The sequence below is a fragment of the Mytilus edulis genome, chromosome 8, assembly GCF_963676685.1.
Source record: "Mytilus edulis chromosome 8, xbMytEdul2.2, whole genome shotgun sequence".
Lineage (NCBI taxonomy): Eukaryota > Metazoa > Mollusca > Bivalvia > Mytilida > Mytilidae > Mytilus > Mytilus edulis.
In genome coordinates this window covers 81,691,527-81,835,705 of record NC_092351.1, presented here as the reverse complement: position 1 = coordinate 81,835,705, position 144,179 = coordinate 81,691,527, and the positions used below count along the sequence as shown (strand labels likewise).

Sequence of the window (144,179 nt, the reverse complement as noted above, 5' to 3'; positions counted from 1 at the left end):
CATAATTGTTTCTCGATGATTATAATGTTATAAATAATGACTTTCTTTTATTCTTTTGTATCAATATTGTTTCCAATATTCGATTTCGGGGCTATATATATTAGTTACTTTACGATGGCCAATATTGGTTGTTTAATTTGTTCTGGTCTTGATATAGAATTATTACATTTTCAATTTTTTCCTGTTTTTTTTTTTCTCGTTTTATATTGGCATGCAACTTTTGTTGTAGACATTCTAAAAAGTAAAATCACAAAAATACTGAACTTAGAGGAAGATCAATTGGGAAAGTCCATAATCACATGGCAAAATCAAATAACAAAACGCATCAAAAACGAATGGACAAAAACTGTCATATTCCTGACATGGTACAGGCATTTTCAAATGTAGAAAATGGTGGATTAAACCTGGTTCTATAGCGCTAACCCTTGCATGTAGAAATACGAAGATTTGGTATTATTGAGAATGAGACAATTCCCCAAAATGTATAGGTCCTTTAGGACTTCAACAGATAGTTATAGTTACTTATTCATTCACTTCAAACATTATTGCTTATACGACATGTATTTTTCATCATTCTTGTAACCCTCAATTTTACCTTAAAACATTTACCACAGAACCATAGTATGTAGATCACTATGTTTCAACTTTTTTTTTGTCGTGGGAGGGTTTTCATTTACATGTACGCATTGATAAATATGTATACTTCTCATCGTTTAAACAATATCTTTGGTGAACAGTTTTTGACGGATACTCTTATAAATGTATAGATTATATAAGTGACTTCTATAACGAAGAATGGCTTTACAGAAACAATTAAGGATATATGATAATAACCATTGTTTCAATTATCAAACAAAATATTGTATAGGTTTTAAAAAAGAAAAAAAATGAGACGATTCGTGTGAAAACGAATCTCCAGCTCCGCATTTAACTTTTATGCAACGGTTATTCAATCATTAATAAAAATTATCAGATCTCTATTTTAGATTTGCATGTTGATCTTACTTATATCGTTTTGGTGGATTTGAAAAATATACATTGTGTCATATGTTTGCATATGCAAAGTCTGTTCTTTGAATCTTAAACTTTAAGATAATTGAGAGGAATGAGCCTGTCTATTCTATAAATTCCACTCAGTGACGTTGTCTTTTACAAAAACTTCCATTTTACGAGTAATTCATAGGAAGTACTTTGTCCCCCAAAAATGGTTTCTCGTTGATTAAAAGACAAAAATTTGAATTAAAACATTTGTGTTCATTATGTTCATATCAACAATATTTGAAAACAATTTCATTAAACTTCAACAACTTAAGCGGATAAGTTACAATCGCTTAACATAATTCGCATCATTGCATTCAAAACAAGAGGCTGTATAATTACAGCCAGTACGGAAAAATCTAAAACTCAAACTTGATCATTTTTACCTTCTTTGTTCAAAACTGAAACTTGCAAAAAACAGTGTATAAACGGTTCTCAAACTATCAAACTATCAACCAGAAAGAGCTTATTAAGACAAAAACATATAGACATTATTTTCATTAAAAACAATCTATGGAATATTTAAGTTCAGATTGCCGTTTCGAAATTTCGATAAGGTGTTTTAAATTTTCCAATATTAATGTGTTTCACGTGTTTCACACGATCAAATGGTAAAAGCCGGAACCTGTTGAACCCTAGTGTTATTTCGTTCAGAGATTTCAGATATAATTGTCCTATGAATACATTTAAATGTCTTGGATTGTTATAATTGTCCTGGTGTTTACTCGGTTCATCCGTGCAAATCCTTTTAATATGCTTTCTTTACCGAAAGATACATGTAGTTAGAATTTGGCTCGTAATGTAAAACATTGTATTCTAAAAATCTGCACACTTTGTAATACCTGAATTTAGATTGGTTGACAATGCCTTTCTGTTTGTACCGAATACATGGAATATATTTGTTAAATTAACCACTCGGCGCCTACCACCAAGAATTTCTTCAAAGCAAATTTGACTTGAAAACCTTATCAGACGTTTTTAACGAACCATTATAGTTTCATTGATACACATATGAAAAAATTGAAATGTTTTACGCAAAATTCTAAAGGGTCGAAACAATATTCAGGAAATAATCACGTGACATAGTGAAACAGTGGTAAAGAATCACAACTTCTGATAATAATCAAATCAGGAATCGTCATGGTGAAATTCAATAATTTCTGGCATTATTTCTGTGTAGTACGGCGGGGAATTGGAATGCATCGCCGCACGTTTTTGTTAATCTTTGGGAGCTGTTCAATCATTGCTTTTTAAATTTTTGAATTAGACTTTTCGGGTTTTGACTCTAGTTTTAAATTAATCTAAATACTTCTCTGTGTTAATGACGACCGACAACAGAATTGCGTTACCTATGACAACAATAAATCAAACATGAAAGTAAAAATAAGGTATTGTGAGAGAAAATGGGTTTTTGACATTTATTTTGGGGGGGGGCGGGGGGGGGGGGCGTCGTTGGGGGATTTATTCCATTTAACATCAAACATTTTTGTTTAAACTATGAAATGATTAATTATGTGATTAATCAATTACACAATTATGGATTCGTTAAAAGTTATACACACTCCTATTCACTGTATGAAAAGGGAATTTTAAGAAATAGTGGGTTTATAGAATTCAGTTAGTGTCAAATATTTCAAACTTGTTGATTTTTATTTTTTCTGTATTTGTACATGCATGTGCAAAGGTTGATTTACTTGAAATACCATGTATCCGCTTATAAACATAATTACTTAGGACTTATTTAGATACAATAATTGTTGTACAGTCGTTATCAATAATTGTTTGATCACCATAAAATGAGATTACAAGGTAATCCTTCGCTTCTAATTATGTTTTGTTTAAATAATCGAAATTTTACTAAAAGTAAGCTACAAGTTTTATAATATATTTATAAGTTGGTCCAATGTTAGGAAATAAGCCAAAATGGCGTGGAACTTGAAGAAACAATGTGGGTACCTGCATTTAAGTATAGATAGAAAAATGCTTAGAAAAGGGTCCTTCACAATCTAAGTTCCGAATAAAACACTCATAATAACTTTTTTACTTTAATACAGGATACTGACATCGGTCTTATATATAACAAAAGAGGGACGAAAGATACCAGAGGGACAGTTAAACTAATAAATCAAAAAATATAACGAACCCCACCAAAAACTATATAACGTATGCTTACCTGTACCAAATAATCCAATGAAACAATAAATAATAAACCATCCGATCAAAACTTTAGCCATATTGAAAATACTGTTACAGTTAATATAGGAGCCAAGTTGACACTTTATCGTCATAGTATTCTGTGTTTTTGTATTAATGATACAATGATATGAATGCCTGTATAAATTATTGTAAGTATTACACGTTATGCTATATTATAATACGATTAAACATGTTACAGTGAGATTTGAATTCAGAATGTGTACGCTACAATAATTTGATATAAGTAATCAATGTATTAATTTCTGATGGTATTGTGTTAAATCAACATATGGTCTATATCACATTGTTAAACACTATTTGGAAAGCTTGTTGTCGGACATATGTCGAAAATACAAGTGAAATAGATTAAAATAACCTTTTGAACAATACAGATTAACCCCAATTTTAAATCTTTGACGTTGAATGGTAAGATATTATTGTTTTATTAACACAATACCTATTATTTTAGTATCGGAAACACTGAAACCATTTACGACATCACATACTGACACGTTTCCGGTACACTCCCCTTTCTTCAGGCACACTTAACGACGAAACATCTTTCTATCCTATTAAGTATAACATGTTTAAATTCATCAGCATTCAATCAGTTTTTTCGACATATAATTGATTTTTTTATATGTATTTAACTTGTTTATCATGACTTCCTGGATTGAAACGAAAACGTGAATCAAAAACCATGAAAACCACAAACATAAAGATTGCAATCAACGCGCCGAAAATAACTAGTTGTGTATTAAGTCTAAACTGTGAATTTAAGTTGTTTTAAATATGCTCTTTGTTTTCATTGAAAAAATACACTAAATGATTAAAATAATCAATTATTGTTGTCAGAGTCGAGCCGTGAAAAACATACAATGCCGACGATTTTTTAGTTTTGTACGTTTTGTTTTGCATATTAGTGTTTTTCTTAAGGTATATGTAGTTTATGGTATTCTAACAAGGAACTGTAGTCTTGTTTTTAACTTATGCGTTTGATGTTCCCATTGGTATCATATCTTTTTTGTAATATTGAGATGTAAAATTGATTCATTAAAACCATTATGTCACGTACAGTTTAATGACTGTGCAATTTTCAAAGAGTTCTTCTCCCTTTTCTTTTATTTGACGTCCTGTCTCTATTATCTGATTTTGCTTTATATTTTTGAGAAACAAAATGCCTTTTGAAGAATTTTTGTAATGTTGTTCCCATTTAACAACAAGAAAAAAAAATCCGTTGGAAAATGAAGATCAACTCAATTTTTGTGATGTTTGCAGTTTGAGACCGGGGATAGATCCATGTTATGTTTTTCACTAGATTTATTTTCACAAATATGTGTCAAGTTCTTCCTCAAATTGGGTAGCTTTTAGGATTAAAAAATGGCCATGATGGTGCATTTATCAACTATACTTACAATTACTAGACAACTGTTGGCGTACAGTTACGTCATTAAAACATAATTTACGTTGATCTCTTATTGTTAACTTTTTACACATCATGATTTTGAAGGACAGTTGTCTCATCGGCAGTCATCTTCTTATTTCTATTCGTGGACTGGAAAAGTTTGAGATATAAAAAAACACGTTTTTTTTAGCGTAAAATGTATATCAAAAATATGCTTGATGTGTATTGTTGCCATTACATTATTTAAGGTCAATGATCCGTTATGTGGCCTACTTAAAAAAATGAACGTAACTGATTTAGGCATTTTGACGCGAATACCATGCTGAGTTAAACTGATGACCAACCAATGAAATGACAACCAGACACCAAATGACATGGATGTAACAATAGGTCACAGTAAACTTTAAGCCTTCAACAATAAACAAAACAGATACCATTAAATTTTACAATCAATGAATAGACATAAGACACTGAGAGATAATCATATATCATAAAACTTTCATTAGGGAAAAAAAGACTTACGGTTAAAAGACAATCGTTCTCGGTAGAAAGGATTTAGCTTTGTTAATGTGAAGTAATACAATTGACTGATAATTTATTGTATGAATGAGCCATTTATATCATATCAAGAAGCTAATATAAGAAAGAAGTTGAGGTATGATTGCCAATGAGACAACTGTCTACAAGAGACCAAACTAACACAGACATTAACAACTATAGGTCACCGTACGGCCTTCAACAATGAGCAAAGCCCATACCACATAGTCAGCTATAAAAGGCCCCATGTAGATAAGAAATATTGAAAAGATGTTTAAGAAATGATAACACGAAAAGAAAGCCATCAAGCTGGTTATATTTAAGCTTGTAGTCAATATTTAATTGCAAGGTCCTCCTTCAACTTCAGTATTGTCGATGGACACTCGGCTCTGTTGTCTGTTTGAATGTGCGATAAGATGTGCTTCGATCCTTATTTTAAACGAATCTGTTTGGTGTAGAGTTGTTTGAAATTTTGTACATTAATTTTCAACTTAAGCCACTAAACGATACTCGTGTATGAGGCTATACATGACTTCATCCTCCTACAATACAGAAGAGCGTATCATATGCAATGTTATAGCTCCTAACTTATAGAGTTTTGTATCAGTATATATCACTTCAATGCTATCAAAAAACCACATTAAAGTACAATCAAAGCTATGTCTTTTTATGTTTACATTTTGTATAGTTATTGCCTTCATATTTAAATTTTATATCAATTTTTAATAGATATAGGAAGATGTGGTTTGAGTGCCAATGAGACGACTCTCCTTCCAAATAACAATTTATAAAAGTAAACCATTTCAAGTCAATGTACGGCCTTCAACACGGAGCCTTGGCTCACACCGAACAATAAGCTATAAAGGGTCCCAAAATGACTAGTGTAAAACCATTCAAACGGGAAAACCAACGGTCTAATCTATATAAAAATCGAGAAAAGAGAAACGCGAATAAATTACATAAACAAACGACAACTACTGTACACCAGACCACTTAATAAGATAACTTTACCAAAACAAATAAACTGATGAAGTTTTGGTCCGGCGTATAATACCAAAGACTGAGACAATACGATACATGTGGTTGGTTGAAATGTCGGTGACGTCAATGAAATATAACCGCTGTGATTGGAATCCATGTTAGCCCACGAAAAATGTCCAGGTTCTGTCATAGATATAATTCAAGACTCATTTCTAACTAGGAAAGACTAATGTTTTAGTAATATAAACAACACATGTTTAGATGAATGCTATATTATACTTTATCTTACCTCCTATACCTTTTTTAGGGAAAGATTACTTAAAAGTGGGACGATAGATATCAGAGGGACAGTCAAACTCATAAATCGAAAATAAACTGACAACGTCATGGCTAAAAATGAAAAGGACAAACAGACAAACAATAGTACACATGACACAACATAGAAAACTAAAGAATAAACAACACGAGCCCCACCAAAAACTAGGGGTGCTCCGGAAGGGTAAGCAGATACTGCTCCACATGTGGCACTCGTCGTGTTGCTTATGAGATAAAAGTAATCATGTTGATATTGTTTATATTCCTTATTGGGTTAGTAGGGTCCCATCTTTAGCTAGTAGGAAGGGCTTAATGCACAGTTAAGAGACGGTGATGACGGCCTTTCGAAGCACTATATTGATCAAGTGCATTTCTTCATTCCTTTGTTTGTTTATAGTTTTAGGTATTCGTATTCTTAAATATATTGGTTAAGGTTGATCAAGCTTATAAAGGATAATGTTTTGGTTTAGACACGTAGAATTAGCCGCCATGGAGTATAGATTAGCTAATAAATTCTCGAAAACAGATCATAAGCGCAGAAACCTCCTGACATTACGGTGTCATTTTATGAAAGACTAATTGCATAGAAATATGAGACAAAATTTTCGTTATATAGCCGTTAAGATCCACCCAATTAATTTATTGACTCTTTAAACTGCCCAATTGTACAAATGTTGAAAACCAATTTATTTTTGGTCACATGATTTTAAAATTCCTTAGCAAAATAGTTTGTCCCTCAAAATTTCAGTTCTACTGCGACAGCGTATTCAAATGAACATACGTATGATTCAAACAAGAGAAAACTGTCTAGTGCGAGAAACTGTACTTGTTTGGCTTTATAAATATTTTGATATGAGCGACACTGATGAGTTTTATGTAGACGAAACGCGCGTCTGGCGTACTAAATTATAATCCTGGTACCTTTGATAACTATTTAAACCACTGGGTCGATGCCACTGCTGGTGGACGTTTCGCTCCCGAGGGTATCACCAGCAAAGTAGTCAGCACTTCGGTGTTGACATGAATATCATTTTTGTAGTAATTTTTATAAATTTCCTGTTTACAAAACTTTGGATTTTTAGAAAACTAAAGATTTTCTTATCCCAGACATAGATTACTTTAGCCGTATTTGGCCCAACTTTTTGTAATTTTGTATCCTCAATATGCTCTTCAAAATTGTATTTGTTTGGTATATAACTATTTTGATATGAGCGTCACTGATGAGTCTTATGTAGACGAAATGCGCGTCTGGCGTAGTAAATGATAATTCTGGTACCTATTTTCACCACTTGGTCGATGCCTCTGCTGGTGGACGTTTCGTCCCCGAGGGTATCACCAGACCAGTAGTCAGTACTTAAGTGTTGACATGAATATCAATTATGTGGTCATTTTTATAAATTTCCTGTTCACAAAACTTTGAATATTTCGAAAAACTAAGAATGTTCTTATCCCATGCATATATTACCTTAGCTGTATTTGGCACAACTTTTTGTAATTTTGGATCCTCAGTGCTCTTCAACATTGTATTTGTTTGTTTTATAACTATTTGGATATAAGCGTCACTGATCAGTCTTATGTAAACGAAATGCGCGACTGGCGTACTAAATGATAATCCTTGTACCTTTGATAACTATTGTACATATACCAAAGGGAAACTTCGTGAAAAGAACTATTATTTATAGTTTCATTGCATTCAAAAGAAAATGGGATTTCTTTAATTTTTTTCAAATCAAGAATTTTGCAGAAAATCCACAAACTTTACTTCAGAGTTTTTGTTATAAGATTTGAAACATGGTTTACTCACTTGTTTTTCTGTGATCAACTAGCGTTTATCGTTTACAAAAGTCCTTAACAACCTTTAAATTCCAAAATAGCTCGTGCTGAGTCAAAGTCAGGCGCACCATAGAAGGTGTCATTGAATAATTCTATATTTATATCTATTTTAACCGATATCTAAATGTAACATGTTTTAAGGAAATAATTGCTAGCACTGCATGCAATCATCCACTATATATTAAGAACCGAATTGCCAAAAGAGTTGAGAGTAAAAGGCTGTGGATTTTCTATAAAATTCCCATATGTTTAGTATCGAAGCAACACAAGGATACATTATCGATAGGTTCTGCTTGAAGAAAATTGAATACAGAAAATTAACTTACCATTCAAAACGATTTTGAAGTTTGATATTACAACAGTTGACGACCTATTAAGTAGTTATATAAAAAAAAAAGAAGTATGACTTGCATACCATTTGTTTGAAGACAACCTTCGGTGAATTAAGCTATTGTCCTTTCCTAGCAATCGATCAAGATACTCTGTAGTTGTTGCTTCTAGGTTTAGTAGTTTTAAAGACCAAACAGTCTATTGTTTATGCGCATAATTTTTATACAGATAATTCCTAATACATATAGAGCAAGGCTGTGATCAGCTTGTTTCAATTGTTTGTTTATATTGTATAATCATCTAAAAATAACGTCCAATTGAATTTTGATATCGGTGTTAATCTTATTTACAAAGCCTAAATAAACATGTATACAAACAAAACAAGCAAGCCAACCAAAGTTTTACTCTACAAGCATTAGGAAATAAGCTGTAACATGTGTAAGCGCAAAAAATATTAATAAAATCACTATTCAGTGAATGTAAATTCAAATCAAAATTAACGGTGTTTACATCTAAATTAACTTATAACATAATCAATTGTTACAAGAAAAATATCCAACATAAAATGTGTACAATGACCTGAAATATTTAAATAATTTTCGATTTTCAATGCCGGCAATCTATACAAAACCATTGTCTTTGTTTTAATTTCCAAATTGATGTTAAACGTTTTGGAATCAAAAACTTTAATTCATATGTTATACCTATAAAATTAATGTTTTTATATTTTAAATATTCAGAAAGAAATGCACAAACTAGATTGAATTATGTACGTACTCTCGTCTTAGTCGAAAATTGTATGGTATAAAGAAATCCGTCTGTTTTTATATTTGTCCGTTTGTCAACTGTAGCAATAGTACATTATAATAAACTTCTGTAATCGACGCTACAAAAAAAACACACATGTAGTTTGATATAGTCAAAAAGTCGGTAAATATAGCTAGTGCCATCTTTCAGTTCTCTTTTTAGTTTCTACAATTTTGCTAATGAGGGATAGAGGACAAAAACAGACTTTCCTCTTAAACGCGGCAATAAAGGTTATTTTGGAAACTTTCCCATTCCGGCGGGTGGTGTTTCTGAACGTTAATACAGTGTGGCAACAACTTCAGTGGCGGATCCAGGGGGTCGGGGTTGGAACTCCTCCTTTTTTGAACGATCGATGCATTTGAATGGGGACATGTGCCCCCCCCCCCCCCCCCACCAATTTTTTAATGGCTGAATCCGCCCCTGATCGACCATCATCAGATACTTACACATGCATGTAATGCCTTTTATTACCAGATATTGAAGAAGTTGATACATGTATAAGTGTTAATTTTGAACATGTATATGTGGGTTTCAAACGTCCAATTTGCGATTTTTTTTCAATTGTACATCAGCATGGAAAACTTGTACTCTGTCGTCAGATTCAATGTTCCGAAGAAATACAACTCGTTTCGTCAAAAAGAACGAGAAAAAACATAAAAATTACTCATAAAATTTTTGAAAGGTCGGTGACATATACTTTTTCTTGCTTTATTTTGAAAAACCAACGGTCTAATCTATATAAAAAAAGAGAAACAAGAAACACGTATAAATCACATTAACAAACAACAACCACCTAAGATCTGGTTCCTGACTTATGACAGTGCAAACAAATGCAGCGGGTTTAAACGAATTAATAGGTACCAACTTTCACCCTTACCTGCATCAATAGTGTTACACTAGCGATGCCGAAAGACACATAATAGAATAACAATTGTAATGGCTTAACTCAATCGAAATACATTTTACTATGTCTTAGGTTGCATTCACATGTAACTGGACGTAGACAGTCGATTAAATATTGGGGATAAGGTCTATCATGCATTAAAAAAAAATCGACGATGACCTGATCAAACAACTAAAATTTGTTCTGGGTGTTATAATTGGACGTGTAATATGATAAGTATCGTCAAGTGATTAAATTGAGCACATGCATCCGTTTCAAATTGTTATCAAAGGTACCAGGCTTATGTTTTGATACGCCAGATGCGTGTTTCGTCTACATAAGACTCATCAGTGATGTTAAGATCAAAATAGTTGCCAAACAAATATAAAAATTGAACAGCATTGAAGACTCTTAATTCACCAAAAAATGTGTCAAATACGGCTCATCTTATCTATGCTTTGTCTTTATCAGTGTATATCAATTAAATAACCATCAAATCGTGGTTCATTATTATAAATTTTATTTGTTATCTCAACAGGTTTTTTAATAAGAGACCGATAAGCCTTTGAATCTATTTTCGATATTGAGTCGAGAAATTCATTAGCACATAAGTAAAACTGTTTACTTGCGATTTTTTTTAGATTTTTAAATTGATTTCGCTAGAGTTCTTACTTAATAGGTGCATTGTTGTTTTTTGTTTGTTTCATATACACAGGATGAAGATGACTCCAATTTCGGAATCCCTTCTGATTTCCGATTTAAACTAAGGTTTATCGTTAGCTTTGTACTGTAGTAGGTCGGACAAAAACGGCATTTAACCGTATATGTTTCAATATTATTTCAAGATATTTAATAAATGTGTTATTCTTTCAGAATTATCAATTTCATATGCAGTTGAATTTAAAACTGTTTTCTAGTCATAATTGTTAATTTTTCGTTTAATGATATGGAATTTGCATGTTTATTCAACCATGCATTTCTATAGCTAGTAAAATAATGTTCAGAAAATGTATTTTAAGGTGTGCTTTTTGCATATAGTTACGATATGTTGTTACAGTAAATCCAGAACTAAGTGATTACGAAGAGCCATATATTGTGTTAAATGGTCTTACACTGACACGTAACAATTAACTATAATACTATATGTTGCTGATGTTTGATGTACATTTAGTGATTTGAGTCAGGTAGACTTTTGTTTATTAATTCATCCAGTTGTTCACATTGATATGAGATGCGAGAAAGTTTTCTCGACACAATTAGATCTAACGAGGACTCATTTAAAAAAATGAAGACTTAAGTTACGCATTGCATTCAAACGCTGCACAAAGAAACAGAAAAAAATCCAAAAGATTTGTATATTCTTTTTTCGATTATACAATAAACACACCAATTATTGAATTATAAAAAAACCAAAACAAATGGCGTTCAAATGATTTATTTCTGGTTTCAACAAACTCCATCTGTGACACTAATGTCGTCGATAGAAATGGGTCCGTGAGAAGCGATGTCGCCTTTAACTACGTATCCTCCTATTGTTATATGGTACATGTATGGAAAATTAAAGGTATGTCGGAACAGTTTCCACGTCTGTGCATACATTCCGTGTCGATCATACCTATGGTGTCTACGGCCACTGTTGTCCTTCACATCAATTAAAAAAATAGATACATGCATTTATCATCAAATCTTCATTTTCTAAATTCCATTTTGTAATATTCGTATTAAAGTGATCATTTAAGTGATCAATTATAGTATTCATCTTTTCTATTATTTTCTATGATAATATAAGTATATGTGTCTGTGTACAAAAAACGCATGTAGATACATGTTTGTGAATGCATCTCTCTGTAAAGGTATTTTTATGTGTGAACATGTATGTATGTAACTATAGTATATGTGTGAATGAATAAATATGTAAGTGGGTATGGATGTATGTGGGTATGTAAGTTACGTTTGCATGAAAGTGAAGTACAAAATCAATTTGGAAAGAAAAGGGGGGGATAAAAGTAAAAAATAAATAGTTTTTAGACAATGTTCATTATGTTTCCTTTCATATCTGTATAACAGAGATTCAGTACATTTTCATATGTTTAATGATGTTTTTCTTTTTTATGTGAAACTATAGACATATTATATATAAGATCAATAAGGATAATTCTAATGTTTACAATATAAAGGCAGGCAGGTCACAACAGACAAAAGCAGTAGTACTCAAAACACAACATAGAATAATAAAGACTAAACAACACGAACCCCACCAAAAACTTGAGGTATTCTCAGGTGCTCAGAAAGGGGAAGAAGATTTGCCCCACATGTGGCTTCTGTAATGTTGCTCATAATAGTACAAACTCGGTAAAAAGTCTAATTTGATAAGGGATATTTTGGAAAAGGGAATGCAATTGTAGAAGCAACTTAATAAACCTGTACGCTATCATTTGTGACTGGATAATTTACAGCCATCTCGTGATGGCTCACTGACATTCTAACTGACATATTTGGACCGCACAAAATTGTTACAATACTGATATATAACTTCGAAACTTGACCTGGAAACTGAGGTACTTGACCTAGACACGTCATGCTACACTCACAGTTACTTTGTGACGTCAGAACTTCTTATAATGACGTGAACATCCTACTACAAGTACGAAATAATATGGTGTCGAGAATGGCTGTCAAAAAGCGATAAACCATATTGAATCTGGCAATTAACATACCTTTATATCTACATAGAGCATCTCCATATGCGGAATGAAATACCAGAAACTGAAACAGTACTGGTGATGTGCTGTTAATAATGGCGAGATAAGTTCTGCGTGTCCACCTGTGTGATGTAGCTTTGTTTGAGTGGACAGGAAATATCCATGCCCTTCAACAACAGAATCAATTTCCTTATAAATTATAATATATGTCCAACAACTATAATAATGAATATTTATCCAACTTTACATAAAATTGTACGAAACACACGTACACACCAAATGAATCATCAAAAGCAACACTCGCCTTTCACAGACCTAACCACAAAGTGCTACTTATTAGTAAAAAAGGGAATACAACTTCCATGGTAAGTGTATGTCTACTTTAAACACAACCCTACTCCATACAAAGAATGCATATAGTTCGTTTTTATGTTGTACTGTTATACCACTGTCACAGGTTAGGGAAACGGTTGGGATCCCGCTAACATATTTAACCCCGCCACATTATTTATGTATGTGCCTGTCCCAAGTCAGGAGCCTGTAAATCAGTGGTTGTCGTTTGTTTATTTGTTACGTATTTGTTTTTCGTTCATTTTTTTTACATAAATAAGGCCATTAGTTTTCTCGTTTGAATTGTTTTACATTGTCTTATCGGGTCCTATTATAGCTGACTAAGCGCTATTGGCTTTGCTCATTATTGAACGCCGTACTATAACCTACAATGGTTAATGTCTGTGTCATTTTGGTCTTTTGTTGATAGTTGTCTCATTGGCAATCAAACAACATCTTCTTTTTCATATAATATTTTTTAACGAAATCTATTCAGCTTTTAACAAAATTAGTTTCATGAAACCAACACCGATCTTAACGTAAGAATGGTAATCGCATAAAATTGAAAATGTTAGACTTGTGAAGACGATTTACCAAAAAATTTCAACACCTATAAAAGCATGATTTACTTATTGATAAGAGACGATACTGTCATAAAACATTGATTTAGATTAGAATGTATTGCATTATCATCTGTTAGAGGACTCACTACAAAGTTTTAACAGAGATAACAAAGTACTATTACATAAACATGATAGAAGTAAGAACTGAAAGCTTTTCAGGAGCACCTGATTAAACATTAGTTTAAGTGGAGGTGTATGTTGCTGAATTTTAAGTTTCTATGTAGTTTTGTGTAGACTGATGTTAAGCTGTTTTCTTAGTTTTCTTTTTAGTTCACATGTTGTCTGTCTTTGTGTCACCTTACATGCTCTAGAAGAGTTATCAGTTTCTGTCTCTCAGAGGACATTTGTTCTCTCTAAAGTTCAGACGTGCATTTCAAAATTTATAATGTTTAATGAACTGCAATATAAATTTTCCCATATACACGTTGATAGTTATCATTGGATTTGTATAAGAAAGGGGCGGAGATAACATATGCTGTATTTTGCAAAACTTTTAGGAATTTTGGTACTCAATGCTCTTCAACTTCGTACTTTATTTGGCCTTTTTAACTTTTTTGGAGTCAAGCGTCACTGATGAGTCATTTGTAGACAAAACGCGCGTCTGGCTTATATACAAAATTGATTCCTGGTATCTATGATGAGATTATTTTAACTCTTAGATCGAAAATAAACTGACAACGCGTCATTGCTTAAAAAGAAAAAGACAAACAGACAAATAATAGTACAACATAAAAAAACTAAATATTAAGCAACTCGAACCCCATCACAAACCCGTGTTATCTCATGTGCTCTGGAAGGGAAAGATGATCATACTCCACATGTATTTTTCAAGTTGATAATAGCTCAATTTACAAAAATTCTGAAGTTGATGTGATTCGGACACCCTTGTACAGTTGATTATTTCATAGTAGGGACGTCAGTTTGTCCTATATTTGTTATTGGAACTTGAACTCTAACATGTTTTATCATCTTAAATCTATTTCAATATAGAGATTTTTAAGAGAGTTCTGGAGAATTCATTTTTTATGACTATGAATTAAGATAATTTATTTACCTTTCTTACTTTCAATTTGATTTTTTTCAATTATTTCATCTACTGTATTTAGCATATTCATAAAGTCGCCTGACAAACAACAATGTGATAATAAATAAAGCATCAAACAAAAGTATATTAATATTGGTATTGCTAATTTTGCATCAAGTTTCCAATGCACTATGTTTATCCAATGCGAGAACTAATAAGAGTGAATTAAGTTTTGAGAATTTTTGATGATGTGTTTTCGGTTCGTGTTAAGTGTTCTGCCGTGTCTTTGCCAATTTGTTTTTAATTTATGACTTTGAAAAATATTAGTGGGGTTTTTCCTTTACCTCTCTGTCAAATATGTAGGTTCAGCTAACGTGGGTTATTCTTGTTGAAGGGCGTCTGGCGTATTAAATTATAACCCTGGTACTTTTGATAACTTTTTAACTTCTAGCAGCCTAATAAATATTTATAGTAAGATATGCATGTATAAATTCAATTATTTTATTTATTAAATGAAGATTATATATCTACGATTGGGACGAATATTAAAATATTGCAGATATCTTACTATCAATTTATGCAAAGATATATTTTAATGCTTAGAAGCCATGCTTTACCACAGAGTATGATACCTACTAGTCTCTACAAATTGACAAGAATGTAAACGAATATTCAAATAATAACTTACTGCCAGTATGGTCATGCAGAGGTAAGCTTGGATTCTGATGATTACTCAAAAAGGTCCATTCCATATATAGCCTAAGGTTTCCATGATGCCAGGAACATATATTTGCATCGTCGAAATTACAGTTCATGGTATGTGCTGTAAAAAGATTATGATAATTATTTTATCCAATTTGTGGACGCAGCTGCTTTTCGTGAGGAAGAACACTTCATTATAAGAACAAGTTTTCTACTTTTTAACTGAAACGACTATGTTGATGTTAACAACCCTGTAAATACTCTACATGAGTAATAAGTGAGCAGCTCTGAAAAGACTTAACACAAAATTAGTATGTGATGATCATACAGTAAGTTTCATCCTCCTTCAAACATATCAATTAATGTATTCAGTGATGTTCAGACAATGTATTTAGCGCTGTAAAACCAGGTTTAATCCACCATTTTCTACATTTGAAAATGCCTTTACCAAGTCAGGAATATGACAGTTCTTGTCCATTCGTTTTTGATGCGTTTTGTTATTTTATTTTGCCCTGTGATTATGCTCTTTCCGAATTGATTTTCCTCTTAGTTCAGAATTTTTGTGATATTACTTTTTTGCAGTTCAAGAAGATCTGCTTAGTCTATATTTAGATCGTAAAGTATCCGTTATTTACATGCACACACAAAACGACAAACTGGATTACTTTAACAGTACTGGATTGTTTGCAAGCAATATGTTTAAATCTTACAGCAATTAAAAGCAGGAACATGATTGAACAGTTCTGCGAATTTTAAACAGGAAAAAAGTCTGAAAAGAACTGCTACTTTATATTGTTTTTCAAAGCAATTCAATATGGTGTCTTTCTCCTAAGTTAAGGCATTTCATTTATGGATTTGATGGGTAAACTCTGATTAACGAACTAAACTGTTATGTAATGCTGCACTATAGTTAAAAGAATCAAATGCTTCTTTTGTGAATAATTTATGTGTGAAAGCCTCGAAAAGAACATTGTGAATATTCAATACTTTTACAATCATATAGGAGAAGTAAATTTTTAATATGTTAATAACTTCTATGCTATAACAAAGTATTTTTTGTTGAATGACATTTGTTTTATATATAGTTTTTTTCAACGATACCACAAAGAGAACGTGCAGTAATATATGTTATATTTCATTCGGAGAGGAAATATAACTTTCGGTTAGACTCGGCCAATCAAAGTTATGGGATCTTTCATGTATGAAAAGTATATCTCATGTTATTGTATTCAACTTGATATGACATCTTGTGTGCTTTTTTAAATATATAACAACTGGAGAGAATGAAAGACACAAAGTTCCATTATTAATACTTGCTATCTGTAATGTGCCGTTGCGTGGTATGCTTTTCTTGGTGAGTTGTCACTGGAATGCTTGTCGTAGTTGACCTATGCAATGTAGTTGGTGTAGTTCGAGCCGCATGTGTTTGAATTGGTATAGTAGTTGTATGGCCTGCAGTATTATCACACTTTGAATTGCACAATTGTTGACTACAACACCTCGTTCCAGTACAGTCGTTTGAATTAGCACTCAAACTGTTACATTGCTGTAAATGCAAGTAATTAAAACTTATTTATATAACCTTCACAATACAAAAATATGTTAGAGTGACTGGTTTTGTTAACCATTCCGACATTTCTCAAGAAACTTCATGATTTTCAAATAACTATTCATTTTGTTGTCAGAAAATTGATTGGTTACCTACAGTTTAATTGTGTGGAAACGACTAGTTTAGATTGAAGTGAATCCAAATGAACTAATCATGCAACATAGATGTTAGCATCTTAGTAGTTTACATATTTCAATATTCCTATGATATCGTACGCATCTCTGGGTGCGTGGCTTTTATCCGAATTACTATTCTATTGGTACCATTTACCGCTCTTTTAGGGAGGGTTGCGTTACACGATTTAATACCTCTTTCTAGTTGAACGACACACGTTGGGGATCGTGGCGTTTTTCTGATCGCGATTTACTTCACCATTGGTACCGCTCTCTATTAAGGACAATTGGGTCTGTGCAATTTAATATTACGTTGGTATTGTACGGCAAAGCATAGGTTAGTGTTGTGTTAATAGGTTTTAAGATCTTTTTGGTTTCGTACTCCACTCTTTTGGGGGGGGGGTTTACACGTATACAAGTTTCCATATCTCTTTGTTATCATACGCCTCTATTTTAGGGAGAGTCACGTGAAATGTGAACCAACATAAGAAAATGCATGCATCAAGTCAAGAAAATGACAGCTGTTATTCATCGTTTGATGTGTTCAACGTTGTTTATTTTTATTTTGCCATTTGATTAATGACTTTCCGATTTGAATTTTCCTCAGCGTTTCAAATTCTTTTTTTAAAGAGCTTAATCGTTTTTGGGGGGAAAAACAATTCTACTACTCCGCTTTTCTAAAATCCGGACGATTCAGATCATTGCATATCGTAAAAACTTATTTAAAGCTGTATGATGACATTTAATGTGTTTTATGTTGGGTTTTTTTCTGGGTTAGTTTGTTGTAATGCTGTAAAAATGACGTTTATCTGACATCTCTATTATTCACCTCCATTATCCATGTTATCTAAAATATCTTTAATGATTATTGTATACAAGAATGAAAATGTACTACTAACCGATTTATGAGCGCAACCACTGGTATATCTAGTCTGTCCAAGAATGTTGGCTGTTTCGACAATTTGACAAAGCTGAATTATAAAGAAAACATAATCATTTACATTTCTAACTCTTTGCTTAAACTGAAGTACAAGAAAAGTATTACAAAAATGTTCATGTAATTTATCAACAGCACTTTGCATTAACTCAATGACTATACAACAGTATCACATTCACTTTAGTTTATAAACAGTGGTTCAAGATTAATCAAATTCTATTTTTTATATAAGAAATGTTTTTGATGTTTATTTTTTTGTTTCCGTTTTCCTTTTTTCTTTTAACGTTTATGTATAGCTTAAAATAAAATGAAGGACTTTTGAATTCATACATATTTTCTTAGTATTATCATGATTGAATTTCCAGATGTTCTCACTAATTTGAAAGAATGTGTTGAGTCTGATGTAGACGAAACGCATGTCTGGCGTATCGAATAATAAGCCAGGTACCTTTGATAACTATTTACACTACTGGGTCGATGTCACTGCTAGTAGATGTTCCGTACCCGAGGGTTTCAGCAAATTATTAATCAGCACTTCGGTGTTGACATGAATATCAATAGTATGGTAATTTTTATAATCTTACTGTTTGCAAACTATAAATTATTCGAAATACTAAGGATTTTCTGACCAAAGCCATAAATTATCTAGCCATGTTTAGCCACTTTTTCGAATTTAGGGTCACCAATTCCCCTTCGTCAACGTTATACTAGTTTGGCTTTTTAACTTTTGTGATCTGATAAGTCTTATGTAGACGAAACACTTGTTTAGCGTGACAAATTATCAGCCTCATATGTACATTTGAAACTAGTTAGAATCAATGAACCCTGATTATTTTATATTGTACCTGATCCTGTGGACAAAGCGTTATCTTGTTGCATGTCTGAGAAGCTGTGATACCATGATTACAAGCAAAACAAATTGTTTCGCCGCTCCCAAGTATTAAATCTAAAAGTAGTGTGATGAGACCAGGTAAATCTTTGACCCTAATCAACGTTTTTTTTAATTCTACAAATTATTTTTTCGTCTTAATAAATTTTATAGTTTTGTTGCACCAATTAGAGACAAATCGTTGGTTTGGCTTCTTGTCCGTCCCTTATTAAGCAATACTGTGCAATATCTACGTTCATGATTTTACTAGAAGTTGATATTCGGAAACCAGCTTTCATAGTATTTCAATTATGGTATTTTCTAACAGATTGTTGCTTAATATGCCAGCACAATTATTATACGGAAATGATGTATTCTTGTCAATGATTTAGAGACAGTTTAATATGTGGTAAACGTTGATTCTAATTTTAATGTCGTATGCATTTATATACTGTTAACGTTTTTATATCATTGTGTAATACGTTATTATATTGCGTTAATAATACAAAGTTAACGAAATAGGCGTTGTTGACATTTAGTTTACCCATACGTTACATAAATGCTTTGAGAAGGCAATTAGAGTGGGAGATCGAGGAACCACAAGCAAATAATTATAAAGATAGAAGAAGCCTCAGAAAAAACCACAACACTACGAGACACAATCAAAAGCTTATGCGAAAACTTGAAGAAGAAGTATAATCTTTGGCAACTTGATAGTGAAATTATATAGGAGATACCAGAGAAAACCTTTCTCAATCTCATTGAAACAGAGAAAAAGACTCAGATCGGTAAATTTTAGATATAGAATGTATTTTGAAAAAGTACGCAATTAATCAAGCTCAAATACACTTTTTTGAGTGACAAACCGTTATTATTTGGCTTATGCATCCATAAAACCACAGAGAAAATTTATAATAAATAGAATTGAGGTAATTTAATCTTTTTATGGAATCATTTATTGAGATACTGCCTAACGAAGGACACTCCCGCAGGTCTGCTTAAACTTTGTATAACACATGTGGAACTGAAACATAATACAATATGGTTTAGTTGACCTAAACGGTTAAACAGCAAACAAGATTGGCCGACATGGTACGGAAATAACGATATGTCTAGCAAATGTACAACAATGCTGAAAGACGATTGAAAATTGAAACAATGGAGATTGGACAAAATATTGGTAGCAGTATAGAAGTAATCGTAGATATTTAACGGTCCAATTCTTATAAAAATTAAACCACATGACCGCATATGTGGTGAGATATACAGAAAACTGTAGAGCCACAGAAAACGAACTAAAACGGATGTATTAAATATTGATGAAATTGGAAATGCAAACTTCATATGGATTAAATATAAACAAGTTAAAATATTAGAAACGAAATAAATTGAATTGATAATTCTACAAATCGTAACACTATTGTGCTACAATTAAAGCTATTTCTCGACAAAAGGCAACTTTAACGATAGGATGTTCGTCGAATATATAATGCGACAGTTGCACAAAAAAACAGCCAAGTTTCCATATATGTTACCGGCAAAGGATTGTCGCATTTGCTAGTGAGAGCATGCTTCATTCAGGTATAAACATCATTCTAGCAAAAGTCCAACAAACGTTTTGAATGGCGAAAATAAGACAGTACGTGAAATATTTATTGATAAAATGGATACAATGCCGAAATGTATTCGGAAAATCTTCTCCCAAATCAGCAATTATACGATTACCGAAAGAGAGGGTTCAAAATGCTACACCCTCTTGCATAACCGGTTTAGACTTAGCAAGAGTGCTTAAGATAAGGAACCGACTCAACGATAAATAGAAGGCTCAGCGAAGAATCGTTTATGCTGTGTTTCCGGAGATTTGTAATTGTGTCAAATTCAATGAGTGTTAACGTAATTTTTAATAATTTAATATTTTCTTATTTGTGAGACAAATCTATTTTAGTTAATTACGCATGTCGCTCAACATAACAACTAATGGACATTGCATCTAGTTGCCCCGAGTAATCGGTGATTTAGGGACAGTTTTAACTACGACAACCGCTAAAACTACTTCTAATGCCTCTTGCATTTTTCCATTGTTAACGCCACTATATTTTTTGTAAACGTTGTTTTATTTTTATGTGATATGTTATAATATTATTTAATTTAAGTCAGACAAAAAAGACGTTGAGTTTACCCATTTGGTGCCTTTGCATATATTTCAATTATGTCATTTTTAGAAATTTCTAAGCAATTACCCTAAACATGTCATTTATTCAGTCTTTTTCTCTCTTAAATATTTTTGTGTTACCTTTAGATCCACAAACACTTTTCAGATTACACAAGTCTGAATTGCAGCATTTGTTGCATATTTGTGTAGCTCTCTTACTCTTGTCTCTTTTTCCAAACGGTGTCATCACGCGACAAATCTAATAATGAAAATGTATCCATATTCTTGCTTTTGGTTAGTTGTTTTGTTTATTCAGTCAAGAGAAATGACATGCAAAACAGATGAAATTGCAAATTATTGTAACAAAACGAATCACAACCCACTCTAGCAAATATATAACGTCACGTTACAGTACCGAGATAGCACTGAAATAGCTGAAATATTACTGTTTTAGAGATTAAATAAATTGTATTTCTATGATTTGACATTATAACATAGTTCAATGCATTTTGATATACCCAAAACGTTTACTTATGGTGGCCGGTTAAGGCCATTTCGCGTTTTCGCGTTTTCGCGTTTTCGCCCATCATATTATATAGGGCGAAAACGCGAAAACGCGAAATCGCGAAGTCGAAAACGCGAAAACGCGAAGTCGAAAACGCGAAAACGCGAAATATTTTTTCTTTCCGATTTCGCGTTTTCGACTTCGCGTTTTCGCGTTTTCGACTTCGCGATTTCGCGTTTTCGCGTTTTCGCCCTATATAATATGATGGGCGAAAACGCGAAAACGCGAAAACGCGAAATGGCCTTAACCGGCCACCATATTTACTGTATATGTCAACATACGTGTTGTATATGCTTTTTATGCATTGCAAAGAATAATGGTTATTTTCCTTTAAATTGTTTTTTCAATTTGTCATTTGTCAATTATTTTTTTTCAATTAATCATCATGTATTGAATTTTTATCTTTAAGTTCAAATTCATATTCATAAATTATGTACTAGTATAAAAACAAAAGACTACAATTGCAACTACCATAGACACAGCTAACCTTGGACTGGTTTCCTACGTTGAACTTGGACTGTTACCCGTTGGTTCATCCGTGTCATATATATCTAAAGGGAATTACTCTGTAGTAGCACTTACTTGTTCATCCTTACAACCAACATTATAATAAATGTTTCCATCATCTGTTATCTCTTTTCTCGTATAACATTCCTGTGAAAAGGAAAACATCGTGATTTATTGATGTTTGCTTAAATGGGCATACGCTAAAATAAATAGTAAAGTGCAATACCACACAATAGAGCCGATGGACGGTTTAATTACTAGTACCATTTAATAATACATTTCATATACAGAATACTGACCATCTTAATAATGTCCTCATATAGATATGTAAATAGTTCAATGAACACAAACACTTATGTAAAGTGAACCAATCTCTACACAAAAACTCAAATAATAAGGTAGTGTTTAAAAAAAAACGTGACCGATCGAGTAGACCCAGTCATGCCGAATGATTTAACAGCCAAATCAAATAAAACACATAACCTAGAAACGCCACCTATGGGCAGACAATTCAGAAGAAAATAATTGCATTCTAATTCTTAAAATCAACCGTTTGGAATTATATAGAATAATTGTGCAATCTTTTACTAAAGTGAAAAAGTAAAACAATGATTCCATTTTTTGGCAGCCAGGTTAGATCAATTTAGTCAAAATAAGCAAAATAAGCAACTTTTCTTATGAAATATTTACTGGCAAGTGAATAGTTGCATTGCATTCGTATCTTTGTGATCTCAGATTTATCTCTGAAACTTCAGATTGTTTTTGTATTTAATATGCTTGCCATTTAAAGAAAAGAATGTTTTCATTGAAAAAAAGGAAAATCACAAAAATACTGTACTCCGAGGAAAATTCAATCGGTAGGTCCCTAATCAAATGGCAATATCAGATGTTAAAACACATCAAACGAATGGACGAATGAAAGTGAAACCAAGGTGAACCATTTACTGATTCGATGCACAAAAATAAGGTATAAACGATAAGTAACATTGTTTAAACCTACAACATGAAATGAAACACATGGTCTATTTATATTTCTGGATGTCATCTCGAGGATTAATTCATCTAATTATATGGTTATGGACTAAACATATACACGTTGATATATGTATGCCTCAGATGTATGGTGGATTCCAGATCTTTTGCAGATTCCTAATGCTAAAGATATGTTTTGCAAATGGGGTAGTAGTCATTTTATATCTGACCAACTATTTAAAAAATTGCTTGAAACAAGTTGAATTGTCCATTGATAGCGAAAAAGCTGTTTGTAAATGAAAGCAAATAATAAGAAAAATAGATTAGTAGTACGACTAGGAAGCATATCTACAACCATTGTGAAATGAACACAGACTTTATGGTTGAAATAGTGTGCCCCTGAAGAAATGCATTTCCTACTCTGCATGTGTTTGGTACCTGTTTGACCATTTACTTAACCAAGTCTTATAACAACCTAAAAAATTAAATTTTCCAAAATATTTATTCAAGCGTTTATATTAAGTCATGTAATATGCAATGACTTGCCTCCAATATGTGGCTTTCTCTAAAAAAAAAAAAAAAAACAAAAAAAAAAACACATATTTCCCCAAACATACAGTTTGTTTACATAAATGTAGCCGAAAATAATGTCAATATGTATCAGAAATCTATAAAATATTTGTTTGCTTGTTTCTTAATCTCAAAAAAATAATTTGCTACATTAATACTGTTTTAAAGCTGACAAAATGCTTTTTTGAAGTATTAAATCTAAAAGAAAATTCGACGTTACATTACAGTATCTAATTGTGACGGAAAATTACGTAATATCCCAAACTGCCATATATTTGTGATTTATTTAGCGTTTGTGACGTCGTACTTACTCTTGATTAGGAATTTGCCATATAGTTTTGAAATCCACTTTTATAATAGACTTGAGTTCTAAATATATATTATCTTCTCCAATCTTTGTACAATCTATACAAAACTTTGTCATATCCAAAACGATTACTCTTATATATGTTTTTTCAATGTGAGATGAAGTAACAATATTATGCTGAATTTGTTCATTGCTTCAAATACCATGCAAAGAAAAAAAGAAAAAATTACCAACCTTTTAGATTGCCTTCACGATAAAGATATACATAACATACCTCATATTGGCCACATTCTGTCACTGTTGTACAATCATAGGGCTGTGCTACATTTTGACAATCTAAACACTTTACAGATTCTGAAACAAACGAAAAGATTCGCAATATTGTTTTCAAACCCGACTCTTACATTTACAAATGGTCTACCAAGTTATTTTGTAGAACACTGCACTCATGCTGATGGCAAAACAAAACTTAAAAATACAAAAATATGCTTATTTGAACATTCATGTCACAAATCTCCACTGGATTGGAAATATAGGTGAAAATTGACAGGAAATGGACATTAAACAAAATATCATTGTGTTTCTGTATTTAAAAATAAAAGGAAGAGAGGGCGGTTCAAAATGCATTGTAATTCAAATACTTTGTCTATGTATTTCAATATATTGATACTTGGTGTTTGCATTTTTCAGGATTTTTTGTTTTTATTTTGTCATATATTTGTCTATTTATGATTTTTTTCCTCTTTTGCATCTTCTCATTTTTTTTCAAAGAAAATTAATGATCGTTAAATTTGAATAGCCCTTAAAATCATCGTGCAATTATGTTCCGGATAGTACATATCAATTATTATTTATTATTACCGACTTCTCTTTTACTTGAATTCCCGCTTGTAACCTTAGTTACCATCTTCTCAATGGTTGGTCGTATTTAATCATTTAAGTTCCTTAATATGTACTGCAAACTTAAGTTATTTGGCAATATCATTACTTGGAGAAATAAGTGCAAGTAAAAGGTCTTATATTTACAAAATGTCAGCGCATTATATGTCTACATACATACCTACAGTCTTGAAGAAACATAATATTAGAAAACAAACGGAAATGATCTGTTTCATTATAAACATATTTATTGTAATGCCCTTATCATACATGCATAGGTCGACCTACTTTCACTATCATTTGTAAATATTATATATGGAAACTTCTTCTCGTTATCTTACTTGTCTTTCTTAATACAAATATGTTCTTGTGCTTGAAATATTAGTAAGTGTGGATTTAGACAAACGATATTTCGAAAGAAACCAAATTAAATTTATTTGATTATTTTAACTACTACCGTATAGCGGGTTATTTCCCCGGGTTGTAAATTGGAGCTAATTTTTGCGGATAAAACAAAATCGCCGTAATATAATTCCTCCAATTTGAAAGTTCACATGCAAAGGTATAGATAAAAAAATTGAATCCGCCAAAATATTTACCCAATAAACGATACGGTATTTGGTAATTAAAATCAGGATTCTTGATCCTATTTTTTTTAGTGTGTTGTTGTATTGGCACCTCATACGACATATTTTACATTTTTCTCTTTTTCATATTGAAAAATGAGCTGTTATTTCTATTGGTGTTTTCCTTCACGAGACTTTTAATACCATGTTCATAACAATTATAACTATAGTTGTCGGAATCATATTCATATCTCCAAAGAAGACAATAAGACTGTGGTATTGTTTTATCTGTGATAACTTCAATTTTTAGATTAAAAAAAATAGGATTTTTTTCATGGGTTATTGTTTTCTATAAATACACAAATCGATATGTTACTGAAAACACTTGTATGTAAATATAGTTTTGTAATCAAATAAAAAGTTCGAACGGCCATTTTTTTTTACTGCTTTATATATCTAGCTATGTCAGCGAGACAAATAAGTGTAAAAGATTTTTGTTATCGAGATTAAAATAAGTGGAACAAATATCCTTTTCAAGATATTTCCTTGTATAATGTATTTTCTCATTTTGAGTCAATATCATCAAAACATTGGTAGCATTGGAGTATTAATCAGCATCAATGAAAAGATAAAAAACGTGAAAATTCTTTTTTTGTCTATTTAACATTTAAGGAATGATCTGTCTATGACGAAAACCATGGAAAATGTGTTGCACACTGAATTACCCGTGTAAAGGTTTTTTTTAAAGTGTGCACCACATTTTTTGCGTTATTTCGAATAGACAGATAAAATATTACAGTTATTTCTTATTATTTAATTTTAAATTCCATTTTAAACCGGAGTAAACCATGAAAAAACGTTGATGACGTCACAGTCAGATAACTAAATTAGGTCTATGAGCTGATAAACAAAACGACGTTAATCAATCAGAAGACGCGTTATATCCAATATTAAATTATGTTCCGATAATCTTGCGAGAACCACTCCTATGGAAAAGGAAGTCTGATATAGAGGATAAAGATGAAAAAATGGAATGTTTTACCGATAAAGTTCATCATCATAAATTTTGCTTGTGTTAATTATTTTACAAATGACTTTCAGGTGTTACACCATCAATTATGGCCCAGCCAGAAAGCACATACCAGAAAGTAGTACATATTTAACAGAAAATAGTTCCTGCGCAAAAGTGCGTGTAGCTTTTAAAATATGTAGAATACTTATTTGGTTTTTTTTTGTATCAAATGAAAGCTGAAGGCCTGGTGATCATTGTAAAACACTTTTGGACTTTTAATTTTAAATATTGTAAAAACTGCACCAAATTAAAACAAAAAAAAGGGTACATTTTGTCTGTTTGTCAGATCTGAAGTACCTGTTTTGGTACATTCGAAGTTCCGGGAATCAGTTCTTTCTTATATGCCCTTAAAGATGTGTTGATTTCTTCAGTTCAAGACACCATTAAGTGTTGCTTTGAATTACAATGATTGCCACTTTATTTGAACTTAAAACAAAAGAGGTGTGTCTACTAGAAACGGAGGAATTTAACATAGAAAGCAATGGGACCATGAATTAATGGTGTACTTCCTTAAATAAGAACTTAAATATATTACGTTTCTTTTTTTATAGAAAATCTAATTTTGTGGTGATAAGGTTGTACTTGAACTTTGTGAACCAATAATAGTCTATTTTTAACATACGAAATGATCCATGATGATCGACAAAAGTAAATGTTCTATGCCTTACCTTGTCAGGGTATGAAAATTGAAATGAAGCAAAAACACAAAAATTAAAAAAACAAATTAAACCCAACACTGATCCCGTATAAACGGGCTAGAGGTGATCTCATGTGTTCTAAATTTTATTATAAAAATAAACGTTTTCATAGTTAAATGACTATCAATGACATGTAAATGGTTATTTCAACATTTATATATAGAAATTCATAACTGTTTTGATATGAGAGCCACTGATGATTCCTATGTAGACGAAACGCGCGTCTGGCGTATCAAATTATAATCCTGGTACCTTTGATAACTATATCATATATATTGACTATTGAGTTAACAATATGTTCTATATAATAGTTCTGAAAACTTATATTGCATAGTTCTATTCTTTTTTCAAGTTTTAGTCAAGTTAAACACTTATTAGATAGGAGTTCACTTATACGTATTTATTATGCTTTTATTAGACCTATATTAGAATATGGTGATGTTATTTGGGGCAATTGCTCCCAGCATGAGACTGAGCTTCTTGAAAATATTCAGATAGAAGCTGCTAGAATTATTACAGGATTACGACGAAATTCCTCCAAACAAAAACTTTATATTGAATTAGGTTTAGAAACTCTGGAGAATAGACGTAATAAACATAAGCTTATACTATTCTACAAAATATTAAATGGGATGACACCTGCATACTTATATGAGTTAGTTCAGCCATATCTTCCTAGACAAACCCCTTATACTTTGAGGAATGAAAATAACACTTTTCACCCGCCTCTTGCTAGAACTAGCTCTTATTTTAATAGTTTCATTCCTTCCACTATAAGACTTTGGAATAGTCTTCCTTTGAGTTTACAAAAATCACCAAGTTTGGGTATATTTAGAAGTGGACTAGATAAGTTTTATAGGACTGATGATATATTTAAACCTTTCAACTATGGGATAAGGAAACTAAATATAAGTCATTGTCAACTCAGAAATAATGCTAGCAACCTTAAATTTCATTTGTTTAATCAGTTCTTATCCGAGAACACTTTTTGCACAAACTGTAACCATCCTGTTGAGGATAACCAACATTTCTTTTTTATTTGCCCTAAGTATAATGATGTAAGACAGATCCTTCTTGATTCCATTTACTCCATTGTTGATAATGTTGACATAAATATTGAATTACTACTTTTTGGAAACAGATTATTTTCATATGATATGAATATTGCTATTTTTAAATCTGTTCAGAAATATATCAGTGACACTCAACGTTTTGTTTGAAACTTACTTTAATTTTTGTTTCATCTATTTTTAATTTTTATTTTTTTTCTACACTCCAACATTAATTCATTTATTCCACTAAGCAAGCTTAGTGTCTCTTTCAAGCCATATATATATTTCTAATGACTTATAAAGGATATTTGCATGTTTCAAGGTACTTTAAATAACTGATGATTAATTGCCTATATATTTAAATATATTTTGCATTTAGTAAGTAACACTGTTAACATATATTTGCTCGTGTGTGCTCACAAGTAGCATGCATGTTCCACTATATTGCATTATTTTAAATACAGTTGTTGTGATTGAATTATACCTTGTACATGTAATATGGAGAGAGCTTTTATAGGCTGTGCCTGTTGCTCAATCCTTTTCATATCTTAATGAATAAAATATGTTTAAAATCAAATTCTATTCTTTTTCGTCTATATATGAATTTAGAAATATATCAGGTAATGATATGTAATATTAGTTACATGGTGTGTTAGTGACCTAGTACGATATATATGGTGTCAGTTAATTCTATATGGGTTGAGAGCGATGCTCGGATCCCCATATGGAATTTACTGACCCCATATATCTCGTATTAGGTCACTAGCACACCGTGTAACTAATTTATCTTACCGACTATCTACGCATGTGGTATTTTGATTAGCGGCCTATCAAAGTGATCAAGTCTACAATATTTAGTACTATTAACAGGCCTGGGGTAATGGTAATTTGTAATTGTAATGCATTGTAATATTACTTTTTTTGGATGTAATGCAAAGTAATTTGTAATGCACATTTTCTGCATTACAATTACATGTAATGTAATGATTACTTTAGTTAAAAATTGATGTAATGCCTCCATTACAGTACATTTGTGTACATTACTTTTCATTACAAATTGGTAAAACTGAAAAATATTGTATAATAAAAATAAAATATTAACAAAAACAAAAGAAAGTATGGAATAAAATTTTTTGTCACAGTTAATTACTGCAAATAAATTACATCAATCTTTAAAACACACATTAAGGTAAGAAATATAAAATTGTAAAAAATATCAAGTCTTTGATCTTGGTTTCTGATATTTGTTTAATATGATATGGGAACATTTTGGTGTTAGGTGGTCTTTGAAAAATCTTATAAAAAAAATTATCAAACAAAACTATATAGATCAATGAAAAAAATATGAAGATGAAAATTACATAATTCTATACACACCTTACATGTATTTCAATGAAATATTGAATATATCAAACAACATTTTTAAACCAAACTGTGGTTTGGGTCCTGTCTGTGTTGTTATTTCACCTAATTAATATCACAATGTTTTTATTGCAATCAAATCTTCTCAACTTATGTTTGTCCTCACAGAACCCTTAGGCATTTCACAAGATAATCCTTTAATGACACATTTGTTATATACCTTTGAAATCCTTATTGATGTCTTAATGATTAAGTGATCAATGTTAATAACCAAATTATATGATAATTTATTTATTTTTTACCACCACCTAAGAAACTTAAAAGTGACTTTTTCAGTTTCATGCCTCCTACTACTCAATCAAAGGGTATAGACACAGGTAAGGTGCAGTACATGATGTTGACATCTACTTGTCTGAGCCATGTGAAGAAATTTCAATCAATGCACTGGAATAATGGAAGTCAAATTCAGTGTGCCTTTCTACTTTGGTTAATACAGCTATCAAGTATTTAGCCATTTCCCACACATAAGCTCCTGTAGAAAGGCTTTTAAGTATTGCCGGAAAGGTGTACAGAACTTATCGCTGTTCTCTTAATGGCATCACATTTAAACCACTTATGATGATAAAGTGCAATGGACATATTAATTAACCAGTATTTGAAGTCTATGTCCCTAACACTGTATACATATGTACACATACCTCTGTTTTTGAAATGCATTTTGTTTTTATATTGAAAAAGTAATGTGTTATGTAATGCATTACACAGGCAAAGTAATTGTAATGTAATGCATTACATGTCAGAAAAAATGTAATTGTAATTGTAATTGTAATGGAAGAATCACAAAGTAATTGTAATGTAATGCATTACATTGCAATGTAATGGCCCCAGGCCTGACTATTAAGATCCTATACTTCCATTTGTCTAAACACAAAACAAATGCCAACTATAACAACTTTTTATAAGCTTTGAATTTATTGTATTCATTTATTTTAATCGTGTATTACATGTATTTACTTCTTTGTCTGTTGAATCCTTTCAGATTTCTTGGTTTTTTTAATGGGAAGTAACTCCGTTATGCCAACAGTAACACCTTATTAGCTTTAATTATGTTTTACGAACTTATTTCAACCAGTCATCGTCAATTTCGTCGTCTTTTGAACCCTTTCAGAAATTTCCTCAACACCGTGTTGTTTTCATAAAGGGTTGTGGCATCTTTTTTTGTTTTGAAAGGGAAGTAACTCCTTACTAGCCCCATATGGTTGCTAACCCTATCTGGTTACTAACCATGTGACACGCTATTTAACAATCATATCCCTATAAATCTATTAGAGGTAGGATAAAGAAGTGTATGTCCTAATCTTTTATTTATCAATTATCATTCTGAAACGTGATGTTTTGGTGTCTAATTGTAAAATTGTCTAGGTGACAATTAATTTATTAATACATTGTCATGAGAATGAAATGCAAATTTTCCTGATATTTCTACGTATATTGATAGAACTTATTTCCTTTCAGATACCACAGCTTTTTTATCCTCCATTTTTTATGCTCCCACAACGTTTCCGAGCTACTCTTTTTTATTAAGAGAAAGCTAGGAGTTAATCATTCATAGTAAGCAAAGTTTATGGTTTAGAAATTATTCAACCATTTACGTGAATGTATTGGTACAATATGAATAAAGCGAAATGAAAAATAAAAATAATTGAATTGTATCAAAATATGATAACACATACACTAAAAAGGCATCTCAAGTTTTTCCGAAGGAACAAGTATCCAAACTTTATATTATTTCGTATTCTATATAAAGGCTGATGAAAACTTATTATCCCCGGCTTATTATATATCTCGGATTTTGATTGGTCAACGCACGTCGTTACAAAACCCATAGTCCTGGGTGTTGCTAACCCATATCCCCGGACGTTGCTAACCATTATCCCGGGGAACTTCACGCAAGTTTTCCTTAGTTCCATGATTGCTCCTTGTGAAATATTGAATTCTGCAGATTATCCATGATGTTTGTAATCAAATACTTAATTCATTAACGATTGTGTCCTATAATGCCGATCATTTACACTCATTTCATTAAATGCATCACTTGACTGCCACATTTTCAAGGAATGGGACTACTGATCTAACTATGCAAATGACCCACGTTGACGTTACACCATCTATGACGTAACTCTCACAACATTGAGCACAAAATTTGACTCAATCCAGTTTCTCTGTCTCCATATCAAAAAAGTCTTATATTTGACTACCTGTAGGGTTCAACCTAAGCTAGTACCCTACACCCTGTAAAAATATGTAAAATTTCCAAATATCAATAAAACCATTTTAGATAATGAAAAAAAAAACGTTGTTTTCACGTTACACTTTGTACCCGAATTTCCATAAAACTCGCCAGATTCGGACTTTGACCGGGGATTAATTCGTTATCTACGTTCATATCCGTAAATATGGGTATTTTACCACCCTTCAGTACCCTGTACACCCTTCGTCTACGCCTCATGGTGTACTGGGGTACTTTAGGGTGTTAAAATACCCATATCTACGGATATGAACGCGTAGATAACTTTTAACATCTACATTGTTCTGAACTGACGTGTATCATTGTGTACCACATTTTGTACTTTTCTTTTAAAATTGTTATAGAGAAACCTCATTTACAAGACTAAATGAAAAACTGACTTTATTTGGGCGAAATTGTGCACAAATTTGAATAAGCGATATCTTCATCAATAAACCACTAGCACATCAATATAAAAAAAAATCAATTACAAATGTAAAAGTGGTTCATTTCTTTTTTTATTACTTATTTAGTTTAAAAATATTTGAATGTTATAAATGACTTTCAATGACAGCATTTTTAACAGTCTTTTTTACATTTATAATTATATATAGATTTATATTAATTGTATTATTGGTTAATTGTATATTCTACATAATAATTCTAAACAAATTTAAAACTTGATTTGTATGGTTCTATTTTTATTTTCGTGTCGCTAGTCCCCCTTTTTTTAAGCTCCCAAAATGTTACCTAGTTGGTTATTTCCCCTTTTTTGAAGAAAACGTACATGTTAATATTAAGAGTTTATTCTTTATAAACAGCAAATGTAATTCCTTACAATGGCTAAAATAAATAATCATTTATGTTAATTTATTGGTACTATACGGGAAGATGTAATGCGTACTTGTTGTTCATTATTCAATTTCATATGTATTGTTTTGTAAATTATTGACTTTAGCCATAGTAAGGAATTACATTTGCTGGTTATAAAGAATAAACTCTTAACTTATATTTCAAGTGCTCTTGCAATAGATCTTCAGAACTGTTAAAACTACACCTATCGGATTTACCCTGCCCCTAGAGAGACTAGATTATTTGGTAAAGTACGAGGTTCGATGTCGTTGGATAAAGTAGTAAATAACTTAAAGTTAAAAGGAATTTACAACATAAAAATCATTGTACGTTTTTTCGTGTCACTTAAGAAATGTATTTATCTCATGTGATCTGAGTCAATATATCTTGAACAGTATAAGAAACAAAGAGTTATGTAACGATCCAAATATAACCAAAAATGAGAAAATCATTCTGACGTTGTTACGAATTCAGACTAAAGAATAAACGTTTCAAATTATTACAATCATTGACATGTATTCAAAACAATCTTTTAACATTTATGTATAGAAATTTACATTAAATGTCTCTCTGGTTAACTGTCCTATATACATGCAGATCAATAAGACCAATCTGCATGACGTATATTTCACAAAAGAGAAGTGCAATGAGAATGAAAGAACACCTATGCATATTAAGCACATAATTAAATATAAAGGTTATACTGACGTAAATTGGAAATTTATTCTAAATATAGTATGACATGCAATCTACCCGGTTTTTTAATAGCTGTTTATAGACATAAATATGAATTTCTATGTGTATATCTAACTGGTTCATTGCATGTTCTTTCGAATTATATAAATAAGTTTTGGAAATTTAAATTACTGAGTACTATTTTTGTATATACGTCTATTGCGCCTGTTCAAAAATTTCTATAAATATTAAAGATTGTATTTATTCATTTAAAAGGCATTTTCCAATCAGTATCAACTGTAAGTTGAGTTTATATATATGTGCAAAAAACAAATTTTAATGTTAAATGAAATATTTTTCAACAATTTTTCACTAATATTTTTCTTGAAACTTGATAGTTTATATATGGGTCATTTTCGAAAAATGTCGAATTTTCAGTACACCCATGCTATTTTTTTTATTTCTATTGAAATTTCAGTTGTAATGGTTTAAATGGAAGCTTGTCCGATTTTTAATTCAGAACATTAATAATAAACATACCTTAATAACATCTATTTTTATAAGTTTAAACTGCATTTAAGTCCGACTTTGGGGGTATTTGTGTGTGTGCATTGTCAGAAAAACACATTTCTAATGATTTTTTCCGATTTTTTGATCGCCTTGATATCTGCAAAAGGGACTTTATTACTCTAACGAAAAATTGTAGTGTATTTAATATTGTATGTAACATATTATCTACAAACTAAACTCAATCAGCGTAAGTACATGTCCATCCTGTTACCGCTTCTTAAATTAGCCGTTAAATTATTCTCCTTTTGAATATTGAATCAGTCAGTGTTGATTTCAAAAGTGCAAAGTAATCTGTACATTTTAAACGCATTGTTTCTTGAACGACAGGGGAAAGAAAATAAATTTCAAGACATTTAGTGAAAAAAATAGATTGTACTTTTTTTCATGTCTATGCTGTTATCAACTATTTTTATTAATTACACCAATAGTATGCTTGTACAAAGTGCAATAACGTGTTGGAAATTCACAATAGTAAACTAAAATCACTTCACCTAAAGGAGTAGTTATTTCACAACAGCAATCAAAAAAGAAAAAATGTGCCTATCCTGTTACTACGGTTGCTATGGTTACAGTAACAGGATAGACAATTGTTGACAAAAACATCGTTATCTTTTTATCTTAACATAAAGGTGCACAACGAATGAAATATTTCGTTGTTTGAATTCATCTTTTAAGTTTATAACGTCTTAATCTGCCCAATTCAACATTTGCATGTGCAATACTGATATCGGTAACAGGATAGACTTTTATATAGTGATATATCAGAAACGTACGTTCCGGTTACCAATGAAATAAAGAGAAAAGTAAACTAACTTATGAGGGATTTACTTGCTGTTGGTTTTATTTGAAAGGGGGAAAAAATGCAGAACAATATAAAATGCTATCTTAGACTTGCATTCCTGGTGGTAATTTTTACAACCTTTGAAAAACAATTTTTAAAGGTATTTGTCAGTTCAACCTGGAAAATTGGCAAATATTTTATTATTTTACGGAATGAATATATATAGAAGTTTATTCTCTTGAAAACCATCTGATTGGCTACGTAAAACAAGCTTCACATGTTATCTAAACCTTTCCTTAATAACCCAAAATTTCTTTTGAAAATGGTAACAGGATAGACAAAATGTTCAAAATTCGACATTTTATGAAAATGACCTATATATATCCTCCTGAATTATTTTTAAGTTTTCTCTTTTTCTTTTCAGCTCTCAAAATGTTGCTAAGATTCTTGTTTGTTCTTATTTTATTTGTTGGAATGACTGTTTCTACAGACTCGTCAAATGCTACAAGTTGTGGTTTTGATATTGATGAAATAGATATAACAAAATTACAAACAGATATGGCAGGCGGAATTGAGGTGGTATATTTATATCTTGAACAATTAGGCATGTACAAAAATGAGAACGAATCATCTAATAACCAAACATTTTCTAAAATCACTAATCAGTTTTCCAAACTTCAAAAATATTCCTTGTTGAGATGGATATTGACAACACGAAATGGTGAATACATGCTAGGCTATCCTGAGGATTTTAACGCGGACACTTTTAACTTGCTTGATGGAAGATACTCGAAAAGAATACGTCTTCGGATTAAGATATTTCCATCCAGTTGTCAGTACGATTTCAAAGAGAATGTTCATAGTATTCGAAAGAAACTTCTTCAAAAACTAAATGGTACTAATTTACCGTTTTCAATTTGCCACCACTTTTTTGAAAAACAAGAATGGAAATTTGATATAAATGTGCTTACAGGATATTGGCTTGGATATTCCTTGGAATGTTTTCCTTCTGGTTGTGGAGATGAAGAGGGATGCACGCATGTGATTCCCAAATCAGTTATCAATCACATATTGCTTGTCATTATTGTGATGGCGAGTTTGAATTTACCACTTGCATTCATATTTTTGCCGGAGAGAATTCGAAACATTAAAAAACGCATGAGTGTTTATCAATCTACAGATTTTCCGTACAGTCTAGCTAGGGTATCACTAAAAATAAATGAAGGATATGATTTAAGGGAAAACAAGCGTCTTCGTTCAATTCCTCCTGAAACCAGGATTGTCACTTCCTTTTTCTTTTTTTGTATTGTTGTTCACATCTTTAGGTATATATTAGTAAACTCGTTTCTGCAGGATAAAAGTGAATACATTGATTTATATGGTGGGTTCGATGAATTCAATGGTTTCACGTCCGTGATGGAATCATCAAAATACATAGGTGTGTTTATATTTTTGTTTTTTGTGTTTTATATGCCTTATTCCGTTCTTTACTTGGCAGAATCAGATAACAATATGTATGTAGTTTATTTTGAACAGAAAACTATAAGTATCAGAAAGGTAAATATCGAAAAAATGTTAAATGACAAGGCCTGTAAAAGCAAGGTTGGGTATACGAAATTTATCCAAAAGTTGTTAAACCGAATGTGTGTCTTGTTTAATTTGAAATTTTACGCAGCAATTGCAGCATCTTTTTCAACTCTACCACAGGGACCATTGTATAGTAGATTGTGGAAATATATAGTTTTAGTTGGTGTAACCATTTTTAATGCATTTATAAATATCCCATATTGTGCAGTGCCTTTATTATGGATTTTGTTTGGTCCTTTCGGAAAATTATTTAACAAAAAAGCAAAACTAATATGGATTTCACATTTTATTTTGTGCCTATGGGGTGCCGCATCTATTTTATTTATGTACAGAATTTTTTTCATAAGTACACTTACTTTCTTGTTGAAATCATTTACTTTTACATTTTTTGTTGCTATTCCAATGATCAATATTTCCTTTAAGCTATTAGGTATAGGTGTTGCTTTGCTTTTCTATTTAATTATGTTTTACCTGGAATTTCAAGCAAAATATAAGAATCTTCTGACGAAATGTTTGTCTTTGAGAGGAACTGATTGCCAAGAAATGCCTGTGTTAACATTTCAACGAATATGTGATCATACTATTCCAGTACGAAACGAAGCGATGACGTTATTTATCAAGTGCTTGTTAACATCTTTCTTCTCTGGTATGTTGCTTAATACAATTAGTTATAGGAGAACAGACAAGGAAGAATTTTTAAAATCGATATTACCTATCCTCCTTGCTTTATTTGCCCCCGCTGCTTTTAACAAATTGACGGGTAACGATTCAGAAGGAAACGTGCTGAAATACGAAGATGTCATCAGGAGCATTCAAGAAAAGGAGGAAACCCCTGCAGATGATGAGGCAGACACATTGGATTTTGCATGTGGTTGTGATAAAAGTGTATTCTGTGGAATGGTTTCATGTTTGCCTACATTGTGTATTTCTCTACTGACACTTGTTACCAGTTGCTTTTGTCCTTGTATTCTTAGTCATTGCTGGCCACAGTGTCAGTGTGGATTAAAAAGTAACGAACTTCTTAATCTAGATGTAACGATTGATGTAAATCAACCTAATGAAGATACTGTTGATGATGCTTGTTCCATGTTACAGTTATGTAGCTGCTGTCCAGGAATGTTGCATAACAATAATAGGGAATACATCGTATAAATTATTAAAATCTTATAAAAAATATTTTTTTCTTTCAAAACAGTACTTATTGTTAACATACAACTGTAACAATACTTTAAATGATATATATTAGTTATCATTATTAAGATATGTATAGAAAGAGTGGGTTTTTTTTTCTTTTTTATACACACTGATCGCATAGACAGACACTGTTTATAAAAGTATAACAGAAATACAAAACTTTAATTTGAACTAAAAAAACACCATACCTAACATTCCCATTATTTCAAAATCTACGGTTTTATTGGAATTGGCAAAGGAAATAAAAGTGTTTATCATATTATAAAGGATGTAACAAAGAATAATAAATGATTAAGGTATCCATCCTAGTTGATATCATTTGTTGTTCATTGTGTTGTATTGCTCGTTGTAACTTATTAATGCCCCATTCATGTATTTTGGTTATATAACTGCAGACAGGGCGTTTTATGAGCCAAAGAAGCCGTGTGTCTGTATAATTAAGAACTATAAGTATACAATTTGCTCCTATATTCTAGAATTTGAGACAGAAAAAATGAAGTAAAGTAGAGTCGAAATAAATACATCATCATACGAACTGTGTTGTATTTGGGATAATAGCATTGATTTGATGTAAATAATGGGGAAGCGTTTTTGTTTATATACGTCGGATCGACAACTGCCCACAAGCTTGTGACACAAAAGACAAAAGACATTTAAAAGGCAATATACAGTTTAAAAAATATAAAATTTCAAGATATCGGGAACTAATTTTCGATTTTATTATATTTAAAACCATATAAACCATTCTACATTTCTGTCATCTGGTCGTACTTTTTAGAGATAATAACTGAAGGTACCAGGGCAGTTATCATGGCGTATATTTTCAAAAGGTGTTTCGTTTCAAGTGAAATGGGGTAACGCGTTGCTCTTTCTTTTCTGTTTGACAAATCACCCGTCTATCTCATTCACTGCATTTAGAATGATTATGATATATTTAACAAACCGTGGTTAATAGGAAAGCGAGAGAGTCCATGATTTATCATACATAGATATATTTTATTTTATATTATTTTTTGGAGGAGGGTGGTTGTATTTTTTTCACTTTTCTTTATTTGTATTGTTTTTTGTCTATCTATATTAATTGTTTTCGATTTATATTTGTATATGATAATAATCATTTGTTTTCATATTTTCTATTTTATGAAGGATTATTTTTGTAATTTGCCTACAATTAGTTGTACATGTACTTGTCTTTAGTGTATACATTTGCTTTAAAAAGATTCGAATTGTTTTGTTTTTATTTCAGACTGTAGAGGATAAAGCAACTTTCGCATAATTCAATTATGGACACAAGTAAAAAGTAAATATATAAATTAAGATCTAATAAAGTTCTAACAAATCAAACTAATGGAAAACAGACCTGAGTCGGAACAGGCATATCCTGTAAGAACTTAACCTCTCACTTGCATAACAGTTGCATGAAAACAGAACAAAATATAAAATTGACAAATCAACCATAAAAAATAGGTCAAGGTCAGAGGAGGCCTGCAAGACTGCCATGTACCTTATACAACCATTTGATACAACACATATAGTTGACCTACTGCTTAAAATATCAAATAACTTTAGCCTTGCTCGCATATTAATTTGAGTAAAGGTCGTGTGAACTCCTTCTGACTTATTTGTAAACATTGATACCATAAACCAAATATTGTTATCCAAACAAACAAAAAATAAGTGAGAAATTCACAAGACAAAACTGTATTTTTTATAATTAGTCAGTCGCTGATCAATGAAAATGGAGTTAAGCACAATAAACATATAACAGATATAAACTTTGTAGCGTGAGGTATCTGGATACAAATAAACTTATCATAGATACCAGGATTAAATTATGTATTAACGGCAGACACCCATTTCGTCTACAAAAGACTCATCCGTGACGCTCAAATCCAAAGAAGTTAAAAAAAAAAAAAAGAAAAAAAAAAGGCCAAATAAAGTTGAAGAGCACGGAGGACCAAATTTCCTAAAAGTTTTTGCCAAATACAGCTAAGGTAAACTATTGCTGAGTAAGAAAAACCTGAATTTTTTTTATAAACAGTTAATTTATAAATATGACCATATGAATGATAATTCATGTCAGCACAGAAGCTGACTACTGGGCTGGTTATACCATCCGGGAATTAAAATTCCACCAGCAGTGGCATCGACCCAATAGTTGTAAATAAACTCAAGGTTACCCTGTTGCAACATTATTTTATATTCACACAATTTTAGTGGCTCCAACAAGGTCATATGCAATAATGGAAAGTTGGAAAGCAATCGTTCCAACCAGACTTCTCATTTATGAAGACCTGCGAAATTTCAAATGTAAACCAGATGCTCCGCAGGGCGCAGCTTTAAACGACCGCAGAGGTTGAACACTGAACGGTTGGGGCAAATATGGACACAACATTCAAGCTGGATTCAGCTCTAAATTTGGATTGTGATTAAATAGTTGACACAGCATAGGTTTCCGACACAGAATGAATGTGGTCTAATGAACTTAAAATTTTTCAAATTTTGCGGTCGTATAAAAATGTTTTATGTAGATGTTTTTTTGGTATAAAGTAACCTGGAGACTTGATACAATGCTTAAATGTGACCTTGTAGCCTAAATAGAGTACCATACAAGAGCAACATATTTTTCGACAATGAAGTGACATTTTTAATTCATATGCTAATGAATGGTAAGAACACTGCTGTTATTTTTTTTCTTTCCTTTCAAAAAAGAAAATCAACTCGATTAATGTGGCTTATATCAAGACAGGACTATGACAGTTGTTGTCCTATTGGTTAATGAATTTGACATTTTGATTTTGCCATTTGATAACTTTCCGTTTGAATTTTACATGGAGTTCAGTACTTTTTTGATTTTCCTTCTTTCTGCAACATTCTTACTTCGGTACTGGCATGAAAATACGGATGTTTTGTGTTATTAAAATTTGCTGTTACAAAATATTAGAAATTATTATAAATTAAGGAATGTATCTCCCTCATGCAAAGCTCTGACTCCTTTCACGGATTTGGCTATACTTTTTGGACCTTTTGGATTATTGCTCTTCATCTTTTATATAAGCTTTGGATTTCAAATATTTTGGCCACGAGCATCACTGAAGAGACATGTATTGTCGAAATGCGCATCTGGTGCAAGAAAATTGGTACCGTTAATTTTATTAAGCACATACTGTGGATCCATTATTACTCTGGATACAAATTTTCATTGATTTCCTGGCTAAAGGTCAACCAAAAATCAACGAGTTCCTTGAAGTATAAAATTTTCAAAAGGCTTGTAAGCAGAATTATGCAAAACCATAAAATCAAAAAATATTGTATACATAAAAAATTTAAAATTTTTGTCATTACACAAACATTGATTTCCTTGAAAATTAATGAATCAGCAATAATATTTTTTTTTGTATTTTAAAACATTTTTCAGCTTCTTGCTTTGAAATGTCAAATCTATTAATCACATCTACAAGGTCACATCTACAAGCCTCAGGCATATAAAAAAACTAATCTCATAGAAAGTAATTATTTATTGTACATATCATTTTCATCCAACAACATCTCATCATATACCACAACTCTTATCACAAAATAACTTACGATCAAAATTCATAAATATTTTATTTCGGGTTAAAAAATGGTAGATCGCAGCTGTTTTGTGAATATTAAAAAATTATCAAAAAGTTTGAGAAATACAGAAACAGGAAGAAAGATATTGAAAAAGAAATTTTAGATTATCTATCATGTCTAGGGTATTTCTAGGCCACCATCAAATTAAAGGGTGAAAGCCCTCAAATAAGATTTAGCCAAGAAACTTTCTCTAAGTTGTGAGACCTTAGATATCATGAAAGAAATCATTCTTAGACAAGTAGCTTAATGCGAAGAATTACCACGCAAAAACTTCAAAGCGAAAGTTAAATATATTTGAATAACATGATTTATTGAGCAAATTTCTTTTGATTTTTGCTAAATATAAGTTCTCGTTCTTTGCATTCAATAATTCTTTATATTAGTTATTAATATCAAATATATAATAACTAATTACCATTTAAAAACAGATATTTTTTCTGCTATACAATTGTCTTTATCATACCTGAATAACCTAACATATCAAAGAAATTAGTGCATTCAAAGGGTGTTATCACAATTATTCAAATTTCATGGCCATCCTTGAAAATACACTGTGTGTGATATACATGTTTACCTACATGTATAATATGCAAAACAAACACCCTTTTGTAATATAATGTGTAATTAATGTACACAAGAAGAAATACATTTATAATTTTTTAAGAATTCACTCCCATCAAATACAATCAGAAGCAGTCATCAATAGAAAAATAAACTATTCATCAAAATCAAAATGACACACAAGTAATACACACATTTTTGTGGAATAATTCAAATTTGTGAACCAATATACATGTACATAACCCTCCCTTTAAAGTATGCCTTTGATTGACTTAATATAATATTGCAATTCTATATCTCACCCAAAATAATACATTAAAAAAATAAAAAAGAATTTATAAAAGGATATTCTAACTTTAGAAATAAGTACAAAATTAAATAATGTTAATTTAATATCTTTTCTTTTGGATTTCTGTTTGCATCTAGTTTTACATTAAGAATTACAAGAAAAATAATTGCAAAAGCAACTTTTATACATATATTTCTCTTTGGAAAGTGTAGTTATTTAATTGTGTTTTTATAAAATTGTTTAAATGATTATTTTTCTCATATTACATAAATGCACCAAACTACCATTTTATGTTTATAATTCAAAAATATGAATAGATGAAAGGTGTAAGTAACAAATATTATCATCAAACTTACTTTAAACAATTTTCAAATTTTGACCAACTATCATTTTTCTATTGGGTCTCATGAAAAGTATTTGTTTTTGTTAAAGCCAATTAAAAAAAGACAACTAATATGATTTACAAATATCTGTTTGAGACTATACACACTTCTTTTTTCATTGATGTTAATAATAGACAGACAGAAAAAGATCAGTTATCTACCATTAAGTTTGCAACCTTATTGTTTAATAGAACAATTATTTAATAAATGCATTAATATCTTTTGTATTTAACCTATTGATATAAATTCTCCCAATTTTCAAACACACATTTCAACCAATTAACCATTGCATTTAGAGAAAAATGGGCTAATAATGAAATTTCCTCAATATGTGATCTTCCAACTAATTCTTCATCCAGAAAAATTAGACATCTAAAAGCAAATCTCTTCAATTCACAATATCCAATGACATGTTTTTCCCCTTATAACCCCAGGTCAACTGGGGCTGTTTATTCATAAAATAAAAACTATAAACTCATCAACCAAATTTCTGAATTTACTGTGTGCATTTAATTTTGAGATTTTGTCATTTTAGACTAAAATGCAATTTTATTGTTTGCAATATTGTTAAAAATTCTGTTTAATTCATACAAAAACTTTGAAAATGTGCACGTGAGTTTAAAGCATTGCAATGTCACATTTTTCCCAATAATAAACATCACTTTAATTTCTGAATTTACAGTGCATGTAGAATTCATTTTGTTATGGGAACATTGCAGTCATATAGAACAAAAGTTATAAGGTTAATGGTTTTTCATATATTTATGTTACATATTGAAAGGGGTGTCCATGTCAAGGATTCAAAATTTACAAAACATGATTGTATTAAACTAAAAAAGGAGATAACAAAAATATAAATCATATAAATCATATAAATTAACTAAATCAAACCATTTTATTCATTTTTAACAACTAAGGTCAAACAAAATAGTATGTGTGGTTCCAGTTACCATGGTAACATCTAGGGTAGGTAAGCATGGTAGGGAGGGATGTTTTTAATTTAATTTTTTTTTAAACATCCATCCTTTCATAGCAACATTCTCGACTTTAATATGTACAGTGCTTAATGAAAAATAACAAACAAGAATGTGTCCCCAGTATCATTTTCAATGTTTAATGGACCATGAAGATTGGAGAAAATCTCTAATTTGCCATTAAAATTCGAAAGATCATATCATAGGGAACATGTGTACTAAATTGCAAGTTGATTGAACTTTAACTTCATCAAAATCTACATCAACCAGAACTTAAACTTGAAGCGGGACAAACAAACGGGTGAACAAACAAACAAAAGTATGCACAGACAAGAAAACATAATGCCCATAAATGAGGCATAATAAATGGGGCATAAAAAAAAATCTTTAGGGTAGGCTATTATAAAGACTTAAAAGAAGGGTAGGTAGGGTAACTTGAACCACACATATATTCTTATTTGGCCTAATAACAAAATGTCCTATAAAGATTTCACATCAGACCTAATTTTCCATGCTCCTATCAAATATCTTAGTCTTATTAATATCAGATCTCTCCCCATCTGTAACCAACTCCATACGGGAATCATCTTAGAACCTGTAAAACAAAATAACATTCTTACTTGTATGAAGTTACCCTGCATAAGGCTGTTTTTACATTGACCTAAACTCAGTGTTGTGTCACACGTAAACTAAACATAATTACGTTCCCATAGAATAAACTCAATGTTTACATGTAGTTTAAATCTTGTTTTGTCTACATGCAGTCGATAGTCAATGTAGGCCTTGTGTAGGTTAAGTGTACACAAAACTAGGCATTAAACTAATTGTACACATGTTTTTTCTGTAAATAGCGTTTGGTGTGAACACCGCCAGCCCTTACTAATCAAAGAATATAGTTTCACATACTTGGCAGTGAAGAAATTTCATGTAAATAAATAAATATGCATACAAATACAAAAATATGCAAGTTAAAGTTGAATAATCACTATTATTTTGTAAATGTGAATGATAATTATCATGTTGATCAATTCTATAATGTAAATTAAAGCAAAAAAGACCTTAAGACTGTCTTAATCAAGTACATAGGTAAAACCAAATTAATTTTGATAAGAAAACATGAAAAAGAGACAAAAAATAGATCATCAGTTGTGCTATCATTTAAAAGTTTAAAGCATAAATTCTCATGACCAAAATGGTTGTATGCATTGTGCACTTTACAGAGTTTAATTTACCTTCTATTTCTTGCCACACTATTGCTACTTCAGCTATTGGAACACTAAAATATTGTGCTAAATATAACATATCTACATCAAATGCCCTGAAAAACAAATAATAACATATTATACAAAATATTTCATCTCATTTATTTTTATAAAACCATTGGCGAATCCCCCCTTTTTTTGGATGATCAATACATTTAGATGGGATCATATAGTTGGAACCCCCATTTGTCCTGGGTAGGGGAACCCCCCTTTTTAAAATGGTTGGATCCACCCCTGCAAACATTTGCTTTTCCTCTTTTAAAAATTGAAAGTTGGAAGCAAAAAGATTATAAACCATTATTCTATAGCTCATTCCCCATTTATCTCTTAATCACTTTGTTAATATTGAATCATCACTGTAAATTCCTTTTATTTATGGTTTAGCAGTTTTCATGGAGTTGAACCACAAACTCAAATTTCAAGGAAGTATACTTCTGTAGGAATACTTATGTTGTACTGTTATACCACTGTCCCAGGTTAGGGGGAGGGTTGGGATCCCGCTAGCATGTTTAACCCCACCACATTCTGTATGTATGTGCCTGTCCCAAGTCAGGAGCCTGTAATTCATTGGTTGTCATTTGTTTATGTGTTACATATTTGTTTTTCATTCATTTTTTTACATAAATAAGGCCGGCCTTGTTAGTTTTCTCGTTTGAATTGTTTTACATTGTCTTACCGGGGCCTTTTATATCTGACTATGCGGTATGGGCTTTGCTCATTGTTGAAGGACATACTGTGACCTATAGTTGTTAAGTTTGTGTCATTTTGGTCTTTTGTGGATAGTTGTCTCATTGGCAATCATACCACATCTTCTTTTTTATATTGTCTCAGAATGTTTTTCTTTTACAAAATATGACTCATAATTATCATGATTATGTTGTGTTATTGTCCTGAAGGTTTTTCTAGCTAGAAAAAAAAACATATAGAGGTTGAATTCCACTCAAATTATTTTTGAATAGGTGGGGGCAGCTGAAGGTCACAGAGTTAAAACTGTGTGATTATATGTGCAAAGTAAAATGCAATGGCATGGGTGGTGGACATAACAAAAAGAACATTCACCACCTCCCCTCTCCTTTATAATGTTTTTTTTTTTCTTTCTGGAAAATGAATTTTGCACGGTCCATTCCTGTGTGCGTTACATTTGAGTGTTATGTCGTTGTTCTCCTCTTATATTTAATGCGTTTCCCTCTGTTTTAGTTTGTTACCCCGATTTTGTTTTTTGTCCATGGATTAATGAGTTTTGAACAGCGGTAGACTACTGTTGCCTTTATTCATATTACATCCATCAAGATGTGTAATTTTGGTTGACATGTGTGCTGCGTCAAAAACCTTATGCAAGTGCATGTTTAAATGTATATGTATAAGTGATTTATTGGTTTTGGAACATTAAAATATGAAATAACAATAACAGATGAATGTTGGTCTGTTTTGTAGTGTTCTTATATTTAAATTCAATTTTCTCAAATAGTAACATACCTTGCATGGATGTTTTGTTTGACCCTAAATAAGTTAATTGACCTATAATGGTTTACTTTTTTTAAATTGTGACTTGGATGGAGAGTTGTCTCATTAGCACTCACACCACATCTTCCTATATCTATATAATAGATGTTTATTAAATATTTCATTTGCATACATCGATTTCTATCCGGCACAGCTCATATATTTCAGTTGTATCATTGCACAAGTTCTTAGATACTTACCATCTTTCTACATGTAAATTTGAAAATAATAAAATGGCTGCCTCTCTCGTCAATAATTTAAATCCACACTGTGTGTCTTTTATACCTCGAACACACAGAAACCACACAACAAAATGGAATCCTTTCATTAATATAGTACGGAAAAAAGATCTCTGAAAGAAAAGGAAAAGAGATTTTAATAAAATACATGAAAGGAGTTATAAGTGGACTCCAATGATATAGCAACCTGTCAACACAAAAATACAAAACAAAGTTTTCTAATTGTTTGTTTCCGAAATCTTTAACTAATCTTTAACTTATCAAATTTAAGAGGTTAAGGCAATGTCTCAAACAACAAATAAATGGACATGTCTACTCAAGATACAATCATGCATAATAAACTATAGTGTTACGAAGGTTAAAAATAGGCTCAATCAAAATTAGGCTCTATTAATTTTTTCATACTGTTGAAATTTTTGTGGTCTTTAAAAACTAATTGTTTTAACCCTTGTCGTGCGGGGGCCGTAATATTACGGCCTTACCCAGAATACCGTTATTTTGGCATCAATGGCGCTCCATACATTTAGAGGTCATCGTAATACCATTTAAATCGTAGTGTATGCACGTTTCCTCAATCTGAAACTATTCATGTCATGTTTCTCACTTTAAATATTCATTTTGAGCTCAAATACGAACTTCAAAATTTGATATCGGACAAAATTGGGGTTTTTGGAGGGGTGGCTTACCTTCAAGGTCTGAATCACGGAGTTCAGAGGACTGAAACCTTGACAAATACCCTTAACCTAAAGGCACATAACGACTGGTTGTGTTTATTATCAAAATACGCCGAGGAAACGACTACTTCCGGTTGCAAGTCCAGTTAAAGTTCAAAATTGGAAAAATTCCAAAATTTTGTGAATTTTGGTGCAAATGACCTTCTTTACACTGATGAACCCAGATCAGTTTCACGCCGACCTAACAACTGTTGTGATAAAAGTGTTCACTGGTGTCCACGCTACATGTAAACTACAGATGGATGCATCTAGTAGCATCTCTGGGACTTACAGGTCGAGAAAAGGAACGAAAAAACGTCAAAATTGACGCTTTTTGTACCTGAGGACCAACTTTGGGGCATTGTATTGTTTAGGAAATATTAAGCTTCTCAATGATCAAAATTAGTGTTTGTCAAATTGCTTTGTATCTAACCAATTATTTTTTTTCGAGAAAGTGATTGGTTCATTTGTTTTGAAATTTTGAAAAAAAATTGAAGGGTCAAAGTAAATATTTTATCAAAATTGTATGAAAATTAAACGAGCCAAATTAATTTAAGTCGTGTGTTGTGTACCACCTTAAATGTTAACAGCATAAAACTACATGTACTAGGTCCATGTTTCAGGAACTGATTTTTTTTTAAATCAAATTTTGGCTCTGAATTCTCATTATGCAATTAATTCTGCCCGAGTTAAATTAACATGCATGAAGGTTTGACAAAAAAGTTGGTTGGGTTTTTTCCCTACCTGTGCTATAGAATCTTCCTCTAAATGAGCTCTAGAACCACAAACTATAGCTAAATTGTCTGGTTTTTTATTTATTTTCTTCATTTCTACTTCTAACTTTCTAAAATCACTAAACTTGCTGGCTCCGTCAGCGTCAGCAAATAACAATAATTTTCCTCTGGCTACAAACATACCCTGAAAATAAAAGTGATTGTGGATAAAAAAAAAAAATCATTTAATAACAGATTAAAATGCTACTTGTTTTTTTAATGTTTTAAAACACAATACATTTACTCACAATATATAGATATATATGTGGTATAAGTGCCAATGAGACAAATCTCCATCCAAGTCAATTTTTAAAAGTAAACCATTATAGACAGAAGTCTGGCCTTCAACACAAATACCTTGGCTCAGACTGTATAGGTGCTTGTTCTTGGATTTGACTTGTTTTTCTCAGAATCTGAAAATTTAAGTATTTAACAAAATTAATTTTGTTTCTTCGAGTAAAATTACTTTTCCTTTGATAAAAAATTAATACAGTTTGCAATGTACAATGCAGTTAAATCTATTACTCTAAACAGTAGAATTCAAAACCCCTTATGATTAAAAAAATGTTTTTGCTTTGGGAAATAGAACACAGCAGAATCAAAAATCTTAATTGAAACTTTCTGTCTTATTTCAGCAACTTGAAAAATAATTTAATACAAACCAGTCTTATTGCTCCTCCTTTGCCTCTATTTTTCTCTAATGTTAGAACTCTAACTTTATCTGTACCACACTTCTTGGAATATTTCAGACCTGTCTACAATACAGTAAAACCTGTATAAACCGGCCGGCTACGGGACTATAAAAAAGGGCCGGTTTGGACAGTGAGCCGGTTTATTCAGGTTTCCGTTTTGACCGGAAGTTAATGACTTGTGACGTCCGACATTTTGCATGTAAAAGTTCTCTCTGTTTGTAAATTATATCTGATTTAAATTAAAGTACTTTCACTTCGTTTTTCATTGTTTGCATTTGCATCATAATGCTCGAGTTGTTTGGATTGCAGGACGAAAGTTTCGATTTACTCCCATGATCAATAATTTGAAATGTTGGAATGGCCGATTAAAAAGCCAGAATATTGTCAAACGTAATTTCATCACTTTTGAAACGTTGTCGTACACTGTACAATATCCATTGATTGTTGTCATCCGGGTGATTTTCATTATCAAGGTCATTTGTTTAGGGGTTCACAACAGGGAACCCAGGATTTCGAAATTACGATGTGAATTTCTTACTCCGCGATTTTAATTTGTTTATCCAAGTTAAAACGTAAGTTCAATCCAAGATATATTCGGTGTGTCTTTTCGTTTAATTGACACGTTTATAATATTTTAATAAATAATACAGTTCACTACTGTACGATTGTAGGTTCACAGTTTGACATATGACTAATTGATTATCACGAAAAGCCATATTGTATAAACAAAATATCGATCATTGAAATTAATTAGACAAACCGGTTTTGACAGGTAATAATTAATGTAATTAAGAGTATTGGGACTCCATAATTAGACCGGAATTCGGAATACACAGGGTCCGGTTTACAAAGGGTATTTTAACAAAGATTTTGAATGGAAAAATATGGGACTTTCATTTTCGGCCGGAATAGACAGGAAACCGGTTTATTCAGGGTCCGGTTTAATCAGGTTTGACTGTATACAATAAATATTATAACCATGCTGGCTTAATTCTATTATTTTCATTGAAAATTTCTTAATCTTGTTCTAAAAATCATAAAACTAGTGTTCATGTGTGCAAATGAGTTTTTTGATAGTTTTGGTGTTTTTTAACTGCATTTTTGTTTTTTGTGCCATCAAAACATTGTCGTCTTCAATTGTATACAGCATTTGGTTTGTTTTTGTAAATAATAGAAAAAATAATAATCTATAAATTACTCCAGTGCTACTTTACAAATCAAGTATAGAGTGACATATATAATAAACTTATTAAATAGGCCTCTGTATTTAAACAATATTTTAATGATCTGTAGACTTTTAAATGATTTCTCAATATTGTTTGTACATTTTTGGTAAATTAGCAAGATTCTTTTGAGAATATTTGTTATTTTGAAAAAAAAGTGTTACATGTACAAGGATGAATATGACAAACTAAGAGGAAGTGTTTTATTGCATAAACTACTTTTTTTATGCCCTGCAGCAGAACAAAAAACATATTGTACAATATTATGTACATGAAAACAGATACATGTAGATACTTTTGGCAAAATTAATTGGACAGGCTTAGGTACTATAAAACTAAAGTTATTGAAAAAAGATATGCATTTTTTTAATTATTTTCAAATGACATAAATGTGCTAATCAATATCAGTATCAATCCAGAAATCTTTTACTATGAAAAAATATATTTCAATATACCTCAGTATTGTCACTTAATTTTTGCATTAAAAAAAATGTAATTTGATATAAGTCTTCTAATTATTTATACTTAATAATTTGCAATAGACATTTACCAGACAAAAGAAAATAATAAAAAAAACCAGATCATATCCTCAATAAAATCAGAACAATTTAAAAACCTTTATGACCTTTGTATAAAAAATATAATAAGATGTGGAATGAATACCAATGACATAACTCTCTATCAGAGACCAATAGACATAGAAGTCACATATCATGAGTAATGCCTTCAATAATGAACAAAAACATGTACTTACTTCAGAAGTTTTATCTGAACTGCCATCATCAACAATAATGATTTCATACGTGAATGATGGAGACTCTGTCTGTAAATAACATGAAATTCATACATTTAAAAACATTTTAAATGAAGAAGACAATTAAAAAAGTAAGACATAATCATCAGAATTTTATTTAATATACATGTAAGAGATAAGGATGTGTAAACATCAAACTGCGGAGAATTCCAAATATTATCATGATTTAAAAATATTTAACCAGATTGAATAGATGGCATAAAAGATTTTTTTAAAAAGGATACAAATTACATTTTTATAACAAGTTCATTTTTGATGATTTAAGTGCATGAATTCAAAGACTAAAAAAAGAAGATGTGATTTCACAAAAAACCCTAACATATGAGGAAGACATAATCTTTCAATCTGTGTAATTGAAGTCTGGAGCTGGCATGTCAGTTATCTGCTAGTAGTCTGTTGTTATTTATGTATTATTGTCATTTTTTTTAGTTTCTTTTGTTACATCTTCTGACATCAGACTTAGACTTCTCTTGAACTGAATTTTAATGTGTGTATCGTTATGCGTTTACTTTTCTACATTGGCTAGAGGTATAGGTGAGGGTTAAGATCTCATAAACATTTAGGGCCTCTGGCCTATGTTACTCTTGTATTATTTTTAACTTTAGTTTCTTGTGTATAATTTGGAGTTTAGTATGGCGTTTATTATCACTGAACTAGTATATTTATTTAGGGGCCAGCTGAAGGACGCCTCTGGGTGCGGGAATTTCTCGCTGCATTGAAGACCTATTGGTGACCTTCTGCTGTTGTCTGTTATATGGTCGGGTTGTTGTCGCTTTGACACATTCCCCATTTCCATTCTCAATTTTAATCATGAGCTGGGTTTGAACTCACAATCTTAGTGTTTACTGGCTAGGGATTACAGTAGTAACAACTTAGACCACTTGGCCACAGAGGCCCTCTTGTCCATACCATAATATGTGCCTACACACCACTCTGCTAATAGAAATAAAATCCAGATTTGTTTTAAAAAAGCTTGATAAGATAATTGTTTATACATTTGTACTACATGTATACTTACTTGTCTTTTTTCTAAATACTCCAAAGCCTCATCCATCATCATGGGTACTGTTAGTTAAAAAAACAAAATGGTACATCAACAATGTTAAAAAAATATTTTAAGAAATATACATGTATAAGAAAAAAGGATAAATTCTATCAATATAGTTTTACATATAAACAAGGGGTTGGGCATTGTATAGCATTACAGTACATACTGAATTATGGTGTCAAATTCATAGATAATTTTCAGAGAATTTTGTGTTTATAATATCTTTTATTTTAAATAATCTTAATAATGATATTAAAGTGTTTAAAGTTCAAATCAGAGCTCATGTATAACATTCTATAAACAGAAGACAACCAATCATGATTTTTTTCTTGTTTAAATTTTGTTCCTGGTAAAATGCCTGCTAATTTATTTTTACTTTAGTCTAGTACTTAGTATATTTTGTAGATAATCATAATAATAAGACAGTTCTTCTTACATTTGACAAAATGTTTGACTTTCTGTATGATAATTTTACTGAAAAAAATGATATTTAGTTTTAATCTTACGTCTGTCTTGTTCATTATAGGCAGGTACAATAACAGACAAATCCACACTTGGAGGATCATGAATACTTGGGAATTCTTCTTTTCCATCTTTCTTGGGATCAGTAAAAACTTTTTCACTGTCAAATCTTCCAAGATTTGGGTAGGCTTCACTTGTAACAAGTAGCATCACTAAACCCTACAATATGTACAACATTTAAATTTAAAGTACTGTTAATTCAGTATACAGGCCCGTAGCTAGGAATTTCCAAGGGGGGTATTTGGGCTCATGAACTCGACTTTAACAGTCACAATTTGAACAGAACGTTGACTTTAACAGTGCTTATTTGGTTTCAAGGAGGGGAGGGGGGGTTCATCCAAACCCCTCCTGGCTACGTGTATGGTATATATACATATGATATATGCAATGGTTTTTTTTTAAATACATGTAGCAAAGAACGTGAGATGATTACAGGAATTAATTTAATAAAAATGTTTATCATTTTTTTTCTTTTTAAAAAACAATTATACAAAAGGATTGAAATGGGAGTTACTTGACTAATAGCAGTAAAAAATATTGCCAAATGACATTAAAGATCAATTTTGATACATGATGGTGAATCACTTTAAATTCTTTCCTAAGAAATTTGTAACAAAAAATTATTCCGATCTCTGACAAATCAAAAAAAGATATTTTGACACGTCACAATTTTTTAACCAATTTGAAGCTAATGGTTGCCAAAAAATGACAGTTTGAAGCTTGACATTACAGGAAATTCCTACCCTCAATACACCTTATCGCTATTTGTCCGCCATTGCTGGAAATCACACATGTTCCCGTAAAATTTTGACGTCATAAAACAAAATGTCTGACGCCACAATGGAAAAGTGATTGTTGTTGACGTCAAAAGTTCAAGCGGACGGGTCAGCCGGGAATAGCGATAAGGTGTATCAATAAGACCTGTGTAAATTTCTGATGCAATAACGATTGTTTTTAACTACACTTGGTTATCACGGGACTTTTCTTTCTTAAAACTATATATTTAACATTTACTGGGGATGTTTAATCCCCTCTCGGTATACGTTGCTATACCAATGCCTAAAAGGAGTTGGTACAGCCGGTATCAAACAAGAAAAAAATTGCCGACTTGGACAGATTTATTCAATTTTAAGTCTTCAATGCCTTAAAATACATTACCGAAACGTTATGCTATAAAGGCCTTTAAATTTAAATTTAGTATTCACAATTGACATTAAAAAATAGACGTTTACCAGTAAAATAATGAAGAAAATAGCAACACATGTTACGGAAAATATCAACATCAGATCCATTTTCACCGGAAGTTGTTGTGAAATTCTGGATCTGAATAATGTTTGTTTAATATATTAGATGTAGCTCTAAGCAAGATTGTACCCAATATATTTCTTAAAATTATAACTAATAAACCAATTTTAAGTCAATAAATGAAACGCACCATAATTTACCTTTTTTTTTTAAATTACATTGTATCATTAAAATAACGTTTATTACTCATCTGGATAGTAAAAAAGAGTATCATCTATGCTATTTCATATCTTTGATAACATAGTTTTATTTCTATACTGTAATAAGAATAAGAATAAGAATAAGAATAAGAATAAGAATAAGAATAAGAATAAGAATTTTATTAGTTTGAAATCCAAACAATAGGATTGTTACTAAAATATACAACAAAAACAAACAAACAGACAGTGGCATATTAATTACAAAACGATAGTCAATAAACAGTTACACTACAAACATGTAGCATTGAAAGAAAAACAAAAACATAGATTAATAGTATTAATTATAATACTATTTTTGACAGCATGCCTCCTCTTTAAAGTTATGTATTAAAATATTATGCTTATGTATCAAAAAATATGTTATAATATACATTACACAGTTCATATATTGACATTATAATTGTTTCTCTCATTATACATTTCACTTATGTAGTTAACAATGATAAGTAAAATATCACATTCTTCGCAGGAAAATATAAAATCAAATTTATTTTCTTCACTCATGGAATTGAAACAGGGGACAATATTAGAAATTTCATTAAACATTTTGATCCTAGTTTTATTAATTTCTGAACATGTAATGATGAAATGAAATTCATCTTCCTGTAAGATAAGAGTTTGAAGTTATTTGGGTTACGGCTGTGCATTCTTGTTTTGGTGATTGTTTGTCTTTTATATTGGTTCCAGAGAGGAACATTCTTTTTGAAATATACAAAAAAAGATTTTCATTAACCAAGACTTAAATTTGTGGTAAAATACAAAATGCAAGTAGGATTTTCCGGTGAAATGGCCAAATACAGATAAAATAAAATAAAGCTCTTTTAACATGATTGAAACCAGAACGTTAGTCAGGGAATGTGTACAAGGTATAAATATGAAGAAACATTGTTGTCACAGATTTTAAAAAAAAAAAGTCTTTCAAAAGGGGGACGAAAGATACCAAAGGGACAGTCAAACTAATAAATCTAAAATAAACTGACAACTCCATGGCTAAAAATGAAAAGGACAAACAGACAAACAGACAAACAATAGTACTAAGTTCAAAGTTCAAAGTTCTTTATTTTCCAATTAAGGGCCCCTGACGGGACATAATGACAACAATAAACAATACATTCTGATTCTTAACACAGTACACATGACACAACATAGAAAACTAAAGAATAAACAACACGAACCCCATTCAACATGTTCAAGACGTCATAATTATTTAGTTTAAACATATTTATTTGTAGTGGATAGGGAAACAAGTTATTGTAACTTATATCAATCCCTTTGCGTTTGCGAGTGCTGCCTTGTAGCGACATAACCCTACTCTTTTTCCCAATCTACAAGGGTGTTTTTTTACATGCAAGCCATGATTGCTCTGAGTCTCTCTAAACAGGGGTCAGCCATTTATCGTCCCATTCCGACATACTATCATCGTTTCTCAAGACCATACTCACAAATGGTGTCCAGGGAGAGCCCTAGCACGGGTATGGAACCAGCACAAAATGACAAGGAACCTTTGTGTTAGTTGTCACCACGGCTCTCATAATCATGATAATTATATGGACTATGAAGGTGTTACTGCTTAACTTAATGACTTATAACATGTATAAGGGTAACAAGACGTTTTGGCCATGTAGCTCATTCGGCCATGTACCTTTTCAGCATTGTAGAAAAACTCGTTTCTACCATATATTTATACTGTTTTATGTTATAAGAGTTCATTATTTATATTTTCTTTGTACAACTGTCATGACTGTATAACTTATACATTTTATATCTTTTTAAAAAAAAATTGTATACCACTTTCAGAAATAATTAGTCCTACATGTATAATATATAAACTCTGGGCATTATTTTCTATTTCTTTCTTTTTTTTTTCACTTATTTTGCTATTGATTCTTTTGTGGTTAATGTGGCCTCTATGTCATTTACAATGTATGTCTTTAAAAACTATTGCCACTCAGTGAAAACTTTGGCGATGGCCAGTTATCAAAAATTATAAATGTAAATTAAAAAACATTTGCATCAAATGCAAAATACCTTCCTTTTAGATCCATACTTTATTTTGTTAATATAAACATGAGGTAGCACTCCACAGTTAGAAAATAAAGTTAAAAATGAGCCACAAAATGTTTTATCATCTCCTATTCCTGGATTTCTAATACATTAACCTAATAGTTTGTGTTGTACATGTGCATATGTATGTAATCAGTATATTCCATAGATTTAATTTTCAAAAGTTAAAAGAGTGAAAATTAATTCCTTTTATGTGTATCCATGGCAACATTCTGCATTTATTTACCATAAAATATTGCAAAAAGGAGGGTGAACATGTCACATATACCCCCTAAATTTGGATCAAACTAGATTTTCAATGCCTTTGAGTGATACCTTTTTAGAAACTGTTTTCATAAATCTTCCTAATGATCAAATAAAAAATGGGTGTCTTTCGCCTCATTTTTTCATAAAATCCAATCACAAAGTTCGTGCGATAAAAAGTTAGAAAAAAACATTACAATAATTGCCTGACCAATGTATGGTAGGGACATGCCAATACGGACTGTCATACAGAAAACAGCCTATATTACATACATTATATAATCTTGATGTTCATATAAACCCAATACAAAGGCTATTTTAATACTAAGCTATCCAAAAATGAATTTTATTGCACACTAGCTATCATATTTGAAAAATCCACAGGGGCCAAAATGCGAAACTACACACCTAACTGTGGAGTGCTACCTGATCAAAAGACACCATTACTATCCATCAACATTACCAAAGTTCAAATGAATTGGATGTAAGCATGGTAATGTAAGCATGGAAAGCAATTGTCACTTCATTTAATGATCAATACAATATATATGGATAAAAAATTAAAAGGAGATGTGGAGTACGATATATATATCAATGAGACCGCAACCAATAACAAATATAAACATAAAACATCTATCGAAAAACATATACTCTACACCAGTAAATAGAAAAACATATACTCTACACCAGTAAATAGAAAAACATATACTCTACACCAGTAAATAGAAAAACATATACTCTACACCAGTAAATAGAAAACATATACTCTACACCAGTAAATAGAAAAACATATACTCTACACCAGTAAATAGAAAAACATATACTCTACACCAGTAAATAGAAAATATATACTTTACACCAGTAAATAGAAAATATATACTCTACACCAGTAAATAGAAAATATATACTTTACACCAGTAAATAGAAAAACATATACTGTACACCAGTAAATAGAAAAATATATACTCTACACCAGTAAATAGAAAATATATACTCTACACCAGTAAATAGAAAAATATATACTCTACACCAGTAAATAGAAAAACATATACTCTACACCAGTAAATAGAAAATATATACTCTACACCAGTAAATAGAAAAATATATACTCTACACCAGTAAATAGAAAATATATACTCTACACCAGTAAATAGAAAATATATACTCTACACCAGTAAATAGAAAACATATACTCTACACCAGTAAATAGAAAATATATACTCTACACCAGTAAATAGAAAACATATACTCTACACCAGTAAATAGAAAACATATACTCTACACCAGTAAATAGAAAAACATATACTCTACACCAGTAAATAGAAAATATATACTCTACACCAGTAAATAGAAAATATATACTTTACACCAGTAAATAGAAAAATATATACTCTACACCAGTAAATAGAAAATATATACTCTACACCAGTAAATAGAAAATATATACTCTACACCAGTAAATAGAAAAACATATACTCTACACCAGTAAATAGAAAAACATATACTCTACACCAGTAAATAGAAAACATATACTCTACACCAGTAAATAGAAAACATATACTCTACACCAGTAAATAGAAAATATATACTTTACACCAGTAAATAGAAAAACATATACTCTACACCAGTAAATAGAAAAACATATACTCTACACCAGTAAATAGAAAAACATATACTCTACACCAGTAAATAGAAAACATATACTCTACACCAGTAAATAGAAAACATATACTCTACACCAGTAAATAGAAAACATATACTCTACACCAGTAAATAGAAAACATATACTCTACACCAGTAAATAGATAAACATATACTCTACACCAGTAAATAGAAAAACATATACTCTACACCAGTAAATAGAAAAACATATACTCTACACCAGTAAATAGAAAAACATATACTCTACACCAGTAAATAGAAAAACATATACTCTACACCAGTAAATAGAAAATATATACTCTACACCAGTAAATAGATAAACATATACTCTACACCAGTAAATAGAAAATATATACTCTACACCAGTAAATAGAAAAACATATACTCTACACCAGCAAATAGAAAACATATACTCTACACCAGTAAATAGAAAATATATACTCTACACCAGTAAATAGAAAAACATATACTCTACACCAGTAAATAGAAAAACATATACTCTACACCAGTAAATAGAAAAACATATACTCTACACCAGTAAATAGAAAATATATACTCTACACCAGCAAATAGAAAACATATACTCTACACCAGTAAATAGAAAAACATATACTCTACACCAGTAAATAGAAAAACATATACTCTACACCAGTAAATAGAAAAACATATACTCTACACCAGTAAATAGAAAAACATATATTCTACACCAGTAAATAGAAAAACATATACTCTACACCAGTAAATAGAAAAACATATATTCTACACCAGTAAATAGAAAAACATATACTCTACACCAGTAAATAGAAAACATATACTCTACACCAGTAAATAGAAAACAGAAAAACATATACTCTACACCAGTAAATAGAAAAACATATACTCTACACCAGTAAATAGAAAACATATACTCTACACCAGTAAATAGAAAAACATATACTCTACACCAGTAAATAGAAAATATATACTCTACACCAGTAAATAGAAAAACATATACTCTACACCAGTAAATAGAAAAACATATACTCTACACCAGTAAATAGAAAATATATACTCTACACCAGTAAATAGATAAACATATACTCTACACCAGTAAATAGAAAAACATATACTCTACACCAGTAAATAGAAAAACATATACTCTACACCAGTAAATAGAAAAACATATACTCTACACCAGTAAATAGAAAATATATACTCTACACCAGTAAATAGAAAACATATACTCTACACCAGTAAATAGAAAAACATATACTCTACACCAGTAAATAGAAAACATATACTCTACACCAGTAAATAGAAAAACATATACTCTACACCAGTAAATAGAAAAACATATATTCTACACCAGTAAATAGAAAAACATATACTCTACACCAGTAAATAGAAAAACATATATTCTACACCAGTAAATAGAAAAACATATACTCTACACCAGTAAATAGAAAACATATACTCTACACCAGCAAATAGAAAACATATACTCTACACCAGTAAATAGAAAAACATATACTCTACACCAGTAAATAGAAAAACATATACTCTACACCAGTAAATAGAAAACATATACTCTACACCAGTAAATAGAAAACAGAAAAACATATACTCTACACCAGTAAATAGAAAAACATATACTCTACACCAGTAAATAGAAAAACATATACTCTACACCAGTAAATAGAAAAACATATACTCTACACCAGTAAATAGAAAAACATATACTCTACACCAGTAAATAGAAAATATATACTCTACACCAGTAAATAGATAAACATATACTCTACACCAGTAAATAGAAAAACATATACTCTACACCAGTAAATAGAAAAACATATACTCTACACCAGTAAATAGAAAAACATATACTCTACACCAGTAAATAGAAAATATATACTCTACACCAGTAAATAGAAAACATATACTCTACACCAGTAAATAGAAAAACATATACTCTACACCAGTAAATAGAAAAACATATACTCTACACCAGTAAATAGAAAACATATACTCTACACCAGTAAATAGAAAAACATATACTCTACACCAGTAAATAGAAAATATATACTCTACACCAGTAAATAGAAAATATATACTCTACACCAGTAAATAGAAAAACATATACTCTACACCAGTAAATAGAAAAACATATATTCTACACCAGTAAATAGAAAAACATATACTCTACACCAGTAAATAGAAAAACATATACTCTACACCAGTAAATAGAAAAACATATATTCTACACCAGTAAATAGAAAAACATATACTCTACACCAGTAAATAGAAAATATATACTCTACACCAGTAAATAGAAAAACATATACTCTACACCAGTAAATAGAAAAACATATACTCTACACCAGTAAATAGAAAATATATACTCTACACCAGTAAATAGAAAACATATACTCTACACCAGTAAATAGAAAAACATATACTCTACACCAGTAAATAGAAAAATATATACTCTACACCAGTAAATAGAAAAATATATACTCTACACCAGTAAATAGAAAATAAAATTGAGAAAGGAAATGGTGAATATGTCAAAGCGACAACCACCCGACCATAGAGCAAACAACAGCCGAAGGCAACCAATGGGTCTTCAATGTAGCGAGAATTCCCGCACCCGTAGGTGTCCTTCAGCTGGCCCCTAAAATATGCATAATAGTACAGTGATAATGGACGTCATACTAAACTCCGAATTATACACAAGAAACTAAAATTTAAAATTATACAAGACTAACAAAGGCCAGAGACTCCTGACTTGGGACAGGCGCAAAATTGCGGCGGGGTTAAACATGTTTATGAGATCTCAACCCTCCCCCTATACCTCTAGCCAATGTAGAAAAGTAAAAGAATAACAATACGCACATTAAAATTCAGTTCAAGAGAAGTCCGAGTCTGATGTCAAAAGATGTAACAAAAGAAAATAAATAAAATGACAATAATACATAAATAACAACAGACTACTAGCAGTTAACTGACATGCCAGCTCCAGACCTCAATTAAACTGATTGAAAGATTATGTCTTCATCATATGAATATCAGGTACAATCCCTCCCGTTAGGGGTTTAGTATCATACTATCATAAAATATATGAGAAGAACATAACCCGTGTCATGCCAACAACTGTTTTTTTAGAAATAAATGTGTTTAGTTCCGATGCAAAGACCCTATCAGTGAATCAATGTTAAAGCCAAAATATGCAATCTTTAATGACCTGACCACAGTATTGTAACTATATCCCCTTTTAATAAGTCTATTTAAAGGTTTTGTTAGTTTCTGAGGAGAATACTGACATTTTTGTGCTTTATAAAGAATATTTCCATAAAATTTTGGATGTGAAATACCTGAACGTATAAGATGTCTGCATGTTGAGTTATATTTACGAATTATTTCCTTATACCGGTGATAAAATTTAGTAAATGTTTTGACCAGTTTGTGATATCGAAAACCCTGGTGTAATAATTTTTCAGTAATACATAAATTTCTCTCGCTAAAATCTAATACATTGTTACATACACGAGCGAATCGTACAAGTTGAGATATATAAACACCATAAGATGGTGACAAGGGAACGTCACCATCTAAAAATGGATAATTAACAATAGGAAATGAAAAATCATCTCTTTTACCATAAATTTTTGTATTAAGCTTCCCGTTTATGATATAGATATCAAGATCGAGGAAAGGGCAGTGGTCATTGTTATCATTAGCTTTATTTAAAGTAAGTTCTACAGGATAAATTTCTTTAGTATACATACTGAAGTCGTCATTATTTAGAGCCAATATATCATCCAAATATCTAAAAGTATTGTTAAATTTTTGTATCAAATGTTGTTTTGATGGGTCTTTGCTAATTTTAGTCATAAATTGTAACTCATAACAATACAAAAACAGGTCCGCAATAAGTGGTGCACAGTTAGTCCCCATTGGAATTCCAATAACTTGACGATATACATATATTCTACACCAGTAAATAGGTGTTTATAAAATATACCAAGCTATGAATCCCCATAAGTCTTCTAAAGTTGTGACTTGATTTAACAGAAACAATCAAACAATCAAAGACCTGACTCAAAATTACAACACATATTCAGTTTGAGGCATTTCATTTTAATATTATTTACTAATATGGAACCCTAGCAATGCCTTCATAAATCAATTGTATATATTCAAATAGAATAAAGTTAAAATGTAAAAAAAGATGTTAGCATGTTAAGATTTTTAATAGATTAAAAAAAATCTATGGTATATATTTTTATTTTTTATTGTAGGATATGTATTTTGGTCCTTATTCCAAGGCCTAGGACCAATGATATGGTTTTATCCACTGAATGAGTTGGAACTTTCTGGATATGAGATATTTGCTGTCACATTTTTTGCACCTGTTCTTGTTGGCATACCGGGTGTTCTCAAACTTGTACAGAACAGATGGATGTTAGGTATAATCCGCCTGGCAACTGTTGGCAGCCTTGCCTCGTTCCAAGCCAGTACCACATTGATCAGGCTGGCTATACTAGCACTTGGGACAGGTTCTGCTATGTTAATTTTTACTGTAACTTTGTGGAGTAAAGACTCCAGAATAAGGTATGTTTTAAGGTAACAATTTGGTTTTCCCATTCACCTGACAAGTGAGTTTTACTGAAATTTAAAGATGTATTGTCAAGCTTCATCTTACTTAAAATTGTATAATGAATTAAAAAAAAATCAAACTTCTAAACTTTAAAATTGTGTTATCAAACATCATTAACGACATTATTACTGAAAGTTTCAAGCAAACCAAAATTTCACATACATTTAAATACATGTATGTTACATGTGTTGTAAGAACATGTAGAATAATGGGATGTCACTTTATTCACATTAAAAAATGAATATCCGGGCCTTCTTATAGTTCAAAAATGAATAAGCATTCACAAGACAGTCATGACAGTATCAAACTGAATCTTCTGCAACAAGGAAAAAATGTTCATACTGAAAAGTCTAAAAAAATAAACATATGGAGCACATCATATTTACTATTATTATTTACATAATATTTATAATCAAAGTTTTAATTTCAGGTGCCACACATTTTGGGGGATAATTTTAGGTTTCCTGTCCTTGGTAACCAGTAGAGTATGGTTTGTTTCCTTTGTACCAACATGGTGGAGTAACCAGACTAATTCTATTGTGATAGGTGTTGGTGCTATAGCAGCGTTAGACCATATTATCTCAGGTATTTATGATTTAGTCATTGCACAGGAATATGCAATAATCCAATATAAATCTTACTTCACTGCATTTATTTTAAATTAGTTGAATATCAAAATACAGAGATCAAAATTAATGCAGATTCATTATTATTCGTTGGATACAAATTTTTCGCGGATTTCTTGGGTATAGGTGAACTACGAAATTAAATGTTCAACAATGACAAAAGCTTGTATGAAGACTTCCATAAAAACCATGAAATTAAATGTTCAACAATGACAAAAGCTTGTATGAAGACTTTCATAAAAACCATGAAATTAAATATCCACAAACATGGACGTTTTCCTTCATCCATGAAAATTGGTTCCCACGAAAATAAATAATTCCACAGTATACCATGTATACAATAATCACTTCACTACATTTTATTAGATATGAAACTTGAATATGAAAATACCCAGATCAAAAAGTTTAAGAAAGTGAAAAAAAAGGTTTCCTAAAAATTATGGCAAACCATTTTTGTTTAACTTCATGATCAAAAATAGTAAATTAGAGAAGTATAAGCAAAGCTTGTCTTGTTTGACACATATCTTGAATGTACCTTTAAGAGAAATTTACAAAACAGGAATTAATGTATAAGTAAATGTTTTCCTTCTTATTCAATATGTTCAAGGTGTTCAGTATCTTCATATTTTTAAGGCAGTGTTTTATTTGTAACATATTGAATGCAAAGAATAAAATCTGTTTTCTTGTTATGAATTTTAAGTTTACTTTATATTCTTCCATGCACATATAGTTCTTCCCATTTATCTCTCTAGTAAATATACTCCAACCTAATTTTGGATCATTTTCTTTTTTGAAGGTTCTGATATATCTGAGGTAAAAGAATCTCCTTCCAAGACAACTGACCGACCATATTGGTTACCTACGGCCATTGGTTTTGGTAGTTTGTTATATCTTACACATTGGTGTTTTGGTGAATCTTCATTGGTTCTGAGATGGGTTGTCAAAGGATATCCTGATCATGGACCTGCACCTTATCCTTGGGGGTAAGTCTATTTTAGATTCACAGGCAAATGGGGAGAGGGTTCTGAAAGGCAAAACTGTAGGTCATACGAATACAGACAACACCATGACATAACAAAAATACCATTATAGGACATGTAGGATGACAACTTTATACAAAATACTTTACAGAAAACTAAAGTGCTAGGCTGCATCAACAATACAAAATAATAGTGATAAATGTTTTAAAATTTAAATTTAATTCTTTCATCGAAGATTAGAAGTGAAACAAGTTTTAACCACAAGCTTTGAACAGACTTAAACAGAAACTTATTGTTTATTATTAAAAACTCTGCAAAATGATTGCAATCTTTTTAAAACAAAATCAATAAAGAAAGTTTCCAAAGATACAAATGAATAAATAAACAAGGTTACTGGGATAAAGATTGAAAATAAAATCAACATATTTATAGATACCAGAACTGAAAATTTAAGACAGCTGTTCAAAACTCAACATTCATTGCACAACAAATGATTTTCAACAAGAACAAAATGGGCAGACCTATACCATATGATGATACCTACACTATCTACAGTCCAGACCTATACCATATGATGATACCTACACTATCTACAGTCCAGACCTATACCATATGATGATACCTACACTATCTACAGTCCAGACCTATACCATATGATGATACCTACACTATCTACAGTCCAGACCTATACCATATGATGATACCTACACTATCTACAGTTCAGACCTATACCATATGATGATACCTACACTATCTACAGTCCAGACCTATACCATATGATGATACATACACTATCTACAGTCCAGACCTATACCATATGATGATACCTACACTATCTACAGTTCAGACCTATACCATATGATGATACCTACACTATCTACAGTTCAGACCTATACCATATGATGATACCTACACTATCTACAGTCCAGACCTATACCATATGATGATACCTACACTATCTACAGTTCAGACCTATACCATATGATGATACCTACACTATCTACAGTCCAGACCTATACCATATGATGATACCTACACTATCTACAGTCCAGACCTATACCATATGATGATACCTACACTATCTACAGTCCAGACCTATACCATATGATGATACCTACACTATCTACAGTCCAGACCTATACCATATGATGATACCTACACTATCTACAGTTCAGACCTATACCATATGATGATACCTACACTATCTACAGTCCAGACCTATACCATATGATGATACCTACACTATCTACAGTCCAGACCTATACCATATGATGATACCTACACTATCTACAGTCCAGACCTATACCATATGATGATACCTACACTATCTACAGTCCAGACCTATACCATATGATGATACCTACACTATCTACAGTCCAGACCTATACCATATGATGATACCTACACTATCTACAGTCCAGACCTATACCATATGATGATACCTACACTATCTACAGTCCAGACCTATACCATATGATGATACCTACACTATCTACAGTCCAGACCTATACCATATGATGATACATACACTATCTACAGTTCAGACCTATACCATATGATGATACCTACACTATCTACAGTTCAGACCTATACCATATGATGATACCTACACTATCTACAGTCCAGACCTATACCATATGATGATACCTACACTATCTACAGTCCAGACCTATACCATATGATGATACCTACACTATCTACAGTCCAGACCTATACCATATGATGATACCTACACTATCTACAGTCCAGACCTATACCATATGATGATACCTACACTATCTACAGTCCAGACCTATACCATATGATGATACCTACACTATCTACAGTCCAGACCTATACCATATGATGATACCTACACTATCTACAGTCCAGACCTATACCATATGATGATACCTACACTATCTACAGTTCAGACCTATACCATATGATGATACCTACACTATCTACAGTCCAGACCTATACCATATGATGATACCTACACTATCTACAGTCCAGACCTATACCATATGATGATACCTACACTATCTACAGTTCAGACCTATACCATATGATGATACCTACACTATCTACAGTCCAGACCTATACCATATGATGATACCTACACTATCTACAGTCCAGACCTATACCATATGATGATACCTACACTATCTACAGTCCAGACCTATACCATATGATGATACCTACACTATCTACAGTCCAGACCTATACCATATGATGATACCTACACTATCTACAGTTCAGTCTTCACAATAAACCAGTAGTCTGAAGCCAGAGACTCGTAAACTTCCTGGTGGACCAGTGAAAATGAGTCTCTCAGGCCTATAAAATTACATGTATATACAAAACATTCTGAAAATGGGGTGTGGGCATTCACAAAAGTTTGCCGTGAAAACGGACAGTCTATACAAATTGTAAATGAATTAGATTAACAATGCAACAACTATAAAAGTATCTGAAAACATGTGGCTTGTTAGATTAGTCTTTAAGTACAGAGGCTTTCTTCATAAAAAAATAATTTATTAATAAACATGAATTTTGATTTTCTTTGTTATTGTAATAATGTCCCTGTGATATTTAAAACATTTTATTTCTTTTTGTTTTAGAGCTTTTATATTAATAGGTTTAGGTCTAGGAGTACTGATAATGTCATGGAGCAGGATGACAAGGTCAATGATCTGGTGGATTGTGGGATTGATTTCAATATTGATGTTATATTACCTTCCAACATGGATGGGATTTATGGGTTGGTATAAGGCATTTTAATTTCTTTTATCATTTTATTTAGTTCCTTGTGCAGTGAAGGATAACTATATTTAAGGTGGTACCCACACTTTAACTTAAATTAATTTGGCTCGTTTACTTTTCTTAAAATTTTGACAAAGTATTGACAAAAATATAAATATTTCAAAAAATTTGAACCAACCGTTTTATCAGAAAAATTACACTGGTTATATAGCAGTTTGACAAACACTTATTTTGATCATTGAAGAGCTTAATATTCCCTTAACAACACAACGTAATCAAAACGTTTAGCTGATTTTACAGAGTTATCTCCCTGCAGTGTCAGGTACCACCTTAATATGCAAGCATAGGTTAAACTGTGGATTCATTATTTATGGGATAACCAGTTTTTATTGAATCTATGGGACCAGTAAACGACAAATTTAAATGTTTTTCAAAGTAAATATTTTCTAAAGTCTTAAATGCAGACTTTTCTTAATCCACAAAATCAAATATTCCACACAAATACAATTTAATTGGTACTAACGAAATAAAGAATATAATTTTTGAGAATTCTTGCAAATTGATGATAAATAGTCTGTAACTTTAAAAAAAAATAACAATATATTACCAGTTAATAGAATATAGAAATGTTGGCTTTTCTAATCAACAGTATACACGATCTGAGTAATCATCAATGACCACTAGAAATAAAGCATTTTGCCAATTAAAGTACCTTTTGAATCAATTGAGTAGCATATTACATGTATAATATTGTAAGCTTTCAATTTTGCAGCCAGTGATTTCTTAAAATAAAAAATGAACAGTAATATTTTGTACTGTAAACTACCTTCTGATAACCTTTGATTTTAATACATGTTTGGTGTGAGCCAAGGTTCCATGTTGAAGACTGTATTGTGATCTTTAATGGTTTACTTTTACAAATTGTGACTTGAATGGGAAAGTTGTTTCATTGGCATTCATACCACATCTTTTTGTATACATGTAAATTTTTACTTGTAATACAAATCTGTTATCATTAAATAAATGTCTGTTATTATTCTATTACAGGTGGACTTGGCTTGTCCATTTTTACAATGTCAATATGGTCTGTTCTGGTTGATAGATTGACCTTGTGTCCTCCGGCAAGGTCAATGTTTGTTGTCATGGTAACTTATCTGGTCCAGATATTTTTCTTTGTATGGACAGTAGCCTACAATTTTGTACCAGGAGGTGTATATACTAGAGAACATACAGACTACCTCATAGCTGCTGTCATGATAGGGATCTTCATAGGAATGTTTATAGGTATAATGATAGTTCTAATGCAGCATCATTTGTAACACTCATTTTGATTGGATAATGTCAATAATTTTCATGGCATGCATTCATAGTTGATCCTATGAAAACCTACACACAAGCCCAGATGACGTATGACGGATGAAAATATATGATTTGACATTGTTTTCTGTCAGTTTCATTAGAACGGAGATAACAATTTTGTTCAAAATGTATTTTAAGCTTAGACAGCATCAATTAATCAATAAGTTATGTGATGGTCGCAAATACCTGTCGCCAGTGACATCAAATCACCAATTGATGCCATTGGAGCTTAAGGTGGTACCCAACACTTTCACTAAAATTAATTTGGCTCGTTTAATTTTCATAAAATTTTGTAAAAGTATTTACTTTGACCCTTTAACAAAAATATCAAAATATCAAAAATTTTGAACCAACCGTTTTGTCAGAAAAATTACACTGGTTATATAGCAGTTTGACAAACACCAATTTTGATCATTGAGAAGCTTAATATTCCTTTTACAACTCAACGTTATTAAAACGTTTAGCTGATTTTACAGAGTTACCTCCCTGTAGTGGTAGGTACCACCTTAAAATACAATACAGTTGTCTCCTTAATCTTTTGATACTCTCTTTGTGTTAGGCAGATGAAATTGTATGTTCAAAATCATTTTCGACCCACAAACTTCAAATAGTATCTCAGTTAACAGAAAATCATGAAATGCCTTCTGGTTTCTAGGAATTATAGCATCACAACCTAACATATTAAAAAAGAAGATGTGGTATGATTGCCAATGAGACAACTCTCCACAAGAGATAAAAATGAAACAGAAATTAACAACTATAGGTCACCATACAGCTTTCAATAATGTGCAAAACCCATACCGCATAGTCAGCTATAATAGGCCCCAAAATGACAATGTAAAACAATACAAACGAGAAAACTAACGGCCTCATTTATATAAAAAAATGAACGAAAAACAAATATGTAACACATAAACAAATGATAACCACTGAATAACACAATCTATGAGAAACGGACAATATTGCATGATGATGTTTCATAGTAATTATACACAGAAACTTTAATTATATAAACTTCAGCTTATTGATGCTATATTTACTAGGTGGAGAATATAATAGCCATACAGCATTTCCATGTGACAACAAGAAACAGGTGCCATTCAACAAAATAAGAACAGGTCAGTGAATCCTTCAGTTTTGTAAATAAGACTTTCAAAGTTTTTGAATAGTTGCAAGATTTTAATAGTCATACATAGCCTTGAGCTTCTGATGGTCATACATAGCCTTGAGCTTCTGATGGTCATACATAGCCTTGACCTTCTGATGGTCATACATAGCCTTGACCTTCTGATGCTTCATTGATATTAAAATCATGTCATAAATTTGTCAAATCATGCATACAAATGAGTAGGTCCAGTAAGACCCCTTTTTGGCTCCAAAATTTTTACAAAATTGTTTAAATGTAAACTTTTAGCTATTTATTGGAAATTAAAATACTTCTGCTACATAAATATGGGCTGTTTTTGACAATGCAATGCACATATATTGGGTACTAGCATCATTAAGTCATGCTAAATTACTGAAATATTCACCATTTGGAATTTGAGTTAACTTTTAGACGGTTTCTGTCTTAAAGGGAAACTTCGCAAAAAAATCAAAAATTGATATTATGTTCATTCTGTATAAAAATGCTCAAATTCATAGATATTAAAGTTTTATTCCGCTAGATAAGCGATCACCATCGATTTTAAATTTAGAGTATCAATTCTCTGCGATCCGCCATTTTGTCTTCTTTCCCGATTAATAAAAACGATATGTCTATAAACCACAAAGAAACAAAACTACAGTAACCGATGTAGTCGTAATTGTGTGTCGATATCTTGTCAATCGTACGGTTGTTTTATCCGACTAACTAACTTGATACGAAAAATATTCTTACTTTTTTTAAATTACCATGGTCTGTTGTTTTTAAACTCTTGATATTGGAATTAGGTGAAAAGTCAAAGTTGAAATCATAAATAAGTGTTCCGTGAAAATTGTTTTCGAAAATCTAATTTGTTCATAATTCTTTAAAGTAATAAACAAATATATTTTGATCTTCCCTCATCTGATCACCAGCATGGCTAAAGGTATTACTTCCAAAGGTATTGTGAGGGGTGTGAGGTGACACGTCCAGGTATTCAAGCGATTTCCTGTCGGGCTTGCAAGTTCATGCATCGTTTCACTTCTGCAGGTATTGATCAGTGTACACGGCTGATAACTTATAACTTATAACTTTCCATTTTGAACTATCAGATGAATAATATACAACTCTGTCTTACTTGTCATTACTAAACTCACACGCTTGTTTATAAATAACATTTCTGGTGTAAAGAATATAATTCATAAACATATAAATAATACCCAAAAAATAAGATTTGATGAAATTAAAATCTATTTAAATATTTTTTCCAAGGGTGAATTTGGGAAAATGTAATATATGGTCATTGTCAATAGTGAAGGACAGATTGGAACAGACCAGAAATATTGATTTAAAAAAATGTACGCACTTGCCGACGACTCGTTTATATGACTGGATAGAAAGTTACGGAACTATAGCGCAATTTAAAATATATACATGTATACATTGAACATAAGAAAAAAACATATATTTTGAATAAATAGGGGTAAAAGTGTTGTAAATAGACTAGTCCACTTATGCCAACAGTGTGTAATCATCGAATGTCGATAGACTATTGTATACCAGAAGAAGAAGAGAACCAATTTGATTTAAATACAGGTCGATGTATAACTTTTGCTTTGGTTCATTGAAGCTGTGGACCTAGTAAAATCACAGATTTATATTTCAATAAGATTGTTCTCGAACAAAGGAAGTAATTCGTCATCACAATTGTTATATATGCCACAGGACGAACACTAATTATCCCCAGGGAATGTGAATATTTTGCTGGGAAACTTTTGAGTATCAAAGTTTCAAAATAATTTCGGGATTTATTTTCTTTCTTGGTATTCAATAACAGAAAAAAGAATAAATTACTTGTTCGCTAAATAGGGGTATTCTTGTCAGATAAAAGACTTTTAGTTATATTTAAAAAATAGGGAAATATGACATTAAATTGGTTCTGTCTTTTTTTAAAACATCGTTAAAAAGATGTGTGTCTAAGGTGAACGCCACAAGAACCCTGTAATACTAGTACGAGAGTATAGCATGTAAACATTCCTTCTCAATAATATGGTTGTATTGGAAATCTTTTCATACAGATTGACAACTCATTGTCCGATATGCATGTAATATTTGCCACATGACGCCCATAGTTCTTTCTACCATCATCATCTTATTCTGTGATATTGCTGTAAACATCGATGGTTCACACCCAAACAAAATGGGAGTAATGGACCTTCAGAGCTTCTCCGTGTTATACACTTGTGAAATATATAGACGAAATTTCTGTATTGAAATGAATCTACATCTCACAAACAGGATTTTCAAATAACGATTGTGAGTAATCACCTTACAAACCAATATAAACTTATGGCAAGATATAACCATGAAGGAATTTAGTTTTTGTCAGACGCAAGAACTCATCACTATATATATCATAAACGTATACGTATATATATGCATACAGTTTCAAATATTAAGAACAAGCGGTCGATGTCGATAGTCTGTTTTCTAACTGTTCAGAGTTAGACATGTCACTTGTTCATTCTTGGAAGCCTTCATATTCCCCGTCTAACGATGGGAACTCTTTCTGATTGTGTTGACTATAAATGCTTGTATGGTAATTCTGTCGTTTATCTGTACAAGCGGTTGCATTTCCTCTCCTTTCCCAACAAACAAACGAACGAAACGCCACTAGTCTGATTTCTCTGGAGCTCATCCTCAATGGCTCTTATACGTCAGGAAACTTACATGTATACTAATAATGATTGTTTCAAGAACAACGATGTATGGACGAACTATTATAAATTCGTCAATATCAGTTATGCATGACTAAAATATAACTTTTATTACAACTACTGTATTACTTATTTGGATTAATGACGGCTATCATGTTCAACATTGCACAAATATTATCATAGAATTTTTTAAAAAATCCTCAAAAATCCTCAAAAGAAATAATGCCTTAGCTTAGATAATTGATATTCTTTTCACAAAAAGTTCGTGTAAATGATTGTCAAATGAATTTAATTATGTGAGAATAAAATGTTAAAAAGAAACTAAAAAAAAATCATGCATGTTGTATGTTGTATTTTTTTGTCAATTAAAAACTTTAAAATTGCAATAGTTTTATTAGCATTTAAACACAGCCAGATTTGAATACAAGTTAAGAAATTCCGGTAAAGTCAATGATATCAAACAGATGTACAATGGTATATAAAATTGGGTAATATTGCATTTAGTTTTTATAAAAGATTAAAACTACTATTTTTTGCTTCATATTTGAATCTTTACGCCAATTGCCGCTAAGAAAGTAATCAAAAATTGTTTCCTTTTATTTTTATACACTTTCGGAATTACGAATCTGAATTTTATTTTCAATTAATTTACACAATTTAATTATTGTATCTTTATTCTCATCGTGTATTAAATCTTAGTGTATTAACATCGTGACAGCATACTCTTTCTAATCCTTTCTGTTTATCCTTTCCAAATAACAACATTTATACCTGTGTACGCTTGAACTCACACCTGCGGCTAAATAGCTACAAGGTAAACGAATTGACCTCAAGCCGAGAAACATACAGTGACCTTTACAAAATAATATACACACTCTGCTCACACATTAGTTGCATTGAAATGATTATCAAAACAGTAACGGTAAATAGAACTGAAATATTTTCAGTTCAATATCAGTAAAAATGTTCAATAAATATTTTATGAAAAAAATCTCAACAATAATTAATTAAATTTATTCAAAAACATTTACTAGAGATAATTTTATAGGAGTTTAATTCAATCAATACAAAACGGTATATGCATATTCATTTTCGTTCATTCTTATATTGTGGTTAATAACTTCGACCATTCGTCAGCTGTGCGCTTTTAATTACGTATATTGTCGATAAGCTATAAGAGTTAAACAGATTTTATTTTTTCCCAGAATTCAATAAATCGGGCTAATACGTCACGACCAACTCTAGAATTCAACCAAAAAAGTTACAAATACTTGATTTTCTCCGTTATTAGAAGGAATATAAATTTAAAACTTTGCAAATGTGTTTTTTATGTTAAGATGAACATAATTAGATGATAAGTAAAAAATCGCGGAATTTCCCTTTAAATGGAAGTGGTTGCATTTGAGTTCATTCTTAATATTTAAATGTAAGTTGTATTTGATGATAATATATAACATATATATAAAGGTTGAGAGTGAACATAGATGCGGCCACTTTCATTTTCGACAAAAAACATCTGAAAAATGACATATTATGGCATATTTGATAGATTTTTCATATTTAAGCTTCAATTTGAGAGTCTAAAATGACTAAATCAGTTCAAATGTTTCACATAAACTAATTGAATCCACTGAAATAGACACTTAAGAGTTTAAAAAGTGTCCAAAATCTTTCACCAGATGAACCTGAAATTTGAGGCCAAAATCGGCCCTTACCGGACCTACTCCTTTTAAAATAACAAATTCTAAATGGAGCAAAGATCATACAAAATGTTTACTTTACAAAAAAATGTTTGAAAATATTCAGGTTAACATTTGAATTGTAAAAATGTGTTAACTAATAATTAAGATCTATTTTGTTTCATCTGATGATCTGTTTATTTGGCAGTTGCCAATGGCAGTCAGCAAGGTTTAAGAATATATGTTGTTTGACCTGCTAGTCAAATGTGTTTTGTTAAAATAGACTTTTCACTTTTTTGGTGTTGTGAAAAATGTTTGTTTGTGCTGTATTAAGCCCCCTCTTAACCAAGAACTTTTGTTCACATGCACACTTATAAAAATTGCAGTTATTATTCAACGCATTTATAGGTTTGAATGTTGTTTTCAATTTAGACTTGTTGAACAAATTTTTCCTAGACCGGGAATATCTCCATCCTGGATGCAGCGTCATGCCGTTTAGCTTGTCAAATATAATTCAACATAATCTATTTTTATGTAGGTCATGAATTAAAGCAAAAAAAGACTCCTTTGTCTATCAAAAAATTAAATATAAGTTAAAGAAAAAGAATTGATGTCCTGAAAGAGCTCTGAAATTTTTTTACATGAATCAGCAATTGTTTTTACTTAAAAAACTTGAACATATTGATATCAATATAATAATTGTAATATATAAATGTTTTTCAGTGACTGTACTGATCATGTGTATAGGACTGTTGGGTTATGGAATGAGATATAGTGATAATCAAATTAAACAACCAGAAAAGGTATTAAATTGATCATTACAAAAGTGAAAATTCATTCATACAGTGCTCATTATATATAAGTTACTGTTCAGTGCAGAATAGATAGGATAGTATAATCTCTTAATACTTCTTATACCATCATGATTTATTTTAGATGTTCTGCTTGTTAGTCAAATCTTACAATTCTCTAGAAAATCTTCAATTGAGAAAAATACACATTTCTTAAAAAAATAATTTTGAATTTAGAAATATTATCTTCTATCTGAATAAATTAATTTAGGATTCAGAAATAATATCTCTAATCTGAATAAATTAATTTATAATTTAAAAACAGATATCTTTTATCTTAATAAATTAATAAAGATATATTTCTTTTGTACATTGTAGAAAAATGAAAGGGAATTTTCTGCTGCAATTTGGACATTTCATTTTGGATATGACAACAAAGGATGGCCGAGTATGGAGAGAGCTGCCAACCTCTTTAAAGATACTGGTATGTATATATGTATTCAAAAGCTATGCCCTGTTTGGAAATTGCACAAGGAATTTGTATTCGTTTTTTGCAATTATATTTGAGGTTTTGTACGGACAATTAATAGTGATTGAATTATGTCCCTTTCTTAAAAAATGATACTGGTATGTATACTTGTATTCAGAAGTTATGCCTTATGTGGAAATCACACAAGGAATTGGTATCTGATATTTACAATTATACTTGAGGTTTGTACATGGTAAGTAAATTAAGAGTGATAGAATTATGTCCCTTTATTTAAAATTTTTAGTTATTATTAAGGGGAGACAACTAGGTCTGTTTTCTAACAAATAGGAATTCAATGTGCTTTTTGAACACATAAATGTATAATACAAATATAAAATCCTGAATACTTTTGGATTCATTATTATTCATTGGATACCAATTTTTGTTGATTTCATGGGTACACGTTAATGATTTAATTAAATGTTCAATGAATGAAAAAAAAATTACAGGCTTGTATATATATATGCAGTTCTCGTCAAAACCATGAAATTACATGTCCATAAACATACAAGTTTTCCTTTATCCACAAAAAATTGGTACGAAAAAAGATGGATCCACAGTAACATGCTTTTCTGCTTTATGTCAACTATATAACTTATTCCTTCATCTGCATCGCTACCATATTTCTCATGAAATGCATCTTTCTAAAAAATTAATATTATTAATTTTTTGTTTTTTTTTTGTTAGAATGCTGTATCATTTATGTATACACCCAAATTTTTCTATTATTTACATAAGGTGAATATTTTGAGAAAGTTATTTAAATTGCAGAAATATATTTAAGTTAATTCAAAGTATGAAATTTTTTTTATTTCCTACTACCACATGATTAGTTAGAATCGAGTTTCAGCAGAGAACTTGCAGTTTTAAAATGATGAACATCAGAAGGGTCTATTTGAATAAAGAGGCCCCTCATGGGGGGTCCTAGTAATCACATAATCACCATTTTTTTGCCAATATAATCACATAATCATTAAATATTTGCTTATCTTTAGTAATCAAATAATCATAAACTAAAAATACAGTCCTAGGTAATCAAATAATCATGAAATATTTGGCTTAATAATCAAATAATCATTAAAAAAACGGCCAAGTAATCACATAATCAAAAACCCCATGAGGGCCCTCAATAAAAAAATCTGTAAATGTCAGGGTTTTTTTCCCTCTCAAACTATATAATTTAAATTTTGTTTATTAAATTATTGGTTATATTTATTATATTTAAGGATCTTTGCTTGTCATGTTTTGGAATTTTTGTCAGATTTTCGAAATCCTCTGGTTTTATCCATTTGAATGCCTTCAAAAATTTTGTTCATGGACCCCCATTTTTCTATTTATAAATCTTTTACATGTATAATTATAAGCCATTTGTAAAAGTCTTATAAAATCTTATTTATTTTTTTAATATTTTTTGCGAACTTTAACTGGTAAATGATAAAGCTATGAAAAATCAAGAGAGATCATTTTCCCGCCAGATTGTTTTTAATGCGATTAATATGACTTGCTGATTTCCGTAATAGATCTGATATCTGTATACAGGTTCTAATAATTAATGTCACATTTTTGTCTTCTTCAAAATTTGCAATGATAAATGCACACAATAATTTCTGATTTTACAGTAATAAGAAAGCTTATATGACAATTGAAAAGGTATGTTTTTAGAGGTTTCATTATGTTGCAAAAATTGCTGACTGCAGCATATCTTTCTTAAGCAGCTGTATTCTTTATCTATGATATGTTTTAACTTTATTAATTCAAGATTTTTTAAATGAAATGACAGGATTACATAGAAATTTAATCAACAACTTATTTACATAAAAGTAAATAATTACATTACATTTATTTTCATGCCTGAAAATGCCTAGACCAAGGCAAGAATATGACAGTTGTTATCGTTTCGTCTGATGTGTTTGAGCTTTTGATTTTTTCATTTGATTACAGACTTTTTTTTAATTTTCCTCGGAGTTTATCAACGTAATATTAAATTCAAAAATGTAAAGAAAACACTTTGCAATAGTATAAATAAACAATTAACAACAAAGGAAATGTTTATATCCAATAAAAAGAGCGAAATAATATAGTGAGTAAATTTAATGCAAGAGTTTATACTAACAAAAATCTAGTTTGAACCAGTGTGATTACTGAGGTGTAAAAATATAAGTTTCACTGTTTTGCTGATTAAATAATTTAAATCTAAAATTAAACCAATTAATCAAGTGGGTGAAATAAAAGGAAGTCGATAGGTAAAATTTGTGTTGCCTGTTATAAATATGTTTTCAATATTACAAAACATAATATATCATAAATAATTAAATACACAAATAAAAATACATAAACAGAGTTTTTTCATAAAAATCCATAATTGAATATTTATAATGAGGTTCTTCTTAGAGCTATAATCTTTTCAACTTGTTTTATGAGATAAAATAACATAGGAGATGTAGATGTAAACAAGGGAGATAAACTAACAGAAAAGATGTAGATGTGAACAAGGGAGATAAACTGACAGAAAAGATGTAGATGTAAACAAGGGAGATAAACTAACAGAAAGATGTAGATGTGAACAAGGGAGATAAGTTAACAGAAAAGATGTAGATGTAAACAAGGGAGATAACTAGCAGAAAAGATGGAGATGTAAACAAGGGAGATAAACTAACAGAAAAGATGTAAATGTAAACAAGGGAGATAAACTAACAGAAAGATGTAGATGTAAACAAGGGAGATAAGTTAACAGAAAAGATGTAGATGTAAACAAGGGAGATAAACTAACAGAAAAGATGTAGATGTAAACAAGGAGTCAAACTAACTGAAAAGATGTAAACAAGGGAGATAAACTAACTGAAAAGATGTAGATGTAAACAAGGGAGATAAGTTAACAGAAAGATGTAGATGTAAACAAGGGAGATAAACTAACAGAAAAGATGTAGATGTAAACAAGGAGTCAAACTAACTGAAAAGATGTAAACAAGGGAGATAAGCTAACTGAAAAGATGTAAACAAGGGAGATAAACTAACTGAAAAGATTCAAACAAGGGAGATAAACTAACAGAAAAGATGTAAACAAGGGAGATAAACTAACTGAAAAGATGTAGATGTAAACAAGGGAGATAAGTTAACAGAAAAGATGTAGATGTAAACAAGGAGTCAAACTAACTGAAAAAATGTAAACAAGGGAGATAAACTAACAGAAAAGATGTAGATGTAAACAAGGGAGATAAGCTAACTGAAAAGATGTAGATGTAAACAAGGAGTCAAACTAACTGAAAAGATGTAAACAAGGGAGATAAACTAACAGAAAAGATGTAGATGTAAACAAGGGAGATAAGCTAACTGAAAAGATGTAAACAAGGGAGATAAACTAACTGAAAAGATTCAAACAAGGGAGATAAACTAACAGAAAAGATGTAAACAAGGGAGATAAACTAACTGAAAAGATGTAGATGTAAACAAGGGAGATAAACTAACAGAAAAGATGTAGATCTCCCTTGTTTACATCTACATCTTTTCTGTTAGTTTATCTCCCTTGTTTACATCTACATCTTTTCTGTTAGTTTATCTCCCTTGTTTACATCAACATCTTTTCAGTTAGTTTATCTCCCTTGTTTACATCTTTTCAGTTAGTTTATCTCCCTTGTTCACATCTACATTTTTTCAGTTAGTTTATCTCCCTTGTTTACATCTTTTCAGTTAGTTTATCTCCCTTGTTTACATCTTTTCTGTTAGTTTATCTCCCTTGTTTACATCTACATCTTTTCTGTTAGTTTATCTCCCTTGTTTACATCTACATCTTTTCAGTTAGTTTATCTCCCTTGTTTATATCGTTTCAGTTCGTTTATCTCCCTTGTTTGAATCTTTTCAGTTAGTTTATCTCCCTTGTTTACATCTTTTCAGTTAGCTTATCTCCCTTGTTCACATCTACATTTTTTCAGTTAGTTTATCTCCCTTGTTTACATCTTTTCAGTTAGTTTATCTCCCTTGTTTACATCTTTTCTGTTAGTTTATCTCCCTTGTTTACATCTACATCTTTTCTGTTAGTTTATCTCCCTTGTTTACATCTACATCTTTTCAGTTAGTTTATCTCCCTTGTTTACATCGTTTCAGTTCGTTTATCTCCCTTGTTTACATATTTTCAGTTAGTTTATCTCACTTGTTTACATCTACATCTTTTCTGTTAGTTTATCTCCCTTGTTTACATCTACATCTTTTCTGTTAGTTTATCTCCCTTGTAGATGTAAACAAGGGAGATAAACTAACAGAAAAGATGTAGATGTAAACAAGGGAGATAAACTAACAGAAAAGATGTAGATGTAAACAAGGGAGATAAACTGACAGAAAAGATGTAAACAAGGGAGATAAACTAACAGAAAAGATGTAGATGTAAACAAGGGAGATAAACTAACAGAAAAGATGTAAACAAGGGAGATAAACTAACTGAAAAGATGTTGATGTAAACAAGGGAGATAAACTAACAGAAAAGATGTAGATGTAAACAAGGGAGATAAACTAACAGAAAAGATGTAGATGTAAACAAGGGAGATAAACTAACATAAAAGATGTAGATGTAAACAAGGGAGATAAGCTAATTGAAAAGATGTAAACAAGGGAAATAAACTATCAGAAAAGATGTACCGGTAGATGTAGATGTAGATGTAAACAAGGTCGATAATTCGAAGATCTGAATAGCTACTGAAATTGATCTAGAGATAAGCTAACGGAAAAGATACAGATGCAGATATAAGCAAGGAAGATATGAATAGCTATTGAAATTTTTAACCTAATTAAAAGATAAGTAGAAAGGGAAGTTTAAAGTAGATACATGGTGATAGGGAAACAGAAAAGCTTAATGCAGTAAAAAAGTCAGACATCTTGAAATTTTGAAATGGCGTTTGCAAGTTCAATTCAAATTCCAGTTGGATGTCTACTATGTGAAGTTGGAAATAAGATAAACTGGAAATGTATTCAATGTGATCTTTTGATGTGTGACAGGTGTAAGGACGGGATTCATCAGAGGATTGCCAACGACCATAGAATTATAAACATTAAAAATATAGGGAAACAGGAAGAGTCCAATAAAACCACCGCATTCAAGGATGTGAATTGTGAAGATCATTGCAACCAGTCTTGTTGTCTTTACTGTGATACATGTAAAAAACTTATCTGTTTTAAGTGTATCACCAAAGATCATAAGGGACATGAATTCATCGAAGAAGATGACTATATTAAAGGCAAGGTAGAAATTATGCCTAAACAGCCGATTAAGTTTGAAATATCCAAAGAATATACAACCGATCTAAGACATATTCACTACATAGCAGTATGTTCTAATGGTTCTATGTGGATGGTGGATGGTTTAAAATCAAAGTTACAAAATGTCAAACTTAGGGAGAATAGAGCTGAAATCATAATAAGTCTAAACACTCAGATTTATGGAATGGCAAAAGGTCATTCAGATGACATTCTTGTTATAACACATGAGGGTCAACTCAAATTAATCAACACCATGACAGGTCAGATGACAGATTCTAGGTATGATGTAAAACCATTGTACCCAACCTGTATCCATGTGACCAGTGATCACAGAGTCATCATAGGAGCTAGGTCTCCAGGAGAACCATTCCCTGCCACAGGAAGACGTGTAGTGATTGCAATGGATCTGAAAGGACAACAGTTGAAGGTATATGAACATAAGAAACAATTATTTCCTTTGCAAAGATTTCTAACGAGTACCAGACATAACAAAAGTCTATTTAGCTTCCCAAAATACACAACCACCACTTGTAATGGTAATATCTGTGTGGTGGATTGGTTAGATTGGGATCACAGAAGTAGAGTGGTAGTGTTATCACCAAGAGGAGACATTCTAGGGATTTACACAGGTCACCCTGATGTCAACACTGGTAGTAATCCATTGATAGCTCATGGAATTCTAACAACACCATCAGATAAGATTGTTCTTACTGATGTGGACAATCATTTATTACATATACTGACTAACCAAGGACAAATTATAACCTACTACAATCTCCGGTACATGGGAATCATACGTCCATGTTCCCTCGCACTGTCTTCATCAGGAACTATATTTATAGGATCTCTTATCGAGAAAAGAAGTCCAGAAACTACAAAGGCCAAACTTTACGAGTTGGAATATTCTGGATTCTAATGATTTCTTGTGTTCTGTCAACATAAGGAATTTATTCAATATACTAGTAGGATGTTTTAGTGAGAGTATGAGGTTAAATCGTCTTGATTTATTTCATTGAAGAATTTGATTTAGAAGTTTGAGTTTAGCAATTGACTATTTTGAAACAATAACTAGAATAATAGAACACTCTGTTGGAAAAGTAGTAGTCTTCTGTTTTATTAATCAGCTTTTTTTTTCAAATTTTACCAATGAAGACAATAGACAATGGCTACTGATTTTGAATACCTTTTTAATGTTTTTGTATTATCATTATGGAACATTAAATTCTATTTTCGTGGCTGAGACTAGTTCATAATAAATTTACTCAAACATCCCCAAAGCATCAAAGACAAATAGGGGCCTCTGTGGCCAAGTGGTCTAAGTAGTTACTACTGTAATCACTAGCCAGTCAACACTGAGGTTGTGAGTTTGAACCCAGCTCTTGGGATGCACTGGACTCCAATCTTAATTGACTAGGATTGTAAGTTTTCCTATCGAAGGTCAATGGTTTTCTCCCGGCACCACAGCTTCCTTCACCAATTAAAACTGGTCATGAAATAACTTAAAAGCAGTGCTTAAAAGAGGCGTTAAAGCACCAAAAATCAATCAAAATCAAGTTTCAATTGAGACAGTGTGTTTTAACTTTTCAAAATTGGACAGACTAGTTATTAGTCAAGCTATATTATATAGTGTAGAATTATGATTGGTAATTCCTGTTGAAAAATGCCAATATTTAATTGAATAAATTTAATGTGCTTTTAACAGACTAATTTTTAGTGTTGTCAACGGTTAACCGGTTAACCAGTTAACCGGTCGAACGACCGAATACCGAATACCAAAATCGCTAACCGGTTAACCGGACTTTTTTCAATTTTGGTAGATTTGATATAAATTTGTATTGAAATCATTAAATAGTTATGTTTTATTGTCGTGGTAATTAATTAGACAGATGATTATCAATTGTTCAGTATATTGATTGCTATTGTTAATCCTAAAAACATTAAATTAATTAGAACTTGTCTCTCGGCTCGGGGCAGGATCTTAAAGAAACATAATTAGTATACATGTTTTTTTAACAGTAACTTTAAATCAGTAATGCGATTAAATGTTAAGATTTACTTCATTGGTTCGTTTTTGATCTAATTTTGTGTAGACCTACATCTAAATGTGCAACCTCCGTCGTGCAATGCTTAGACTTACTTTAAACGAAATGCTAAGTGAATGTACTCAATGTATACTCGATAGTAGTAACATGCTTAAAGAAACAAGCAAACAAAGCAAAGAAACAGGTCGTACGGTAACCTATAGTTATAAATTTCTGTGTCATTTTGGTCTCTGGTGGAGAATTGTCTCATTGACAATCATACCTCATCTTCTTTTTTATAATTAATCATTTCAAATTGAAACACTCCATATTATTTTCGGAGACAACAAGAGAAAAGGAAAGAGTAATAGGTTTCAGACATATTCAATTCTACGAGATCAAGAAGTTTTTTTTTATTTTTCAATCTGAAGTTGGTACAGACGCTATTGGTGATACAGTGTATTTGATTATTAAAAGACAAACTTCGCCAGGAATCCTCAAAGACAACCTTATAATGCCAAAGGACAATATTCAATTCTAAAAGCGTAAATTTATGATTTGGATGAAAGGTTGTCAAATTGACACTCATACCACATCTTATATCTATGTGTAGGGTACTATTGATAAGGCTTTCAAACCCCAATTTAAACTATACCGGTTAACCGGTTAATCGGTCGAACGATTATCCGAGTAACCAGTTAGGCAAAAGTGTACGATTTGACAACACTACTAATTTTATATTACCAACTTTTGAATCAGATTATATCAATTTTGAACAGTTTAACTTTACTACTTTGTGTTAGGATATCCTGGTTTTCTGTCAACTTTTAAAAGAGCAACCAAAAGGAAGTAAAATCAAACAGATAATGGGAGCAATTTTGGGAGAAATTTTATTGTTTTCCAATGATTTTGTTGTGTATTATTAGAAAACATCCAACAGTTAATTTTCCCCAAAATTGTACTGAGTGTAAGCATGATTTTACTTCTTTAAGTTGCTCCTACTTAACTGAGTACCAGGATGTCTTTTCACAGATAAGGTAACCTGTGGAAAAACTATAATTCTGTAGTCAACAGTCGGTAAAATGAAAATAGTCTATCATACTAAACCCCTAACGGGAAGGATTGTGCCTGATGTTCATATGATGAAATCATAATCTTTCAGTCAGTTTAATTGAAGTCTGGAGCTGGCATGTCAGTTAACTGCTAGTAGTCTGTTGTTATTTATGTATTATTGTCATTTTGTTTATTTTCTTTGGTTACATCTTCTGACATCAGACTCGGACTTCTCTTGAACTGAATTTTAATGTGCGTATTGTTATGCGTTTACTTTTCTACATTGGCTAGAGGTATAGGGGGAGGGTTGAGATCTCATAAACATGTTTAACCCCGCCGCATTTTTGCGCCTGTCTCAAGTTAGGAGCCTCTGGCCTTTGTTAGTCTTGTATTATTTTAATTTTAGTTTCTTGTGTACAATTTGGAAATTAGTATGGCGTTCATTATCACTGAACTAGTATATATTTGTTTAGGGGCCATTTGAAGGACGCCTCCGGGTGTGGGAATTTCTCGCTACATTGAAGACCTGTTGGTGACCTTCTGCTGTTGTTTTTTTCTGTGGTTGGGTTGTTGTCTCTTTGGCACATTCCCCATTTCCATTCTCAATTTTATCATGTCTATTGTTAGCTCTTTCTTCAAGTTTTACTAATAATAAAATACATGTGTGTAATGGTCAATGAGACATCATTTGAAACAAGAGGATAAAATCTCAATAAAGTAATAAATAAGAAAGAGAAATTCCTATATTTATCTTAACATATCTTTCCATGTTAAGTTTGAATAATTAAAGGAGATGTGGGGTATGTACTTCAAAGGGACAGCAATCCACCAACAATGATAATGAGAAAAATGAAAGTGATATTTAATTTTTAAGGTGGTACAAAACACTACAAGGAGATAATGCTGTAAAAATCAGCTGAACGTTTTTGTCGAGTCTGTGACTTTTGTCGCAGAAAGCTTGACATAGGTAAAGTGAAGCGGCGGTGTTAGCTTACTTCTTACAAGCTTTATATTTTAGAAGGTTGAAGACCTGGATACTTCATACTTTGTATATAGAAGCCTCATGTTAGGAAGTTTTTGTCAGTCACGTGTCCAATGTCCTTGACCTCATTTTCATGGTTCAGTGACTACTTGAAAAAAAAATTAAGATTTTTTTTTAATGTTGAATTCTCTCTTATTATAAGTAGTAGGATAACTATATTTTGTATGTGCGTACCTTGTAAGGTCTTCATGCCCGACAGACAGTTTTCAATTGACCTCGACCTCATTTCATGGATTAGTGAACAAGGTTAAGTTTTGGTGGTCAAGTCCATATCTCAGATACTATAAGCAATAGGTCTAGTATATTCAGTGTATGGAAGGACTGTAAGGTGTACATGTCCAACTGGGAGACGTCATCTGACCTTGACCTTATTTTCATGGTTCAGTGGTTATAGTTAACTTTTTTGTTTTGGTCTGTTTTTCTTATACTGTATGCAATAGGTCAACTATATTCATTGATATTTGGTGTATGGAATGATTGTAAGGTGTACATGTCTAACTGGCAGGTGTCATCTGACCTTGACCTCATTTTCATGGTTCAGTGGTTAAAGTTAAGTTTTTGAATTTTGGTCTTTTTTTTCTAATACTATATGCAATAGGTCAACTATATTTGGTGTATGTAAAAATTTTATGATCTATATGTCAGTCGCACAGGTTTTGTTTGACCTTGACCTCATTTTCATGGTTCATTGCTCAGTGTTAATTGTTTTTGTGTTTTTTTGGCTTATTATCTTGAAATCTATAATAGATATAGAGAAACTTTAAAGCAAAAATGATCAACAAGCCTCATTTGAATAAGTCAACACAGCAGAAAACATGTGTTGACTCCTTTAGAGTTATTGCCCTTTTATGATGTTTTATACAAGTTTTTGCTTGATCTAAAAAACTATAAAAGATAGATGAAACCTTAAAGAAGCAAAAAATATCAGCAAGACTTTAATAACATGGTCAATACAGCTCATCACCGCGATATAGCCTTGTTGTTCTAATGCGGCGTAAAGCAACCAACAATCAATCAATCAATACAGCTCATCAGTCAAATTCTTATTGGAGTTATTACTGTAAATTCAGAAATTATTGTGTGCATATATTATCTTAATTTTGTCATTTTAGACTAAAATGCAGTTTTAATTTTTGCAATATTGAGAAACGCTCCGTTTAAATCATATAAAAAAAATTATAATGCAAGTTTGAATTATAACTGTGTTGCATTTTTTCGCAATAATTTCTGAATTTACAGTACTTTTTAATGACGATTTTTCCGAATTTTTTTTATGTTTTCTGCAATACCTTAAAAACTATAAAAACTATAAAATTTTCACTAAACTAGTACACAATTTTGTTAGGGGGCCATCTTAAGCCAGCTTCCAGGTGTGGGATTTCTTGTTTGTGTTTCGGACCCATTGTTGGTTTTCGGTTGTTTTTTGCTATTTGGTTGGGTTGCTGTCTCTTTTCCCATTTTTCTAGGTGGTTTTTTTTTTTTTTCACTATACAAATAAGTTAACTTTATATGGGAGAAATTTCTTTTTGTTTATACGACTGCAAAAATTTTAATTTTATCACGTTGCCGTCGTCGTCCGAATACTTTTAGTTTTCGCACTCTAACTTTAGTAAAAGTGAATAGAAATCAATGAAATTTTAACACAAGGTTTACGACCACAAAAGGAAGGTTGGGATTGATTTTGGGAGTTTTGGTCCCAACATTTTAGGAATTAGGGGCCAAAAAGGGCCCAAATAAGCATTTTCTTGGTTTTCGCACTATAACTTTAGTTTAAGTGAATAGAAATCTATGAAATTTTGACACAAGGTTTATGACCACAAAAGGAAGGTTGGGATTGATTTTGGGAGTTTTGGTTTCAACAGTTTAGGAATTAAGGGCCAAAAAAGGGCCCAAATAAGCATTATTCTTGGTTTTCGCACAATAACTTTAGTATAAGTAAATAGAAATCAATGAAATTTTAACACAAGGTTTATGACCACAAAAGGAAGGTTGGGATTGATTTTTGGAGTTGAGGTCACAACAGTTAAGGAATTAGGGGCCAAAAAGGGACCCAAATAAGCATTTTTCTTGGGGTTCTTTGATATGCTGAATCTAAAAATGTACTTAGATTTTTGATTATTGGCCCAGTTTTCAAGTTGGTCCAAATCGGGGTCCAAAATTAAACTTTGTTTGATTTCATCAAAAATTGAATAATTGGGGTTCTTTGATATGCCAAATCTAACTGTGTATGTAGATTCTTAATTGTTGGTCCCGTTTTAAAATTGGTCTACATTAAAGTCCAAAGGGTCCAAAATTAAACTAAGTTTGATTATAACAAAAATTGAATTCTTGGGCCTCTTTGCTATGCTGAATCTAAACATGTACTTAGATTTTTGATAATGGGCCCAGTTTTCAAGTTGGTCCAAATCAGGATCCAAAATTATTATATTAAGTATTGTGCAATAGCAAGAAATTTTCAATTGCACAGTATTCAGCAATAGCAAGAAATCTTCAATTGCACAGTATTGTGCAATAGCAAATATTTTCAATTGCACAGTATTGCACAATAGCAAGAAATATCTAATTGCACAATATTGTGCAATAGCAAGAAATTCCAATTGGATTTCAATTGGAGTTATCTTTCTTTGTCCAGAATAGTAGTTGAATCAACTTAATCATTGTTTTATACAATATACAATGTATATTCACTTTTACTACCAACTGATAGATTAAAACAATCTTTACCATTCAGCACTTTTTTTACATTTTAATATTTTATGATGTATTTAAATGAGTAGTTATTGTTGCAAACTTCATTAGAAATTTGAATTGAGATCAGTTTTGAAATAAGGGAAAGGGGGATGTGAAAAACAAATTGGGGGGTCAATTTTTTTCATTTCAGATTTCATAAATAAAAAGAAAATTTCTTCAAACATTTTTTTGAGAGGATTAATATTCAACAGCATAGTGAATTGCTCAAAGGCAAAATTTTTTGTTTAAGTTCATTAGACCACATTCATTCTGTGTCAGAAACCTATGCTGTGTCAACTATTTAATCACAATCCAAATTTAGAGCTGAATCCAGCTTGAATGTTGTGTCCATACTTGCCCCAACCGTTCAGGGTTCAACCTCTGCGGTCGTATAATGCTGCGCCCTGCGAAGCAACTGGTTTTGAGAGGATTAATATTCAACAGCATAGTGAATTGCTCAAAGGCAAAAAAAAACTTTTAAGTTCATTAGACCACATTCATTCTGTGTCAGAAACCTATGCTGTGTCAACTATTTAATTTTAGATTTAAAAAGTTTGAAGAAGAAATCTTTAATTGATTTGTAAAATCTTGACATTTGTTTTGTGTAAAAAAAAACCATGTAATGTCAAAAATTTGATCACAATCCAAATTCAGAGCTGTATCACACTTGAATGTTTTGTCCATACTTGCCCCAACTGTTCAGGGTTCGACCTCTGCGGTCGTATAAAGCTGCGCCCTGCGGAGCACCTGGTTCTGTTTTACAAACAGAACAAAAATCCATGTGAACTCAAACATGTCACAAGTTTTTAATCTTATAAAACGGCATTATATTACATCATTAACAATAAAATATAGTGATATATAGTACCTTGTTGACCTTTTTCAAATTATGCCCTCATTCCCACTTAAAATAGGAAATACTCTTTTTTCAAGTTACATATTACCTGTTTTAACGATAAAGGAAAGAAAAGTTTTTGTGTAATAAAAATTTATAGCATCGTATGTTTGAAATAACCAAATACTAATAAATGATAATCCATTTACTGTTGAAAAAGATATTGATTTAATATACGTTATACATAATGTTGTGAGTTCTAAATAGCAGTACTTACACTTTATAAAAAAAGAAGATGTGGTATGATTGCAAACGAGACAACTCTCCACAAGAGACCAAAATGACACACAAATTAACAACTATAGGTCACCGTACGGCCTTCAACAATGAGCAAAGCCCATACAGCAAAATCAGCTGTAAAAGGCCCCGAAATGACAATGTAAAACAATTCAAAGGAGAAAATCAATGGTCTTATTTATGTACCAAAAAAGAACGAAAAACAAAAAGGTAACATTTAGTTTTTGCAAACATGCAATTATTTTTGTTCTAACATGTCTTAATAGCAGTTATTGCAACTATGCAATTATTTAGTTTCCAATTATAGGAGGTAAGCTGAAAAAATAATATAATTAACTTTCTAATGAACAAAAATCTATAATGGCTTTTGTTTAGTTACATTCACAGAATCAAAACTTTAGAATTTAATAAACTGCGGAGGAAGATCACAGGAGGAGAGAACTCTCATTATATTTTCTAATGTATCCCCATAGAATTGAAAAACCAATTAAACAACATGTGACATTGTTTTATTGATTGTAAACATTCAAACCATGAATTATAAATCATGTTTAGAAAGTTAATAGGTTGACACTTAATACTTCAAGTCATCATCATCATTTCAGCTAATAAAATATTTATAGATTTCAAGTGGAATTTCCGTCAATAGATTGTGATAGATTAGCTTGTTTCGGTGTTTCCTTAGTGTATACATGGTATATGATATAATATTTCTCATTATTGTTGATCTGTTGAATGAATTTTATGTTATGTCACAAAGTTGAAAAATGTGATAAAAATATTAAATATTTAATAAAAATTTTAGGGGGAGGAGAGGGTGCAAAAAGGGCCTTATCGTACCTTGTCCTTTGAATTGAAAAATATGGAAAATTCAGATTCTGACAAGAGTCCCTGGTTGGTTAAAACTATATTTCAGTAATTGGTTTAAATATTCCTTCAGTGAAAGTTTTGACTCCAAATTAATAAAAGTCATCTTTATTATGTTTTGCCTGCATCATTTTCATACTGCCAGCTGTGTTCTCTTTTGTTGTTAATGTCCAGCATATCAATCTGATACTATCCTTGCTAGCCAATGGTTATGATCAAGTCCCTTCTTCTCAAGAGGATACACTTGACTACAATATTAATTGATTGTATTTTTTCCTATCCAAGGTGGATGGTTTTCTCTGGTACTCTGGCTTCCTCCACCAATAAAAACATGTGTACTAAGTTTCAAGTTGATTGGACTTCAACTTTATCAAAAACTACCTCGACCAAAAACTTTAACCTGAGGCAGGACAGACGGACAAACGGACGAACAGACCAGAAAACATAATGCCCATAAATGGGCATAATAAATGGGGCATAAAAAATGCAAGCAAAAATAGATCTTCAGTTTACAATGTTTCTTGTATTTGCAGGAGCTGATGTTATAACCTTACTAGAGAGTGATGCCTCCAAACCTTTCCTGGGAAACAATGATCTTGGTATGTGGTTTGGTGAGAAGTTAGGAATGTATGTGGACTTTGGACCTGCAACAAAGGATCATACATGGGGGTAAGTTTGACTTTTTTGTCTTTCTTTCTTTACATGACCTTTCTGTCAAAAGGAGATTTCAAAAAACTATTTTTCAAAACAACTTTTTAGAATTATTCATTCGAAGGGACAACAAATGGATAAGGAAGGATATTTAAGTGAAAGAATTTATAGCCTTACAAGATCAGTTATCTGATGAACTCTATTAGATGTATTCATTTTACTAGTTTTTGGAGACACTAAATCATTCAGTACAATAGAATTCCATTTAATGTTCTATGTGTTCTTAATAAAGGATTATTTTTTCAAGAATATAATACTTTTCTTAATCACATATAATTTTAAATTTCAGAAACCTACTTCTGTCTAAATACCCAATAGTGAAATCAACTCACCATCTTTTGCCTTCACCACATGGTAAGTATATAATTCTTGCAAATGTTTGCTATCTATGAATTTAAACTTCCGCTCTTCTGACCTTACATTAAAAACTAGAACAAGGTAAAAATTTCAATTTCAAAACATAATAGAAAAAATCTGGTAGAACTAACCAGCATGAGAAACCTCTAGACATCTGTTCCTTGTAATGATACTGTAGCAAATTGTGGAGTTAACTCCCCTTAATTGTTAATTTCTAGTGCATTTCTTGAAATCCAAGACAGGAAAATAAGGGATTTTATATTTGTGCACCATCATACATCTAAGACTTCACCACTGTCTGATTCTTATTCAGATTTTCACTTACAGTTATCTGAACATGAGCTGGATTGCTGCTCCAACAAATGTCTTTTCTTTAGTAAACCAAAACTCATGTCCTCTAAAAGTGTAGAAGTATAGCCAATAGTTTATTTTATCATTTTAATCAGCTTTTGATTTCAAATTAAATTTCAGGAGAATTGGCACCAGCTATAACAGCTACAGTAAACATTAGTGGTAATCTGGTGGACTTTGTTGTGACACATATGGGTAACCATAGAGACAGATTAGACAGAAAACTTCAGGCCAAGTTCCTGGCAAAGGAACTTACAGAATGGTATGATATACATTAATCTTCACCAGAATATCCCTTTTATCATGTTTAATAGACTAATGAATAAAACAGGGACGAAAGACAACAAAGGGACAGTCAAACTCATAAATCTAAAACAAACTGACAAAGCCATGGCTAAAAATGAAATAGACAAACAAATAATATATGTATAAGTACCCGGCCATGTCCACTTGTATTTTTGTCCATCTGATGAGTTAAGCCTTTTTCAACTGATTTTTATAGTTCGTTCTTATGTTGTACTGTTATACCACTGTCCCAGGTTAAGGGGAGGGTTGGGATCCCGCTAACATGTTTAACCCCGCCACATTATTTATGTATGTGCCTGTCCCAAATCAGGAGCCTGTAATTCAGTGGTTGTCCTTTGTTTATGTGTTACATATTTGTTTTTTCATGCTTTTTTTTATATAAATAAGGCCGTTAGTTTTCTCGTTTGAATTGTTTTACATTGTCTTATCGGGGCCTTTTATAGCCAACTATGCGGTATGGGCTTTGCTCATTGTTGAAGGCCGTACAGTGACCTATAGTTGTTAATATCTGTGTCATTTTGGTATTTTGAGGACAGTTGTCTCATTGGCAATCATACCACATCTTCTTCTTTATAATAGTACACATGACACAACATAGAAAACATAAACAACACGAACCCCACCAAAAACTAGGGGTGATCTCAGGTGCTCCAGAAGGGTAAGCAGATTCTGCTCCACATGTGGCAAATTGAGAATGGAAACATGGAATGTGACAAATAGAGACATGACTGTATATATATAGCTAGTATATGACTTAAATTACTAGTTATGAGTGAAATAATAAACTGGGTTATCTTTCTCTGTTTAGGGAGACGAGTACAGTAAGGTTCAGTACTATTAACTGTTCATGAAGCAAATGCGTGAAATATAGCAAAATTGTAAAGATCAAAGAGAAAAGTTAAAGATCAAAGGAAAATGCTGCCAACAAATGTGCGAGTCTTACGCTAAATGTGCAAGACTCTGCATTCCTGGCCTTGTGGTCATAAAACTTTCGAGCACGATTTCTGTACTCAGACTCAAGAATCAACCAATCAAAATGCTGGATTTAATGTTTCGAGCATGATTTTTGTGCTCCGAGCACTGAGCAAAGTTTTATGACTTCTACCCCTGAAGGTCACCAGTATTAAGTTTTGAAGCCTTGGGTATACAAGTTAATGATATGAATTAGAAACCTTTCTATCAATCAAACAAAGCTTAATATTTTCATTATAATTTCAGTGAGAACCCTGTAATATTCCTGGGATATGTGACGTCAGCTCCACACAGTCCTGAATACAATGATTTAATAAAGTCGGGTAATGTCAAGGACATAGATGATACAGATTATGATAGATGGTGTGAATATATAATGTATAGGGGTTTAAAAAGGTTGGTTTACATTTTAAGCAATGCCTTAACCATTCTTAAAATCGGGAATTATGAATATCTTTAGGATCATTGTCACAATTTTAAGAATCCACATATATTTTCTCTTTGTAGCAAAACACATCTTGGGTTTGTAAACTATTAAATGGTAGCATTTTGCCCATCATCAGTGCTAAACTCCATACAACAAACTCCACTTCCCTCCACTTATTTGAGATACAATCATACAACTATCTACTTAGCACACAGCATTTAAGAGTATAACAGGAAAATGTCTGACACAGCATTGGAATACTGCAGTGTTGAGTAGCATGTCTTCTTTTCTGTAAGGCAAAAAAAAAATATGTGTGTTTTCCATTTCATTTCCTACCCTATATTTTAAGCTAGAAAAAGCCTACCTTAAACGTTGTCAGTTTATTTTAGATTTCTGAGTTTGACTGTCCCTTTGGTATCTTTCGTCACTCTTTTAAAGTTTTTATGATAATTTTTCAATAAGCACTGTTAAAGTCAGAATTTCTCTTCCATAGACTCAATGTAAAAAAAATTGTAAAATAAAAAAAATACCTACTGCCCTTCCAAATTTTTTCAAGGTTGTAATAGGAAACATATTATTTTATTTGGCCTTGTATCCTTGTTAGCTAGATAGTGCACAAAATACACCTCATAATAGTTTTTAAAGTGAATATTTTAAAATATGGCACTGAAAATTTATATGACATTTGCCACTGGACAATAAGTTATCAATTTTTATTAAATCTATTTTTAGACTTGGGTATGCTAGAATTACACATGCAGGATTAAGTGATACAGAAATACAGATGGCCAAATTTGAAATTCCTGAAGATCCTAAAAATTATAAAGACAATACAAGAGTTATAACTGATTCTTCAAGAGTGAATAAAGAAGTTCATTTTAATCATAAGTAAGTAATTTGTAAATTACAGTCCCGACAGAATTAAAATGCATGTATGTATTATAAACTTGATAAATAAATAATTTTAAAAAATCTCTTTATTTTACTATTTATCATTTTCTTGGATAATAAGATAAAAGAGAAAAAAAAAGTACATTGGTTAACAAAATCATAAAATGACACATTTTTCTTGTTCAATATTTATTCAGGTTTTGATCATAACCAATATATGTAAATGTTGATTGTTTCAATATAGATTCTACCACCAAATCTCGTGTAATACGATATTTATCCACTCGAGACAGTTAAATATTGAAATTTAACTGTCGAAAGTGGATAAATATCGTATTACACAAGATTTGGTGGTAGAATCTGTTTCTCTAATGATTTTGAAACAATACGCAGGCAAACTTATTGCTTCTTGGCGACTGATCTGCAAAAAGATGTGTTCTTTCTATGTGACGTCATCAGGCATGGTCGCCTTTTTTTCATGCTGCTACAATATGAAATTTAGAGGAAAACAAGAATATTCGACTTCATAATCGGATTTTAACCATTGAAGAACTGAGATCAAACGAACCACACGTTGATTAAATTTTTTTACACAATGGGTGCAGAAATGGATAAATTGACGAAGAATTAGAGAAAGAATATATACTGTACACTTTATACTATCTTCTTTGTTTTTAATCTAAGACCTACAAGATGATCTCTTCCTACATATTCAGTTCTTAGGCCTATAATTTTTCATCTTATTATTTTCTCGTTTTGCTATACAGTATTTGAATAATCAAAAAAAAAAGTTCAAAATGAGGCTAACATCTCCATCGGTTGTTAGATATGTTCCTATATTCTGTATTTTTTATTTCAGATTTGGAAAGTTCAAATCAGGACATAGAAATTTGAAAACACACGGATTTCATATGGATACACCAAAATATTTCTTGCCATAATTCTTTATTTATGTGTCTGCTCTATACTCTATCTGCAATCTAGCCCTCCTTATGATGAAGTGGCATTAAACTGCCATCAATCAATCTTGATACTAGTCTTATAGATGTTTAACATTTAAGTCCTGACTTCTTTATTTTACATGTAACTTAGGAAAGGAGATACCAATTTTTCTAGGAGTAAGAATTTATTTAAAACCTCTATACCAAAGAAAATGCATATTTCCATTATTTTTATATTTTTTTGCTGAGAATGAATTATTTGTTTAACATTCCATTAAACCATTTTGTTATTTTGGGGATGGATTTAAAGTCATAAGAAACCTCAAATTAAAAAAAATGCATATGTTTTTTTATAACTCATGGATAGTTTTCATTATAAAACTTATGTACATATACTTTTTTCTGAAGAAAATTCTTTAATATGTTCATATTTAGAAGAAGTTTACTTTATTTTAATTGCTTCCTTCAAGCAATTTCCCTGACACATTTTCCGTATGCAAAGTGACCTAAGTGTGACCCATCTTATAAAAATCCTGTGATCGCAATATGCATGGATGTCCTTAAAATAAACTGTTATCTGATTGTACATGTTAAACACATGCTCAATATCCATACCTTTTTTGTTTATTGTTGACAAACAGGTGACAATTGTTTAATTTTATTAGTTAAACTTCAGCTTCAAAACACAAACTTTAATTTCCTGCCATATTTTCACAACAACAGTAACCAATTGAAAAAAAAATTGACGATAATGCGAAATTTAGGCAAAAAAAATGATAAAATCGTGCACAGAAGAATAAGTTTATGATGTTTGTATGCATTGGTTTAAAAATTAGAATAACATTATTTTTCACCAGTCACTCGTTTATTATGACTTTAATTTTTGATACTAAACCATGTTTCTGGTGGGTTTTTTTTATGTAAATTTGGTTAGTATGTTAATTTTTTTTTGTCACTAACAAACAAAAAAATCTTTGTTTAAAAGTACTTTTTTTTTTCTTCTAAAAGTAAATAGCATATCTGTAGTCATTCACAAGAAATGTCCTGCAGTTTGTCTGGTATAAGGTTATCTGTAACTGTTTCTAAGTCTTATTTCTCTTCTAAACCAAATCAAAATAAATTCAATCACGACATGGATATTGTGACAATTTTATTTGAGGGGGGAGGACATTTAGGGATCAAGTGTTTTTAAATTCGAGATTTCGGGATCCGGGATTTTTTTTTTCCAACCCCCCTCTTATTTTGATACTAGATAAATAGCAGGATACCCATTCTGTTTCATTTAATGATTACATGATATCAACAATTTTCAATGCCAAGAAGTAAAATTTTTTAGACTAAGTGAATCTGCAATTCAATGCCACGAATTTACTAGCAGGTACTTTGTATTAATATTTAAACAATAAACTAGTAACACTATAACGAGTATTGTAAATTCAGAAATTATTGCGATGTTTTAAGTATTGCGAAAAAATGTGACGGTTATAATCGCAATAATTTAAACTCGCAATTTGAAAACAAAAGATATGAACTAAACAAGATCTTTCTCAATATCGCAAAAATTAAAATAGCATTTTAGTCTTAAATGACAAAATTGCAATAATAAATGCATGCTATAATTTTAGAATTTACAATCGTATGAATCTCAGGACCAATTTTCATAAATAATATTTTTAAAAGATTTTACTTGTATCGTATAGTAACACTAGATCTTGCCACAAAATGTTTTACTGTTGTTTGTCATTCATGCTTTTTTTTATCTACAGACCATTATGTATTCTGTGTCCCCATTCAAATGCATTGATCGGCCCAAAAAAAGGGGGGGTTCCAACCCCTGGATCCGCCAATGGGTCCATTTGTTTTCCAAACATTTTTCTGCTAAGAATTGACACTTTTATCTCTAGAAATAAGGTTTGTTTTTGAAAATTATATCGACAAAATCAATAAACTTATTTTAAAAATTGAGGTTACAAATAATAGTATATGAGAAATATAGTCAAACTTTGTAGTTGTATATTATTTAAGTCTAATTGGAAAATAAGGTTTAACTATAGATTTTTAGTTCAAGTATATAATTTAGAGATCTTCATGCAGGACTGTGAAAGTACAATTTCTAGTCAGCAATGTATAAGTTCCATACTGTTAAGTCCTCTATAACTAGATTACATATATAAGCAAAACAAATTTTGGTCGTCCAGAATGATATTGATTTTTTTTTATCTAAAATGTATTGTAACATTGTGATTTTTGTTGTAGATAATTCCACTAATTGATAATTTAGTTACAAGAATTTATTATTGTTTTTTCTGAATCTCATTGTTAACCCTCATAATGTTTATATAGATAAAAAGTTTATTTGTTTCATTTAAACCCTAAGAATTCTCACCATTCTAATGTTGCTAATTATTTTCCTTTCAAATTGCATCTTCTATAAAAAAAATTAAAAAAAAAAAAAAAGTCTATTTAACTCGTTTTTGAGTAACTTATCTCACAAAAAGTGGTAAATGAAATGAGTTAATAGTTGATCATTGTGCAGTGGTGTGTAGCAACAGTTAATTATGTGTATTTGAAATCTCCAGGATTTTAAAATTGTTCATTAATATAATGATGAAGTGTTTATATAAATACACTAAGTCTAGTAGTATAACCAAAAAGGATGATGCCAAAGATAGTAAAATTTATCATTTACAGCAGAATGCATTGAGTGTGTAGTTAAAGATAATATCTTTGGTTAGCTTACTTGTAAGCTGAACTGTGAAGTTATTATTAGGTTATGTATACTACCCTCCTTTCAGAGTAGTCTAGTCCTACAGCAGATAGATTGGTTGTCAGTCGGACTAGTCTTCTCCTAAAGGAGGGCAGTTTACAAAACCTATAACTTTTCAGCTAGCAAGCAAGCTAACCAAAAATATTACCTTTACCTACATCCTCAATGTATTCTGCTATAATGTAATTTTTATTTCTTACCAAAATATATTACCTAGGGACTGCTAGACTGAATAAACCAAGCTCTAGCAATATTCAGGTCAGTCAATGAAGGTGGTATTTAGCTTGAGCATTACCAAAAGTCTTTTAAAAGAAGGTCAAAATCTCAGAAATAGTTTATTTTTTTCAATATAAATGCACCCTTACGTAATAAACTTGTGCGAAAATGTATAAATTGGTACAATCTAAATTTTTGCAATTTATTTCTTTTCATAATACATTTGTAACTAGGTTTTACAAACGTGACTAAATATTTTTTTTTTGAAAATTTTCTCCTTGAACCTTTTTATAAGGGAGTTATTCATGAAAAATAAATATGCTGTCGAATGTCTTTAAAAAAGTCAAAGAGAAAGTGCTATGTATGTATTAATATTGTGTTGAGATCTAAATATGGATTCATGCTTGTATTGCTGCAGGTATTTGTTTCTCACCTGTCTGGGAAATTAGGCTTTCTCTCTTTTCTATTAAAATCCTGTAGTGATGAGGTTGCTGAGAGTACTTAAAGTGATGTTAAACATGAGGGTTTGGATGGGGTTAAATGATTAAAGAATAATGCCCTTAAAAAATGAAGATTAGAGAATAACGTGGCAAAAAAAATAAAGATTAGAGAAAAAAGGGGTTAATTTTTCGAAGATTAGAGAAAAAAGGGGTTAATTTTTTCAAAGATTAGAGAAAAAAGGGGTTAATTTTTTGAAGATTAGAGAAAAAAGGGGTGAAAATTAAATGTTTACAGAATAACAGACCCCCATCCAGACCCTCAAACATCAACAATCTATAAGTCAATGAATATGCATGAAATATTTGCCACTGGAATTTAAACAAACAACAATTAATTATTTATGTTTTCTAAAGACTCTGATGATTTTTTCCTTTGTCCTCAGTTTCACAGTTAGGGGTCTTTAAAATATTGAAAATACAAAAAAGTATAATTGGATTTTTACAATTGATTGATTTTTAATTTACTTCTAGAGGGATTTTTATTACAATCACTTCTAACCATTACTGGTGATTAGATGTACATTTCTTTGTGTCTAGCTTGTTTAGGAGAAATGAAAATAAAGTGTTGTTGCTTATATTTTCAGAATAACATATTGTTTAGTGTTTTTTTAACATAGTGCTGTATCTATTATTTATATTTCTTTTAATGTATTATATACATGTTTACATTATTAACTAATATTGTTATTTTCTATGAATTTTCTTAATAAATTTAATAACCAGGTCTTGTTTTATGTTATTTTATTTGTTTCTTTTTACAGCATGATTATACCTGTGTAAAAATGTTTTGCATTTCTCTTTGTGTCTTCAAAATTAGAAAATGTCCAAACCGTAGCCAGGAATTTCCAAGGGGGGGTTCGTTGGACTCATGAACTCGACTTTAACAGTCACAATTTGAACAAAACGTTGACTTTAACAGTGCTTATTTGATTTCAAGAAGGGGGGGGGGGTCTTCTGAACCCCACAAACCCCCCCCCTGGCTACAGGTATGATGTCCATATCATTATTTGAAATCAGATTTTTATAATGGTTCATGAGAATATAATGCAGACCATTTCTCAAATAGAGACAAAAAAAATCCTTTATTGCTCAAATGGTTTCCATTTGTAAGTATAATAGTCTCGCATATGTTAAAATCTTTGAAGTCTTCACTTGCATCACTATATTATTTTGGGTATATCATGCAATCTTACTAAGGGGTCAGTTCTCAGTGGAGTAGTGGTCTAATAGTCCAACTCCTGTGTTACTAGTCTTTTAATACTAAGGTTGAATCCCACACTTGTCAAATACATTCAACTCCAATCTAAATTCACTAGGATTGTCAGTTTTTATGTCCAGTCTGCGACTTCTGTTGCAGATGGTTCCCTTCCTGTCCCAAAATGGGTCAACTATATCTAAAGCATGTAAATATTGTAAGGTGCAAATGTCTGTCTGGCAAGGTTCATCTGACCTTGGTCTTATTTTCATGGTCCATTAATCAATTTTAAGTTTTTTTGGTTAAGCTTGTTTCATAGATGTGCATAAGGTCAACTAAAATTTAAGCATATTTGGTGCATGTATGAACTGATTGTAAGATGTATATATATTTTAAATTATACTTATCTGCCCTTGACCTTATTTTCAAGTTTCTGTGATGTGTTAATTGAAGTACAGCTTTATATTTAGGACTACATGTATCAACATAATATCAATGGTTAGTCAAGAAGGCAAGACATTTCAGAGTGTGTACTCTTGTTAACCGATGGTTTTGTTTGCCTTCAATTACTTATATATGGCTTCCTCCAGCAATAAAAACTGACTGCAATGAAATAGCATATAGTGTGTGCATGTGTGTCCAAACATAGCTAGTCCACTGACTGCAACTGATTGTTATTAGCCTAGTTTGCTATTCAAGATATATGTTATAGCTAAGTTTATACTATAGGTTTTAATTTAAAGCTAATTTCCTAATGCTTGTAGATTAAGCACGTTTATACACAAAAAAGCAAGCATTAGCCGACCAAAATCAATCTATACAAGCATGAAGAAATTGGCCAATAAGGCTTTATGTCCTTGTTTTTTTTCTGATAGTTTTATTATTAACCATCATACAACTCTTTATTTTTTTCATTGATTTTCATGGAATTTGATGCCTTTGTCAAACCAATATCGAACTGCATGCATATGGATATTGAAATCGATTATTTTAACTGATATAAGAAGATGTGCTATGAGTGTCAATGAGATAACTCCATCAAAGTCACAATTGGTAAACGTAAACCATTATAGGTCGTAGAACTGTCTTCAACACGGAGCCAACACGAAGCTCACACAAAACAGCAAGCTATAAAGGGTTCCAAAAATGACTAGTGTAAAACAAAAATTTGTATAGTGACACTATACAAATCCTTGTGTAAAACCATTCAAACGGGAAAAACAACGGTCTAATCTGTATAAAAATCGATAAACTAAACAAAACACTACGGAAACTATTCAACAAATCAACAAGACAATTACTGAAAATCAGATTCATGAATTAAGACAGGTGCAAACAAATGCAGCGGGTTTTAACGTTTAAATAGGTACTAACGTTCACCCTTATCTGAAACTATAGTGTAACATAACAACATAGAAGTTTGTTTTCATGTTGTATTGTTTCATCGCTGTCCAAGATTATGGGGGCATTGAAGGCACAAAACCTGCTACCCCATCACATTCTCTAGTAAGGAATTTGTTCATAAACTTTATATACTAATAGATATAGGAAGATGTGGTGTGAGTGCCAATGAGACAACTCTCCATCCAAAAAACAATTTAGAAAAAGTAAACCATTATAGGTCAATGTACGGCCTTCAACACGGAGCCTTGGCTCACACCGAACAACAAGCTATAAAGGACCCATAATTACTAGTGTAAAACCATTCAAACGGGAAAACCATTAGTACTGAACTAGTGCTTGAAATTGGTAAGGTGTTCATCACGCTGAAATATATATCAATTCAATAACCACTGATAACTGAAAGATATATAGTCTTCGTGCGACTGTTCTCATTGTATGGTCACTGTTTAACAAAGGAGTAAGTCCGGTAAGGGCCGGTTTTGGCCACAAATTTTAAGTTCAACTGACGAAAGATTTTTGACACTTTTTAAACACTTAAATGTCTATTTCAATTGATTCAATTATTGTTTGTGAAAGATTTTAACTGATTCACTCATTAAAACGCTCTGATACAAGCTTAAATATGAAAAATCTATCAAATATGCCAAAAACTGTCTCTTTTCATATGGTTTTTGTCAAAAATGAAAGTGGCCGCATCCGTGTTCATCCTAAACCTTTATATATGTTATGTATTGTCATTAAACACAACTTACATTTCAATATCAAGAATGAACACGAATGCGGCCACTTTCATTTAAAAATTTAAGTAAAATGCTGAAATTGTGAAGATTTCAGTAATTAAGCATGAGTTAATAATGCAAGTACCCGATATATGTGCATCGTAATACCAAAAACAACCCATACTTATGTAGCAGAGGCATTATACCTTCCAAAAAATAACTAAAAGTTTACATCTAATCAATTTTGTAAAACTGCTATATTTTTGGGCCAAAAAGGGGTACTACTGAACCTACTCCTTTGTTTTTTCGTTCATTGTTGTGGTATAAGTACATTGTATTAATCAGACCGCTGGTTTTCACTTTTGAATTGTTTAACATTTGTCACATCGGGCCTTAGATAGCTTATTGTACTGTGCGATTTTTCTTCGTAGTTTACGGCAGTATGGTAAACTGTATTTGTTCCTTCGGTCTTAGTAGATAAATGCTTCATTGGCAAGCATACCACATCTTTTCTGTATACAAGTTCTAAAATATGCACACCTATATGAACACCTAGACGAGTCGGAAAGCGAAGCATGGACACCGGATCTTGATTAACCTAGAGAGATGGTGAGGTCTTGTTTTTTTTTTTATTAATAAACCATAGTTTGTATGTTCTCCATTTCGACAGATGGATATCCAACCTCTTTTTAACGTTATTTTAAAGAAGCACCGTTTCACTGTAGATAATTCTCACATACTCGCACATGTGTTGATCTCAAATCGAACAAGTACATAAAACAGTACTACATGTACGATAATATTCCCATGGGAGTCACGATAGTCGTAACGGCGGCACCACGGCACAGCGGTAACGTTATTAACGTCATAATGCGTCATAACGACTTGGAATAAAACTTGGTAACGTCGGGAGAAGGAAACGTTTTCCAACATGCCGTAGCATTTCCTTACACTAACAAGTTACGTTTAAGTAAGTATCTTCCACTTATGTACTTATAAAAAATCATAATCTAGAAAAATTAAATTACAGAACATGAACTGATAAAAATAAATCTTGGAAAACTTTTTTATCAAGATATCTCGGAGTACTTAACTGACATGTAGCAAGACAAATTCTCAAGGAATTTTAAATACGGGCGGTAACATGGGGGGGGGGGGGGGGGTCCTCTTATAGGGCTTGGGTTATCGTTGAATGTTTAGATGGGTATTGTCGATAATCTGTGTCGATCCGATGCATGGATAAGGTCCTTTGTACTTTTTTTTGTGTTTCGTATTTTGTTACTGTAGTACTATACTGCCGTATGCGAATAAGTTAAATGGCCAAAAAAAATCATACATGAAGTGCTAATCCAAATAAAGATGTCATTTAGATTTGATACTTGTGGTCTTATTGTCTTCCATTTGAACTTTTTTTATTATTAAAAATTATACAGGACTTCGGTAGATTGACTTTGATATATTTCTTTGGATTTTTTTTTAAGCAGCTGTTTGGTGCATTTGCTTAATTTAAGATTTTACTAGTAAAAATCAGCAATTCAATCATTTAATTTGTTGGAGAGGCCATATATTGGCACCCACTCCACCCCATAGAAAATAAAATCGTTGGGTTAGTTTGGTTACGCTATACAGGGGTAGAAGACCTTAAGTAAAAAAGTGCCATTACACTTCAGAATTGATAAACTTAACCAACATCCCTCCAATCCCGCCCCCTTTCTTCCACCACGACCACTGTTTAAGAAACCCCGAAAATATATATCAAATATGCGCAATTTCGTTATCTGTTATTTAATCAACTTTAAACAGGACTGCATGGCATTTTGGATCCAAATTTTGCCAGTGATGTTTCATTATATATGATTCATGTCTTTCTATACAAACTCCTGCAGGTGTAGTAGTATTTTTCATTTAATTTCAAATGTCGTATAAGGTACTTAATTTTGCAATTTTTCTGATCCCACAAAAATGAAAACGCCGTCTTAAATTTCTTCCATTCGTTCAATTGATTACCATACAAGATCTGACGTCTTAATTAGACTGAATTAGTAGTTAATGTCAGTACATATAAAGAGAAAAAATGAGGAAATCAATGGAAAACAAGTTACTGTAAATGTGACTTTTATCAGTCAATTACTGTAATCTCAGAGCAGAACATTTCTTTGTTCGGCGTATTGGTTTTATGAATACCGGAGTGACTTCTCCAAGCAACCAATTAATAATATAGAGAAAACTCATTTAGATGTTTCTTGTTAAATAATTGATAGTTATTTAGGTATATTATTCTGTTATCTATATTGCTAACAACATTCCATACCTTACTCGGTAAGTACACAAGTATTTTTTGGAGATGCAATATTTAAAACATTAAAATGTCATTTGGATAGTAAATTTATTACTTTTTATGGTAAGGGGTGAAGTTATATGTGAAATTATATGTGAATTTACTACTTAGCAGTCTATTGAAATAATACAGTATTTTATTTTGGATGTTCATATCAATTGATTAGGGAGAAGTTACATGGGAGTTGTCAAGATTTATGCACCCTTCATTGAGTAGGACAACGATCATTTCGATTTATGTGTATGGAATCTTGTGCATGTACAAATGCATATGCAATGAATTATTGAAACTTTTAGAAAGGATTTAAATTAATTTCCTACTATAAGGTGGGTTTAATAGTATTTAGAGAGAAAGAGAAAGTGTGACAGTATTAACTTGAGAAGTTATTAAAAAAGTATTTACTTTTCAAAAGGCATGAATTAAATTTTCTAAAATAAGGTGAGTTTCAGAAATCAGAGAAATATTTTTGATTTGTACGGACGAACGAAAGTTTGGTTTTTCTTTCAATGAAACATATATATGTAATTGGTAGTAATCGGAGTTTTTCTTTTTCTTTTTAACTATTTTGGCCATGCTGATAATAATCTTACCCGTTTGTGCTAATTTTTTTATTTTTTATATACCCATTCTTCATCAATTATCGGGTAATTAATTATTTTACAAGTCGGAAAAATCTTCAATTAAAAAAAAATTGTAACCATACTTATCCGGCGTTGATCAAATTCTTGTTTTTCATATATTCACCCACTTCAAATATTAGATATATACTTGTTAAAATATGTCCTTTCGTCCTTTAATCCGTCAGTCTGTCTGTCTGTACGTGTGTCAATCCGAAACATATTTCTGTCGCGTTTCAGTCTTAATAACTTCTAGTCACATTGCATAATATGAATGTTTTTTTATACTTCAGTAAACTTGAATTTCATCTTGATATACCATTTCGTGTAACACGTTTTCATTTCGATCCCGTGGTTCGATATTCTTCTCAAGTTCTGCTTGAATTTAACTTAATCCGGGTAATTTAATGATAGCGTAAAGGCTTTTATACCAAACTATACATGATGTACGGTTATACATGCACTGTCTCAAGTTATAAAGGGGGTAGCGCCTTTAATTTAGTTTAACACCGCCACATTCTTCATGTGTCTGTCTCAAGTGAGGAGCCTGTAAATTGTTATTCAGTTGTTGTCGTTTGTTGCTGTCTTACATACTTTGTTTTTTTTTAATTATTGTGTTTTGAAAATAGGCCGTTTTTAATATCGTTTGAAGTGTGTCATTTAGGAGCGTTTTTACCGCTGCAGTGTGGTATGGATTTTGCTCATTGTTGAAGGTCGTAATGTGACCTATAGTTGTTAATTTCTGTGTCATTTGGTTTCTTCTGAAATATTGTTTCATTGGAAACCATACCACATCATTTATTTTTTTTTATATACAAAACTGCTTTATAAGCTTTTGAGTCCCACATGTGGAACAGAATCTGCTAACCCTTCCCGAGCACCTGAATCATCCCCAGTTTTTGGTAAAGTTATTGTTGCTTAGTCTTAATTTATTTTTCTATGTTGTGTTTTGTGTACTTTTGTTTGTCCTAGTCTTTTTAGTCGTGGTGTTGTAAGTTTTTGGGTTGGTTTTTTTAACTATAGAGTTTGAATGTCCCGGCCTCTGGTGTCTCTCCGGTCCCTCTTCTCAAGAAAATTGATTGTTCGTCATGGAAATAATTAAATTTGTGTTGGATATATGTCAACGAAACAGCAACTTGACAGACTTGACAAGTTACCCCCCCCCCCCCAAAAAAAAAAAACACCCCAGAAAAATCTCAAGTTAAGATCTTCAAAATAAGAAAAGTGCATGCACCCGTGACCGAGTAAAAATGATGATATATACTATCATCGGCTATCCTCTGAATTCATGATTTCTGATGCTGAATCAAATCTAATTACATCTGTCGGTTTAAAAAAATGAAAAGGGGGGTCTTAAATTAATTGCTAATAAATATAAATATTGTAGGGATTTATGATTTTTGTACTATTGAATTCAGTGGATTTTGACAGTAGGCAAATTTCAAAGTCACTTTTAATCCAACTATAAACATCTGTGCTAGGTTGTTAACTATTTAATTGTAGATCGAAGTGCCTTTAATTATTGATTGAAATAAAAACCTGTCGGATTAATAATTTTAACTCCACTGTACTATCAGTTGAAATTTTGTGTTTTCTTTTCATCTAGGTTAAAATGATTGTTTGTGTTTTCAATTAAGCCGTTTTATAATACGACACGTAAAAGGAAATTAAAAATAGGAAATTTAAATAGGCTGTTGTGCACATGTTAGATCTTAGCAACGCAACGCTAACTCCGTAACAACAACAACCTTTTTATCGGGCACGTGTTCATTTTAGCCAATCAATTCTTTTGTAAATGATTTTGGCAGTCTAGTGTCGAAAATGGCGACTGCTGTAGACTACGGTAGGATGTACACACCAGACAATATGTATACGGGGTATATTAACACTGATACAAGGGTATGTTTAACTTTTTATAACTTTTCATTCTTCCTACATCCGAAATTTTTATCTTGAAAGTTGAATTACTGAAATGTGTACTTTTTTCAGGTGGGGGACGAAGTTGTCACTCAAGGGTTAGCAAAAGATTTAGAGGCGTTTTACAATAAAAGTGATTCTTCAGGAGATAGAACTAAAGCTTTGGAGTTATTGTCGTCCTTAAGAATTGGAGGGGAACGTCAACAAGAACAATATCCACGACCCCATACTGCCATGCCAACTGTTGGAGGTAAGTTCAGAGGTCAAGGCCATGCCGATGATGGGGCCATAGTTGAGGATCCAAATTTTCATAAGAAGATAAGAAGGACCCCACTGAAACTGAAAGATATCCCACTAAAGTCAGGGTTAATCCAAATTTTTCACATAAAAGGGGGACAATGTACCCCCCTTTTCCCTCATTTGGATCTGCATATATATTTTTTTTGTAGGTCTGGGACCAAGTCTGGGTTACACATGTAAAATATGGGGAGGGGTATACATATTTATAAATATCTCTGTCAGAATACACCAAAATGCAATCTTTGAAGTAAAAATCACATCATAATCAGTTTCAGTTTCAAGTATGTGAAATTTTTTAAGAAAAACAGTTTAGCCTAAATAATGAAAAGTGTAATCCAAATGCATATACATAAGACTAACTCATTCCAATGGGGAACTTCATGTATTCCAAAAATGATAAACAGTCCATCAATAGATGGAGTTATCTTTAATCTTTGATAGTCTTAAAACAAAATTTTCTTAACTCAACTAGTTATTGGAGTTATTGCCCTTTAGTGATATATTTTTTTGACATGTTTTTACTATTTTCTTGAAACCTATAAAAGATGAATAGAAACATTGAAATGAAATGATTATCAGCAGGATATTACATGTATTATAATTAACAAATTATTAAAGATCGACAATAACATTGTACACACATATGTACAAAATGTATGTGTATGTCAACATGACTGAAATTATGAGTTAACTAATTATGGAGTTATTTCCCTTAATTAATATTATTTGATAATTTTAATATAAAGTGGCCATAGTTGAAGATGAAGATGAGCCCCACAGGCTCTTTAGAGACTCATTATACACTGTTATAGTTACTAGTTTTCACTCACTAAATGCCTCCTCTCTAAAATATAATAAAATGTATTGGTAATAAGTGTTAAGATAGTTTTAGGGTCAATAATTAACATAAATCTACTTGTACATGTACATGCCAACAACCAATTTTTTTTGCCAGAGAAAGACCTGGGCCAGTGGTGGATCCAGAACTTTTTGTAAGGGGGGGGGGGGGGTGGGGGGGGTTACTGGCTGACCTAAGGGGTTGGGCTGCTCCAGTCACGCTTCAGTGATTCCCTATATAAGCAACCAAACTAAGTTACTTTTCTCCCGAAAAGGGGGGGGGGGGATCCGCCTTTGTGGGCCATTAAAAAGATTGTTTGTTTGCCTTAACCTTACCTACCCAAAAAATAGCTGATGTTAACAAGTTTTTTTAATCAAATAAACATGGAGACTAAAAAACATTTGACTATTTCTCTTTGTTGAAAAAAAAGAAACAAAATGCCTACCCTTCACCCACTGTTTCAACCTTTGGGTAGGGTTTGGACAAACCAAAATATTTTTTTAAGTGTTTCCCTGACAAACATGATAAGACATCATAAGTAGAAACAGCATGAACTTCCAATATACAGTAATGGCAGTTTTCCACCTCTAACTTTTACTATGTTTGATAAGAAAAAAGTAAAAGAATCTGATACAAGAAAGTCGAGGAAATAATTATTCTAGAGCCTTCAATGCAGTTGTGAAAAAACTGTTTACTGATTAAGGTAAGGTTTGCATGAAACCTGGATTTTTTTCTTAGTGATATTACACCAATATGATACATCATTTTGTTCAGGGAGGAGTACCCAATCATTTAATGAAAAAAAATCAAACATCGCCCGTCCATTTTTTTCATGTGAAAAGCTCAAAATTCCGATTTTTGACGATTTTTAGGGAAAATTGTATTTGAATTCTTCTGAAATAATAATGTATGCGAGAGACTATAAAAAAAATAAAACTGAACAAAATATGTATAAATAATTGTGGTCCATTCATTAATAATAAATTTTAATTAAAAAAATCATAAAAAGTTCCTAAAAACAAGATTTTTTTAATTTTTGGGTTAAAAAAAACCCGTTGCCATGGCAACAAAAAGCCAAAAATATCCCTTTTCCGGGTCCACCGTTTTTGTAAAAAACTGTGAACTTTAGGATTTAACTATTTGCATTATAATGAGCTAATAAAATTGGTATGTCCCCGAACTCGTTTTTACGGAAATGGGCGTTATGTGTTCATCTTGTCATTTCTGTAAAACACAAAAATATTTTTTTTGTTGATCTCCAAATAAGGGAGTCATCTTTAATAGCATCTTTTTACAAAGAATCATTTTGTCTTGTAACACTTTGGGACTGAACATAGTCAAGGAGAGAAAACAGTGATTAACTTAGGGATGACATCAAAAGATCAATGTAGGATAAAAAAAAACTGAATTCAAATAGTTTGGGGGGTGGGGGGGATAAAAGTTGCTGCAAGTTTTTATTAATTTGACATCGATTTTACATATATCCATGTTGGTCAATCAAATTTTTCCCAAATTAAGTTAAGAGGGGGGAGGGGGTCAGTGAACAAACTATGGGAATTAAGTTTTTTTTTTTATCCTTCATTGAACTTTTGATGTCGTCCCTTAACTTTTATGGCCACAACTATCAGTCGGAAGGGGAGGTGTTTAAATTTTGTCATACTTGTGTACTAATACATGTACAAGACTCTTGAGTTTGAAGAAATGTGTCCATGGGACATTGCTGATGCCCCCTCTTGCATAAATATAAACCATTATAAAGCATTGTACGTATAAATTTTATAACATTTGGTTGAAGCAAACTAAAGGTAGAGAACAGAAACGAAAAATTCAGAAAACAACCTCATAAAAATACTCCCGAGCGTCGTCACTACATGTACTTCATTATGATCTCTTATATATATACGGAGAAAGACTAAAAACTAACAATTTCCCGGATTTTATAGTGAGTCCGTGCATGTGTAGAGACACATGTTACCATCCTTGTTTTTAGATAAATTAATTCAAAGTTGACTGATATGCATAGAAGTTTGTTTGATTAGGGGTTGTAAAATGTCCGGTGGCAAATACTTCAGGTATGTTCAGGACGACACAATACAATAGTTGTGTCTGAAAGACACATTTTTAATGCATCCATAAAAAAAATTACGATTAGAAACATTCCGTCAGTTGTAAAAGTGATTGATAAAATAACATATATTTCGAATGATGTAAACGTGTGGGTTACTCTTTATTAAGTAAAACACATCAGTGGCGCATTATGTAAATTCCAACCATTTTAAACGAAATTGACTCAAAGTGTCACAAAAAATGTGCCGTTTTTCACTCAATCCTGCGTTTCTATAATTTGTATTTATACTTTATAAAAAATCGGAAACGGCGTGCATCAGACTTGTAACAAATTCAATGAAAGAGACAGCTTAACAGTCAGTGAAAAAATTATCGGGGTTCTTGAAGCAGAATAAACAACACTTCTATCTTGTGAAAGGACAGGACGGGGACAAGCCATCAAAACACAAGATATTAGATCGATTTTTGTTGAAATGAGCTTCCCACACATTAGGTTTTTTAAAGGTTTTACGGCGGGTGACAGGAGAAAAGGGACGGGAGAGAGGAGAAATGTGTACCCTGTCCGACCCCTCATAAATCTAAAACTGTAAAAGTGACGACATCAAAATTCAAATTTATTCTGTGTTTTTGTGGTAAAAAGCATTATGCATAAGTTTTATATATCAGTTGGTTGAGGCAAACTAAAGTTAGAGAACGGAAACCAATTTTGTAAAAACGGACGTACATTCGGATGGACGTACAAACAGACAAGGATAAAACTCAATACCCCTTGCTACGGCGGGGGCATGAAAATGTACATTTATGAAATGAAATAAAATAAAATTCCGCGAAACTTTATGAATGGTTTTTGCACAAAGACGTTACGGCTTTAATAACGTGACGTCATATAAATGAAAACTAACAAACTGAATGTCATAACGTTACTTGTACGATTCAAATTTTGATAAAATTACACCAAAACGGCGATTTTGAGGTAGGTGTTGTTTTATTTTCGATAATATTGTAGTTATCGAACATAATGGTTAATTCAATTCAAAATGGCAGATCCCTCCTTTTTTCAATTATTTGAAATCGAGTTATCTCCCTGTGTACGCAAACCTTACCTTAAATTTTTTCATTTAATAATTATTAAAAATTGTATTGATAGCTTAGATCGTACTGTGTAGTAAAGTAGCTGTGTGTTAATAATGAATGGATAGACCTGTTTGGTATTTAAATATAAAATTGTAAGGTCTTAACTATTATTAATACCTCATTTAACACAATAATGAAAGCAAGCCTGACTTACGTATTTATAATTTTGTATTGAGAGAAAAAACTTTTTAATCTCAATTGCATTGAATTGTCAATAAGCAGTTCCTTCGATGTATTGGCAATCATTCTAACAAGTAAACTTGACTAACCAAATAAAATCATGATCAAATTTCTTTTTTTAAATTTCCGAAAAATCTTTCGACAGAATATTAGTTTTCAATGTAAAAACAATTGTGATAGTAAAATAGCAGTTGAAATCGCATTGTACCAGTGTGTTTCCTTGTTAGATTGTTGAATTACAAGTAAATTTTAACAACTAAGTTTAATGAAACTATTTCTATTGTTGACTGTGTCAATATTGGATAAAAGGTAACTAAACATGAATCAATTAAAATGATATATGGGCTACTATAGGGGGGTTTACTTAAGTTTTCTGTGACAGGCATATATGATAACATTCATTATTGATGTAAATTATTAATCACAATATCATTTATTTAAATTTAAGAAATTCGATGTAACCAGGCATCGCTGCATGTCATAGTATTCTAATGAACATAAGTATGAAGATACTTTAGATAGTTCTTCTCTTTACTAAGTATTTCAAACGACAAGACATTTAGTATTGTATTAATTTGTTTAAATTTGAACAGTGAAAGTGTACCAAGGTTTAATTTTTTTCTATGACAGGTGCATACGATAACATTCATTTGAGATGTAAATTATTAATCAAATGTTAGTGTTCCTTTAGATTTTCAAAAGTTGATGTTACCAGGCATGTCATAGTTATAAACAAGTAAAAAAAATGAACAAAACACAAATACCTGTTTATGTAACGAATCAACAAATGACAACCACTCAATTACATGCTCCTTACTTGTGCATATATATACATGTATATATATAATTAATTAAGACAACAAATTTCTAAAAGTTATATTTTTGATTTATAAATGCATTGTTTAATGTAAATATGATTTGCTTTCTCTTAGATAAACTAATATTTTTGATTATATATATGAGTTGATGATTGTTGAAATTTAATTCATAATACAAACATTTATATGGACTTTGGCTTGTTGATACATAATTGATAGTAAGTTTATAGTGATCAAGTCCTTCAAATTCAAATGGCAGTTTTAAAACATAAGTAAAGGTCACATTATTTATAAGTGTATAAATTATAAAATGTGTTACAGATACAAATTAATGTATGTTGGAGATCATATGAAATGTATGTAAATTGTTTGACTGAATATTTCAGGCCAATACCATTCCAATCCATATGTCACGTCATACACTAGGGATTATCCACAGAAGGAGCAACCATTCACGGGAGCAACAAGGTAAATATAGCTGATAAACACACTTGCAGCAAATATATACACACAACTCAAAATTGAAAACAATGATCAAACCTATGATTGTGTTGGATAAAAATCGCAATTTTTATACCTGTGCATGTAAAACAAATTTAGTTGTAATGGGTTCTAAATACAGCACAAACAACATTTTCCAAAAGACCCAAAAAGTGACAGAGTATATTTTCTCAAAACACATTTGAAATTGACTAACAGGTCGAACAACTAATGTTCTTAAACCCTGCTGATATATATATACTGGTAATGATAAGAATAAGAAGATGTGGTATGATATTTGCCAATGAGACAATTACCCACAGATGAAATAATGAAGTACACCTGTAACTTGTAGCAACTATACATGTAGGTTTAAATGTTATACAAATGTATGTATCTACATTGTATGTTGGAACTAAAAAGTAATACAATGTACATATCTAGAAGGTTGTACTATTTTCTTATCTAGCAGGGGCTAGTACTGTGGATTCATGCTATTCATTGGATACTCATTTTCGTGGATTTTGTGGGTACAGGTGAACCATAAAATTGAGTTTTCAACGAAATACTGATGTTCTATAAGGTAATTTGCAGATTTTGACAAAATCAAAAAAATAAATATTCACAAACATGCAAGTTTTCCTCAATATACGAAAATTGGTACCAATGAAAAAAAATGAATCCACAGTATAAAGTAGAGTTTTGCAGTGAATATTTGTTGGTTTATTTTATACATTCGTATGAGCTTGAAAAGGAATTCCAACTTCTTATCAATGAAAAAAAATGTTGTACTCAGTCTGATAGGAAACCTTCATGTACAGATGAAGTTAGGGATTAAAATATGAGATATTTTCTACTTCTCCCTTTCATATAGAATGATTATGCCAATGAGAATAAATGCATCTACACTTAGTATTTCCATTTTATTGTAGCTGAAAATAACATTTCCTCAATATTGCCATTGATAGATGTAGAAAAGACATGATTTTTTTTAAATACCAATACATGTACATGTATATATAACAATTTGTAAATTATATTTAGTTTAGGAAACATGAGGGAAAACATGTTTCTCATTTAAAATCAATTCAGTTCAGGATCAAAAACACCTTTCCTTCTTTGAGTTTCTCATTTAAAATTTTAATTACTAATTTGTATGCTGTTACAACCTTATATACAAAGCCATTTTTCTAAATAATTATATTGATAGCATTTTATTACCATAATTGATAAATGCATCATTTAGCACAACCAAATTGGATCAAAGTATGTTTGAAATACACTACAGCTCATTTGTACAATGAATTATAGTTTCACAATAGAACAGTTTTATTTTACTTTTCAAAGGGCTCTGGTGAAAGAATTTTGATTATGATGAACAGGAAATTCAAGAATAAATTATAAACATTTTTTGTAACAACTCCGGAACTTTTACTTTTTTTTTTTTTTATCAAAAACTGGAATATTTTAAAATTGAAGTTTTTCTTTTGAACAGATTTATTTTTTTGTCAATATACATTCTTATATTTATGGTTTCAAGTCAAATTGACAGTAATGATTATATCAGATCCTGTGTTTGAAAAAAATTATCCAACGAAAATTGGATCCAATTAGTGTATTGAATTGTTTAAAATCAAAGGATATTGTTTGTGAAAGTAGGCCTGGCTAGTTGCTGAAACATGTACTGGTTACAAAATATGACTTAAAAATACTTTGTATCCTGTTGACACATCTCCTTATTACTTTACTTACTTAATCCTCTTCTTGCACATGAGGCCACTACCCTTAGCCCTCCACTGTTGCCTGTCTTGAGCCTTTCTTTCCGCCTCTCCCATGTCATTCCCATGATTCTCAGTTTACTTTCTATTGTGCGTCCCCATGTTTCTTTTGGTTTCCCTTTCTTTCTTTTCCCTTCTGCTGGTGTCCAACGAAGAGCTATCTTTGTTATGTCATCTTTGTCTTTTCGAAGAACATGACCAATCCATTTCCATCGCCTTTCTTTAATTTCTACTCTGATGTCTCTTTGTAAAGTTAGGTTATATAGGTCTTTATTACTGATGGTTTTTGGCCAGAATTTTACGAAGACACGTATTATGGAATGATAACAGTTTGTTGAAGTCTAATTTGATAACCCTCCTCATTCATGTCATTAAAAAACTTTTATTTATTGATACAGCAAATTAATTTAAAGACTTCTTATTTGTTATTTTTAGACCGATGACATCACATGGTTTTAGAAATGGACCAATTGGAGATACTACTTATGCAGAAGAATATAAAGATAAACCAAACAGGCCAACATCACCTATCAGAAGTGGATCTGCATCTGGACAAAGAAATAATAATCCACATCCATTACAGGTATAAACCACAAAAAGCTAAAATGTACTTTAAACAATCAAACAATGGCCACCTTATAATAACTAAAAATTTCCAATACAATATTTCTTCTTATATATTAAGCTCTCTTAGTGTTTTTAATTTAAATTTTCTGTAAGCAAAATATATTTGAATATCAGAAAACCTGACTTCTTGACTATGGAATCTGTAGGAAAAGTCTTTCTTTTCAAAATTAATTTCAAGTCTCAAAACTCAGCGTATGTAATTACTAATGTTTTTTTACTTAAAGAATATTTTTCTTTTATTTAAATGATTAAAAAATTAAATCGACAAATTTGTCTTTTTTAATGGAAAGTAATGTACAGATTTGTGAGAAATGTAACTTTTGTTAATTTAAAGTGCACACAAAATCATTATCTTTGCTTTTAACATACATTCTAATGCATATTAATTGCATATATATCTGAAGAAAAAAAAATGATAAGGTCTACCAACTGTACACTGAAGTCAAAGCTGTCAGACGACTTCTTATTGCCTTTTAATGACAAATTTTACTTCTTTTTTTCATTTTTATACCCCTGATTTCAGGACTTCACTTATAATGGACATACAAACACAGTTGTCTGTCCATCTATAAGTTTGTCATCAACACGTGACAGTATAATTGGTTGGTTTAAATACATATACTGCCTCTTTTTAAGGCATTTATGGTATGGCGATTCCCAACAAAATCCCAGGCAGAACCTAAACCTAGTCCCTGGTCAGAGGAGTTGACAGATGATAAAATTAACCAAGTACACAAGCGGCTATGTCAGTCCACTTACCAGACAGATTATCTAGGAATTCCTCAGGGTATGTTAATAAAGGACAATCATTTGCTATCCTATATTTTAACTCCACTTTCAAGAGATTTCCTATGTTACTACAAGTGGTAAAACAGTCAGAAACTTTGCCTCTTTGGAAATGGAGTTTTTCTTGGACAAAGTTCCAATCAGATATTGTTTACTTCATAAGTATTAAGGTTACATTGTTGTTTTCCCTAATTAAGACGTTTTGCCTTCAGACATGTCAGAACAAAAAGCTAAAGTATTCTATGGTTTTAAAATGACTTCTGTTTGCCCAGGTGCCACGAATTTAGATAACAAAATCCATTGGAAAATAATCTTCTTTACTAAGAAACTATATGAACATGGTTGAATATTGCTTACTAAATAAGTTGCAAATATTTCATACATATTCAGAACATTGAGGAGAACACTTTTGTTAGATTTGCAAACATATGCACCCGTACAGTTATGATCCCAATGATTTGCACAATTTTATAAAAAGAAAGATTCAATCTACATAGATGATTAAAGTTTGAATTAGTTATATACATAGACAAAATAGAGATAAATGTGCCAAAAGAACTGGAATTGCCAGAGTCTGCAAAAACTTGTTTTAATTTTATATCGATATTTTTGAAGCAAACCTTAGATTCTATTTCATTCTTTTTTGGCAGGTTTCCAATTAAAAAGTGCCTATACTCTTCCACCAGATTGGAAGGCAGACATTCCATACACGTTAGACAGTGTAGCAAGATATTCTTATCAAAACCCATCACAACCTGAAAAATTAAAACTTCCTATCTCAAGATATGGCAGTAATAAAAAGAAAAGTATGGCTGTTAATGGCACAAGTAAGTATATGCACTGTCAAAATATGCCATTTTGAAAAGTAACTTCAATAGTGCAAACAAAAGTTGATACAATATTTTTGTAGAAAATGAAAGAAATATTAAAATGAAAAATACAAGCAACCAAAACATTTAGAAAAAGATGAAAACAAATATAAGGAGATATGGTATGAGTGTCATGAGACAACTCCCCATCCAAGTCTCAATTGTAAAAAGTAAACCATTATAGGTCAAAGTGCAGCCTTCTACAAGCTGTTTAAGGGCCCCAAAAATGACTTGTGTAAAACCATTTAAACAGGAAAAAACAACTAGATCTGCCATTGCAAGCAATTGCAAATGTCACCCTTCCCCCATTTCCACTAGATTGCAGCCAGTTTTATTGACATTCTAAAAATAAAATTATAAGTACTGTTAACAAACTAATTTTTCATGACTTTCACAAGTAGAAAAATAAAGCGAATATGAATTTAAAACTTTGATCTTTCCTTTTCTAACTTCATAATGTAAATTTGAAAACTGATAGATGTAATTGCTGTGAAGTGGCCTTAAAGCAAAATAAAGTATCTGCGAAAATAATTCTGATCAGATTGTTGATATAATTTCTTTCTAGACCTAAAAAGGCTATAAATTCAATTTACAATAACTTTGTCATAAATTAATAAATTGCATGGAAAAAAACCTTATTGATTTATTGTGGGTTAGTCTATAACTAGTTAATTTGCTCAAAGAGACTGATAGGATCTCTTTCTCATATATAACAATACAATAATTGTACAAAGCATCATGTTGCATGCACAATTCATTAGATCTACCTTATAAAGGTAATAGTAAATAGAGGCAATTACACTCAACGGGAAAGAAAGAAACACAATTAAAAAAAAATAGAAATTTTAATTTATAAGATATATAAAATTCTGCCATGTCTGTGGACATTTACATAATCACTGTTTGCTTAATGTCAACATTTTTAAAAACTGAAACTGTGGATTTTTTTATTTTCATGGAAACCAATTAATACAAGTAATAAAAATTGAGGAAAACTGGCAATTTGATTGATATTTAATTCGGTGGTTTTTGTCAAAGTCTGCATAAATTCCTTTAGAAAATTGTCATTTGTGTGACATTGAAAATCCACAATATCCTTGAAAATGGATATCCAACAAATAGTAATAATTAGTAATAAACATTAGATGTATGTTTCATTATGATACATTATTCTGATTGGCTAACTGCACATCACATATAATTCCTTATAAAGTAATTGCATTACTTAATAAAACTTTTCATTCATGATAACACGTGGTCCCACATTAAAGTGCACAGTTGAATTAAATAAAACAATTATAAAATTCGTGTTTTCATGATCATAGCTAAAAATTGTAATTATAAGTATTGAATGCTTCTTTTTCTAACTTCATAGGGTTGTAAAAGTGTTGACCGTGCGCACATTTTTAGAATGAAGTGCTTCAGCGCTTCATACAAAATGTACTTCGGTCAACGCTTTTACACCCCAATGATGTTACAAAAAGAAGCATTCAATTCTTAAATGAATCCACAGTTTTTTATAAATATACAGATGTTTGACACAATCATGTTATCAGTTGTATAAGCTTTATAATTTATATAATTCTGTTTTCAGTACCAACAGCGTCGTTAAGATATAATCATATAAAACAGAGAACAACCTACGACAGACACTACAATGATAATTCTGGTAATGTGGTACAACAAATTAAAGATGTCGGCCGTAAACTTGGTGCCGAAACTCTGAAAAAATATTACGAAAAGGCAGCACCCGAAGGTAACTATCACATTTTATTTTGTGTTTTTTTGGCTTTTTGAAATTTTATGCTAAATTGAAGATACATGTATGTAGTTGGGTAAGTAGTTGCAAATTTAGAATTTGAATGACTTCACTGACAATTTGTTTTGTCTGCACATGTGTTTTCTGCCTGAATCACAAATTATCATCTTAACATGCATTTGACAAAGATTAGTTGAGCATGGGTTTGAGGAATTTTGTTGTCAGTTGAACATTGTTTTGGTTTTTATGATGCATTTAATATATTTGGGTAGTGCAATAAATAAACACATTGTTCATGAACAAATAAAACTTAGATGAATACTAAATGCTATACCAATAGATTTTGAATATTATACAATTACTGTCTTTTGATGAGGTAAATATGCGGTTTTATTGACTTTTGAAAGAATGATATTCACTGAGGCTGACGGCCGAAGTGAATATCAGTTTTTCAAAAGTCAATTAAACCCCATGTTTACCGAAACAAAAGACAGTAATTGTTTTATTCTATATTCCGAGGGAAGAAAATCATATATTTAATGTCAAACATATATCAAAACAAATTGTACATGAAACATTTTACCATAACGTTGCATGAAAAAGCGTGTGACGTTTAGCGCGGTGAATAACACTTCCTCAGGTGAATATGCTTTTTTATTCAAAATCCAATTCATATAGAGAAACCTACTAAAATAATACCAATATGGAATAATTAGTCTTATTAACCCTATTAATTCAATACATTTTTTAAATAAGATAAAAGCATTTATTTGAGTCCAAATATTTTTTTTGGAAAAGGAATGTAAAAAATGTAAAACTTGACGTCACATGTGTTATGCTTCAGTGGAGATTATATTATGCTACAGTGAACTTGATTCTGTCAAGCCACTGCTCTGAAAAGAAAAAGGTTCATGTTGTTGGACTTTGCACATCACTATCTCATTATATCAGTAAATGTGCATTACAAAGCTGTCTGTGCCAAACTGTTTTAGAGTTTGTCTGACCGAAAAAGAAATTTGATGTTTTACTTCAATATCTTTTCTAAAAATTCTGAAAATTTCTGTCTGACCAAATGATTTTTTGTCTGACATTTTTGTCAGACAGACAGGTTTGGGATACATTGTTGTTATTGGTCTTTGAACATCACTATCTCTTCATATCAGTAAATTTGCAGTACAATGTCAATGGAATATGGTACATGTATAAAATTTCACAGATTACACTTCAATGTTTCTGAGTATCTTATATACAGGATTTGAGTTTGGTGCATTATTGGAAAACATTGCTATGATTTCAAGGTGAAGGGCAAGAAAAGAGAGATTGGTTGTTTTCAGTTATACATGGTATTGTCTTATTTTGATTTTCCAAAAAGTCGTAAAATATGATTCAGTTTACCGGTAGTTGTTTTTCAACATTTTTTACATACATGTAACATTAGCTGGTGTCTCATTCTTTAATTGCATCATCACTTCAATTTGGATTAAAACAATTAACAAGACTTTGTGTATTTGAGACAGCTATTAAACAGTTTGAAATCATTCTTGATATATCTTGAAAATTTGTAACACTGTTTTCATAGTATTTTTAATGTTTCTGACATTTATTGTTAAGTTATGATCATGAATTAATTTAAATTGAAAGAAAAATCATAGCTGTATTTGAATTTGCAAAATTTGGAGCCAAGTGATTATTTTGTTGGTTAGAAGAGAAGTTTTAGATACTGTTTAATAGTTGTCATTTTAAAGATGTATAAACATGCCCAACGTTAAAAATACCAGACAAAGAGAGATAACTCTATTTTGGATCAGCTAAGAGTATTTTATTTTGTTGTTCATCGAATGAAAACAGTGTTGCAACCATGAAAATTGCTTTTATTAGAAGTTTTTGATGTGACAAAAAAAGTTTATTAGAAAATGACTCTTTTCAAAGTGTTCTAAATTTTAAAAAAAATGTTCAATTGAAATTTGCTACTCTTCAAAGTTTTCAATGTTATAAAATAAAATTCACTTAAAAATTGCTCCTTTTCCAAGTTTTCAATGTAATAACACAGTTTTGTATTGCATGATTTTGTACATCTTTTATATTTGCATACAGTCATAACTTTTAGTGTGGATTTTACAGTTTTGCTTTGTTTTTGTTTTCTTGCAGATAAAGACACAATTAGGCGAATACTAGATGCATATAGATCAGGAGATATGCCACCATCAAAACCAGTGCATGCCCCAACTCCCCCTCCGTACCGCCCTGCTTCTCGAACACCCAGCAGATCAAATCAACCGAGCACGCCTATATCAGATTCCGATAATAGTGTTCCAATAAACATTTCAAACAGGGTCTCTGGACCAAATAGTCCAGCTATGACACCAACTCCAGTGAGAAAACCAGGGTCTCGAGTTGCATGTACGCCTATTACGGACTATAATTCAGGCAATCCTACCAACTACAGCCGTCCACCACAGTTTCAGTTTCCGATGCAAGTGCCGATGCCTAATTATAGTCCTGCTCCAGGTCCATACAGCCCTGCAGAATTTTTACATTAATAAACATGATTTTCTAGTCAGTCTTTTTTTTCGCTACATTTTCAGATGTGTTAGTACTTAAGTAGGGACTTTGCTATTTTTTGTGGTTTGATGAAATCCTACTCTATAAACATTTAATGTTTAGATCTCTTTTGCAAACTTTTATTGTTAAAAGTTTGAATTTTCTCTGAGGAGATCACTAAATTTTTTTTTTTTATTTGTTATGGATGTTTTTTTGTATTGTTAAATGTTGTCTCACATTTTTCACAACCATTTTATATGTTTTCTTTTCCTAATTTGCACAATTTAGTACTAAACTGCATTTAACTTTTATTACCTCGTCGTAGATAATAACAATAATGATATATAATGAAATATTAAACAGATGATGAAAAATAGAAAACTATATATTTTATTTATTTTAACATATTGAAGTTAGAAAATTAGAAATCATGAATTTTGCTTATCTTTTGTCTGGCAAATCTTTTAAAAATATTGATACTATAATTTTGCATATTCAAATATGAACTGAAAAATTATTTTTTTAAAGTATTAGAAGCTTATTAAAGTTGTAAAATGTCATGACATCATTTCAGAAATAATTTCCCAGAATGTTGATGGTGATGATTACGGGAATCTGTACAGTGAACCCAAACCGAGGTTCAAAATGTCACAAGGGTCACCAATAGGTGGCGCCATAAAGTTCCCTCCAATACAACAGGTATCAAGATTAGACCGAATATCAGATTATGAAGGTCCAGTTATTGTTTAGAGACTTGATGTAAAATCTATAGTTATTTAATCAGCTAGGTTCGAAATGCTCATCGTTGTGTAAGGAAGAAAAATGAGGTGATTTGAAAGCATATTCAAATTTGAATTTTATATCTCATGGTATTTTACCTATGTCTTATTTAAGAATTGTATATAAGGAGCAGGAATTTCAAAAATGTGATATATGCAGCATGATTTTCAAAGGTGCCTTCAAATGTATTCTTTAAAATAGGAAAAACAAGGAGAATTACAGGTCTTCACATTTATTGTTTTGACTAGGAACATATATATATTAATTTGTTTTCAATTTAGACTTTATTTTTATTTTTGTGGGAAGCGTGGACAAAATTTATCAAACTATTACTTTCTTTAAGCATTTATACATGTCTCAGTTCATAATTGTAAATGATTTGGTTGTAAATCTTTATATTAAGGTGGTACCTAACACTACAGGGAGATAACTCTGTAAATTCAGCTAAATGTTTTAATTACATTGTGTTGTAAAAGGAATATTAAGCTTCTCACTGATCAAAATTGGTGTTTGTCAAATTGCTATATAACCAGTGTAATTTTTCTGACAAAACGGTTGGTTCAAAATTTTGTAAATTTTTATATTTTTGTTAAAGTGTCAAAGTAAATACTTTGACAAAGTTTTATGAATATTAAACGAGCCAAATTAATTTTAGCGAAGTGTTGGGTACCACCTTAAAGACATTTGTTAAGTTTAATTGTTATTGGTTTGTTTATGAAATAAAAAGTTTGAGATGTGTATGCTTTTTAAGGTTTGGGGAATTTCTTATAAAATATTTTTGGTATTAAATTTGCTATTTAGATTGCTGTCACATACTTTTCATAATTTTATTGTAACTATTAATTTTATCCATAAAGCTATTTGAAATGTTTTATGTATATTTTTATGGTTGCCTTTATTATTATTTTTTGCATAAAAATTGTATTAAAATCTGCATCATTTTAAACAGTTAAACATTTATTTTTTAAATGTTTTGAATTAAATATAATAAGGAAAACATTTATGCACAATCCAAAAGCTAAAAATGATTTTATATTTTTAAATATGACAATAAAAGTTAATAGTGCAGCATTAAAAAAAAATGCTATTATGAATACACTTTTTGCATATGTCAAAGACATTTATTAAATTGGTTGCAATGAAATACTGTAATTTTCTTGTGATATTGAAAGAATAATATAACAATATAGAGAGTATAAAATTGATGGAATTTTTATCTGTCCCATAAAATATTTATAGTGCTCTATCCTAAATGATTATTGTCCCAAAATATATGGCCTTTCTGTAATTATATTTGCATCAATTATACATTAAAGGTGAAATAGCCAGGATTACCAAGTTGAACTTGTAAAAATGTCTAGTTTTTGCATATTTTTTATTTTGATGACTACTTCTTTATAACTAATTATTTTCGAAATATATATTTTTGTATATCTAAACAGATAGTGCAATAACAAACAAAAAAAGACAAAATAATTCAACAGCAATTTTGTAAGACTAGCTTCAATACAAAATACTTTGAATAACATCCCATTGTATGGAGTTAAAATTTGCAATTTCTTAAATATTTCGGTGAATTTTCGTTTTTATGAAATTGTGAATTATATTTAAAGAAACAGTACCAGACTTTAAAAGAAAAAAATATTTTGTCAGCTTGTCAAAGGTCATTTTAAATTTTGAATTTCATTTTTCCTCATTAAATGTATTGTACTGCCATCTTATTGTTGGAAATGCAATTAATTTGACCCCATGGTCTATCAATTCGCCGTTTCAGAATCTAATGCAGCCTGGGTAATATTTTCAAAAGTGTACACAAAAACGTCCTGATTGGTCAAAAATGTACATCAAAACGTCCTGATTGGTCAAAAATGTCATAAACAATAGAAATGTAACCAACATTTTATATCTTTGATATGATTAGATTTTTCTTAGTTTTAACATAAATGTATACGGAAACATTTTATGGAAAAATAGATATAATGGTTCCCAAATAAATTCCAATATAACATTGAATTTTTTATACTTTACATTTTGTCTTCTACATTTGGGTTATTGGCCTTATTATGTGTGCATTTATGAAACAAACCACTTTAAGGCTTCACATAAATGCATTTTAAATGTACTTAGATTTTATATATATTATTCTGTTTTGATTGGTTTATTTTTCAAAGACATTTTACTATTTCTAAAATACATCTTTCTGTACTTAAGTGTATTGAATCAGTATTATTTTTCTTGAACACTTGGAAGTGGTTCATATTTTTGTCTGTCTATTTATTATGTAGGTCAATGGGTTTGTAAACTTTTTGAAAAATCGTTAAAAGTAATTAAAGAGATTTTGTAAATGTGCTTTGTATTGAGTTCTTTGTGAGATATGACCTCGCTATGGTATTATAAACAATGAAAGCAGATAAACAATTTGTTAAAGCTAATGAGGAAATTTCTCGCAAAACATCATTCTTTCTCATTGGAGGTATAAAAACATTTTTTGGGGGGAATTCAATAAATATACTACATGTGACGTATCTATCATAGATAACAAAAGATATATTGGAAGTATGGGTTTATCAAATATATTTATTCTGTATGAAATAAAATTACCAGTGAAAAAATTTGTTTAGTGCTTTATTTATTGCTTATTATTTGTCCACTGGATTTCATAGCTTATGATATATTTTTTACACTGGCTTTTTCAAAGATTGGTTTCGAAATGGGGGAGGGGCGATTACATAGAACTTTATAGAACTACTTCACTAAAGACAGCAGTCTTTGTTGTTTAATATATAAATTCAGAAATTATTGCGAGCACTTATTATTGAGATTTTGTTATTTAAGGTGGTACCTAACACCTGAACTAAATTTAATTTGGCTCGTTTAATTTTCTTAAAATTTTGACAAAGTATTTACTTTGACCCTTTGACAAAAATATAAAAAAAATCAAAAAAATTGAACCAACCGTTTAATCAGAAAAAATACACTGGTTATATAGCAGTTTGACAAACACTCATTTTGATCATTGAGAAGCTTAATATTCCCTTAAGAACACAACGTCATTAAAACGTTCTACTGATATTACAGAGTTATCTCCCTGTAGTGTTAGGTACCACCTTAAGACTTAAATGCGATTTTAATTTTTACGATTTTGAGAGAAATCCTGTTTAATTCATATAAAATATTTCAAAATGCGAGTTTGAATAATTGCCTTTACAACACTTTTTTCCCAATAATAAAAACCTCGTAATAATTTGCTGAATTTACGGTACATGTAGTTATAATGTAATTAAGAAAATAAAACACACTTGTGTTACACCAGTTGTGTATATTGTTAACTGTTGTCAAGATAAATCAGGGTTGGTATTAATGTTGTAACAGTGTACTACATGTATGTATATATCTAAATTTGATTTATAGAGAATCTCACAGTGTTTGATTCTAGTCGCTATATAATTTTTTTCTATGGTGCCCTAGATATATTTTATTATAATTTATTTTGCTAAGAGAATAAATTTCTTTATTAGGGCTGTCCACAGGGGGGATTTTTCAAAACCATTTATATTTTGTTTGCTTGTACTTCTTTTATGCTTTCATATGTTCTAAACATAACATCCTATAGAAATATGTAAGTAATTGTTTGTCTTCAAAACTCAAATAACACTGACTGAACAGCCTTCAAAAAATGTCTGCTTCAAAGAATGTTTTATAATTGTTATGTTGAGAAAAAAAAGATTCATATATTTTATAAAAATAGTAAATATTTTATTTTTTAAAAATAGTTAAAAAAAAATTAAGTGAAAATGGATTGAAAAGGTTTTCATGAATTGAGAGATGTATAAGAAACATTATAGAAATTAGTACCAACTAGAAATGCCAATTTTGTTAGCCTCACCTTTTTAGTTTGAGGCTACAAGGTAACAAAGAAGACACCCTCTTGCTTTAGGTTTTATATTTATAGAATATAGTTGTAATTTAGAAATTATACATTCTGCACATAACTATAAGAAGTGTCAAATAGTAGTCAGTTATGCTCAATTACCAATTTTATTTCTGTGATAATCTCAATTTTGCTAGATAATGTTTTTTTCTGCTTTTTTTGCCTATATTTGTTTTTTGACATTTATTTTGTCATTTCTATAATGTTATCTGTGATATAAAGAACGCAAGTAAAATAAAATGTTTCATTGAAATTTCAATGAAGAAAATTATATTGTTTTATTAATTTGTATGAAAACCAGCTTTCAGAGCATGTTCATTATGTCATAAATGGTCAAGAGGTCATAAGGGTTAAATAACCATCTTCTATCATTCAGTTTTCACTTGACCTCAACACAATTTCATGGATTAGTGAACAAGGTTAAGTTTTGTGGCAAGTCCATACATCAGATACTATAAGCAAGATCTCTACTATATTTGGTGTATTGAATTATTGTAAGGTGTAAATGTCCAACTGGTAGGTCATCTGACCTTGCCCTCATTTTAACGAATCAGTAATTAAAGTAAAGTTACTGTTGTGTTTCGATTGGAATTTCTTATACTGTATGCAATAGGTCAACTCTATTTGGTGTTTGAAATTTTTTAACATGTTCATTGCTTAATGTTTGTCTGTACTGTCTATACTATACAGTCTGCTACTAACAGCCTGAAAGTGACATGAAAAACAAACCTTAAATGCATTAGTTTCAACTACAGGATTTTCCCAGTGGACTTACCTCATTTGAATTTCACAGGGCTTTCAAATAATACATCATCCAACATAGCACAGACGCCTACTTTCTTTTAACACATATTTCTATAAACCCCTGAATAAAAGCTGATTAGCATGTAGAAAATAGGAAATTTAGAGGAGTTTTTTAATTTCCTGGAAGTCTGTTAGAAATATATATTGAGTATAGAACACTGCAATCATTTTGAAATATGATGAATTTTACATGAAAGAATTGAATTTCAAAAGGATAAGATATATCAACATTCTGCAAGTCTAAGAAACATAGTAGTATTGAAAAGTACAAAACAACAGCATTTTTGTTGAAGCCTGCGACTTTTGTCGCAGAAAGCTTGACATAGGGATAGAGATCCGACGGCTGCAGTGGCGTTCCCTTACTTCTTCAAAGCTTTATATTTTAGAAGGTGGAAGACTTGGATGCTTCATACTTTGTAAATAGATGCCTCGTGTTACGAAGTTTCCTTCAGTCAAATGTCCAATGTCCTTGACCTCATTTTCATGGTTCAGTGACTACTTGAAAAAAAAGTTAAAGATTTTTAGCTCACATGGCCCGAAGGGCCAAGTGAGCTTATGCCATCACTTGGCGTCCGTCGTCTTCGTAAACTATTTCAAGAATCTTCTCCTCTGAAACTACTAGGCCAAATACTTCTAAACTTTAACTGAATGTTCCTTAGGGTATCTAGTTTATAAATTGTATCCGAAGTTTTGATCTATCAACAAACATGGTCGCCATTGCTAAAAATAGAACATTGGGGTCAAATGCAGTTTTTGGCTTATAACTCAAAAACCGAAGCATTTAGAGCAAATCTGACATGGGGTAAAATTAATTATCAGGTCAAGATCTATCAGATATTCAGATGAATCGGACAACCCATTGTTGGGTTGCTCCCCCTGAATTGGAAATTTTATGGAAATTTTGCTGTTTTTGGTTATTATGAATATTATTATAGGTAGAGATAAACTGTAAACAGCAAAAATGTTCAGCAAAGTAAGACCTAAAAATAAGTCAACATTACTGAAATGGTCAGTTGACTCCTTTAGGAGTTATTGCCCTTTATAGTCAATTTTTAACCATTTTTCATAAATCTTAGTAATCTTTTACAAAAATCTTCTCCTCTGAAACTACTGGGCCAAATTGAACTAAACTTGACCACAACCATCATTGGGGTATCTTGTTTGAAAATTGTGTCTGGTGACCTGGCCAACCAACCAAAATGGGCGCCTTTACTTAAAATAGAACATAGGGGTTAAATGCAGTTTTTGGCTTATACACTGTATCTCAAAAACTAAAGCATATTGAACAAATCTGACATGGGGTAAAAATGTTCATTAGGTCAAGATCTATCAGCCCTGAAATTTTCAGATGAATCAAACAACCCATTGTTGGGTTGCTTCCACTTAATTGGTAATTTTAAGGAAATTTTGCAGTTTTTGGTCATTATCTTGAATATTATTATAGATAAAGATGAACTGTAAACAGCAAAAATGATCAGCAAAGTAAGATCTACAAATAATTTAATATGACCAAAATTGTCAATTGACCCCTTAAGGGGTTATTGTCCTTTAATGACAATTTTTCACAATTTGTTCATCATATTTGCTAACTTTAAAAAATCTTCTCCTCTAAAACTACTCAACCAAATTCAACCAAACTTCATTTGAATGATCAGTAAGGTGTATAAAATAAAGTTTGTGTTTTATTTTCTATTTCGTCAAAAAACATGGCCGAAGGCATTGTTTACCAGGTGAGCAATTCAGGCTCTTGAGAGCCTCTTGTTTGTAATGTTATATTCTCTCTTATTATAAGAAATAGGTGACTATATTTTGTTGTGGGTACCTGGCAAGGTCATCATGCCCATCAGAAAGTTTTCACTTGACCTCAACCTCATTTCATGGATCAGTGAACAAGGTTAAGTTTTTGTGGTCAAGTCCATATCTCAGATACTATAAGCAATAGGTCTAGTATATTCGGTGTATGAAAGGATTGTAAGGTGTATATGCCCAACTGGCAGGTGTCATCTGACCTTGACCTCATTTTCATGGTTCAGTGGTTATAGTTAAGTTTTTGTGTTTTTGTCTGTTTTTCATGTACTGTATGCAATAGGTCTACTATATTTGGTGTATGGAATGAATGGAAGGTGTACGTGTCTAACTGGTAGGTGTCATCTGACGGAGTGAGTGACCTTGAGCTCATTTTCATGGTTCAGTGGTCAAAGTTAATTTTTTGAGTTTGGTCTTTTTATATCATACTTTATCACAGGCACTTGTCTCAGAAAAAATTTTTCCTATATACCTTAATATAATGTTATATTAAGGTATATAGGAAAAAAAATTCTGAGACAAGTGCCTGTGTACTTTATGCAATAAGTCAACTATATTTGGTGTATGGAAATATTTTATGATCCATATGTCAGTTACTCAGATTTAATTTGACCTTGACTTCATTTTCACAGTTCATTGCTCAGTGTTTTTTGGTCTGTTTTTCTTAAACTATAAGTAACAGGTCAACTATATTTGTTGTATGGAAGAATTGTTAGCTGTACATGTCTGCCTGGCATGGTTCACTTGTCAATTTTTAATTTTCTGGGTTAATGTTAATTTTATGTGACAGTTGTTATAAAGCTTTATATTTAGGACTATGAACATAATATCAATGATTAGTAAAGAAGGCGGGACATTTGAGCGCGCCCTGTGCACTCATGTTAAAAAAATAGTAATGCAGTTGAATTTCAAGATGGGATTTTCATTTTGGTAAGTCTCTCGCACCAATAGTGATATCTAAAAGTACCTACAATCACATATTTCGGAGTCCTTGTAACCCTAGTAAAAGAAAACATATATATATATATCTATCTATCTATATGCAGCTGAATCAATCCTTTTATGTAACTGGTTTACACTTATTTTCTCGTATCATCCCTAAACAAGAGTTGCTTAGTGATTTCCTGATTGAGTTATATAAAAAACGTGTATATTTTTATCAAAAAGGTGTGGTTGGAGCCTAAAATAGGTATAAGAAAAAGGAATTAATTTAAAGATTTTATCATGAATCACCTCTCTTTAAACTGTTTGGATGCGTCAAAATAGAATGTCAGAATCGACTCTTGTTGAATTTCATCATAATAATCGAAATACTTTTATTTAACAATATTTTTTATAGTTATACAATTTTGAAGGTATACACTTATTCACAGGAGGTGAAAGCAACCTAATATACCTATATTAAGTATAATGTTAAGTTCAAATGTGCAAGACACAACAGAGAAGCCAACCCTTCAATACTTTATACATTCATTTCCTTGTACGAATGTGCTACATGTAGCTAATATTTATCTTTTTAATAAGTATCTTACGTGTGTTCGATAATTATAATAGGTAGGCCTACTCTGGGACAGGACAAATTTTGTTATTGAAAAAAAGGGGGAGGGCTAAAAAAGTTATCCTGTCAATAAAAATTATGATAATTATAAGATTAAAAATTTATTGGAACTATTTCTTATGATACGCAGTTTTACGAAAACTGTGTTATATCTATAACACAGATATGATGTATTGTACAGTTTCTTCATAAATTTGAAATAAATAGACGTTAGTGTTTAGAATTAACAAGGATCTCAATCTCAATAAATCCTATACTGCTCTTCAATACATTAAATAATATAGGTTGACAAATGTATTGTATTCTCTAAATGACCCATATGTGTATGACATATCAGATTCTAATATGTCATACACATATGGGTCATTTTCAAAAATGTCGAATTTTCAGTACACCCATTTTCTAATGGAAATTTCAGTTGTAATGGTTTAAATGAAAGCTTGTCGGATTTGTGATTCAGAACATTAATAATAAACACACCTTACATCTATTTTGATAAGATTAAACTGCATTTAAGTCCGATTTGGGGGGTATTTGTCGGCGTACAGTGTCAGAAAAACACATTTCAAATGATTTTTTTTTTCGATTTTCTGATCGCCTTGATATCTGCAAAAGGGACTTTTTAGGAACGTTAATTATTACTCTAACGAAAAATCGTAGCTTCTTTATCATTGTATGTAACATATTATCTACAAGCCAAATTGAATCAGCGTACGGGAGGTTCGTGTCTTTCCTGTCACCGCTACTTAAATCAGCCGTTAAATTATTCTCCCTATGACTATTGAATCAGTCAGTGTTGATCTCAAAAGTGCAAAGTAATCTTTACATTTAAAACGCCTCGTTTCTTGAACGACAGTGTACAAAAAAGAAATTTCAATACATTTAGTGAAAAAAATAGAGTGTACTTTTTTTCATGTCTATGCTGTTACCACCAATTTTGATTAATCACACCAACAGTATACTTGTAACAAGAGGCTCTCAAGAGCCTGAATCGCTCACCTTAATTTCTTTTGTTAAATCTCTCATCAATGATTATTTTGGCTTTTCAATTTATTTAAATGTTCTTTGAATCGTCCTATTTTCTTCAAAAGCAAAAAAAAATCATTTTCTCCTATGTTCTATTTTAGCCATAGGAGCTATGTTTCTGACATACAAGGAAATGAAATATAAAATTTATACTAGATACTCTGAAACTCATTTAGCCTAAGTTTGGCTGAAATTGATACAGCAGTTTCAAAGATTTTTTTAAAGTAAGTCAACATGATGAACAAATTGTGAAAAAAGTCTTTAAAGGGCAATAACTCCTTAAGGGGTCAATTGACAATTTTGGTAAAATTGACTTATTTGTAGATCTTACTTTGCTTAACATTTTTGCTATTAACAGTTTATCTGTATCTATAATAATATTCAAGATAATAACCAAAAACCGCAAAATTTCTTTAAAATCATCAATTCAGGGGCATTATACCTGAAAAACCAGTTACCCAATTCGGCTGAAAATTTCAGGACAGGTAGACCTTGACCTAATAAATACTTTAACTTCTTGTCTTATTTGCTCTAAATGCTGGAGTTTTTGAGATATAAGCCAAAAACTGCATTTTACCCTGTGTTCTATTTTTAGCCATGACGGCCATGTTTTTTGACGAAATAAAAAATAAAGCACAAACTTAATTTTATACACCCTACTGATCATTCAGTTGAAGTTTGGTTGAATTTGGTTAAGCAGTTTTAGAGGAGAAGATTTTTTAAAGTTAGCAAATATGATGAACAAATTGTGAAAAATTGTCATTAAAGGACAATAACCCCTTAAGGGGTCAATTGACAATTTTGGTCATATTAACTTATTTGTAGATCTTACTTTGCTGATCATTTTTGCTGTTTACAGTTTATCTTTATCTATAATAATATTCAAGATAATGACCAAAAATTGCAAAATTTCCTTAAAATTACCAATTAAGTGGCAGCAACCCAACAATGGTTTGTTTGATTCATCTGAAAATTTCAGGGCTGATAGATCTTGACCTAATGAACATTTTTACCCCATGTCAGATTTGCTCTAAATGCTTTCGTTTTTGAGATATAAGCCAAAAACTGCATTTGACTCCTATGTTCTATTTTAAGTAACGGCGGCCATGTTTTTTTTACGGATCAAAAATCGAAGCACACACTTTGTGCAGGATAATCTAAGGAACAATCATGCTAAGTTTCATTCAAATCCATTCAGTAGTTTCAGAGGAGAAGATGTTTGAAAAATTGTTAACGACGACGACGACGACGACGACGACGACGACGGACGCCAAGTGATGAGAAAAGCTCACATGGCCTTTTAGGCCAGGTGAGCTAAAAAGTGCAATAACGTGTTGGAAACCAAATTCTTAATAACCCAAAATTTCTTTTGAAAATGGTAACAGGATAGACAAAATATTGTACCACCGATCAAAAAATGTTTCAACATATTCTTATATGACATCATTAAGATTGCATCTTTTAATATGATGTTCTTAAAGTACTGTTTGTTTTGATTTGCTTATGTAGAGGGTTGTTTGAATAAGTAACTTTTAATAATTTTTTCAATTTCAAAATTCGACATTTTTTGAAAATGACCCATATAGGTTTCTCAATTTTCTGGCAGATCGCACTTCGATAAGTGCAAAAAGGTCATAAAAAATTACGAAAAAAAAATCAATGTACGGTCTTGCTTTATGAGAAGTTAACTTCAACATCTACCACAAAAATTCGAAAGCCGATTATTTTGATTAATTTTACAAAGATGAGAAATATCTATTTTTTCAAGATCTGAACAGGACTTTTATGCACTAGCAATTTAGCACTCTGCCAAGATAAGTACTGTTTTTTCTTTACAATGAACGTATTCAGAATGGGATTACCAACTATTGTTGTGGCTTTATGAACAAAGATGTTGAGCATCATTGCAGATAATTACATAATGCTATGGAAGAATGGGAGTATGTAGACAACTCATTAATGAACCATGGCAAATTTGTTTCTTAATCGTGATAATGGTTCTCACAAAATTTAGTTATTAGATTTAATAAATGCGACATTTTTTTGGGGTGTGATTTTATGAAATAGGATACGGTGAAATAAACATTTTATTCGGGGGTGTTTGGCGATTAAGTCATTAGTTAGTTACTTTTGTACCTTAATCCTGATAAAACCATTAACATTTATATTTCATAATCAGTCATTTTTACTTTTCTTGATTTTTTGTTTCGTTTTTCTGTTGGCTTTCGTCTGGATCTGGTTGTTTTTATTTAGTCTATTTGCATAAGTTAATGTTTTTGTTTGCTGCTTTGCTTATAAATATATGCACATGTCTTTTCTGATGACTTGAACATCAATTAATCTACAGATGCGCTCGATATGGAACACAATGTTTTTAATCTCTAACTTGTCCATAAAAAGTCATTTTGGACTGTGGTACCTCTTATAGTCGAATTTTCTTAGCCATCCCCATAGAGATTTGAAATTTGTTTGAAAGAATTCAAATGGCAGAAATTTAGGTACTGAGTATTGTTTTTTTACGTCTATATATATGTATGGAAGAACTGTAAGGTGTACATGTCCAACTGACAGGTGTCATCTGACCTTGACCTCATTTTCATGGTTCAGTGGTTATAGTTAAGATTTTGTGTTTTTGGTCTTTTTGTCTTATAATATATGAAATACATCAACTATATTTGGTGTATGGAAATATTTTATGATCTATATGTCAGTCGTGCAGGTTTTATTTGACCTAGACCTCATTTTCACGGTTCATTACTCAGTGTTAAGTTTTTGTGTTTTGGTCTATTTTCCTTAAAACTATAAGCAATAGATCAACTATATTTGTTGTATGGAAGAATTGTTATATGTACATGTCTGCCTGGCATGGTTCATCTGACCTCGACCACATTTTCATAGTTCATTGGTCAATGTTTAGTTTTCTTGGTTAATTTTAAGTTTATGTGACAGATGTAATAAAACTTCAGTTTTAGGACTAGTACTATCAACATACTATCAATGATTAGTAAAGAAGGCGAGACATTTCAGCGTGCGCACTCTTGTCTCGGATCATGTTAAGTTTATGTGATTGTTGTAGTAAATCTTTATAATGAGGACTATCCAGCGTGTGCACTCTTGTTTGTGTTGTGTTGTGGAATTTGTTTTTCTTTTTGTCGGTTTTTTTTCCTCCATTGGCGTTGCCAGGTTATCTTCGACTTATGTTTGAATATTACCTTTGAGATCTTCAGCCTCAGTTATAATTTGATGCAAACTATACTTTATTGTAGTTTTAACATGGGTAGGCATTATATTCGTGATTATTTTTGCCCGAGCGATAGTGAGGGCTACAATAACACGAATATAATGCCTACCCATGTTAAAAAAACTACAACAAAGAATAGCTTGCATCAATTATTTCGATTCTGATTAGGACAATTAAGGTAATTTCTATGTCCGATGTATATAAGTGTAAAGCGTTTGTGTAGGCTCTTCCGATAAACTCCCAGCGTTTTAGTTTGTTAACAAGCAAATGACTGGCATTGTGATTTTTCAGAGGGAGGAGTTTGAACAGCCAACATGAACGGATGTCGTATCTAGGTCAAATATGTCAATTTCAACACATTACAGCCATAATAAATGAATTAGTAGCAAACTAACTAAGTTAATGAAATATATCAAATGCATTCTAATTTGATAAAATTCATTCTTCTGCAGTAGTGAAGATATTAACCCGTGAAATTCCGGCATAAGTCCGTGAACTTCGACACGGGTTACATTAAAGTCTGTAGGTCTATAATTGACACTTTGACTGCTTTAAACGCAAGACCGTATAAAAATATATACTAATTTATTCACAAGTTTACAGTTCGAAAGCTAGGGGAAGACTGCCCCAGCAACAGTTTACAAAACATATAAATTAAGTCAAAGATAAGGCTATTAAAACATTATAAAAGGTTCTCATGAAATATATCTATCATTGTCTAATCTTATGTTATCATAAACGGATTATTGTCCTCCGGCTTAACTTAGCAAAATAGCGATAATTGCTTCTTTTGAAGTTGAGTGTAAGTTTAGCACTTTTGACAGCCATCGGATTAAGTTGTAAAATAGTAAATCTATCATCTCTTTGGATATTTGAAATAAGAAACATTATATTTAAGAATAAAGAAACATTTAAAACAAGAAATATTCAACCATGTCAACTTGAAACTAAAACGAGAAATATAAATTCATATACATATTCAATTCAACACGAGAGTTCATATAAAGCACTTTGCAAATTATTGTAAAAGTTCCTAAAGTCACTTTTCTTCCGGTTATAAATATACGCATGTGCAAACAAATTTTATTGGAATTAGAGCATAGGTTTATTCATAAAGCGAAAAAAGCACGTCATATTAGAATACATCATTTAAAATCTTCACAGGTATAAGATAATTCAAAGATTTTAGTGCGTTACATTCAGTCGTAGTATTCTGGTGCATGACATCATTGGTTAAGTACTTAAGAATAAAATTGAAAATAGGTTTGTATCCATGAAATTATTGAGGAATTCTAAAATCTGTGTTATTTAATCTAGATGTAAATAAAAGAGATTATGGAGCGTTTGAAATTCAACAGGAGTGAAAAGTTCATGATAAAAATTTAAAACGCACTGTTTGTATCATTTAACACATGGCAAGAGTAAAATCTCTTTGTTCTTACTGTGCTATAATCTAGATAATGCACAGCAAAGGTGTGCATTAACTACCTCAGATATACCGCTCAGTTCAAATCTATTTTTACCTTTAGGGGCGGTTCCCGGATTTTGAAAGGGGCGTTATTCTATCAAATTAAAAAAAAAACAAGAATGTGTCCACACTCGCACTATCATTTTCTATGTTCAATGGACCGTGAAATTGGGGTCAAAACTTTAATTTGGAATTAAAATTAGAAAGATCATATCATAGGGAACATGTGTACCAAGTTTCAAGTTGATGTAACTTTAACTTCATCAAAAACTACCTTGACCAAAAACTTTAACCTGAACTTCGCACTTTCATTTTCTATATTCAGTGGACCATAAAATAGGGGTCAAAACTATAATTTAGCAGTAAAATTAGAAAGATAATATCATGGGGAACATGTGTACTAAGTTTCAAGTTGATTGGATTTCAACTTCTTCATATACTACCTTGACCAAAAACTTTAACCTGAAGCAGACGGACGAACGGACGCACAGACGGACGGACGAACGGACGGACGGAAGAACGGAGGCACAGACCAGAAAACATAATGCCCCTCTACTATCGTAGGTGGGGCATAAATATCACCGAGTGTAGCGAGACTAAAGACAATATTGACGATTTTAAGCTAAAACGCCGTACTTTGTCCAATCCAAGGGTAAACGACCTGTTCGCCCCAACCCCGAATCCGCCATCTGAACGACTTTTTGAATAATTATTCCTATAAAGAGACTATAATTGGATCGGATTTAATGAAGACCATATTAAAGTTTGTTTTAAATATGGGTGATTAGCTGGAGATCAATCAGACTTCATTTAGATGGACGTGTCTTAAAAAGTAATACAGTAGATTAAAAGAAATGGGGGGGGGAGTAAAAGGTTTTGAAAGAGAAACATATTTTCTGTTTATTTAACCTTTTAAATTTAGGTATTACAACATCTTCTTCGGTTCTTTTAAGCATATCATTGAGGGAAAGATATTCAAAAGCAATTAATCTTATTTAAACTCAACAACCCTTGCAGTTATGTTTTTTTTCATACACCGATTTGAAAGTGCACAATTTATCAAAGTCTTAATCGTCACCAATTAAATAAAAATTAGGAATAAATTAACGGAACCGATTTATAAACATATACCATTAAATCGCTATTTTAGAATGAGTCTAAATATAAAAAAAAGATTAATTTAAAACTTACCAAAGTTGTATTTCCCCCTTTCTTTACCCTACAAGAAACTTTCCTAGGACCCGTGGATTGGAGAATAACGTCCACAACGTTCACGTAAATATGCTATTTTCAATATGTTATAGTTATTGGCCAATCAAATCGGTATATGTAATTTAATCTGCACAGCACGAGATGACCCAATAACCCGAACTCTACTCCTACGTCGTTCGTGTTATTGGGTCATCTCGTGCTGTGCAGATTAAATGAATGATATATACCGACGCGCTTGGTCAATAACTATAACATATTGAAAATAGCATATTTAATTTTCATCTCCTCCCTCTCACTCGCCCATACCCTCTGACTCACTCAGACGCTCACGTTCACTCTCTCACTCATCCTCTGACTCAGTCACTCATTCTCTCACTTAATCGTTTTCTCACATCTCCTCGCATACCCTTTCACTTACTCGTTTTCTCATATCCTGTTCACAACCCGCTCACAACCTGTCATTCTCTCACGTCTGACACATCCTCATCTCACTCATAACGTGTCATTCAGTCGTTCCTTCACTCCTTCACTCGTTCCTTCACTCGTTCTCTCACTCCCTCTCTCTGTGTCTCACTCACTCAGTCTCTCACTCCACGGAGTGTCGCACTCATTCACGGTCTCACACTCTCACTCACCTGTTCACTCCCTCTCTCTCTCCCTGTGTCTGTCTCACTCAGTGTTTCACTTGCACTCGCTCACTCCGTGTCTCACTCACTCAGTTTCTTTCACTCACACTGTAGTCTCTCACTCATTCACGGTCTCACATTCTTTCACTCACTCGCACTCTCTCACTCACTCACTCTCACTCACTCCCACACTCACTGTCACTGTCTCTATCTGTATCGCTGACTCTATTTCTGTCTGTCTCTATCTCTATCTCTATGTCTGTCACTATCTCTATCTCTGTCACTGTCACTGTCTCACTCACTCACTCTCTGTCACTATCTCACTCACTCTCTGTGACTGTCTCACTCACTCACTCACTTACTCTCACTGTCTCACTCACTCAGTCTCTCTCACTGTCTCACTCACTCACTCACTCACTCTCACTGTCTCACTCACTCAGTCTCTCTCACTGTCTCACTCAGTCACTCTCACTGTCTCACTGTCTCACTGTCTCACTGTCTCACTGTCTCACTGTCTCACTGTCTCACTCACTCTCAACCTTCCCTCTCCCTTGCGAATTAACATCCATCATCCTTCCCAGTAAACTATATCTATAACTTCCACGGTCCGTGTAGTATAGAATACAATTCAAATGGCTGTAGCAGTACATTGGTTCAACTTTTTAGGACTGTGCTTGCCACAGTCCATTATGTCGAACTCGTCTCTGTCTACGTTTGCCATTGTCTGGGAAGGTTTGGTACCCATACCTTCAGTTTGACTTCATTAGGTATGAGTACGGTATGAGAAATAAACAAGTATTTATTTTATTGCATTATAAATTACATTGAGATGCGGTATTTCAACATTTTATGTTTTGCAATTATATTTGTTATGAAGAACCAACTTTATATTTTTTCAGTTGCATTGCATTAGTTTAGTATTTCTATTCCTTAGATTATTAAGTTATTTATAAAATTACTCATATTTGTTTATCCTTAAAAAACATTTAACGCGATGAAATAAGGGGAGCTAAATGTGTTAATCCTTTATATTTCATTGTGTATGTATGATACTCATATATAAATTCAGTTCACACCGACCGTGCGAGGGCTGTATAGCCAGTCAAGGTCGTTAAAAAAAATAACGATTTTTTTATACTGAATTAAAGGAAATTATTTCATGGAAAAAAATAAGGATAATACGTTCTTAAATGAAAGTGGCTAGGATGCCGAATTTCAATATTTCATAAACTCACCAATAAGCTAGAAAGTAATAACGGTAAAAAAAAAAAGTATCATAAATCAAAAATAATTTGTTTGAAAAGCAATCAATACACTTTTTCTTTACCATGTTTTTTTTTTATCCAACTACCATCAAAAATGATCATGATTCAAATTTTCCTCCCTTTAAATATAAGGATTTCAAATAATAATCGTAAAGGAAATAAAATGAACACCTTATAAAAATCTGGTTATTTACTGAATTAACCCAGGGTCGGATCCAGCCATTTTAAAAAGGGGGGTTCCTAACCCAGGACAAAGGGGGGGGGGGGTTCCAATTACATGTCCCCATTTAAATGCATTGATCGTCCAAAAAAAAGGGGGGTTCCAACCCCCGGAACCCCCCCCCCCCCCCCTCTGGATCCGCGCCTGTAACCTACGAATTCATTATTAACAGTGAAAGTTCAGACATCAATTTGAAAGTCAGGGCTGCATATTATAAATACGCTTCAACATTTGGGAGCTATATTTCACCAAAGCAAATGGACCTAAACAGAAAAAAAATGATACAAGATCAACTTTGCCTTACGGAGTTTGAACCTTGCTTTTTGGGGAAATTTTTGAAAAAGCGTATTTAGGGTATTACTACAACTTGATAGTCAAGTAAAAGAATTGCATGTGTTTTTACTTAAGCAATAATTTACCATTTAAATGACGTTGGAGCACACTTCAGTGTGGATCTATATATCCAGCAAAAATGGTGTATGCATTGCTGTTTGATGCTGTGTTGCTGCAAGGGTACATGATAGTTGAAAACAAATTATAATAGACACATAACTGTTCAATTTACAAGATAACTGAAAGGAGAATGGGATCATATAAGGGAGCTACCATTTGATTTTTATGGGGGGGGGGGGGGGGGGGGGCTAGGATGAAATTTGAAAAAAATAGGCAGGACAGGAGTTTTGAGTAAAAAAAAAAAAGGCAGGATGAGACACTTGCAAAAAAAAAGTCAGGACGACAATTTAGGTAAAAAAAAGTCAGGATAAACTAAAAAAAAAAGGCAGGACCGAACAGAGTGAAAAATAAAAAGGCAGGACAGAGATTACAGCTACAAAAAAATGCAGGACAAAATTTTTCATCCTAGCCCCCCCCCCCCCCCCCCCCCCCCCCCCCCCCCCCCCCCCCCCCCCCCCCCCCCCCCCATAAAAATCAAATGGTAGCTCCCTAAGGCGAACTGAAAAATTAAAGACAGAGAAGGAAAAAAACGCACAAAATACAAATAAAAGTACACAAAACGTAGAAAACTAAAAAACTGAACCTAAAAACACGAACCCGATCAAAAGCTGGGAGAGATCTCGTGCATGTTCCCGTAGATCCTTTTCCACATACTTGACAAGGCTACAAGTGTTTAGGGGATTAGTCCTGTTTTCGTTGATGTATTTTCTAAGAGTAGAGGTTTACATACAATATTTACTCTCTCAAAACTGTTATATGTCTACGCCAAGATGGTCTTCTTAATTTTTTTCGACCTGCATATTTATATATATATATAATCAAGTATTGTAGTACGACGGCACGCTAGATTAAAACTGACGTGGAAAGGTAACACCCGAAAGCTTCATTTTGTGAAGCCCAGTTGGTCGTGTGGTCTAGCGCACCGGTTACAGTGCAGGCGATTTGGTGTCACGATATCTCAGTAGCATTTGTTCGAATCCCGGCGAGGGAAGAACAAAAAATTTGCGAAAGCAAATTTACAGTCAGATCTAACATTGTTAGGTTGATGTTTAGACGAGTTGTATATCTATATAAATCAATTGATATTAATTGAAGTTAGTTCAAGATTGTGATGATACTGCATGTATCACTTTATTGTATCAAAACCACAGTACTTGTGTAGTTGCCAAACAAACCAATAGCTTAACCACAACTATTGCTAATTAAAAACCACACTGAGTGCATGATCTGCATATTGAATTGTTTCAACAGAGTACAACATTTTGGGAGGTTGATATAATGAGTCGGAAAGATATGTAGTATGTCTTTATAGAACAAAAGATAGGAATAGCGACCATAGGTGTATCTCGCGTGTTTGCTTTGTTCGCTATTCAAGGTTTTTTCTTCATAAAGAGGAAAGAAATCAAATCTATATTAATTGTTGAAAATCTGTAATTTCATCATTCTCAGCATACGATCCTGGCATTGTGTTTAGAGGTTCATGTGTCCGTCTGTCTACTCGTCCTTCACAAACGAACCACTTAATAAGATGCCGTAAGGGTCGATTATTAACGTTCATATACAAGAAGCATAATCTTAATTCATTAAACGTCTCCATTAAGATCAGACGTGACTGCGTATTAATACATCCCACAATACCAAAACGGACAACCCTCTTGCACGAATTTTATTCCTGGCGGATGCAGCAATCCCTGTAATAGGTCAACTATTAAAACAATACATATAGATCTGTTAAACTGTTCGTTTCTGTTAAAGTATTACTTAACTTCCAGAAAAACTGTTTGAAATTATTGTAAGTAATACTTATACACATATTTCATGCATTCGCACAGCCATGCAGGTGCATCGTTCTTGAATGTCTATATATAAAAAAAGGTTTTGGTTTACTATAGCGCGATTTTAGTAGCATTTCGTGTGGTTTTAAAGTATCTTACGAAATCGCATAAATTACAGATCCAAATGTTAAGAAAAAGTAAATCTGTTACATAAACTTATGATAATTTACAGAGTCCATTCCGGTGGCCAACTATGAGCAAAGAAATATCAAATATATCGCCAGACCAGATGGTCCTTGTTTATTAGAATTGAAGACGAAATTTAAACCAGCAGCTGCACGTGCCTACGCAAGCTATATACAAAGAAGGAGGTGTGGCATGATTTCCGTTTAAACAACTATCCACCATAGTTCAAAAGATGCACTTAGTTTTTGTTACGACCGGACTTCAACAATGAGAAAATCAATACCGTATAGTCGGTAAAGGTCCAGTTATTAAATATTAAACAGTTTAATTGAGAAAACAAACGAGCTGATTTATAACGAAAAACATTTTATAAAAATAAATGTGACAAGACATGAACCGTCCAACAACAACCTGTTGTAGCTATTATAATTATCTTGATCCTGGTTTTTTTTTATATCTGTAATGATCTTTAATGTGTCCTGGCTGAAAAAGGCCATTATATTGGTAGGTATCTGAACTGCAGGTAAACTTATTCTTATTATGTAATTGAGACCATGTGCGTTTCGTTGTTGTTTGTAATGGGTTGTACGCCATGCTTAAGTTCTCCGAGGGCTTGGTTGTTTGTTGTATATGTGTTCTGTGGTACAGTTAAATATTTTAGGAAATTCCTAGTTATTTTATTCACATACTTTTTCTATAAATAGAAAACGTAAATAAATGTTCACTGCTATTTTACATATTTTTAATCAATTAATACTAAATTATTAAAGGCGCACGAGATAAAACGTTTCAAAATAAATTTTGAAGAAAATTAAATTAATTAGAAGCGAGAACTTAAATTGGTATAAGTACCAATTTTCAGCTACTGTATCATTTCACTTTTCAAGCACACGAAAACAACGCTGTAAAATAAATTGTTGTATGATTTGTACCACTTAAAATTTCATAAACAAGATCATCAAAACCATTCTTTCCAATTTGCAAGAAATTTGCCATGTATTGCTTAAAAGTTATACAAGTCCTGTAGATGTTGTACATGAAGACAAAAGAAAATGATCGAGTGAAATAAAATGACAATAGAGTTCTGCGACATTATCTTAAACGTCAACATTCAGACCGGTCGTGACTGCGTACTTGTACATCCCGAGATGTCCTGTGTTATGAATTTTACTCCCAGACGGGATAAGCTTTGCGATGATCATATTCTATACTAGGACCAAATGTCAAAACAATATATAGACTCTTGAATATATATAAGCTTTATATCCATGAAAAACTGCAAATAATTATTATGTAATGAAAATACACAAACTCGTATTACAGCCATCATGCAGATGCATTGTTCTAAACATCTTTAAAAGTTTTAGTTTATTTTAGTTTATTTAAAGAGGATTTTAGTAAAATTTTATGTCGTTTCAAGTTATTTTACGAAACCTGCATGCACATAATCCTGCAGGTGCATTGTTTTAGAATGATCTAGAATGTCTTTAAAAAGTAAGGGCAAGAGAGCTTTTTCAGTAGCCTTAAGGTGGTACCCAACACTTTCACTAAAATTAATTTGGCTCGTTCAATTTTCATTAAATTTTGTCAAATTATTTACTTTGACCAATTAACAAAAATATAAAAAATTAAATTTTTTTGAACCAACCGTTTTGTCAGAAAAATTACACTGGTTATATAGAAATTTGACAAACACCAATTTTGATCATTGAGAAGCTTAATATTCCTTTTACAACACAACGTAATTAAAACGTTCAGCTGATTTTACAGAGTTATCTCCCTGTAGTGTTAGGTACCACCTTAATTTTCGTTTAAAAGTATCTTACGCCACTGAATAAACATTTGATCGTAGTTTGATTTTTCAATACAAATGTTAAGAATAAGTAACACTGTTCCATAAATTAATATAATTTACAGAGTTCATTAATAGATCCAGAATCACTGAAGAACTTTTGCGAGCTATGTGCAAAGGAATCTCAAATATTCTGTTTGACAGTGTAGATGATCATTTAGAATTATATTTTAAATAAAGGCAACAGTAGTATACCGCTGTTCAAACTCATAAATCCATGGACAAAAAAACAAAATCGGGGTAACAAACTAAAACTGAGGGAAACGCATTAAATATAAGAGGAGAACAACGACACAACACTACAATGTAACACACACAGAAACGGACCAAGCATCAGACAAAATCCCACGAGAATAACAAATATAACATCAAAACCAAATACATGAATTTGAGATAGACAAGTACCGTGACACGTCTTATCGCAATGTAAATTTACACTAAAAAATAAGAGAAAACAAACGACGCAACGTTAAAATGTAACACACACAGAAACGAACTATAATATAACAATGGCCATATTCTTGACTTGGTACAGGACATTTTTAAAGGAAAAAATGGCGGGTTGAACCTGGTTTTGAAGCATGCCAAACCTCCCCTTTTATAGCCATGTGAAATATAACATTAAAATGACAACTCAACACCACAGGACTACAATATAAATAAATTGGAGAATACAATTGACAAAGAAACACACGAACAACAGCCAACAAAAGGCAACGCCAGAAGTGCATGTTATCCACACAAGATATACTAGTGATGCCCAGATACAAAAGTTTGAAAGCCGAAACAAGCACAAGGTCGAACAGCATCGAGGACCAAAAGATAAAAAAAGTTGTACCAAAAACGGCCAGGGTATTTTTAAAAACATTTCAACCATCAGTCGTGGCTTCCATATAGCTAGATTCGTTTAGCAGCAAACACATTTTTAACCTGTTTTACAAATAAAATGACATCCTTTATTACCTTGGTTATCTTTAGTATCTGGAAGTCTAGTTTTCATGTCTTTTAATTTACAATATATGTATACATAAGCAACAGCGAGAGGGGTTTGCGTGCACACAAAACTAGAAGCATACCCCCACCACATTTGTGTGTGTATACATAGATCCGTCACAAAAGAGGGACGAAAGATACCAAAGGGACAGTCAAACTCATAAATCTAAAACAAACTGACAACACCATGGCTAAAAATGAAAAAGACAAACAGAAAAACAAAAGTACACAAGACACAACATAGAAAACTAAAGAATAAACAACACGAACCCCACCAAAAACTAGGGGTGATCAACTCGGCCGGTTCCGTAGCTCCATCTAGAGAGTACTAGACAATTACTTTCAAAATTTAGACTAAGTGATCATTCCCTAGGCATTGGATTAGGAAGGTACAGAAACATTCCAAGAGCACAAAGATTGTGTAAAAATATGGAGTCTTAGATGACGAATTTCATTTCTTTTTGTATTGTGACATTAACATATCATTGCGTTCTAATCTTTTTGCTTATCTAAAAGACTATTTACCATTATTTCAATATCTTGCTGTATTTAATAAACTAAAACACATTCTAAACCCCATCCCTGAACTTGTTTGTCATATTACAGTCTTCATTAAGCAGTCTTTAGAAGGTTATCAGACAAGCTTATGATGGTGTTTTTTTACATTTTATAATCGAACTCTTAAAATATGTTCTATTATTCTATATATATAATATTGTATTGTATTGCATTGTATTGTATAAAATTGTTTGATTGTATTGCGTGTCCCTTATGGGTGTAATTTTGCAATAAAAGGTTATATATGTTATCTCTTGTACAGTGACTGTAGTACAGTCTAATATTTTCCTGATATTCAGTGAATTTATAAGTTTGTTTCAATATAGTGCCTATAGCAACTCATGTAAATTACAAAATGCAATTAAATGTTTTC

The 144,179-nt window shown here is 31.4% G+C and overlaps 4 protein-coding genes and 2 long non-coding RNA genes across 7 annotated transcripts in view; 2 read left to right on the top strand and 4 right to left on the bottom strand.

Annotated features, from left to right (window-relative positions):
* LOC139487145 (uncharacterized) overlaps window positions 1-3,367 on the bottom strand; it is a 4,431-nt gene extending 1,064 nt beyond the window's left edge. The window contains exon 1 of the long non-coding RNA XR_011655771.1: window positions 3,212-3,367. This is a non-coding gene — a long non-coding RNA (uncharacterized lncRNA). The remainder of the gene's footprint in view (window positions 1-3,211) is intronic.
* An 8,391-nt stretch (window positions 3,368-11,758) lies between these two features.
* On the bottom strand, window positions 11,759-15,827 carry LOC139487143 (uncharacterized). The gene is made up of 3 exons (XR_011655770.1): window positions 15,693-15,827; window positions 13,043-13,194; window positions 11,759-11,966 (listed from the first exon to the last, which is right to left on the bottom strand). It is a non-coding gene; the product is annotated as an uncharacterized lncRNA (long non-coding RNA).
* Window positions 15,828-17,012: 1,185 nt separating this feature from the next.
* LOC139484431 (uncharacterized) lies at window positions 17,013-25,446 on the bottom strand. The gene is made up of 7 exons (XM_071268164.1): window positions 25,367-25,446; window positions 24,581-24,660; window positions 22,533-22,604; window positions 21,527-21,644; window positions 19,211-19,311; window positions 18,328-18,399; window positions 17,013-17,252 (listed from the first exon to the last, which is right to left on the bottom strand). Exons 1-7 carry the CDS (start codon window positions 25,428-25,430, stop codon window positions 17,013-17,015), a joined length of 747 nt encoding a protein of 248 aa, XP_071124265.1. The 5' UTR covers window positions 25,431-25,446.
* Window positions 25,447-44,157: 18,711 nt separating this feature from the next.
* LOC139486401 (dolichyl-phosphate beta-glucosyltransferase-like) lies at window positions 44,158-53,839 on the bottom strand. Its single transcript, XM_071271274.1, has 9 exons — window positions 53,728-53,839; window positions 52,480-52,654; window positions 51,944-51,990; window positions 50,866-50,934; window positions 48,859-48,951; window positions 48,168-48,341; window positions 46,672-46,823; window positions 44,939-45,024; window positions 44,158-44,301 (listed from the first exon to the last, which is right to left on the bottom strand). Exons 1-9 carry the CDS (start codon window positions 53,785-53,787, stop codon window positions 44,186-44,188), a joined length of 972 nt encoding a protein of 323 aa, XP_071127375.1. The 5' UTR covers window positions 53,788-53,839; the 3' UTR covers window positions 44,158-44,185.
* Window positions 53,840-54,744: 905 nt separating this feature from the next.
* Window positions 54,745-94,944, top strand: LOC139486400 (PGAP2-interacting protein-like). Its single transcript, XM_071271273.1, has 15 exons — window positions 54,745-54,866; window positions 62,247-62,559; window positions 63,036-63,190; window positions 64,028-64,214; window positions 66,815-66,954; window positions 68,004-68,240; window positions 69,359-69,433; window positions 74,558-74,637; window positions 75,004-75,109; window positions 89,780-89,915; window positions 90,247-90,311; window positions 90,786-90,927; window positions 92,190-92,339; window positions 93,103-93,258; window positions 94,121-94,944. Exons 1-15 carry the CDS (start codon window positions 54,827-54,829, stop codon window positions 94,200-94,202), a joined length of 2,064 nt encoding a protein of 687 aa, XP_071127374.1. The 5' UTR covers window positions 54,745-54,826; the 3' UTR covers window positions 94,203-94,944.
* A 10,800-nt stretch (window positions 94,945-105,744) lies between these two features.
* LOC139486397 (uncharacterized) lies at window positions 105,745-125,034 on the top strand. 2 transcript variants are annotated; one of them, XR_011655575.1, is made up of 9 exons: window positions 105,745-105,857; window positions 105,948-106,125; window positions 111,599-111,680; window positions 113,906-114,053; window positions 114,734-114,884; window positions 115,534-115,710; window positions 117,347-117,508; window positions 120,627-123,667; window positions 123,946-125,034. XR_011655575.1 is itself a non-coding variant. In XM_071271272.1 (8 exons), the coding sequence occupies exons 1-8, from the start codon at window positions 105,780-105,782 to the stop codon at window positions 120,049-120,051; spliced, it is 1,368 nt and encodes a 455-aa protein (XP_071127373.1). In that variant the 5' UTR covers window positions 105,746-105,779; the 3' UTR covers window positions 120,052-120,067. The 2 variants fall into 2 exon arrangements, 1 of the variants encoding a protein (XP_071127373.1); XM_071271272.1 differs by lacking the exons at window positions 120,627-123,667; window positions 123,946-125,034 and adding an exon at window positions 119,660-120,067 and having other exon boundaries at window positions 105,746-105,857.
* The last annotated feature ends 19,145 nt before the right edge of the window (window positions 125,035-144,179 follow it).

Bases quoted from the DNA above. Each gene is read 5' to 3' on its own strand.
- LOC139486397 (XM_071271272.1), top strand. From the start codon at position 105,780: ATGGCGACTGCTGTAGACTACGGTAGGATGTACACACCAGACAATATG. The intron at 106,126-111,598 runs GTAAGTTCAGAG...TGAATATTTCAG, and splicing joins TGCCATGCCAACTGTTGGAG to GCCAATACCATTCCAATCCA. The intron at 114,054-114,733 runs GTATAAACCACA...CCTCTTTTTAAG, and splicing joins ATAATCCACATCCATTACAG to GCATTTATGGTATGGCGATT.
- LOC139486401 (XM_071271274.1), bottom strand. From the start codon at position 53,787: ATGGATCTGATGTTGATATTTTCCGTAACATGTGTTGCTATTTTCTTC. The intron at 46,824-48,167 runs GTAGGGAAAAAA...CTTTTCTTTCAG, and splicing joins AGGAAGATTCTATAGCACAG to AGATCTTTTTTCCGTACTAT. The intron at 44,302-44,938 runs GTAAATTAAACT...TTTGTTTTACAG, and splicing joins AGTGTGGCAAGAAATAGAAG to GTTCTAAGATGATTCCCGTA.
- LOC139486400 (XM_071271273.1), top strand. From the start codon at position 54,827: ATGATTGAAACCAGAACGTTAGTCAGGGAATGTGTACAAG. The intron at 62,560-63,035 runs GTATGTTTTAAG...TTTTAATTTCAG, and splicing joins AGTAAAGACTCCAGAATAAG to GTGCCACACATTTTGGGGGA. The intron at 66,955-68,003 runs GTTGGTATAAGG...ATTCTATTACAG, and splicing joins AACATGGATGGGATTTATGG to GTGGACTTGGCTTGTCCATT.
- LOC139484431 (XM_071268164.1), bottom strand. From the start codon at position 25,430: ATGTTTATAATGAAACAGATCATTTCCGTTTGTTTTCTAATATTATGT. The intron at 24,661-25,366 runs GTATGTATGTAG...CGTTTGTTTCAG, and splicing joins ATGTTTCTTCAAGACTGTAG to AATCTGTAAAGTGTTTAGAT. The intron at 21,645-22,532 runs GTAAGTGCTACT...TTTCATTATTAG, and splicing joins TTGGTTGTAAGGATGAACAA to ATTTGTCGCGTGATGACACC.